The following is a 144,179-nucleotide window of genomic DNA, read 5'->3' as shown; positions in this document are numbered from 1 at the left end:
AAAAAAAAAAAAGCAGAGGAAGTATTGGCTGTATTTTGTCAAAGGCAAGCCTGGTAGTGTATATTTCATCCATAACACTGAGTGGCATCTCAAAGTTCAGGCAAAAATGTTCCATTCTTTATGCACTGGCTTGCTCTGGTGATAGGAATCAACTTTGTATCAGAATGAAGGAAATACTTGAAGATGGAGTTAACCGCACTGATCTCTATCCATCCCATGGGATGGTAACATCCCACATCCACAGGCTCACAGCATTTTGTAAGGCAAAAAATAAATAAAAAAGCTACATCTCCATTGTTCCTAGAAGCCTTGGGCCATCCTCTGGTCTGTGCTGCAGGTGTTCCTGGAACCTGCCTCACAGCCTGCCCAAGAATTGAGGAATAATTTACATTTGAGCAGTTTGATAGGCAGAGTTCTGTCACACATACCTCTGACTGCACTGGAGCAAAGCCTAATTCAGTAAACCATCCTCCAGATTTCATTCCAGGTCTGGCATAAATCAAAAGGCTCCCAAAAATCAAGGTTTGAAGAGCATGATATTCATGCTTTTTATTCTTAATCATACTAAAACAATTCACTTTTTTTTACTAAGTACATAATTAGCATAATTAACAATTCCCCTCCCTCTCCTTTGCTCTTACACACAACAGTAGAATTAAAATTTGACTGCCTGGAAGAAAAGGTGAGGGAAAGGGAAGAAGAAATAGGCAATGTCCTTTGGATTTATCAGCCCCTAAATTTCAGAGGGGGAGGCCTCTGACTCTTTTTCTCCACCCTTCTTTTTAGCATGTTTAATAACAGCAAAAATCAACAGTAGCTTACAAAGCTGTTTGCTGACTGCAAGTGTTCAATGTCCCAAAGACACACACAGAGGAACACAGCAGCATTTCCAGCCACCACTTCAGAGAAGAGACATGTCACTGGACAAGCACAGTCCTTCACCAGCTGGACTCTGTATGAGGCTGATTTACAAGTATTCCCCGCAGACTTGCTTCCAGCAGTACATCGCATTCCATCCTTATCCTAAATGCTGATTCTTCACATGGATTTCAGAAAATAGTGCTGTATGTACCAGCTCGGATCCTGCATCATGGTAGTGTCAAACTCTGGCTATGAAGTCTCCCAGGTGCCTTTGGAGAAACGTGTATCACAATGGAGAGCCAGCAACCACTCCCCACGTAGGACCAGAGGCTTCTTTCTACCAAAGCACAGCTCTAACACATGCTCATAAAGGAAGTGGTTACAGAAATTGTGGGAAGATGTCACACAACTCACACACATAACGCAAGGGCAGATCCACAAAAGGGACTGGTAGGGATCACTGCAACAAAAAATGTGTAGATCCCAAGTTTTGGGAACAAAGCTCCCCTGAATATGTCCAATACAATAGCACCTTTAAGGTGAGCAAGCAGGAACCCAGCAATGGCCAATGCCAGCACAGAGGGAGGGAAACCAAACCAAGCAGGACAGGCTGGAGAGATCAGATGGAAGAACTTCACCCCTCCTTGCAGACCTTACAACCCACTCATGTCACCCACCAAGGCACAGTGCTTTACAACCCACCCACACTTAAAAATTACAACCATCACGCAAACCATGGCCCGTGATCAAAAGGAACAGCACTATCACTTCACTTTCACATAAGAAGCTGCTGTTTAGTGCTCTTGTGCATGAACTGGGCTCAGTCACACACAACTAGACACTGAGGCTGGTGTGGGAGTGGAGTAAAAGGGACAGACTGCAATTTGAGCTAAATTAGGGCTCTCAGCATGTGTGAGACATTGCTCACACCTCTGAGCACACCACAGCACAGGGTCCCTCAGGGCACTGAAGCACAAAGGCACCCTGTTTGCAAGGAGTACCATGCCAGGGGCATGCAGCATATGGCTAAAGTCTCAGGACAATAACACAAAACACAGAGACCAGTAAAACTATAACATTATGGATTTTATTACGGAAATAGAGGAGGGAACAAAGTCAGAAATAAGGGTTACAGACACCCACCAATCCCCTGAGAATGAAGCTGCAGCACTGAACAAGCGTGAGGAGGTGGTGTTTGATCGCTCATGTACCCAGGGACAGGCAGATCTCTGTACCTCCGTGATGTGAGCCTTGTCTGTGATCTGCTGCTGCTCATCTGTTGCTGTGTCCAAGCCCATTTCTCCTGCACTAACACTCTCTTGGTCCACAGTCCATCTTCCAGACATCCTGGACATGGTGGAATGAGCCCCTGTTGAGGTGTGCCTCTCCATCCTTGAATCCTCCATCATCCCAGCAACAGCTGTCGTGACAGCAGCATCAGCAGTGAAGGAGGCCATAAGGAGCACCCCCCGCTTCAGAGCCAAACTGCAAGATGTCATCCCACATGTGATGCCACAGCACCCCTGGGCTGTACTCCTTTTGGCTCCCTGGACCTGCTCCATTCTCCTGTGGTGATGCCAGGATGCAGCTTGCCTACATACTTTGCTGACCTGGTCTTTGTGCTGTTTGCTGGGTTGGGCTGTGCAGACTGCACAGCGTCAGACGCAGCTGAAGCATCCTGATAGCAGGGGTTGCAGCACCAAGATGGTATGTCCTGTCTTGGCTAGGGAAGTTGCACTTTCTGCCTCTGGAGCTATGGTTAGTCAAGGATCTGAGGAGAAAGGGTTTGGAGTCCATTTGTGTTAGAAGGAAATCGGCACAGATCTAAGGGCTTTTGGAGATCAAATTCAGCATCTTCCAGCTGTGGGGAGGGGAGGCCTTTGAAGAAACAAACAGCAATGGGAGTTGTCTGGAAAACTGTTTTGTCTTCTGAGAAATGGAATCCAGAAATAACCACTGCTTGGAACTTTCCTAGGCAGATCTGATGGCAAATGTTGGATGATAGATGCCCACTTGAGTCCAGGTATAAATGGTCCACAGTCCACAGCCTAGAGCATTCCTCTTGGTCTGCTGATGTTAGTTGTGATTCAGTACCATATAGCCATTAAAGAAATTATATTCCAGCTGACCCACACCCATGAGGTGGTCTTGGTGTTGGGACGCAGTGAGTTCTGGGATGCTTCCTTTTCCTTAGGTGGTAACCTGCAAAGGTAGAGACAATAGTTTTGGGATCTCGGTAAGGCTACTGCCTTGGGTCCTCTGGAGTAGCCTCCATGGGACATTTTTGCATGCTCCTAAAATACAGGGTTCCCCCCAGCCCATCTGTTCCTTGTACCAATGTCAATGTCAGAAGGAGATACTCACCACTTCACTTGTGGAGAAGTTCTGCTGAACTCCTAGCACTGCTGAGCTGTGCTTCTTCCCATCAGCTGTCAGATGACAAAGCAACCAACCAGCATTGGCTGACCAAACATCTCCTTAGTTTCCACCTATAACTGGCCAGTCCTTGTCATTTCTGCTCCGTGAAACTACTGCTTCCCAGGCCTTGTATTACACTGGAGTTAGAGGAACAAAAGAAAGGCTGCATGTGCAGGATCCTTTTGCAAAACAAACTGCAATGCTGTAAAGGCCAGAAGGAGAGAGAAGGTAGTTCTGTGGAAACACAAGTGGACTGGAGTAGGCACAGTGTAATCTGTACACCATGGGAGGACACACCCAGATGAAAGCCCAGCTATCCAAAATGTGGCCCAACAGGCATTGTGGAGAAATGAGCACATGGCACGATGAAATTGAATCACTCCTGAAAGGCAACCAGACAATTTGGGGAGATAACTGAGCTGATTTAGGAGACAGGAATCCTGCAGTTTAGGTGTCTATGCAACTTGGTAAGACTTCTGTGAATTGAGAGACTTTAGTCTGTCCCGATTCTTCAAATCTGGCTCTCGTATCCTAAAAAACATTCCAAGTTCTTGCCCTCTTTCTCTGAAGAATACCAACAAGAGAGCCAAAACAAACAAACAAACAAAGATCAATAAAACTATGAAACTAGATTCAAAATTTCATTTAACATTCATATGGCATTTCAAATGCAATTAAGAATCTAACTTTGAATCTATTCACACTGCTTAGACTTTATTCACCTGAATAAGCAGCATTCAAGTAACCTTGATCTGAGAAAGGTTCCTGAAGCCAAGCAACTTAAGACAAAAAATGTACTAGTTGTTTTAGTTAAGGGGGAAATTCTATTTTTGCCAAAATTGGTCCAGTTCTAAAAGTCTTATTTTGAACATGAAAACCTCAATAATTACTAAGACACAGATTTATAATAGGATTGTTAGAAGTTAGTAACTCCTGCAGCTATGTCTAAATGGGTGCATTTACCCAACCTGCTGGGAGAAATGCATAGGAAATAGGGGAGTGGGAATGGTACCACCACCAAGAAGCAGTTTGCAATGCTGCTGGTGCCAGAAGGAGGATGGACAGGGATTGAGCCCACCTGACAAAGTCATGGCTTGGAGTTTCCACCTAGGCAATTTAGAAAATAAGAAAAGCAGCAGCTGAAAGTTGCTGGGAACCACATCACCTCCCACGCTCCAGAGTCCGTGCTCAGATGGTAAAGGCAGTAAAGGGCTGCCAGCAGCCACAACTTCCCCTGGCTCCAATTTGCTGTGTTGTTTAATCACTGCTTCCTCACTGTGGCTCCAGGATGCAGAATAAAAGAAGAAATAATCATCTGAAGAGCTTTACACAACAGCCCAAGGAGGTGTCCTAGCAAGAAACACCACAGGACTCAAATTTACACGGTGAGTGATTAAAACAGAGCATTTCAGTGTCTCTCCCCAGCTCCCTGGGTGAGACAGGTACACACACCTTCTCCACTGCAAAGACTGGCCCCAGTACTGTGCTAAAATCATAACATGTTCTGTATTTCCTCATAAATGCCCTGACTTCAGAAATATAGAATCAATTTTCAGAAATTTCATTGGATCAGCCCTTCAAAGTCTGTGGCTTTTTTACTTTTTTTTTTTATTTATTTTTAAATAATGCTAACCTTCTGGCTCCAAACTCTATGAACTCTACATATATATGTCTGAATAAGCATAGGCAGCTTTTAAAAGTCTGGAGTATCTCACAGCTCATATTGACTTCACTTGACCACTTTTCCAAGGAAGTGCTTTAGTAGAATCCAGTGGATAATAACATGTTTCAATGTCTATTATCAAAGTCACAATAAAACTATAGGCTAAAACTATTTCTTCCTTTTTTTTTTTTTTTTTTAAAGCCTTGGGCAAAGGCTTTTTGACAGCAAAAGCCTCAGCATATTTTCCCTGCTGGAATAAACATATTATGAAAGTTTACATATTTCCATTAGTCTGACTGTTTCCAGATTTTTGGCACGCCTTGGGACAACTCTATTTTTAAACCCTTAACTGTGTACAGAGCACTTGATAAAGAGGTTTAAAATTTGACCAGGCAGTATTACTACCAAAATGTTTTTTCAAACACATGAACATTTCAAGGATACAAATGATTTTGCAGGTCTCAGCCAGAGGACTTATTCAAATGTCAAAAGTTTAAGCTACTGGTAGAAAATAACATACAGTGTAGACTGCCACAAAAAAACCAATTTTTACTTTCAAATATCTAAAGTTAATTGTGCACACCAAATCTTAGGGTGCAAGAACTTCAGGGAATAAAAACTTTGGAAGACTTATAATCTTCTTTAAAATTGCCTAAATTTTGACTTTGTTTTGCAGAACCAAACTGAGATTAAATAGCAAAGAATACTAAAAGCTTCCCAAACAGTTAGTCCCATAAACCTTGGGAAAACACTTGGATCACAGCAGCGTTTCAAGTTGCAAACCCTTAAAACCTAGAGCACAGGACACCCATATCTACAGATTTGGAAGACCTGAAGAATCTTTTTCTGCCTACTAATTCTCCAACATCTCTTCATTAAATCTTCTGCCCTCCCTGTCAGTAGCACATCTGCTGATGCTGCGTCTCCTCCTCTCTTCCACTGCCTTGGCAGCCACCACCATCCTCTCCGAGCAGAGCAGCAGAAACCCAGCATGTGAAAGGGAGGGCTCAGCCAGTTCAGGGAGAACTATATACGGCATTAGCCACAGGTCCAAGACAACCACAGCCTCCTCCAAAGCAAAAGAAAGGGAAGAACAGAGATGGCATTAACACAGCATCATTTCTGATTGTGACCGCAGCGGGGTTTGAGCTGTTCCTCCCACAGAGTGCCTCACAGGGAAGTGAAAGGCACAGTCCCTCAGGCCTTGAGAGACCTCATCACCTGAGCAAGTCCCAGTTCACACGCAAAGAGAACCAGCATTTCCATGCAGCATTGTTAGTAAACACCATCTCTTGATGTAGGATGATTACAAATGCTGTTCTAACCCACAAGCAATTTAGTTCATATATAGGCTCAGGATAATATTCCCTTTCATTTGCTCCTTCCCCCCTTTTTTCCATCAGTCTTAAATATCAAATTGTAAAAAAATAAAATAAAGTCATAGTTACCTAAACAACAGGTAAGATTAGCCATAACTTAAAATTAGTTAAAAATGAGGGGGAAATCCTTGGTAATTTTTTTGCCTTTAGTCTTTTTTTTTTAAATACTTTTGAATGTTAACTCTCACCTGCACATGCATCTAGCTGTCAGAATCTGAGAGTTAATATGTCAGGTTATTGCTAGCACACCTGAAACCAAGACTTAAGAAGATGAAATCTTTTCTTGACATTTTAAAGAGGTAGTTAGGATAATACAAGACTAGGACAATCCATTTGTTAGTAACACACACCCCCTTTTTAAAAGTACAGATTATACAGATATTTTAGGCAAAATGCTTTAACAGGTACCCTTGTCTTAGACAAATTCCCAAAGCCCAAAGTACATATAATGCATATTCAAGCAAAGGATCAAATGTCTTCACTCTACAGAACTTGAAGGAGGATATCGTATTCCTCAAGAATTTTTATGCCTTTAGAAAAGTACTATGCCTTTAAAAAAGTACTGGTAACATGATTGAAAACTGGAATTTTAAAACCAAGTATTAAAACCAAGGATTTATACTTTTCTTCTCCAAAAAGTCAAATTTTTCTGGTAAATTAACTACTTCCATGTGTGCAACCATAAACATAGCTGGTTTTATTGCTGCAAGTTTTCAGTGAGGTACCACTACCAGAAAGAAATGGGAATAAAGTGGGGGGCATTTTTCATCAGTGCAGCTATTACCATGAATGTACAATCTCAATGCACAAACTGATGAAAGAGGCACTAGATATCAGCCTTTGCAAAAACACAGTCACCTCCCTATGGGAAATTTGACCACAGAACCTTCTAGTTATGCATCATACTTACCATTTCTTAAATGATGCTGGAAAGCCAAGACCCAGCAGTGATGATACTACCTTTTCTATTAACTGTGTGATATCAGGTGGATGAATCATTTTACCAAAAGACTTTTTCTTCCCATCCCACCCACTGCCCAGCTGGTATACAGGAAGAACAAACCCTTCCCTCTGTCTTACTGCAGATTTGATGTTTACTCAGAATGAGATCCACTTCCATGATGCTGCTCACTTAAAATGACTGACAATAATACATCTGCCCCCATGAAATAAATTAGGAAAATATCCTTTAAAAAAAATAAGGCTATATTCTCTTTTTCCTAAAAGATTACTCCAGCTTCTACCAATAGCAGTGCACAGGTAAAAAACCAAAACAGGTAGCTAATGGGGGTGCACAAGCACAAAAACAGTGAAGACACACACCCAATCCCATAACTTTATAGTGCAAATTATTTACTTGAATTTTTATCTGGAAGCCTGTCAATCTTCCACACCACAGCCCTGTAGGCACTCTCGTACTTTGCTGTTCCAACTGAGACTTGTATTACAGGATCAGATTCAACCTCATGTAAAGCGCCAAGGCACGCTCTCCTATTCATTTTTGCTTTTAGGGACTTCTGCTTTTGGAGGTTCATGGTCCAAAGTGCTTTGATCCACTGTGTGGGAACAGGAAAGCGTATCATAACGTTTTCACAGTATTTCACAGAGGATAAACACGTCGGGATCGGTGCAGTTGAAGACATGTTTATAAAAGCCTGAAGTTCAATGTATGCCCCCTGAACCACTACCACAGCCTTCACGGAAAAGGGAAGGTCTTGCCCATTATACCGTGTCCTGAAACGCATCAGTTCCAACCTACAGGCATCGGGGGGTGTAAACTTAATAATCCGCGACTGCTCGAATTCCTGCGCTTTGACACAGTTATGGAAATGGTAATCGAGAATATCGATCCACTTCTTCTTCTCCTCCTCCTTGTCGAAGTAACGCTCATCCCTCTTTTGGAGCTCCAGGTCATTCAGGGTTAGAAAACAATCAGCACCTCCATTCACAAAAGAGAGGCAGTAAATGTGCGTGATGATGGCACTTTCTACAAGTTTTCCTTCTGCCTTAGTGACTTTCCCCCAAAAGTTATCCACTATTTCCAGAGTCATTTCTTGCTCTTCATAATTCCTCTTTTGTCTAGAAACAGTAGGAAGTTTCATAAGCTCTTCCTCGACTGTTACGAGGAAATCGGTGAAGTCATTATAATCTGTGGTGCCCAGTTTTAACATCTGCTCAACCTCTGGCTCATGGATCACTTCTACTTTGGGATGATACCTCCTTTTCTCTGTGTATGACACACACTCGATCTTCACGGTATGGATTTTTCCCGAGACATTGTAGCTCTCTAGTTTGGGTTCAGATAGTTTACACTGTGGCTGCAGCTGGAATTCCTTGAAAGGTTTCTCCAGGCCCTTTTCATAATACATCTGCAATACACCTCCGGGTAGGACGCTCAGGTAAATAGGGCCCCATTGCCGAGACGACATCATGTTCTTCTTTTCAGGAATCCTCAGCATGAATGGCCACCCATCTGCTTTCCGGCTCCTGAAGAGGCTGCGTGGGATAGTGGGGGAGAGCTTGTGCCACGCGTGAGTGCTGGAGATGGGTGGGTTTTCCACGGTGTCACAGCTATCAGCTTGCAGGTGTTCAAGCCTCTCACAGATGTAACTGAAGGAGCCCTGGTTAAGGCTTTTCTGATCATGACAAGTTTCTTTGTCTTTAGGATGACAGATGCTCCTGTCGAGCACTCTGTCCTTCCTGTGCATGCCAACATTACCTGGTGACACACTGAGCGAGCACCCTTCCTTCCAAAAAGGACTGGAAAAAGCACAGTCACTCTGGATGTATGGGAAGCGCCCCAGAGCTAACTCCTCACAGCTTCCTGGTGAGTTAGGGCTTTCTTTTCTGCTGATTTGGAGACTGAATTCTTAACTGGATGGTCATTAGGTGAGGTGTTCAAAGGAAGGCTGCTCGGTTTCTGCGAGGCTAGGGATGAGCAAATCCCTGGTGATGGAAGAAGGTTAACGTTTGAAGGCCATTCAGGGATGGGATAAAGCATGTGAATTCCAGACTTTGGGATACATGGGTTTCCTGGGTAGTCTCTGGTAGGTGTAGTAAGTGGAGAGTTGCTGGGAGGTCCAGGACTTAGGTAGAAATCAACTACAGGAGATGAGAGTGGAGTGCTGCCTGTAGAAGGTGACCTACTTGAAGACTCATGCACACTAGACAGATTGAGTTTAAGGCCATTTGCTTTACAACTACTCTGATTATCAACTGATTTCTGAGGTGACTGAAAGAGCGGCTCATCATCGAAGGTGACCCAATTTGCTGGATTTGTGGAACACATCTTGCAGGAGAAACTTGAGGCACTTGCACACACATCACCCGCAAACCATCTATGAAGAAACAACAAACATGAGCAGAGATAAATTCTCTTGAAAGACAAAACAAACCTAGCCCTTATAAAATTCAAATCACACCAAGCTCAAATTTGCAAGCAGTTCACAAATCCAGCGTACTTTGTGTTTTACACGTATAATCTGGCATAGCTGTGTTAGAAACAGATAAGCTGCCCAGGAATCCCCACTGCTCTCCCACATTGGGGATCAAAGGGAGTTCAAAGCTCTGTGAGCTGTTCAGAGCATCTGATGTACGTAGCCTTTCAGTCAGAGAGCAGAAAGCCCCACAATGGTATAGGACTGCTTGCATAATACTTTCAGCTTAATACTATACAGCATAATGCTATACAGCTTACATGTAATTTGCAATATGGAGAGAGATTTTCCATACTAGGCATCTGCTCCAGGTGAGGCTTCCCCTCCTTCCCCTCATCAAACAAAACAGCACTTTACTAAGAATGGAGCAACTGTTTCCAAAAGGAAAATCAGGAAGGTAAGAGGGGATTTTTTTTTTCTTTTATGAAAAGCTGTAGCAACTCAGTGCTGATGGCAAGGGTACACATAGTATTGCTATCAAGGGCAACCAGCCCACCAAGACAATACATGCACTGAGCAATCAAGGCAGGTGTTCTCCTTCTGTGATGGACATGGGCAAACAGAGCAGTTCCATGAGCATCCACAGGTGGGAGGCAGCCGGAGCATGCTGTGGCCACCAGAACAGACCTGGGACTCATCACCCACTCCGTGCTGACACCTGAGGTGCCTCCTGTCAGGAACAGCATGGGTAGACTGGTCCCATATGACTTCCAGACCTGGGCAGGCTTCTCTTTACATCAGTTCCTTCAACCCTGACTTATGTTCTCAAAGACTGGACATGTTAGAAAGAAGGGTGGAAAGGCATTAAATTTATAAACAAGAAATTAGCCCTAAGAATGAGGGATACTTTCCCGTTAAAGGGCAGACTACAAGCGCCCATTGCAGATAAAATACTGGTGAAACAAAAGTCAAGGCCAAGTAACAACATACATATCTGCTAAGCACTGAATTGGCTGGTGGCCTGGAAAAAGGACAGGTCTTTAAACCAATTAATAAACTACACTTCATCAAACAAAGTGTCTTTGGTAAAGGGCTCAGCTGGATGTCCTCAGTGCAGGACTATAACCAGTAAATAATTAATCTTGCCTTTGTGGTTTTAAATTGCGCTGAAATTTAAATGTGTTCACTGCATCCTTATGCAGAATATGTTGTCCCCAAAGTTTTTCCTCCCCACTGCTCCTGACTGATGAGGGAGTGAGCAATAAATTGCTAATGCCTGAGGAGGAATTGAGTACAATGAAGCACCACGGGGCACATATAAACGTCGCTCATTTGATAAAAAGTTATTCTTGTTATGTCAGAACACATTCACATTTGCCTGAAAGCACAAAGAAGGCAAAGTTCATATAGACAAAAACCACCTGCACATACATTACTCCGTTAATTAAGGTCAGCTAACGATGACTTAAAGCTATTCCCCTTCATGCACAGACAGCCACAGTTAGGCCACTTATTAATTGCACAGCGCTACAGCACACAATCACATAACCATAAAAGCCATTCTTTATCTGTAACATTTAGAGAACAGTTCATTTCCAGACATGCCACAGTTCAGCCAAGTGAAATCTTACACTACGAGTCATTATTTTCACCGTTTCTCCATTATTTCTTGGTCAGTTTATGGCCGTTAAGAAAGTACCATAAACCATGGCACAGCCCATTCACTCTGCATCTGAGCAGCTGAGGGCTTGCAATGGAGGAGGACTCTGGTCCTTCATTAGTTTTTGAACTCTTGACCTTTTTGTTCAGAAAAATATTTGCACTATGCTAGTTATTTTATAAGCACTCTCCTCTCCACTTAGAGAGAGAAAAGGAACAAACAAGTTACAAATTACTATCATAGCTCAGACACACACAAGTACCAGTGTATCACTCACCCACACAATCACTTCATCAAAATAAAGTGTAGCAATGGAAAGAAAAATTATAGCTATTTGTTCTTGGACTTGGTCATCATTTTTGTCTCCCACACCCTTCTCCTCCTCTCCCTCTGGTTGCCACCATGGCTCCTTCAGTAGTATATATTGATTATTTCTAGATTGGGAAATTTCAAAGTTTTCAGCCCTTGTTTCATCTTAACAAGTCTCATTTGTTAACAGCAGCTTATGTAATGCTGTCTCAGGTAGTGGGTTTTTTTGTAACAGCCAGGACCGTGGGGCAGCCTGGTAGACAGAAAGAATAAGGAAACAGCCTCAAAGGCTTCCATTAAAAACTGCTCTGGAATTTACAAGAGATAAGTGACTGCCAGCAAGAGAAAAAAACACGATGTGGATGGTAGAGGGAGCCTTTCCCTCCAGAGGGGCTCCAGGGACGATCCTGGGGTACCGTGAGAAGCTCAGTGGAAATGAGGGTGAGCTCAGCAGCCTGACGAGGCACAACCCTTTGGTGTGACCACAGCCACACTTAGGGGGCAAATCACACAACACTGAGATGCACCAGTAAAAGAGAAATCATAAAATGGGAATGTAAGGAAGCAGGCATGTGGTTTACAATAAAGAACAAATTTTGCAGCCTGTTTCTCTTTCTTGTTAGAAATGAAGCTTTTCAGTGTCTTTTATTATTTCCAGATGTTTGGGATTTTTTTCCGTAATGTTACTATTCACTTTTTAAAATGTGATGTTACAGATTGTTTGGTGGGTTTTTTTCTGTTACAAAACAAAAAGATGTTTGAAATCCACCTGCCAAATATTTAACTTCAGTCAATAAGTGTCAATGAAAGCTCCACTTTCACAGATGGAGCTCTCCTCTGCAGTCAGAATACTCTTAAGTGTACCTGTCTGAGGCTGAAGCTTTGACCTTTTGTTGCTGTTCCAGACACCTGTGAGTTTTTTTAAAAGGAAAAGGTACTGATGATAGCAAAATCACAGAGGCAAGAAGTAAGTGTTGCAACTGATAGAAGTTCCCCTATTGTTGCCCTACTGATCCCTCAAAACTGACAACTAGGAATGGAGGAAAAAAATCCAAATGGATTCGTACAAGCTGTTTGTATAGTGTCATGCTAATAAAAGGAAATGCACCCTTCATCTAGTATTTAAAAAAAATATAAAATCAGTCTTATGCTACATCACTTGTTCTCTGGTGCTTTTACATCAGCACAACACAATAAGGGAATGCTATTTTGTCCTAAACGGTGCTCCAAATTCCTCCTTTAGAATTGGGATGTTCTTCCTTGAAATTGCAGTACATTTGGGCTTCAGGATGGATGTGTTTTGCCTCCAAATAGCAAAGGTCTCCCATGGGACCCACATAAATGTAACCCAAATGCTTTGGGTAAGAGGAAAATGATACAAGATGCCATTAATGTCCATTACCATATAAGTTATGTGGCCCATAACATTTAAATTACAAGCACGTGTCGTATCTCCTTCAGATATGTGACAGGAAATACCATTTTTATAATATTGAAACTGCCAGTAAAAAAAGCCGGCTGAAATAAAGAGTTGCTCCTAAGTGCATTAATGCCAGTGAACCCAAAAGTTATGACTCATCTCAATTCGTCCTCTTCTGCTGAAAATGATATTCCCATTTATCAGATTAATGCAGTCCCTCAGCATTTAATGAAAAGTAGTTGTAGCTTAATTTCTTCATTTTAATACCTCAAGGATGGAAGGAAAAGAAATTCTACCCTATTATTGAAAGATTTCATAGGCTGTAGTTATTACTGGGTCTTTTGTTGCTTCAGAAATCCCAGATCAAATCTGCAGCAAAAATACTCAACTTTTGTGCCCTTCTGGGGAATACTGTTACCTCTCCCTACACTGAAATCTAATAATAACTTCCTACTCACTCCACAATGCAATTCGAGGTATTGACTTTGCTGCTTTTAATCCAGATACACCTCAGTCCTCAGCAAGCCGAGGATGCTCAGTTGTCATCAGCAATGTCCCCACTGCCCTGATGGTGCAGCCTTGCATCACCTCCTTCACAGCAGGGAAGGAGCAGCACCTGAACCAGCATAGTGTATGACTGAACCCCCTGTGCACCTCACTCCCTGGATCCTCCCTAAAATTTGGCAGCAGTTAAAACCCTCAAGCATGTCCCTTCTGATTTAAACACAAAGATCCTCTTTAAAAATATTGGAGGAGCATGGGGGAACAGCAGGGAAACACTTCCCTTCTGCAAAGCATAAAGTTGAGTAAACGCAATGTTTAATAGACAGTACTCACATTCCCAAGCACACAGGAAAGCATAATTTTGTGCATACTTTCCTTCTTGCCTCTCCAGCTCCAGAGGCCATCAAAACTGTTAAGCCATACATCCTCTAAACAAACTCTCTTTATAACACCTGAGCACATATCTTATGAGTGCCACTTGCACAGTGAAGGTTTTTTGGGCAAATGTCAGCCTAATTAATTGCTTCAAGCTCAAAAAACCCCCCAGATTTACCTACACTCAGTGTGACAAAACAATTACATAAACCCTTTAAAACAAGCTGAGCTCTTCTCATGAGCTATTCTGTGGACAACGCCTGGACATTTTGTTTCCACCCTTCCAGAAAAACTATGGTCCCCATACACTACTACATGTCAATTATATTGCCAGGAACAAGGTCACCTGTTGCATACAGGCTGTATAGAAATCTAATGCAAAACTCTGCATACTGTGCAGGCTATGCTGAAGCTTTCCCATAACGGTACCATATGAGTTGTTACTGTTTCTTGAACAGACACGTAGACAATTCTTCACGCATTTTGCCATAAAGTGTAGTAGTCTTGCAGGGAAGTACAAATTCTCTGCGGTTTAAGCAATAAAGCACATATGGTATATAAAATACCCTAAACGTTTCTAAGCTCTTGTGATATCCAAGGATAATATGGCAGATTTATCTCTGTATTTTACAGCCATATTCTTTGGATCACCATTTCGGTTATTACTTAACTCTGAAAAAAAAAAAACTTGAAGCACACCTTCTACATAAAATACTGCTTGATTTATGATTATTTGCCTCAAATTTTATTTTGATACTACACACGGCTGCACTTTCATTTAACTCTGCTCTGCCTCTCCTAGACACACTCAAAAAAATTTCTCCAACATATAACTCTGAAATAAACATAAGCAAAAGGCACAACTGACAGGAAACAGGAATTTCTTGGCTCTCACTGGTATTTGGAATATATACATGGATTAAGCCTCCCACTGCATTACTCATTTTAGAAAAAGGAACTGGTGTAACAGTCAAAAATATACACCAACTTCAAAGTGCAGTGTGACCTTATATTTACATTTCTTGCTCTCTGGGGCATAGGCACAGCTGGGAGAATTCTGGAGCTCAGAGCTAATCTGTTTAATTTGGAATTCCTTACTCTTGGCCCTGAGAGTGGGAGGAATTAAAGCTTTCAGCTTTTGACAGCACGCACGTCCCCAGAGCAAAGGCAGGCATAGCTCTTGCAAACACCTCTCGCTGTTACTTGTTCCTGCCCTGAGTCAAAGGGGAGGTTACAAACAAGGTGTTTGGCAGATGCGCATGCAGGCTTCAGAAAACTGACAAATATCACAGTATGTTCACAAGTGGAGACAACTTCCCTTGATAGGAAGAGGGTACGGCAGAGACTGAAACAGTCTCTAGTCAGGATGATGGCACAGTTTGGGATGTGGGGGACTCCCCACCACAAGGAGAAGTACTGACAGCTACAGCACTGACAGTCTCTGCACGCCAGGACAGCATCCGGCATCCAGCTCAGTAGGGATGCTACACACAGGCACTGGACAAGGGAGGCCTGAGGAACTGCCAAATCCTCTGCCTCAGAGTCACATCCCATGCTTTAAAGGTTGTAGGCAGGTATGAGATTCACATGGGAGGGAAAACCTATGGAAAGCTCTCAAAAGAAAAATGAAAGAAAAGCAGCAGATTCACATCTCTGCTCACTATCCAAGCCTGCTCAGCTGCAGCTGAAGTGAGTCTTCCCCAAAGAAGTAGCTCTTCTTGCTTGCAGCAGGAGGAGGTTAGATGGTGAGGACCTTCCAGTTTATATGAAAATTTAGCATTACTATTCAGAACAGTTCTCATCTTTGCCATGAATAATCACTCAAACCTCGGCTGCTATGCACTGTAAATAAACTCCTTTTCACATCCAGATCCATTCTAGGAGACCTACCTTAACACTCAGATGTGAAGTCATTCCAAAGCTGCCTCAAAAAGACAACAAAACATCATGCATGACTGATCTTGTGTGTAACAACATCGGCTTCAACCAATCTTCCCATTCAGAGTAAGCTCCAATTCCCACACCCTCCCTCACCCCACTCCAGCAGCCACAGCACCACGGGTGAGTCAGATCGGCTTTGTCCTTCAGTATTTTCTTAGTGAAGAATAAAAATCAAGGCAGCAAAGCATAGAGGCAGCATTTTACTGGAAGTTTCCATATGATTTTATGGAGACAAACCAAAGGTATTTTCTACAGGAGCTGAGAAATTTTTTAAAACCATGGCAACACAGTCACCTGGGATCTGCACTGCCATTCCTCTCAAGGATTTTTGTACAGCTTGTTAGTGGGAACATAACTTTGAGAATGGGATGAGATAAACTAAATAGAATAAACTAAAAATAAATAAATAAAAAACCATAAATGAAACAAACTAAAATAGAAGTCTAATTTATTTGTCATTGGGAAAGATCCCAGAATGGAGACCTGAAACCACTCTTGGAAGTCGCTCAAGAACTTCTCCATCAGTGTACACAGCTAAGCACTGAGCTGCAAAAAACAATAGCAGTTCTCTTACCCTACAGGCCACCTTTCTCTCCTGAGGGGAACTATAAGGTTATTTGCAGCAGTTCCTATACTGCTTGCTGTGACTTAGCCCATAAGCAAACACATTACAAAACACGAGTCAGTGAATGTGACAGCACGGAGGTGTCAATTAAAAGCCAATCTCCAGCTACAAAACATTCAAAGATCCCAGGCTTGCAACAAGCACTTTCTACCATAAAAGAAAAAAAGTTTTCCCTATCCACAGCTACATGTAACTGTTTTGTTCCAGGAAGATGCAACCACATCTTACATCACAGCACCAACTTCAGATAATTCTGGCACATAAGAAAGAGCCGTATACAGGTACACTTATAACCTGTTTTGGTTTATTTTCCATGCAATCAAAGTGACAAAACCCACACATCCCTGGCATATCATCATGTCTTACTGCAAACACCATTACTAGACACAAGTCTAAGCATCTTTCTTGGGTACCTCGGTTCTAATTTCTCAGTCAGTTCCTCCAGATGACACTCAAGAGTTCCATCTCGGATGTCCAGCATTTTCCTGTTTACAGGGCAGATTTCCTATCTCAGAAGGTGACAGACTGTTCCAGTTCCAAGTAACACATGTCTACTAGCATGTGGTTCTGTGCATCTTTGGACTCCAGGCTGGTAACAGAGAAGGCAAGACAGGGTGTACCCATGTTTGCTGGCAAACGGGATGGTCAGAGAAACCCTCAAGAGGACACAGTCTGCTATCAAAGACAGGAGGAACATTTTTACTAGCTTGAATGAGAACATGATTAAATCCAAAAAACACAAAAGGGTTCTCTGTGTTTTAGTGAATACCTTTAACAGAAGAAAACTCACTTTTCCAAGAAGAAATAACAAAAGGCTAATCAAATCAATATTAACTACTCAATGTTTTTAGTCTCTTCCTTTCTGGATATCTAAGACACATCATTTGTGTGAAGATGTGATTGCAAGGTATTACACAAGATGCAATCGCATCTTCTGAAAACAAAGTAGTTACATGCAACTGTGTATTGGCAAAACTTTTTCTTTTTTTTCTTTGAGTTATAAAGTGCCATTGCAAGACTGTGATCCTTAAATGATTTTTAGCTGGAAATTGGCTTTTGATTGACTACTCTGTGCTGCTGCACTTAATTTCTCCCTATAATCGAGTTAGACAAGATATTTTAAAAATTCATAGTGTGTGTGTGTTTCTCTCTTTTACACAACACAGCCCTCCATGGGGCCTTTCTTCTTTCTGCAAGTAAACCCCCGTTAGAAGATGGATGGGGAGAAGGCAGAGGTTGCTGGTCAAACTCTGGGGAGCAGCGCAGGCTCACCCCTGAAAGGTGCTTCTGTTCCCACTCCCATTCAGTTTCCTGGGCCAGTCCTGCTTTATCCTCTCTGAATCGCACTCCTCTTCAGCATCACCATAGTGACTGCATAACTTACACTCTGTAGGCAGATTTCAGAGAGCCGAGGGACAATTGCAGTAGAGTCTCATGTAAACTGTTTATTGACATTAGCTGACATTTTACTGTAGGGAAGGTCTGTTGGGTTGTTATAATTAAAAAAAAAATAGCCAACAAACCTTCAACACAGTGCTCTGGCCTGGAAGAGACAGGAAAATAAGACTATTTTTATTTACAGCACTTCTGCAGGTCACTAAGTTAATGGAATGTTACTGCATCTACTGAAGCAATTTTTAACTGTGTTTAGGAAACATGTTATTATTAGGGACACACGCACATCCCACAAAAGTGCTCTGGTCATGGCAGCTCTGCAGAGGGCTCTGGCAAGTAGTTAAACAGCCCAAACCTCTCCCTCCCCTTCCCCCCCCGAGCAGAACCAGAGATTTATAATGGGCTAACAAACAGCAGAAATGCAGTTGTGAGTGGCTGTCCCACTTCTGTAATATCAACAGCCTTTTTTTTTTTTTTTTCAGGATTAAGCAGGCCTCTGGATTTAGGAAAAAAAAAAAAAAGCCTGAGTGCTTTGGCACACAGATCACATATCAAAATACTAAGCTGTCTGTAGTTAGAAACAAATTTAAACCTGGTCCTCTACTAGTGTTTGCAGTGTCCAAGGAAAGGGATGGATGAAATGCCACGAAGAATACATGACGTAGAAGCACACTTGAAAATCTTTGCCACTAATCTCAGAGTGAATATTAAAAGGTAAGGAAGCTAACTGAAATACTATATCTAGCATATTCACTGAACAATATAATAGTCTTCTTTTTTAAATTTTAATTTTTTATTCAGAGTCAATTTTTATATCTGCATTTAAAACTACCTCATGCTTTAGTACCCAGCACAGAAGTGTTAACACCTTCCTGGAGATGTCCTAAGATTTGCAGAAGTCTCTAAACATGAAAAGCACTGCCAGACAGCTAATAGTAACATTTTCTGACAGATCAATTCTCTCCTCAGTTGTGGGATACTCCTCTTCTCTCTGCCTTAAAGTGTTATAGGAATACTAACACTAACAAGAAGGAGCATCCCAGCTGAATTCTTGTTTATTTGGATAGAGGTATTTTTTAATAGCAACTGATGACAGTCATGTCAGAAAGTATAATTCATAATGCAGACACCAAAAAAAGCTCCTCTTTTGAGTTCCTCCCCAAAAGCCTTTTAATACAGACATGTGGGTAGCCTGGTTTCCTGAAGCAAAAGACGTCAACTTATATTTATAACAATCAAAAACATAAGAAAAGGAGTGGTGGACTAGAGGGATCTTGTTTACCAAAACACAAAGTAAAACCCTGTCCATAAGAGTGCATCTCTATTTGTGTAGGTGGGTGCATTCTGTGCTGGAATTAATGTTCACACATGGACTAACTTAGAAGCTTACATTAATTTGCTATTCAGAGGCCCACAGGCTGGGCCATTAAGCTTATGAATCCCAATAATTTTTAAAGTGATAGAAAATAACATTTATTATATATTCATTAGGAAGAAGGAAATAAATCACACCATGAAGCAAGCACCTCATACCTGCCTGTGGGCATGTTTTCCCAAAGGTGTGATTTACAACTCCAACATCAGTTAAGAATAATCTCTGGTCACGCTTCCTGTTGTACAAACTACCTCTATGCTTGACCACAACTAGTTACAGAGTGCAGTGTTAAGTTCTCCTCGACTCATACATATAGTCAAGAAAGCAGTTAATCTTCCCTCACAGCATTTTCTCCCTGGAGGTGCTTCCACTGCATGAGACCAGGCAACAAGTGTTGTCTTCAGCTACTGCTTTTCCCTCTTCTACAGATAGAGAAGTCTCAGTCCCCAGACAGGTAAAAGTGAGTTAACAGCAAAACGAACAGTTCATATTTAAGAGCCTCAGGCTCCAAAACTTTTGTCCTCTCCTCCCCAGACCGTCATTACCACTCTCCCAAAAACAACTAAGCCCTGTTTGCAGAGAAATCTGTCAGGGTTTCTATTCCACTCCACCTCACAGAAAAAACACTGGGGGAGCACAGAACTGTGTAACTCAGCTTTCGCTTGCTCCCTAAAATACCTTACTCAGCAGTTTTCTCAGCACACTTATTTGCCACAAGTGTCAGGACATCCACATCTTAAAAAAAAAACACTGCAAAGCCTCTCTTCAGTGAGTACTTACCTAAAGCCAGAAAGAGAACACTTTCTATATTTTTTCCCATCTACAGTACATTTGAAACAGCATCTCTGGGATTTGCGCTAGGGGTATATATGGTAAGCACAGTTTAATCATTTTAGCCCCGTGTTGCACATCATTCTGCATCCGCTCGGGTTGTTTTCCCAAAGCCCTCTGCCCCGGCTGGATTTACGGGAGAGATTTCTGCAGCAATGTTTTCAAACACCATGAGCCTACGTGCATAGTTTAACATCATCAGCTGAACCACTAGGAAATATGAGAAAGGCTCCAGGAATTCACTTAACTTCGAGTATTAAATAAAAAACACTCCTCATTTGCCCCAGACTCCTCCCTAACAAGGCAAAAGTCATGGGAATGTGATCCAGCAGGATGCCCGGCACCCAAACTCTACCGATTTCCGCTGCGATTCAAAGCTCCGGGCAAAGCCATCCCCCTTTCACCACTTCTACTTTAGAAAGAAAAGGAAAAGGAGAGGACGAAAAAATGAAAGGGGAAAGGGGAAAACGGAGAGGAAAAAGGAGGAAGGGGAAAGGGGAGAGGGAAAAAAGGAGAAGGGAAAGGGGGAAAGGAGGAGAAAAGGGAAAGGGGGAAAGAGAAGAAGAAAGAAGAAAAAAGAAGAGAAGAGGAGAAAAGAGAAAAAAGGAAAAAAGAAAGGAAAAGAAAAAAGAAGAAAAGGAGGGAAGAAAAGAAAAGAAAAGAAAGAAAAAAAAAGAAAAGAAAAGAAAAGAAAAGAAAAGAAAAGAAAAGAAAAGAAAAGAAAAGAAAAGAAAAGAAAAGAAAAGAAAAGAAAAGAAAAGAAAAGAAAAGAAAAGAAAAGAAAGAAAAGAGGAAAAGGAACCAAACATTTTTCTATATGTATCATGTTCTTTAACCAAAACAAAGCAGCCCCATCCACCGTCCCGTTTCAAGCCAGAACTTCAGTGCTGCGCCGCAACTACCGGGAAAATTCCCCCTCGGACGGAGCCCCCCCGGACGCGGCTCCCCCGCCCTGCTCCCCGGGAGCGGCGGCCCCCGAGGCGGAGCCGCCCCGGCCCGTTCTGTGCGCGCTCCTTGCGCGTTCCGTACCCGCTCCTTACCCTCTCCCTGCCCGTCCCGCTCCCGGTCCCGATCCCGGCCCCGGCCGCGGCTCCGCCAGGGCCCGCCCGCCGCCAGCAGAGGCAGCAGCGGCAGAAGCGGCCCCGGGCTGGGGGCGGTGGCAGGACAAGCCCCGCCCGGCCCCATCCCCGGGGAGCATCCCCCGGCAAGGAGCAGGAGCTGCTGAAAGACAGGAGCACCCGAGGTGGACCAGCACCGTCAAAAAAGTTCCCCCGGGGACAGGAGTTCCTCCAGAGACATACAGCGCAGGGCTTGGAAAATGTCTTGATAAGCAACAGAATAATATAGTTGTGTTATCTTAAGTAACGGAAAGTCCTTCTTAGATGGTGCCCTGTGCATCTCTAGAGTGCACCTCCCAGAGGCGACAAGGTACCACGCAGAGAGACTGCTATTGAAAGGAAAGAACACAGAGGAAGAACAGAACGGGTAGGATGAAGAGGGGGGAAACACCTAAAAAACCCTCTAGAGTGTTCCAAGGGACATGGAGCAGAGTTGCCAGGGACAGCAGACACCCAAATAGCCCATATGACAAGCTACCAGTAGCACTGATGGCTCACTTACAGCAGTGAGCTCATTTCTTGTGTAATTCATCCAAAATTGTTTGCAAAGTGTCATCCATCCATTTTAGCTCCACTGCTTTTTAGTGTTGTTGAAATTTCCCTTCTATTTTAATAAGGAGGGGTGTCCTTCTGTAAATTGTTTTCTTTCATCCTATTTATCTTCTCTAAAGAGTTTTCTTATGTCTTCTCTGAAAATTAAGCAATACTACTACTTTGCTCAATGCATGGGAAACATGAATAGTATTTTCCTATTCAGACTCTGTCCATCTCCATTTGCAATAGAAGTGTTCAGTATGGTTTTCCCCACAAATAACTTTTTCTATAAGCTTAATGCCATTATAAAAATTGCACTAGGATAAATATTGCCCACCTGTGGTTTAAAAAAAATCTGGTTTTATTATCTTAATTTTAAAAAATTCAATGCCAAATATAGTTAGACAGTTTATGAGTATTTATAATGTCAAACCAAGAAAGATACTGGTTGTTCAAATTATGCTCCAAATGAATTTTACTTTAGTAATAGAGAATTTCACCTGGGGGCTTTCTACCTACCTCTTTGTGGTAGAATTATGCTGTTGTTCATATTTCCATCTCAATATTGTGTAAGGGAAAGGGCTTAAGGATTTTCTACACAGAATTTCTTAGAATCCTGGTTTGGGTTGGAAGTGACCTTAAAGATCAGCCAGTTCCAACCCTGGGCAGGGACACTTTCCTCTTGACCAGGTTGCTCAAAGCCCGGACCCGATACCCTGGAATTTTTTGACCATAATGTAACCTGTAACTTGCAAGTCAAGTGAATTGTAACATTTATATTTTTCTCTCCCTAAAGGTCTTTCTTGACTATTGCCAACCTGAGGCCTCCAGGCCAGACTGCAGTGCTGCAGCCCTGGTTAGCAAGGGTTAGGCAGCTCCACCTGCCATCCTTCATCCCAGCATACAGCCCTGGGAGTGTCAGAACCTGATCCCAACATCTTTCCTCTGGGGAATTCCATCCTGCTGAAGTCCTCTGCCTTGGAAATTCAGGCCTGATGTCAAAAGTGTATTTATGGTCTCCTACAAACAACAGTCTTCTGCCTCCCCTCAGGACACATCCAACCTCTTAGCAGAGGGACCAGAGGATCAATACCTCCTGTTTTTCAAAAAAAAAAAAATGCCAGGAAATTATAAATACTTTCCAATTTCTATATTTTCTACATACTCCCAAATGAGTCCTTTGGACTCTCACGTACTTCTGCACAACACTCAATAAAAGCTTTTCCCTGTGTAGCTTCCACATTAGCCCTTTCTAATGGTTTTCAAGTGGGAAGTGTATTCATTTCTCATATCTCCTTATCAAAGTCAGCATGTCTAAAAAGAGATCAGATTTTTTCTTTGTTGAGACAAGTGTATACACTTTCAAGACAACACTGTTCTTCTCCAGAAAATTCTATCACTTTCTCTTCCTCCAAAATAATTCCATGCAATAGAACTCAAGCTTCAGTGAAAGAAACACTGAAACTGAAATTTAAAAGTCCTTAATATAATTTGACTTTAAAGAATAGCATATACATAATGGATTAGAACAATTAAAATTATTTGTACTGTAAATACAATTTGAAGAGCACTTCACATACAGTATTATATATTGCTACAGGCAGTTATTAAACTCATTCAACATTTTACAATGCTAACAAATTCAGTTTACATTGCTGACTATATTTAAGTTGATCTTAACATGATTTGCAATATATTACCCTTTGTATAAAATGTTTACTGTCTATGACTATTTTGTCAAAACTGAAACCTGTCAGTTCATGCCTGGCTAAAACCAAATATAACTGGAGACAGAAGAATACTTGTTTCTAGACTTACATTAGCTCTTTGTTCTATTAGTTTGCCTTTTATTTTAGCAAGAACTTTCTGCAGAAGTTCATCTTAACTGAGAATTACTTTTGTGTTTTGGTTTGAAAAAGCAAATTCCTTTCCTCCTCGTATTTAATAAATTAATTTTTCACTTAGCTCAACTGCTATTTAGAATTTACAAGCTTTGTATATTCAGTATTTAAATAATGTATATTTACTACATATAAATCGGTTATAGAAATTTACCATACTAATGTCCTTTTTGTGAGAAATTGAATGCTTGTTGGATTCAGGTGCTCTTGATCTCCTGGGCTAAATTGATAATCCAGGAGAAACTTTTCCTGCCTACTTCTTTGGACTAAAAATAAACCAGACTTTCCAGACTTCAAAAGAAACCTTTAATTTGCCCCTCCCAGGGTGTATATTTTCTGTGCAGACGAGCTTATGCTATATTCAATTTGAAAGTTGCTAAATAGAAGTACATTATAGGTGTTCCTTATGCCAAAGGCTGCAGTTAATGAAACTGCACTGAAGTTCTCAGTTCAGATTGAAGAAATCTCATAACTTCATTAAAATAATCTCTCTTGGATAAAATGTTCTGCATTTACAATTTCGGCACAAACTGAAGTCTTTTAAGTTGGAGAAAAAAGAAACTTGAAGTTTTAGTGGGAGGGCAGACAAGGATGAAGACTCTCTTTGTAGTAGAAAGGGGAGCGTGTGGAGATTTGAGGTGTTCTCATATTCATTTAAGAAGCAAAGAACGTTATACAGAGAAAGTCTGCAAGAAGCTACATTCCACCACAGATTGGGTTCCAAGTCAATTCATCAAAGAATCCATAGTGCTTAAAATAACTGGAAATTACCTAGACTCTTAAATTTTGTGGGTTTAACTTTTCTCAGGACCAAGCTGTGTTGCTTATGGGAGACCACAAAGACAATTTTGACAGCAGGCCTGGATTTCAAAGGTTTCTTCATTAGTTAAGACCTCATCAGCTTATAAAGCTTCAAGCTCCCAGGGTGAAATAGACTTAAACCCAGTACAGATAAATCATGATCTTTCCTGTACCTTTGCTGTTTCACATATAAGAAGTTTTTAACTGGAATTCTTTTAGGGCTCTTAGCGTGCAAATTAGGCCCAACGAGAATCACATTTCTCCTGTAGCAGCTCAGCTGTGTAACCTCAGCATTGCAGCAATACAAGTGTTTGCTTCTGTAAGAAGCTGAGTGAATTAGCATTGACATGTCTAAAGCTGCCTACACACAGAGCAGAGGCAGATAATGAAAACTGCCCCGGGCAAGTTTCCATGTGGTTTAGTACACAGTCCCAGTCAACCAGTAAACCTGGTTTACAAAGGTCCCCAAAAGCTCTTCTCTGTCCCCCTCTGTAACCAAGCCAGCAGTTCTGCACACACAATTACAGCTGAAGCAAGTTTCTGACTCTCTGATTAAAAGAAATACTCAGGAATTCAGGCAAACATGGCCCCTTCTAAACAAACATGGTTTTAATTCACAGCTGAGCAATTCTGCAAGTAGTAACAGAGGCAGAAAATGCAGAATAAGACAGAACAAGCATTCTTAATCGAGCGGCATCCAGCCTTTGTGGGAGGAAATAATCAGACCTCTGGCAACAATTACCATTTTTTACTGCACTAAGCTTTATTTTTATTATGACCCTGCTGTTGCTACGACAGTGCTCTCAAATTACTTTACATACAGACTGTATTAAATAACAGGTTTGCCCAGGTTACCGGGCCAGATGGTTTTCCAAAGTTTAATATATCAGTGGATTTATATTACTACAAAACCCTACAGCCTTCACATTGCTCACCCAAACCAGTAAATAACTTCTCCAGTCTAGGCAATATGTGGAAACAAAATTTATTTCCTTTCCTGTTTGCAACTGATGCTTTGTGTGTCCAAGCAAATCTGTTCTTTGGAGTCCTAGTGAACACTGTTAAACAGTGTGATCACTGTGTCCAAAGTCAGCATCCAGGAAACACACTGGGCCAAAGACCTTCACACCGAAACTTCAACTCATCTGTCAGTGAGGGAAGGCAGAGTATGTGGAGCAGCATCATCACAAGTACAAGAAATGGAGCTGGCTTGGGAAAAAGAGAAAATAATCCATATAAACAGACAAAGTATTTCAATAAAGATGGGAAAACCAAATGCTTCAGTCTCAATACTGATGCTGCTTGGAGTGCTGCTAGATCAAACCCATCGTGAAGATCCTGCCTCCACTATTACTGAAATGCTGAGCTGTTTCAGAACGAATCTGAAGGAAGTAACAAAAGACATGACAAACACCAACCATTTTTAAACCCACACTTTAGATGATTGCTGTTCAAATCACAGATGAATAACTATGTAACAAAACAAGCACATGATTGTTCAAATGGCAATGAGATGAGACCCTTACACAGCTTACAATGTCAGACTAAGACTCCAGTTTTAGAATTTAATCTTTCAGGCAGGGAAACCTCTGACCTGTAAGAGCTTAAGGTCTTTAAAAATAGCCAATGTATTTGGTGCTTCTTGGGTATTTTCATGACTCACGAAGCAGAAGCTCTTAAAAGGGCAATTCTGAAGTTGAACTCATTCGTGATTATAGCAAATATTTACTTTGAGCACACAGAATAGTTACTGGGGATGTGTTTTCAGACATCTAGGATAGCTGAACATGTTAAAATCTTTAAATATGTTAGTATAGCTTCAAAAACAAAGTTCAGAGAGAACTTCTGAAAATCCAGTTATTAAAACCATTAAAGTGATGACGTTTTCTGAATTATTCACTTACGCATGAGTGTGAGAGATTACTCATGAGGTGCCCAACATTATGCAGACATTAATTAAACACTCTAAAAATGCTTTAAAAACTTGTGTATTACAGTGAACTGTCCATTAAAAAAGTTAAATGCCATTAGGGTTTTTCTTTAACCTTGGCTTTACACTGTAATGTTCTAAATTTTTTTCCAGTTTGCAACATTTTGTCATTAATTTCCCAGTTAATCAATTAGTAAGACAAGCATTCACACTGTACACTTTTGAGGATTAATTTCAGTATTAATAATATTTCTTTGCCCAAATTTTGTACACTCCACAATAATCTGAACATGCTATTTCATATACACAAAGTAGTTCAAATTCCTATTTCTGGACAACTTTGCCTCAAAGATGAATTCTTCACTGCCATATTGAGTCAGACTTCAGTTGCATAGCCTTGTGCAGTAGCAATTTAAACACTTAACAGCATTTGAGCTATTTAGAAACAGATTCAGAATCACCTGGTTAGCAGATAATAAGCACAAGCTAGTTGGGCATTTCCACCTCATTCAGTTTCTAAGGCCACTGAGTTAAATGTAATGTACTATGCCCCTTTACAACATTACTTTAGCAGTATCCAAAATAGTTTTTAATTTTTTTTCCAGATTCTGAGTATTGGTAGTTTACAGTTGTCTAGAGCTTAACTCTAAACATTTTCTTGAAAAACTGAAAGGAGCTTGAGTGATCAAAATTGTCTCTCCCTAAGCATGTTTATTGCTGTTTGGTGAATGGGACACGCAAATACATTCCCAAATAATATTGCAAAGAAAAAATGCTGATAAAACTAATGAGCATTTGAATTGTACCTTAATGCCTATATATTCTGTATGAATTCCAGTTTGGATATTGAGATATACTCCGTTGTAAAACCAGTTTGATGTAACATTTTATGCAAACTCTAAACACACTATCTTCAAAGCATTTGTTTTAATTAGACATGCCAAAAATGCCTGAGCAAAACCTTTTTCTCAATGCAGCCACATATGAAAAAGTAGCATCAGTAACACATCCAGTAATTTGATTCAGAGAATTAAAATAACTGAATTAGCACCTTCACTGCAAAAGTCCTCAGACAAGGCAGCTTCAAAAGAATTGGAAGGAAGCACCTTCCAACTCTAAATGAAACAGGAGAAGCTGTATCTGCTTCCATAAAATTGTTTGAGAGAAAGCAAACACTTCCCAACCCTCGTTAGCACCAGTATGGAGTTTTAAATTCAACACTGAGCTCACAATAAACCCTGCAGGCTCTCCTCATCTCCTCTCCCTTTTCCTAACCACATCTATTTTTCATTTCTAAAAGGAAAAAACAACAGAACAGTTCCACAGTGGTGATCAGGCAGACCAGGTGAGTTGTACTCTCTACAGCTACCCGAGAGGAGGTTGTAGCCAGGTGGGGGTCGGACTCTTCTCCCAGGCAATCAGCAGTAGGACAAGGGGGCATGGCCTTAAGCTGTGCCAGGGGAGGTTTAGTTTGGATATTAGAAAGAAGTTCTTTACAGAGAGAGTGATCAGGCATTGGAATGGCCTGCCCAGAGAGGTGGTGGATTCACCATCCCTGGAGGTTTTTAAGATGAGGCTGGATGTGGCACTGAGTGCCATGATCTAGTAATCACAGTGGGGTTGGATCAAGGGTTGGACTTGATGATTTCAGAGGTCTCTTCCAACCCAGTTGATTCTATGATTCTATTATTCTATGATATGCTAATGTGGGCTCGATGTACTCTGCGCACACAGCAGCATTAGGTACAGAAATGCAGCCTGGCCTAAAGAGAAGCACTATTAAGAGTAGCTGGACTGATGTAATTACCTCAGCTCACCTCACCAGCAATGGCTGTTTATACCCCACCTCAATACCACACCGTGCAACCTGGGCACAGCCAGAGTTAAGAAAAAAGTCAGGTTGGTTTCATGTAGTTGATTTTATTAATACATACTGATAATACATATCAACACTTTTGATATCAGAGTAAACCCTTAGGGGAAAATAAGTGTCAAATGCAAATTACGGAATACCAGATCAGTGTAAAGTGTGGAGCAGCACAGCATCTGATTTCAAAAAAACAAAACAGAAAACCCCAACCAACAAACCAATGCTGTGAAAACTTGTGGTATTAAACTTCACTTAAAAAAAAAAAAGTCCTAGGAGAGGCCTAAAGTTCACAAACTTCTGAGAACACAGGAAAAACCATGTGCATCCCCTCAGTGAATCCATCAGGACTTAATCCCATGAAGACCTTTTGCAAATTCAGTGTTTAAATCTTTTACATATTTTGTATTCTTCTTTACTGTAAGAGAGTACAGTGAGCTGATCTATTCTACACACACTGTTTCACTCTTTTGGGGTAAATGGCAATCACAGTTTCCTCTAGCTTTAAACAGCTGTTTCAACCAATATATATATACATATATGTGTAAACAAAATCTTATTGTAAGGGCTTAAAGCAGTTTCATAGAAGTATCCCAATTCAGCTGTTTGTGCTCTTTACTTCAATATCCAAAGTGCCAAATGCAAGCAGAAAAAGTTTCCACTGTTGCAGTCTAAAATAATGATCCCATTTACTTGTGTGAATTCATAAAAATCCTTTCAAGTCACAATTCCAATTAATTCAAAAGGGGTGAGAATAGGAATAATACACTTACTGTAACTGCACAGCTTGTATGGCCAAAAAAACTCATTTTTAAACTGTTATTAACAAGTCATGGAATGTACACATGTTGACAATGAAATGTATAACTCAAAAATAGACAACTACTGCACGGATCCAAATTTGTTAATACATACACATATTTGAAAATATACAAAATCTGAAGTTATTACATGAAATCAAAACCTGGTTTTAAAAAGTGCACAGTAAAAACTGAAGGTAATTACTATATAAATTATCCACAGAGTGTGTATTTCCTGGTTTAGAGCCAGCATTAAGTTCTGGTTTATCTGTTACAAGTTCTAAATATTTTAAAGCCATTTACAGCACCAATTCAGTTTTTACTAGACCCAATACCACCCTCTGCTTCCTGGAACAAACAGGAACTGGATAATGAATGGTCACTATCTGCATCCTGTGCAGCAGCAGCTTCCAAAGACTCAGCCGTAAACTATCGACTTTTGTTCTTTTTAGAATTTCCCTGCAACAAGAAACAAGTGAACAGAACATGTAACTCAGATAAGAAAATTCAGACAGGTAACATACAAAACCTGATGTCTGATAATTTGTGCCTACAGCAAACAAAGTACAGTCAAACTGAAAACAGACTACAGACTTTTAATATTGGCAGCTCGTAGCCACTTGCTCCGAAAATCCCACTATTTCTATAAGCATAACAGAGGCAAATACCAGATATTTCAAATGAAGTAAGGTACTTCAACTGAAACCTGTGAAAGACACACTTGAGGTACGTCCCAAGACACTCAACTGTATTAACACCAATATTGTAAGGGCAGTGAAGGCAATTCAAATCACAATTCACCTTTAAGTGTTACTTCAAATATATCCTATAAGGATAATTGCCTCAAATGGAAAAATCAATCCCCCATCCTATAATTTTTCTCCATAACAAATGTTATTTTAATTTGGTCTGTGCAAATTATTCCTGATTTAAAAAAGAAATTGTTCCACAGCTAAACAACTCACATTTGACTTGCAATAATTCCTCAAAGGAAACATGTAGCTTAAAATAAAACTTTACTGCAATAGTTACTTGCTGGCAATTCTCCGCCTTCCTATTTCCTTAAGATAACATTTGTTTTTAATCTCACCAACAACTCTCTCCCAAGTGATAAAGGTTTTAACTGCATCATTTTGATTTCAACTGAATCGCCTTCTATGTTGGGTAACATTTCAAAACCCGTGTGGCTCCTGTTGTGAGATTCTGAGGTACTTCCTTACAGACAGAGTACCACTTCAAGTCCTAGAAGTATGGCAAGTGAAAAATTCCAGAAAACGTTTTACAAAAACATGAAGTGCTGTGGCCAGTATGCAGCCAAGAGCCTCCTTCCAAAAACACAAGAGCTTATTACACCAAGAAGTAATTTTAAAGAATACAATGCCAAGTTAAAACGCTTAGATATCTGAAGAAAAACATTTCTATAAAAGGGGAAGGAAGAGCTTACTCTAAAAAAAACCAAAAATCGCCATCATGGGATCTTCAACCAAAATATGGATTTTTTTATTTATTTTTTTGACCCTTCAGTAAAACCTCCTTCCGTGTATTCCATGATTAAGGAGAATGATGCTAATTTATTCATTTCACAGCCAGGCAAGTGAAGAGCAAAGGCCTTCACAACATCTGTTCACCCCTAGAAGCATCAGAGTAAGATATACCATGGTTTAATCACTGACTGCTCAGAACGGCAGACTTCTGTATTTTTCAGAAATTTATTTCTGATAAGTGGGTAGACTCCTTGCTTGGAAAAGGATTTAAGTGTGCACTTCAAGCTCACAGAAGAATGTAAGTAGTAACTTTCTCATTCCTCCATGAGAGACAGACAGGCTGGAATATGGAAATAAAACAGAGAAAGAGACTAGCAGCCAAAAACAGTGTGCTGTGACCAACAGGAGTGCAGAAGGGACACTCCTACCCAGAAGTTAATCATAACCACCTGGCATCACCAGCTGGATTTACAAATAGTTCTATTTTCACCACATTTAAACAAAAAAAAGTGCTGATCTGCCATCAGAGGGTACACTTTGCAAGCCTAATGTGAAGCAGTGACATGAAGGGTTTGTTCTTTCCCACTTGTATGTTTTGCAAGAATTTTTTCTTCACTGCAAAGTGCAGGGGCAGGTTTGAAGTTTCCTTTCCACTTGGCTGAGAGTAAGAACTACACCTTGGGAACTGGATGGTTAAAGGGCAGCACTGCAGGAACACCAAATGCAACCAGTGCTTAAGGCCAGCACCATCCAACTTACCTTACTAGCCATCTTTAGAGTATCAATTTCTTCCCTTTGTTTAGTTAAGGTTTCATTCATGCTGCAGAGATGGTCACTCATCATACTTAACTGATCCTCGTAACTTCTCTTTGTTGTCATCAATTCATCCTAAGAGAAAAAACAACCAGAAGCCTTTGCTCAATATTAGTGACAACTGGCAAAGCAGCCAACTTCTACTTCCACTTGTGATGCTGAATGTGTGCAATTTAACTACAAAAAAAAAAAATTGCTTTATGAAAGAAAGTCAATAGCTATTTTTCTTTTACCTGAAGTCTCATGCATGGTTTGTTCCCCTTATTGCTGTTTCTGTTAGATTTTTTTTCCCCCTCTTTTTATGGCTTACATAAAAGAGTAACAGCCAAGTTTTCCAACACTGCCTCCAGCCAGGAAACAAGTAACACTTATAGGGTTAAAGCATGGCCTGTACATGAACACAAATGGCAAACAAAGCTGAAGGAATCCACATGCAGTTACAGAGCTATGGCCTCCCTTGGATTAGAGATATGGGGGATAGTGTGCATGACTAGAACACAGCAATGATGGGGTACACACACTTTAGGGAAGACAGGATATAGAAGGGAAGAAATCATGCTTTATGTGAAGGAGTCTCTTGAAGACAATTCAGATCTCATAAGTAGGGATTACAGGAGAACAACAGGGTGATGTGGCAGGCATCTGCTACAAGCAGATAAAACCCTCTCATCCACAGACCCTGATCCTCATTAGGGATTTTAACTACTCTGACATCTCCTGGAAGGGCAGCAAGGTGGAACACAAGCAACTCAGGAGTTGTCTTGAGTGTGGCAAAGAACTTCTTGATACCAGTGATCAATAGGACTAAGAGATGCTCTCTGCTGGACCTGTTACTCACAAATAAGGAAAAGCTGGTCAGGGATGTGAAAGCCAGTGGTGGCCTTGGCTGCAGCAACCATGAGTTAGTGGAATTTAAGATCCTGAGGGAAGCAAGCAAGATGAATAGTAGAATTACAGCAACCCTAGATTTAAGAAGAGTAGATTTTGGTTTTTTTCAATGTCTGCTTGGTAAGCTCCCAGGTAAAACTGCCCTGGAAATTACAGGGCCCAGGAAAGCTGAATGATCAAGGGACAAAGAAAGCAACAGTCCAATGTTTAAGAAGTGGCACAAGGAAAGCATGGTTGCACTGGAAATATCCCATTCAACAGGTTTAACCTGAACTCTCTGCTCTGACCAAAGGAGGGGACCAAGTGACCTTCAGAGGACCCTTCCAACCTAAACAGGTCTGTGATTCAATATTAAGCAGACTAGTAAACATACAAACACTGTGACTGCTATCTTTTCTTAGGAAGTTTAATATGTACTTGGAGATTGACATCTCATGCCAAGTTGGATTTGGATTGGGGAATTTCGTAGAGGAACAGATCATGAGAGTGTTTGAAAGAACTGCTCATGGATACAACTGTTCAAAGTTTATAACATTATGCTCACTGCCTGTAAGGAGCAATTTCAGTATTCATCATCACAGACAGATGAGCAATAAAGTTATGAACTAAATGTAAAGAAAACATGAGGGAATTTAGGAACTGAGTATTTATAGATATACTTTATTTAATATTGGCTCCTTTCTCAGCTGTGTGGAAGGGAAGGACAAAGGGACAGGACACCCACAAGATCTGGCATAAAAGTTGACTATTGTTAACAATAGCTTCTTAAAAATTAGCCCAAAGTTGTCACTGCTTAAGGTATCTATCTCAAAAAAAAAAAAAAAAAAAAAAAATCAACCTGGTATCTTTTAAAACTTTTAAGCCCAGCGACAAGAAAGGATTAAGAATTCCTCATATAATCTGAAAGCAGTCACACAACCACACCTTTTGACATTAAAACTCCCTCATTTTCATGAAAATCCTTGACATGGAATGTGCTAAAACACAGGTTTGGCTACTATAGCCTTTTCCCTGCAAGAATGTTCCACTTCAACTTTTTACCTGGGATTTAAAATGTATCATTTAAGGCTCTTCTCTATATGCCATCAGGGATTTTACATCCCATAACTAAGGACCTAGTAATGGCATGGCCATGCTAGATGGCTGTAATTTTTCTCCTCCAGCTTCACCTCACATGTCATTACAAAAAGCATCTATTACATTCTTTACATTATATAACAATTTACTTGCCTGTAATCTGCTGATGTTTTGACTGGCTACCTTCAGCTCTTCCGTGAGCGATTCCTTGGATTTCTCAGCTAAGGACAATCTTTTGGCAAGTGCTCGACACTGTCAAGAGGAACAGGATAGAGAGGGTAGAGGAGAGGAAACTGAGTTCCAGAGTATTGCCTTGTTGGCATCTTTAGGTGACTACTTTGACTTTTCCATCTTTCTGTAACATTTAGATTTCAAGAAACTTAGACCACATGCACATTTTTAAACGCAAAGGCAGTGTAAACAGTTAAGATGAAATGTTTCACTTTACAGAATTACCATATTGCCAATCCTCTATATATCATATTTTTCTCACAATTGCTGGGAAATTTTTGTAAGTAAAAAGTAACACAAACAACTCACTTCATACATTGCTCAAACATCACAGGAAAGATGTTTCCTCCATACCATGTGATCTACCATTAAAAAATATTTAAGGTGATTCGCTCTGTTAACCTGGAGTTTTGTTATATTCCACATCAGTTAATTACACAAATCACAACAGCCACTGCTTTCAAGAAAAGTTACCTCAAAACTCAAAGTGAGAACAGGAAACTATGGATACAATGAATAACTTTGTTAATTCTTGAAGTATAACTTATGCCTAAGAATCAACTTTCTCTGAAGAGAGTTGTTTTTATCATTTCATGATACACTCATATAGTTTTGAATGACATCAGCATCACTTTAGAATTAAGTCCAAACTATTTAGGTAAATAAAGCCAGCTACTTCAGCTTACATGAACAAACCTATACATTATACTACTTAATATACCCAAAACAAGGTTACCAAAGAATTTATTTTAAACAAGTCCCTCTACAGTATCCATTTTTATGCATACTATACCACAGTCATAAAATAAAATACTCCAGGAACAGATTTTTAAAAACACTATGCTCCATATATTTAAACTTACTATCATAGCACTTGCCTGGGGAAAGCTGAAAAAGAGAGTTACTGTTTTCAGCAGAGCCACTGCCTGCATGCTCACCTCAGCATGGAAGTGCACTGATTTGCTGTCAGCAAGCTGCAGATGAGAGGTAAGTTCTGCTATCCTTGCCATATAGTGGGTTTTTATCAGATCTTCACGAGACTCAACATCTGGAGCCTGGCAAAGCAAAAATTTAAGCAGACAGTATTTAAGTTTAGTAGACTGAACACTTGCATCACAACATTGCTTCTTACAGACTTCTCCCCTCCTGAGGCCTGGCTGCTCTACCCAAAAGTATTAAATTGCCCAAACACAAGAGACACATAACAGCAGGTCACACTGCAACTTGCCACTCTGATGGTGACTCTTAACATCAGACTTCCTTGAAGGACAAAGAGCTGACTGGAGAGGTAAGAATTTAGCTTGATTTAACATATCAAGTGTCTGATGAAGACGAAAATCCACTGCAGAAGTGGACTGCTTTCACCTACATAAAAACGTACTATCTTTTCCCAACAAGGAAAAATTCCTTGACATAACTAAATTTCAGAAGATCACAAAAGTCAAAACTATTTCTAACGCTGCATGTTCCAGAAGTTTCTTTAGACATTTGAATTTAAAAAGGAAAATAAAAAATAAAGAAGCCAAACAACTTGCTAGTTAACTGTGAGTTGCCCACTGGAGGCAGCTTTCACACGATCTGTCATTATCTTCAAGTCCAGCACTATGCTGAAGCTTTTAAGAGCTTGTATGAGTTATTCCCTGCTCCCCTAACCCCTTTTAATCACAACAGAAGAAAAGGAAGTGTAAACTGAAACACACATCACTTCCTTCACATTCAGAAAAGGGAAAGCACTGAATCTTACTCTGCCAAGTTCCTGTTGGGGCAAGGGTTACATTATAGCAGTGCTAAATAAAGTGACAGCAGGTTCCCAGTTTCTCTCAGTATGACCTCTGGTTTGGGATAGGCTGTACACCAAGCACTGCAGTCAGGGACTCGTTAGCAGCTTGAGCCCTTCCTCAAGAGTTAAGAATTGAGGCTTGGAATGCAGTGTGGGCTACTGAAGCACAAACAGACCAATGCTTTCCTTGAATTACAGAGAACAGACCTGGATCACAGCTCGCACTGCTCCAAAATGCTTAAACGGGTCAAATAACAGTTCACTTACAGAAGAAGAAAATTAAGAAATACGTGGATTTCAGAAATTTGATCATATAGTATACAGAGACTACATGGGTGACTCGTGCCATTCTATGACACTATTCTTGGTAATTAGACCTCTGGAGTAGGTTTAGCAGCATCAGAATTGAAGTATTTAGCAGACGTACTTTGATAATGCTCAAAACAGATTACCTTTTCATTATCAGCAGTTATTGTCAACATTCCAATCTAGAACAAGGAAGAAAATACACTTAATGAGAACTGCAAAAATAGATACCATAACTGCAAGTCATTATGGTTTCAGTCAAAGAAGAACTTTAAATTTAAAAAATCTTACAGCAGTTCAAACTGAAACCAAATTTAAGTATTTCCACCTGTAACATAAACAAGAGTGATTATACGGATGCCTTGAACAGAATTAAAGCTGACACCAGCTCTCCAGATATATCCCCTGCCTTACTATGCACAGAGGAAAAGGCAATAAAAGCACCAAGATGCAGCTGGGCTTGTATGATTATGCAACTGCTTGATCATATGAAACTAATTCAGAGGCACGTTAGTGAATTGAAACGTTACATGTCTTGTTTAAGAGCAAGGAAAGCCAACTTGGATTTATTGAGTACCTGCTGAATTCCTTCCTTTCCACTTAAGACAAAACTCTACAGGAGGGTGTATGCCAATAACTAGTTTCATGGAAGAATAGCTTCACAGAGAATCAAAGGGGTTTTTTTCCCTCCATCTCAACAGAACTAGAGATTCAGGTTTATGGGACATATTTATACAATATGTTGACCCATAATTTACATTAAGCATTGTGCCTGGAAAAATTCTCCTCAAACTCCTAACAACTCAAATAGAGAAAAACTTAAGGTGCCAGTTTACTTCCAAACTGAGGACTTTGAAACAATCCACTGGTTATTTTTATCCTGGAGTGGGACAGTGGGAGGGAAAAAAAAAAATGCCATTGAATGCTGAGCTGAGTAGATTGATTATTTCTTACAGATGACATTCCTGCTAATACCACTTCAGAAGTCATAATTCAGGGGAACAGCCAACCCATTTTAAATACTTGTAGTAAACAGGAAAAAGCCATTTCCCAACACAAAAGAGCAAGGACCGAATCCACGCTATATCCAAAAGCAATTGCTGAACCCCACCCAATGTGCAGTAAATCTTATAACCCATTTACAAACACTAGTTACCTACTTCCATTTGCTTTAACATACCTAGAGATGAATAAAAGTATTGGAAACTCAGAGCCAAGCTGAGATATGCACCAATTGCAAGGCTTCCCAACTACTGAGTCGGAAAAATCTAGAGGTTAAGCACCTAATATTTCCCCCTCAGTCACACAAGTACAGAACTACAAAAATATCTCCATGATAGTTACAACAGGGAACAAAGTCTCAAAATGCAAGAAGTTCCAAACTCTGCAGAAAGTATTCACTGGCAGCTTTGCAAATACGAAGGACCCCAAGCGTGAAAGCTCTTCAGCACAGTCAAAAGGCTTTCATTATTAGTGTTCCACTGATCAAACAGCACTACTCCTAAAGAAAATGCATTTTTCTCTATTGAACTAAAAAGGTCACTTACCAGACTAGTACTCTTAATAGGTTCCTTCTTTTCTGTGGTTTCCTTCTTTTGTTCTGTTACATTTGGCAAAATGGAATGGTCCTGTATAGTTTCAGTTAAGTGTCCACTAAGAGAGTTCTTCAGTTTTTGGTTTTCTTTCTCTAGCTTTATTTTAGCTAGCTGGGCCTCCAACATCCAGTGCTCTTTTTCTTGTTCAAGTTTTGCAATTTTCTCCAAACTCTGCTGAACCTTTAGGAGGGAAAGTTTACAGTCCAGGTTATTGAACCCAAGAGGAAAAAAGCTACACACAGGAAATGTTTGAGGACAGTATTATTTTAAACCGTTACATAAGTGAGCTAACAAAGAGCAGGTAAACAACTACTGTCTCGAGCTGTACGAGTAACTGCAGTCCGCTGTCAAAAATGACCATGTTTTTTAATTAGTTTGAAACTTGGATCACAAAGTTATAGCTCATAAAACTGGCAGCACTGTATGAGGTGAAAAATCAAAGCAGGGAAGAATTTTATAAAAACCTGAAAGATGTGTACCTGGCACCAGCATTATAGTTTTCTATGCTACAAAGACAAACTCTCCCCTTCAGCTGCAACACCTCACCCAGACAGAACCACCTACTTTGTCTAGTTAAGAAAAAAACTATGAAACTGAACACATCCAATCACTCCATACATTTGTGCTGAAATTCATTTCATCCCTACTAACACAATTTGAATACTACGACTACAAAAACAAACCCACAAAAAAACCCACACCAAACCAACAAACAAACAAAAACGGCCCCAACAAAACATAGGAAAGAAAAACCAAAACAACAAAAAAACCCACACACAAAGTATTTTTTTTTAAGTTTAATGACAATGAGTCAAGCACAGTCTGAGCATTCAAGCTAATAAAGAAGTTTCAGTATTAATCACTCAGTCTCATTCATACGAGGAGATGTGCAAACTATGTAGGCCTTTTAAATACCATGTAACCTCCCCCTGCTTCAGCTTCCAGGAAAAAAAGAAAAAAAATATATATATGCACAGTGGAAGACAGAAACTGGATTCTATTTCTCTAACTGAATAGAAAAATCATGTTCTTAACCACTGTTAATAAATCCTTCATAGCCCAAAAAAATGGACTCAGAAATTAATCCTTCAGTACGCCTTATTTTTTGTCTTTATTTTGCATTTATTTGAATAATTAAAAATTGCTTGACTTCTTGTACTTACAAATAAAGATATCAATGGCATAATCCTGTCTCTTATAACTGCATGTACATACTGCAGGTACAGGAGATAATCCAGCCTGACAAGGATAAGCTTTACTTTCAAAACTCTACAATACATCTACAGGCTAATTTTAAGGTCCAATACATGCATATATACCTACAAATGACTACAGACATAAAATATGTGGAGACTGTTTGATATTACTTTACTCCTACAAAATACACTATGATACGTTAGTAAAATTTATACCAGAATACCTGTTGTGCAAGGCCTTCTCTACTTTCTGTAGAACTCAGGAGAACCCTGCGATTGGCTAAAGCCTCTTCATAAGGCACTGAATCTGCACAAGGCTGCAGAAGAATAAAAGAAACCTCAAAACACGTTACACAGTAGATCTGAATATGTATTCCACATTTATTTTCTTATTGTCCTCCTTACTTCATAGTAAAGGGAAGAAAAATCATGTTCCAAGTGCTTACCAGAGAGTAGGAAAAAATGGTTTGAGCTCACAAGAAATACTGCCCCAAAAGGTGCAGTTGTTTAAAGTGCTCAGAAAACTCCAAATGTTAATTAATCATCAAATACATCTTTATAGACATTGCAGTACAGTGATTTAGTAACAACTGTTAATCACACCATCACTTAATTGTTAATTTTAATGGAGACAACAGAGAGATCTGGCAGCATTCAATCCTTTGGTTCAGTACATTTTTTCCAGTGCTTCTCCTTTTCAGCTGCCCTTTTTTTCCCCATTGCTCTCCACTGTGTTCCAGTGAATGGAAGTGTAAGAATATGATATCATTTGCTCCATATTCCTGGTGAATACGGGAGGAAAATTAAATAAGCAGCTACCCTCTTCTCCTTGGAGTCCTGGCACAGAAATAATTAGTGGAAATGGGTAATGGCAGAATTGGCACATACCCTGTGTTGTGAGGACAACTATGCTCTCTAGTTTTCAATAGCATTAGTGCTCTAAGGGTTCCATTTCCTCAGCCAAAAATTCTCATTCAGAGAATCTAATCCATTCCAAATACTGAAAACCCCTAGTTTGTATTCTCTTTGGCATAACCTACTATCAACAGAACTGCCCTTTCTCTGTGCAAGCACAGTAGCTGAACAAACCTTCTTCAAAGACTTCATGTAAGCAGCTGCCTTTTTCTTGTACTGCAGCATACACTCAGCTGAGAGAGGGCTGATGAACTCTGTTCCTCCTTTAGGGCCATAGCTCAGTGAAGCAGTGAAGTGATCCAAGTTGTTGCTGAAGAACGAGGCAATCTACACACATCGAGAGAAGTCACTTTTTGAATTAAGTTGACCAGAAAGATTCATCAGAGCAATTACTCTTTCAAAAGACAAGTATTCAGTGAAACTGGATTTCGCAACAAGAATTTGAAACAAGCTACAGGCTCTTCCACATAACCTAGACCTTACTAACACAAAACATCCTCTTCACAGTATCTACTTTTAACACTCATTTATTAGGGTTTTTTTAACTCGCGGCCTGAAAATAACTTAAGAACAAACCTGATACTATAGATTATTAATATCAGAGGCACACACAGATTTTCCAAATCATTCAACTAAATATTTCTTTTATTTCTTGAAAACCTGCACAAGTTAGGGCATTACAGTGAAATCAAAATATCCAGTACCTTGCCTGCTCCATTTGTTAAAGCCGCAACAGAGGATAAAATACAGTCATTTGTAGTTATGAGTTTCTGTGTGGCAGTTGGAACATCTTGTTCTAAAGTAGCTTTCTGACTGTAGTGTTTGGAAATATCTGGAAAAGGAAAAAAAAAACCACATTTATGTCAAATTATGATTCTGGTTTATTTCAGCAACCATTTCCAAATTCAGCTTTTGACCTCAGGCTTCAAACGCTTCTCCCCTCTCTAAGTTGTATAAAAGTTTAGTCTGGTTGCTCTTAGTTCTTCAGTATGGTGCCTTAGACAACTGTCTGTGATCATAAGGAACAGGCATTATTGCTATTACACAAGGCAGAATAAAGGTGTATATTTAAGTGTACTCTGTGTGCCAAAACTCAGAGCTATATAGGGGATCCAAGCTCACACTGACCTAGTGTTTCATCTCACAAATACACTTTTCACTTCCACGTGTTTACATCAGGACACTCAAAAATAGAATTTTTTGTTTAAGCTCACATGACTTCTAAAGGAAGAGTATTTTAGTTCTGTCAGAGCAAATCTAAAAGACTACCAGAAGTTTAGACTGTTACTTTCTAACATTCATTCAGCCAGGTGGGGGAGCACAGGGAGGAACACACAGAACTTTTAGGAAGTCATTCACAATAACATCTTAACCTAGATATATTGATTGATTTCAACAGCACCAAAATTTAAAAAGAATCAAGTCTATATGATGCAAAAGCAAACATTCTCAGCTTGGCCTAATTAAAAAAAAAAAAAAAAAAAGTAACTGTTTGATAGGCGAACGTTTTGCAGTTATTTTACAATAAAGTACTATTGATACAGAATGAAGAAGTCCCAGCTCATCAAAACCCCAAGTTATAATCTTAGGCAAGCTTAAGCAGTTTGAAATTAGTTTGGATCAAAAAAGAAGAGAGAAGTGACAAATCAAGCATTCTGGAGTATGGGAGTGTGAAATGTTAAGCACAACATTTCTGTGGACAGCTAATGAATTCTGCTGACAGTTCTCTTCAGTACTTCCATTTTCCTTATTTCTTTTAAAATGTAAGTTGGGTTGATTTTACATTGCAGTAAACATATTAAGAAGTAGAGAGTATTTATCAATAAACTTATCTATTCTCTAAAACTCCAGGTTTAAGTTCTCATTTTGTTTGAGGTACAATCTTAAATATAATTTTTTTTTAAACAAGGACTCTGCAGAATGGGGTCATGATATTGTTGTTATTAAAAAAAAAATTGCTTAAAATTATAAAAGCTTAATGTTTAAAGAGTTGACTAGCACTAAAACAACTCGTCTGTATGGATTATTTTCTCCCTGGGAACAGTTTCATGGTAAAGAAATTCTAGGACATACAGAAACATCAGTTTTTTAAAACTCTTGATTTTTAACTAAACATCACTTCACTGAAAACATAACATATCTATGTTCTTCTGATAAAAGGAAGGCAAGCTATTTTCCAGGAGGAAATTAAGTTTCAAAAAGAACCCAGACTTCTTTGTAAGCTTTGGTAATGTTAAAAATAGTAACCAACCTAAAAATAGTAAGGAAAAATTCCACTTTGAAGACAGGTACTAGGTCAACGGTATGTATGCAGGGGAAAATAGGTATATTTAACAGCCTTTCAGTGTGTGCTAGTTTCAATAGAGCAGTGAAGTTCAGAAAGTAAAGTGATACTGCTCAGAAAGATGTGGTGAGCCACAATTAAATAATCCAGCAACTTCAACTAACAAAGCCAACAGAAAGGAGGAATGAAAACCACGTGTGAATGTTTGAAACAAATGCTTAGTAGGTTTAGTTTCTCATCTTCACTTTTAAAGGCAAAACAAAACACATTCACCACATATTATATATTCAACATTGTTACAGAGAGAGTACCCGTGTGCTACGTTAAACAGAAAGAAGCAGACTTGAAACATAACGACATTCCTGTACTCTCACCTTTTAAAACATCATGAAATCCATGAAGAGTTGCAGCAATGTTTGTAAACACAAAGTTGTAATTTGTCCTAAGTAGTCCTTCTGGTTTTGTACCTAAGAATACCACATAAAAGGGAAGAGAAAACCACAAGACCAAGATTTGACCATGAATGAAAAAATCCATCTTTGAAAATAATTCCATTTCCACCTACTAGAACCATAACAGATTCATTTACTTAAATTTCCCCTTCAATATCAAGTGTATATAAATATATATATATTTCAAATTTTGCAAGAGTAGACAGGTAAAAGACTTTCCAGTTCCCTAAAGTTTAATTATTTTTTACAAGTAACAATTATTTTGTTCTCAAAAACCACTTACACATGCGTAAATACTTATATGTTCACTGCTGTAGGAAGGAGCATCTGGGCTCTTCTAAAGAGTGAAAACTGAAACAACCTGAAGCTATACCATAATCATTTCCTCTTGTTACTTACGGGTGCATTTGGAGACAGTTTCCCCATACATATAAAAGTTTTATCTGATTTTATTTAGTCATTACCATGACAGTTGTAATAATCTTATGAACAGGAGGGCTTGGAAGTGATGATTAGTAATAAAATGTAGTTTATCAACAATTTCCTAATTAAAGGATGACAAAAGACATACTTGTCAATCACACTATAAAAACCCTCAGTCATTTCTTCTCCTCTACAGCTAACTGTGACTATCTAAAATCTGGTACACATGACTGTTTGGTAATTTCCAGGCCTGCAACCATGTCCATGTCTGTCCAGGAGGAGGAGTGTGGAGCAATAAACACTCTACAGCACACTCAGTTTCCCAGCCTGGATAAAAGAGGATCATGACAGAGCACACTGCAGAACTCCTTCACCCAGAGTTCAGACTGCACCAAAGAAGCAGTGTTCATCTTGTTTTCTTCTATCATAGAACTGGCATTTGGAGTGTATGTGTTCAGCTTAAAAAACCCCAAACCAAATAAAAACAAACACAAACAAACAAAAAAACAAACAATCAAAAAACAAACACCCAACCACCCAACACTGATCCAAAAGTAAAACCAGTACCTTCCAGTCACAGTGTAACCAACCAAGCCAAAACTGACACTTACTCGGTAAGGCCAGAAGACTGACATACGTATGTAGCTTCTCAAAGACTGCAGTCAACCTTTTCATGTCTCTGTGTAGCTCCATATTTCTAGCTCTTAAAGCAGCTGTGCAAAGAGAAGACTCACACTCTTCTTCCAAACTAGGAATATATGAATTATTTTTTTTTAAAAATGAGCAGTTATCTTACAAAACAAGTTCACGAGTTTTGGAATAGATAAGTGTTCTCTACATCCCCAGTCTAAAAGAACAAGAGACTAGGAATTTACTTTAGAATGGTTAACATAGCAGAGTGACTTAGCAATACATGAAAATTACTGTGTGCACCCCCACTCTTATGCATTTTAGTCACAAGTCAGGAATGGTTTACGCTCACGGCAAGGAATTAATTGCATCCGTTTAAAGACTTTTTCCTCCACTACATAAATTATTTTATCTTGCTTCCTAAGAAGCATGAGAACAGGTGTAAAGAAGACATAAATAAAGCTTTTTCTTCTTCCTTAGTCCAAACCCACTTTTTAAGCAGTTCTTTACATCTATAATTCACCTCCCTTTGACCAACTCAGGAACAAAGATTTTCAAAGCAGAAGGGATGTGCATCTGGCCAAGTTCTACTACATGTACTGAAAGATAAATTATTCTCAGACAAGCTCAAGGCATTAATAATTTCAGTGTACCATACCTGAATAATATCAATGCTACTGAATAACATTAAGAAATACTACTGAAAGCTGCACAGATTTTTTAAACTCTCATCTGTAAGGGGGGAAAAAGAGCTTTAAAATACATGGATTTAGCTCTAGTGCTTTAAAAGAAACATGCCTAACTCAAGGCTCAGAAACCAGCATTTAGGAAAAAAAAAAGTTCTGCCTTTTAAGCCAGACTGTGTTTTAAGGGTTGATTTAATATTTAAGTTGTAGGTGTTGACAATGCTGCATACCTGACACTTACTGCACCTTTAAATGGGATCTATCAAATCAAAAGTACCTTTTTAACTGATAAGGAAGAATCTTTCTTAAAAAGCCTAAGTAGGAAGCTAAATGTTCTGAGAAGGCCTTCAATTTCACTGTTGTTTCCTGAAAGGAAAAACAACATATAAGTGGTTTTGCTCTGTAAAAATGTTTTTCGATTCTAAAAGTAAGAAGTCTTACCAGGACTGTCACAGTATCCTCTGTGATGCTCTCAAACAAGTGCAGCATTCCTTCCTCCAGAGGGCGAACGTATGAAGCGTTTTCATGGAGATATTGTGAGAACTGAGAATAGAGAGATTTGAAAGTGGTGCTTGTTGAAGGCTCTTGTAAGATCTTTTAAGTTAACAACTGAACAGTCAATTTTAGCAAAGCACCTGTCATCTTAAACGATGCCCAAGATGTCATTAATAAGATACAACAATCGTGATGTACAGCAACCACTTATACAAGACACACAAACACACCTTGAGTTAAAGTGAGAAGTAGTGGAAATCCAGGCAAAACCACATCCAGGGTTTTGCCACTGCACCCTATCCCATTTTAATTGCCATGCACAGCACACCAAGCCCTTACTTTTAAGTTTAAACATTCTTGCATTCCTTTCTCAACTCCACCAAATTAAGGCTAGATCCATGCACCATTAAGCCACCAGAATAAAGTATCCCACCTTCCTCCCAGCTGTTGTTTGCCTCTCCTCCCTGTGCAAAGTACTGAAGAACTGAGTTAAAACTGAGAGCAAGAGATGTGGTTTTATCTTTATTTGTGTCCAGTCCAGTTTTCAAAATGACTCGAAGCATGCTTATGCCAAAGCTAAGGATGGAGCAATAACTAATCAAAGGAGAATTCTCGCTTCCAAAAACTACAACAGGCCTGAGTAACAACAAAACTTCAACCTCATGGAACTACCTGACTTCGCTGAAAATTGCTTAAGTAAATTCTTTGGCTAATTTTGCCCTTAAAAAAGCATACCTGAGAATGAAGGTGTGTACAGTTACACACAACCAAAACATACCAACACCATCAGCTTTCCGTGTTGATACCTCAGTATCATAAAAACCTTCTTTCAGAGATTGATATAGGTAGTGAAAAGCAATCTTGGTTTTTATTTTGACCCACAGAAAGACACCTTCACCTTTGATTATCTGAAGCACAATGGCAGCTAAAGATCCCACGCAAATAGAGTACAAGAGATTTTAATTATTTCTTGTATTATTATAGTGCAGTAACACAGTGTTAACAAGAGTGAGATGCCAAGCCCTCATTCATGCATGCACAAATCTGGACAGAATTAGGGAAAATTCCTAAATATAAGGAGGAAGAAATAACACATGCAGAATGCTCCTGGCTTGTGCTGCAAGAGAGAGGACTTGAGTTATCTGGCATGACGCTGAAGACCCAGCAGAACCCAGCAATTCAATACTTAAAGACAAAAGGAATACTTGAACCTGGAAGGGAATTGTCGACATCTATTTTGAGTGTTTGGTGGGGAAAATAGCTCGAAAGCACCAGACAAGACCTGGAGTTGGGGAAAAATACATCAGTGCAAATCTGCTAAGCCACTACCTGACACTTGTCTCATTTTCTGTACCATATTAAAGGGGAGGTTTTGACTCATTCAGTGGAGTAGCTAAAAATCACACTGAGAACACTTGCCAAGCAAACAGGTAAATTAATCAAAAATATAGGAGCATCTACAGCTTCAGTCAGTTATAAAAGACCGCTGGACAGTCACAGCAAAAGACCTGAGAAGTAGCATGCACTGAGGGAATTAGGTCATGAATACACAATGGGGCAGACTAAAAGAGACATAATTATGAAAACAAAGCCCGAACTGTTGAATCAGAGTCAATTATCAGAAAAGAAGAATCAAATTACAGTTCTGAATAAGTTGCATATTTCAGCCGTGCTGAAAAGCAACAAGGAAATGTTAACAAAGGATGTTAGGGGAGAAAAAAAAATAATCAGTGAGAAGTGATGTCTAAGCAACTCAACTTTATTCCCTTGGTGTAAACTGCAGTAGCGTCTATAGAATCCAGTCACCACACTGGGCCATAGAAACAGAGACACAGTTCCTGGCCCAAAACATCTGGAAGATGACAAAGCCACATAGTTCTCCCAGGAAGGAGACGCTATTTTGAGTGCATTTGGTGGCAGAAGCAAGAAAATGTTCTCAAGCTCATATCTATGCTGAATCTCTGTAAAAGTGTATTCCTGACTGACTGAGAAGCAAATAGAATGAGGCTTCTCTAGTGGATAAACACCTTCACAAGCATATTTGTTACCTGCAAAGAAATAAAAAGGAGGTTTTACCACGAGCAAGAAAGTTTTGTGATAGTTAATGTTGACACTACATGCATTGCAGCCATTTGGTCAATGCAAACCACATCCACCTCAGTAGTTTAAGTCTGAGCCCTACCAACTACTAAATTGAAATTAAAGTCTGAATCACAAAATACTGTCACCAACAACTTAAATCCACATAGGTCCACTTACACTATGAAGTCAACTCTGATGTTAATGCAATTTTATTCAAAAGCATACATATATGCATCTCCACACAAATCCTTGTGCACAAAGTTCTTTTCCATGCCTCATGGCATAAAAAGTCAAAATATGCAGCTGAACAGCTCTGAATGACTCTCAGAAAGCCTTCCCATGGAGCTGAGCCAAAAGAGATGGGTCAGATTTCTCATATTGATTTCAACATGCTTTACAGACTTGCAGCTTCAGCATACTTATAGGAAAGATCTTTTTGCAACTAGCCCAAAATCAGATTAAAAAGTTGGTGTTTTGATAAGGGAACAGAGTCCAGGTCTTCTCCTTCAGAAGTCTACCTTCCATCCAGTTTATTTAATGTTACAGTTAAACACTTTATATAGAAAACCAGATTCTGTCTCAACATCTCCCATGCCTCAGTGCATTGGCTAAAACAAGCTCCATTTAGCAGTGCAGTATTTGAGTATTATTACTTTAAAACAAGTCAGCTGAACTTTTAACAACTGCACTTCAATTTAGCATTTAAAAAGTAAAGCTTTGATTTGATTATCATATTGTTCTTGTAGCAGAGGCACAGGGGAAAAAGATTCTCTGCAGCTACACCTTTGCCCACATTCACAGAATTCACCCAACAGAAAAGACTTCTCATGCAGGAGGGGCTGGCTCTCAGGAACACACTCACAGCATTCCAGTAAAGTGGTAGAAGTTTGCATGACTAAGATTATTCACTCATGAAAGTCTGCACAATTGAACATACTTGTAGCTGAAATTTGTAAGCTTTACCTTCTGATTTAGCGGTGATATAGTGTCTGTTGCAGAATCAATGGGAAAGATCTGTACCTTCTGCTCAGTGTATGTGTGGAAGTTCAGGAGAGCTGTTACAAGTTCTTGAACAAAAGCCAGTGCCTTGCCAGCAAGATCTCGCAACTTCAGCTGCAAAGACAGTTAAAAAGTTATCTTATTTGATGTGTATCTATTTAAATATTAAAAAAATATATATACATTTTGATACAAAAAATTATCAGTGATTCCGTTCTTGTTACTATTCCATCTTAAAACCAGCAGAAATTATTTTAACTTAATTTTCAAAATTTATTCATAAACTACAATGCCACACAGAGGAGCACACTGTATGTCTGAATTTCACGCAACTAGTGATGCTTTGCCTCTACCTCATTTTTCCAAATACAGGCCACAAGAACATTCAGAGGTCAATATAGTTACAGAAATCATCTCTGAAATTTCCAAAGACCAACAGACTAATTGCTGACAACAGCAACCTAGTCACAAGGAAACCTAAATTTACTTAGTAAAAACCAATGAGGTTTTCTCCCATAATTAAAGGTGACTGCTTTCTAACCAGTAACACTCAATTCTTATTCTCCCACTCTGGACATAACTGAGCTGTTGCTCATGAATAAGGCTGTTCTGTGGCTTTAGTACAGTAGGAAGGCATCCCAGAAATTAATCCAAAATGGAACATAGTCAAGAGAGAAAAAAACACAGTCTGTCGTGACTTATGAAGGAGATAATAAGGTTAGAATGACATTTCAGCCAAGAATGACTTATCCTTCAGAGGCATTCCTAATGCTTCAATGAACTATTAAATCAAGTCAATCTTGATTATGGATCTGGGATGGTGGTGAGTAATTAATGTATTCATTAAACTCAGTTTCAGTATGTTAATTAGCTATGTAAAGAAGGAAAACAGATGCTATTACTGTTTTGCTGTCCTTTACACTGCATTCTGTGCTAATATACCAGCATTTTGCCTTCACTGGCAAAGCCAGTCATCAAAATCTGTCCTGGAATTTTCAAGACTGCAGATCTTAAAGTATGAGACTGATATAGTTCTAGCAGAAAACAGTAAAGGGAGAAACTCTCCATGTAGTTATTCAGATTTTTCTTGGAACTCAGCAGCAGCAACCTGAAATTTAGGGCTACTTTCATCACAAAATTGAACAGCAGGACACCTGTTCTCACAGCAGATGTATTAGGAACAAGGTCTCTTTATAGGCACTTCTGAAGAATGGAGAAAGCAACATTTGAAATCTTTCTGCAGTGGCATCTGAATGCATTCATTAGAGTGACTTCAAGACATCTCATACAAGCAAAGAGAAAAACCACATTGCTGTGGAGACCATCCTCAGTGGAAGCAACACAGGAAAATTTTGACTGCATCCAGGTATCTGATTTGCTACTGTAAAAACCCTTAATATATTTAGCTATTCACAGAAAATTAATGCTCATTTTTGAATATTGACCAAAAAAGTTCAGTTTAAGGGAAAAGGAATTTAGAATACCAAACTTACCTTTTTTTTTTTTCACCTCAACAAAAGGTCTCTAAACTAACACAGTTTTAACCAACTTCAAAAATTAAATGTTCAAGTTCTAGCTTACTGCAGGTTGACTGTTGGTAGTACAGGTTGGCAGTGATGAGAATGATAAAAGAGGTACCAGGGCAATTAAAAAGGACTTAAAGGTTTCAGGTCCACTAGCTGATAGGACAGGAGCACAGGTGGTGTTCGCCTCAATTCCTGCAGCAGCAAGGACAAATGAGAAGCAGGAAAATCCATCTTATGAATAGGTGGCTAAAAGATTAGTGCCACCAACAGAATTTTGGGTTTTTTAATCATTGGGCAATTTTTATGGTACCAAGCCTGCTAGAGTCAGATGGGCTTCACCTATCTCGCAAGAGCAAAAGAACCCTAGCATATAAGTCGTCAGGGCTGATCAGGAGGGCTTTAAACTAGGTTTGAAAGTGGAAGGGATTGAAACCAGGCTCTCCAGAGAAGAGCCTAAGGGTGGAAAGCCTGAGTTAGGAGTGAAATCAGCAGCCCAGCTGAAGTGCATGTACACCAATGCATGCAGTATGGGTGACAAACAGGAGGAGCTGGAAGCCATCGTGCAGCAGGAAAGCTGTGATGTAGTCGCCATCACAGAAACGTGGTGGGATGAGTGGCATGACTGGAGTGCTGTCAGGGATGGCTGCAAGCTCTTCAGGAGGGACAGGCAAGGTGGGAGAGGTGGAGGGGTGGCTCTGTATGTTAGAGAGTCTCTTGACTCTGTAGAACTTGAAGTCAGTAACAATAAGGTTGAGTGCCTGTGGATCAGAATCAAGGGGAAGGCCAACAAGGCTGACATCCTGGTGGGAGTCTGTTACAGACCACCCAGTCAGGATGAAGAGGGTGATGAATTATTCTACAAGCAAGTGGTGGAGGTTTCAAGATCACCAGCCCTTGTTCTTGTGGACGAATTTAACCTGCTGGATGTCTGCTGGGAACTCCACACAGTGGAGAAGAGGTAGTCTAGGAGATTCCTAGAGTGTATAGAGGATAATTTCCTGTTGCAACTGATAAATGAACCTACCAGGCCTGGGGCCCCATTAGACCTGCTGTTTATAAGCAGAGAAGTACTGGTGGGTGGTGGCTGGAGGCCACCTGAGGCACAGTTACCACAAAATGATAGAGTTTTCAATACTTGGTGAAGTAAGGAAGGGCGTCAACAAAACCTCTGCCCTTGACTTCTGGAGGGCAGACTTTGGTGGAGGCTGGTTTGGAGAGTACCTTGGGAAACAGTCCTTGAAAACAAAGGGGTTCAGGAAGGACGGACATACTTCAAGAAAGAAATCTTGAAAGCACAGGAGCAGGTTGTTCCTATGTACCAAAAGGCAAGCCAGTGGGGAAGACAACCAGCCTGGCTGAACAGGGAGATTTTACAGGAAACTAGGGAGAAAGGGCAGGCAACCCATGAAGTGTTTAGGAATGTAGTTAGGTCATGTCGAAAGAAAATTAGAGACACAAAAGCACAATTTGAACTTAATCTGGTCACTTCTGTTAAGGACAACAAGAAGTGTTTTTATAAACACATCAATAGCAAAAGGAGGGGCAAGGAAAACCTCCATTTTTTGTTGGACATGGAGAGGAACATAGTTACCAAAGATGAGGATAAGGCTGAGGTACTTAAGACCTTCTTTCCCTCAGTTTTCAAAAAGAAGACAGGTTGCCCTCAGGACAACTGGTTTCTGGAACTGGTAGACAGAGACTGGGAGCTGAATAGACTCCATTATCCAGGAGGAAGAAGTTAGCGACCTGCTAGACTGGGATCCTCACAAGTCTATGGGACCAGATAGGATGAGGGAGGGTGATGAGGGAGCTGTCAGAAGAGCTTGCCAAGCTGCTCTCCATCATTTACCAACAGTCCTGGCTCACTGGGGAGGTCCCAGATTACTGAAAGTTGGAGAATGTTACCCATGATCCACAAAAAGGCCCAGAAGGAAACCTGGGAAACTCCAGGCCTGTCAGCCTGACCTCAGTGCCTGGCAAAGTTATGGAGCAGATCATCCTGAGTGCAATCACACAGCACCTACAGGATGGACAAGGGATCAAAGCCAGCCAGCGTGAATTTAGGAAGGGCAGGTCCTGTCTGACCAACCTGATCTCCTTTTATGACCAGGTGACCCGCCTGGTGGATGAGGGAAAGGCTGTGGATGTGTCTATCTGAATTTCAGCAAAGCCTTTGACACCATCTCCCATAATGTACTCCTGGAAAAGCTGGCAGCCCAGGGCTTGGACAGGGACACTGTGCTGGGTCAGGAACTGGTTGGAGTGCCGGGCCCAGAGAGTGCTGGTGAACGGGGCTGCATCCAGCTGGCGGCCGGTCACCAGTGGTGTCCCCCAGGGATCAGTGCTGGGCCCAGTCCTGTTTAATGATGATCTGGATGAGGGGACTGAGTGTATCATTAGTAAATTTGCAGATGACACCAAGCTGGGGGGAAGTGTCAATCTGCTAGAGGGTAGGAGGGCTCTGCAGAGGGACCTGGACAGGCTGGATAAATGGGCTGAATCCAACAGTATGATATTTAACAAGGCCAAGTGCCAGGTCCTGCACTTTGGCCACAACAACCCCCTGCAGCGCTACAGGCTGGGCACAGAGTGGCTGGAGAGCAGCCACGCAGAAAGGGACCTGGGAGTTTGGATCGACAGGAAGCTGAACATGAGCCAGCAGTTTGCCCAGGTGGCCAAGAAGGCCAATGGCATCCTGGCCTATATCAGGAACAATGTGGCCAGCAGGACCAAGGCAGTGATTCTGCCCTGTACTTGCACTAGTTAGGCAACACCTTGAGTATTGTGTCCAGTTCTGGGCCCCTCAGTTCAGGAAGGACATTGAGGTGCTGGAGAGTGTCCAAAGAAGGGCAACAAGGCTGAAGGGACTGGAGCACAGGTTCCATGAGGAGCAGCTGAGGAAGCTGGGGGTGTTTAGCCTGGAGAAGAGGAGGCTCAGGGGTAACCTCATCACTCTCCAACTACCTGAAAGGTCGGTCTCTTCTCCCGGGTGACCAGCAGTAGGACAAGATGGCACGGTCTTAAGCTGTGCCAGGGGAGGTTTAGGTTAGACATTAGAGAGAAATTCTTTGCAGAGAGAGTGATCAGACCTTGGAATGGGCTGCCCAGGGAGGTGGTGGAATCACCGTCCCTGGAGGTGTTCAAAAAAGACTGGATGTGGCACTTAGTGCCATGGTCTAGTTGACAGAGTGGTGTTGGGTCATAGTTTGGACTCCATGATCTCCGAGGTCTTTTCCAACCTGGTTGACTCTGTGATTCTGTTGACACAGTAAGAGATATTTCATATAACTTTAGTAAGACATAGGTATTAAACCTTTTTGCCATTCTTTCTTTAGAAAGGGGTATCTGAGTTAATACCTACAGTGATCATGAGCCAGAAGTCAATGGATCAGCTCTAGTGAGGTAAGCAGACAACCTGGCTCCTTGACATAAGAACAATATACACTATCTTTGGAAAAGTGCAGAGGCTCTGTGGACAGAAATGCCCTTAGAATATCGTTATAGCAGTAAGGTAGACTATCTTCTTCTGTTTCAGTCACTGACATGACTGGTTTTATTTCAGTATCTGTGTAGAAAGTTGAATACGAAACCACAAAAAGCACTTACCTGATATCTTCTATTGTGTAATGGTACATTCAGAGCATTGTATCGATTAGATCCTACAGGACAAAAATTGAGTTTGCACTTATTAAATTGTGGGGGGTTTTAAGAGACTTATTGGTTTACAGTGATTAAAAAAAAAAAAAAATTTCATTGCAGTAATCTTACAGTTCACGTAAGCAATATTAACTAAAGAGATATAAACAATTGACTTCAATAAGGTAAGCCTAAATATTCCCACTTAACATTGTTAAGTCAAATTTAATCATCTGAATGTCCTGAATTCGATAGCTACGAGCAGAATCCCCATGCCCAAACAACAGTAGTCATGACAAACAAGAGTGAAAAAAATCTTTTAAAAGAAATTACACTTAAAGAATTCAAGATTATCTTCACATTTAAATTACATTACAGGTAGTGCAAAGTAAGACTAATCTATTGTTTAATAGTTTGCACATTTTTTTAAAAAGCTCCTGTATATTCTTGATGTGTTAATAATTTAGACTAAGATGTACCCTCCATGTATTTCAGCATTCTGCTCCAGTCATGAAGTAACCAGACTGATTATTCAACTACAAGCAGGCACAATTTTTAGAAAGACAGAGGCATATTTGTACCTACAGAAAAGCTTACAGTCTTACAGATTTAAAAGGAATCACATCCATCCTCAATTGAAATTGAACAACTACTTCAGTTTAAAATTTGCACTCAAAGGAAACTTACAGTTTTTTATTCCTTTTCTGTCATTCACATTTGGTTATTAACACATGGGAAGAGGTAGTTGTATTCAGAGGGCAAAAAACTCTGTCTGAAATTACCAAACCCTTCTACTCTGGAAATCATGCGTAGCAGTTGAGAAGTCATTTAATTGTTACTGAAACTAGTCAGCTGGTAGTTACACTTAAAGCCAACTACAGAGCCTATAAGAAGACAGCTGGAATCCACAACAAACAAACATCTCCCGACTTCCTCTCATTCTCTTATCACTAAAGCTATTTGCAGTGTTTTCCACACAAGCAAAAACATGCTACAGCAGCTCAGTGACCAGATAAATTATGTGCATCAAAGTTATTATTTGCTACAATGATAACCACCTATTTAAAAAAATGGAGCTAAAGAAGCCAGAGAAATAGAAACAGGCAGTAGATGCTGGGCAAGGTGACCTTTGTGAGAGGAAAGAAGTGAAAAGGATATCAATTCAAGGCACCAACACCTCAGCATGATGTGCTCTATGGGAGTCAACACTTCCTAAAGAGATGATCCGGTGTTCCTAAGCCAAGACTTACTGGATTGCCAAACCACTGGAGAACTTGGAAGGCTCACCCCTGCAGCACCTGCCAGATCAGCTTTTAGAGAACCCAAGACTACTTAAAACATCATCAAGTTTTATACTCAAAGAAAAATGCAAAAGCTACCAGTAAAATACACAGGAAACTCAAAGGCCTGTTTTCACTTCTCTGCTCCTTCTTCACTACTTTCAGCTTTTTCACTATTCCAGGTCCTCCTGGTGTCTCTGTCAGAAGAGTGCAAGCAGTGCCTGCCCAACCTTGCATTCAGCTATTTAGAAAGCACACAGTGCACAGCACTGATCTGGCACATAGTAACCCATCCTTGCACCACAGCAATGCAAAGGCTGAGCATTCCTAAATTCACGGTATCCTCTGCACTTCAGTTTTTCTAGCAGCAGTTGGAAAGGAACACTGCTTCAGCTAAAAATCCCCATATTCAAAGGGCTTTTTTTACTTGAAAAGACAAACAAGTCTGAAACAAACTACAGACAAGAACTAGTCTGGGTGTTCCCTGATCAGAACTGAGACACACTGACAAACTTCCCACTAAGTGCAGATCACTGTTGATCCAATGCCTCTAAGTCAACATCTCTGCAGCCACCAGTTTATCCCCACCTTACTCCAACTTGAAAATATACCCTGCCAAAAAATACTCTTTGATATGAGTAACTATTTTTTACAGAGAAACCATTAAATTGAGAGTGTTCCTTCATCTTTTATAATATTCTGTCAATAATAAGCAAGACAAGTGGTAAATTACTCAAAGACTTCAAAAGTTTTAATTTCCATTATATAAATATAAAAGCTTAATATTTTCAGATTAGTAAGCAAGACGATGACAAGTATTGTGAATACTTACTACAGTTACCTCCAAGGGTCTGTTCAGATGTCCAACATTTCTTACAGCTAATACATTTTAATTCATAAGGTGTACTTCCTCCAGATGGATACCCAAAAATCAAACAAGAAACCCAGACCAAGGCAATACGTACTTGTGTCATTAAAAGGTACTTTTTCATTAATTATGCATAGTGATTCTTCCAGTCTACTGCCCAAAGCTGCTTGAAGATTCTTTAGCTGTTGCTGGCTAAATAACAAAGAGACAAACGAAAAACCACACACACACACACACGGTAAACCTTTAAAATTTCATCTGTTCACCAACACCATATCTCACCATAAGCATCCCTTGAGTGTATCTGTCTCCTTCTAGCCATTACTCAGAAATAATACAGTAGGAATTATTTGTCCTCCTTTCTGTCATATTTAATAAATGACATTGTATTCTAATCCCTAACAAATGCAGTGAAAAATGCAATAAACTTGTAAATCAGAAGTTCCATTCTTGAGAAGCTCAACTTACTTCAGAGTTAAAATTCACCTTGTTTTCCTGTTCTGCAAATATTATATAAACTATAGGAAAGCATTCTTTTCTATTAGAATTTGAGGGGGAATGTAAAAGGGCCTTCAAATTAAGTTACTATATATCACACATGGTATTCTGATATGCAGGTAATGAGTTGTCAATAATTCAGTTAACTATGTCACATCACTATTTGAAATACATAACAAGCTCTTTAAAATCCCGTATTTAAACATTGCTATGATACAGCCTCTTCTGACAAGACTTGGCAATTATGCTTCTGATGCATTCTAAAGTGATTTTTCTCTAGATCTGCTTCACTTGCATTTGACTGTGTATGTAGATGTGAATCTAAGTAATTACGACTACTAAGATAATTAGATTCCTGAGATGAAGAGTAACATATCCCAGCATTATACACATATTTCAACAAAGATCACTGCATATTGATTCAGACCAAATTCCACACCTTACCCAACTTAGGTCCCCAAACTCTTCACTGTTTTGCTTCCCATTTGACATCTAGAACTCCTGCACATATAGTGGAGGGTGGAGGGGGAAGGTGTCAAAGTGACAGTTTTTTTCCTTTTCTACAACATTTGATACACAGAAATTTATCAGGACTAACAAGGAAAAATAATCCAAAATAGACAAGCAAGATAGGAAGAAACTAGCCAATAAGTAGCTCATGGACATTAACAAACATTTTTCTTGGAAAGCAGCTCCAAAATTGCATAGAAACGGTACAGCAGGTACTGCAGTAGCGTTGGGTATGATAGAAAATAAAGACAAACTGCAAATGTACAGATGTTTCCTTTTTGTACTATAAAGGAATGATAAACAAGTAGTTTGATATGTTTTGTTTTACATTCTGCCCTTAAATCTTCAAGGTATGCAGGTTGTCAAGTCTCATATGCCCTGGCTTTTCTGAAGAAATAGGGGGTGTCAGAGGCAAATGGATCTCTTCCTCTGAAAGAGTGGGGAAAACAGAAGAGCAGTATTCTCAGAGACATACTCTGTCATGTGCTCAATAGATACTGATTTCAGTATTTAAAATTAAGAAGTGTCAGGTTTTATTATTTTTAAAAGCTTCTCTTCTTAAATAGTAGGACAATTTCTTACAATGACATTAATTACCCAGTCATCATAGAATGTGATAGACAAGGTCTGAGCTGAATAGTTGCAGATTAAGACTACAGTTTTTCAAACACCACAAAAAAAGCAAACAGTAGCAAAACACAGCTTTCATCCTCTTTCACAAGTGATTTTTAGTGAAACCCTGACCTGTATTACAGGAGAGTTATTGAATTCAAGTATATTCGGATTTATCAAAATAATTAAAATATATACTTCAAGGTTACCAGGTGGAAGAAGGAACTCTGCATCTGAAAATTCACTATGCATCTTACTCATTAAAGAACTATACTGCACATATAAAATGCACCTTAAACATGAACTTCAGAGAAATGCACCCTAATTTGATTTGGTCCACAGTCCTCAACTTCCCATTTTCTACAACTTGTGTTCAATACAATGAAAGTATTCCAAAACTAACAATACCATTCTTCAAAAAAACCTTTCTAATATTCTAGCTGAGAATGTTATGCCCAAAACAGAAGCAATTCTTCAAAAAGCTTTTGCATTGGAGGGGGATTTTTTAAATCTTTTCAGTCAGTTATATCAGTGTACCTTAATCAAGCTTTGTTTTTAGGAGCAGTTTTTACAAACTCACAGATCTGTGTTTCATTCAAGTTCTTTACTTTCTATAGCTTTCCAATACAAATAAATTTGTCAAGCTTTCATCAACATCCCTGCTACTTAAAGCAGCACAGAGACAAAACTGGTACTACTGAAAGTAAAATTTGTAGAATGGTCTCGTTCCATACACAGATAAAGAAAAAGGGGTTTGACCTGCACAGGTCAGGCTTGTCTTCATACTATCATTTGAGTTTTATCAAAGTATTTTTTTCTTCCCCTTTCTTTAAAGGTATTATTAAAATGATTAAAAATAATTACTACTAATAATAACCTAGTTAATGTTTTACAGCAAGTATTTTTTTCAATCAAATTTTCATATTAAATAAAAACACTTACCATTCTTCAGTTCGAAGCCTACAGTCCTTAGCTTCTCTTTCTAGTGTCTGAGACTTGATCTTTATGCAAGAAGATAATCTCACAATGTAAGTACTGACATAGCAAGACATTGCATTTCAAAACTTTTCAAACTTGCAAGTAAGAGGAAAAGCTCCTTACTTCTAATTTGGCTTTATCATTCTGCAGCTTTTCTATGGCATCTGTGTATTTCTTTGTTAAACTGTCCACCACAGCTTGGTGCTGGGCAGCATCAGTTTCCAAAACCTCAAGTCTACTTCTCAGCTCCGCTTCTAAACGTTTGTGCTGCTCATCCGCTTCAAAGAACTAAAGGAAGAAAAGGAAAGCTCTTAAGAAATCTTCATGTTATTATTGAATCCTGTGAGTTACACCAACCTCATTAGCCAGTTCAGGTTAACAATTGCTAGTTCTCAGACAAACAGAAATTTTAGTTTATTTACTTAGAAAAGATTCAGGAACAAAGTACTTTATTAAAAACAAGTTTTGTAGTACTACCAAGGACTCCTTAAATATATTGCTGACTAATAGCAGACACCTGAAAAATTGAACTTGAGCCACAAGGTTTTTTTCAAGTTTTCTAAACTGAAATGCATTCCATTTTGGTAAAGTAATTTCTGACTTAATTACAGCAACATGCAGAAAACATCTTCAACTTTAAAGCAATTCTGAAACAGTTAGTGAATTAATAATGAATTTCCACCCAGTACCAGCCTATTTTCAGTACAGTAGCTGTGACCAAAAAGTTAAAAATCTAAGTGAGAAAATACGTATTATGTGAATGACTCCACATACTGTCTTAAGAATATGTAGTCAAAATACTTTTTTATTTGCCCAGTGAACACCTTTATAAAAAAGTTATCTGATCTAATCTACTGTTTTGCATACAACTAAGCCTCTAAACACACTAGTTTTCAGACAGCATTTTACTTTCCCTGTCTTTGTGTCACCAGTTTTCTGATCGAAAAAAGAAGGCTAAAAAAAGTTTCGCTCACCAGTATATGTAGTCGTTCATTCTCTTCTATTTTCTTCTGAAGATCTTCATTGAAGACACTTTTCTGTTCTTGACTCAACTGAGATGAGGATTCTACACTTTTCTAGAAGAAAGAAAATACCCTCATTGTCTCTGGGGACATCCCAAAGCCCATCCCCAGGTACGTGAGAACATTCCCACCGCTAATTCCCAAAAGAGGCACATGAGCACATATCCTGCCTCCATTGACTACTATACCAAAAGGTAGGCATGTTGGCCACAGCACAAGCCTGAAAGCAGCACTCTTCCTTCACACTGTTGTTACTGTACAGTGGTACAACACTGACCTGTGACAGCCCCTACTCAGATGTCACATTCACACAACGAAACCAGTCCTACAGGCAGCTGCTCACCTGAATTCACTGGAATCCTGCACAGTTCCATGCAGCCAGTAACACAAAACCCTATGCACAGAGGCTCATTTGGTTGGGCAGCTGTGGGTAAGGCACATCTGCCCCCAGCCAGCCAGGCTGGTCTCAGCAGGCTACAGCAGAAGGTGGCACTGGAAAGCACAGGGTCTTCCCAGCCCACCAACTACCCTGAGAATACAGACATCTCTCTGACAACTGTCTCCTCATTTTTCACCCATTTAATCCAAAAGACTCAGAGACCACCAGTGAATCCCATGTTTACCACACTGATGAAGGACGGTAGCATCATCACCAAAAAAAGAAAGACTCTTCACATTTAAACTTAACATCAAACTTCAAGTGCTCAGGACAGACAGGTCAGCTAAGCCACATCTGCATTTGATGCCAGCCTGTGAACTACACCTGAGATATGGGCACATGTTCTCCTCCTTCTACCAGCAGAGCACTTTGACACAGATATATCTATCTGAATCTTAATCTAATTAATTTTAGATGCAATTTACATGGTCTCCTGATGACAAGTCACCAAAGTAAGGGTGATATGGAGTTTAGTATGTAAGTACGTGGTGGGACCCTGTAGGTAAAACTAAAGGGAACATATTTAAAAGATAGTACACTTCTTTTTAAATAAATAAATAAATAAATAAATGAAGCTGTGCATTCTGACAGTTGAAAGAAACTCAGTGGCAAAGGTTTGTAAAGCTACTCAAGACAGGGTGACGTTCTTCAACATTTGGAAACACATCTAGTGAAACAATGATTTACATAATATGAAACAAAAGAACTGAAGGGTCAAACTACATTTAGAAGAATGACCTATTATGGTGCATGAATAATGCAGTCAGAAGTACACTGTGCCTGTCAAGGAATTGGAGAGCAGAAAAATGGACAAGAGTTTAGGGAAAAAGTAAGGAAGTTATAATATATTACTAATAAGCTGAAAGATTTCTTTAATGTCAGGTTTGATAGCTTCAGCATATTGAGAGCTAACCAAAAAGAAAAGATGACAGTAATTAAGAGGGGTTTCCTCATAAGGAAGGTAGCAAGAGGTGCTTGACAACTACTTAAGTCCAAGCACACCACCCCTGGAATTGTGCTGTTACCTACAGAAGGCACAGCTGATCTTAGAATATGGTATTACCAGGTTTAATCAGCAAGCACTTTGGCAGAGAAAGATCACAGTACTGAAATTTTTCTGTTATTCTGAAATACATAAGGAACACTAGCTAAAAATTGAGATTTCAGAGCACCTGACAAGATTCACAAGCTACAACCACAGACTGAAGAGTTAATCATCAACATCAAAATTACAAAGCAAGGAGGTGGGTATATGAAATGAGGAGTGGTCAGCTTTCTTCATAGCAGTTGACTGATCACAGAGCTCCAATATATTTCCCAGCTGTTTGAACACTTAATAAATATCCAAAAAGGGATATAGTAATTCGGTATCAGATGACAGACTAGAAGAACAGAGAACTACTTAGCACATACTATATGCATTAATGCCTGGTTTATAGGTATTTTAACTAAAGGATAAGGCATTGACAGGTGAGGAACAAACACCTGCTAAGCAAGTTTTTTTGCCTTTAGCACATACCTTGCTCTTTTTGCCCCTGGCTTCACTTAATGCAAGTTCATCCTGAAGTAACTCCACCCGTTTGGCAAGCTGCTGATTTCTAAAGGTCAAGCTGTCCATTTCTTGTTGCAGCTTTCTCAGTGATTGATCCTTCATCTTCAGTTGCTCCTGAACGAACAAGAAATTTAATTTTAAAACTTCCACACTCACTTTTAATAAGTAGCATCACATTAAAAAAGAGAACAAATTATAAAAAGAGGCAAAAAAGTATAATTTTTAAACTGAAAAACAGATTTCACTTCCCTGAGCTGCCCACAGATCACATTCAAGTAGGTACTTCATTCTATAGGCTAATCATCAAGAAGCAACCTTCCAGTTTTACAAAGTCAGCACTTACAGAGAACTATGAAGACTAGCTGCTAAACAGAAATTCTTCTACTAAATCAAGGTCCTTCTTTATTCTCTTAATTACAGTAATTTTGAGTAAAAAGTACTCCTGTTTACCTATTTTGTCACAGCCTCATACATCTGACATGAGCAGGTTTTAGAGATTACCTTCAGTGAAGCCGAGTTTGCTTGCTCATCTACAACTCCTTTTTTCAGTACTTGGTTCTGAGCTCGAAGCTGAAAAATAAGAGATGCCAGTAACTATGCAAGACAATGGAATAAATAAGAGCACCGTGTTCTCCCAGAAGACCACCAGATATGAATGCTTTTTCAAGTATTCTTTTCAGGTAGATAGCAGTGGTACCAGGTTGGAAAAAAACTATCCAATTCATATCCTTAATTGCTGAGAAACAGGAAGTTACTTTACCACTTGAATATTTTGGTCAAATAGACCATAATTCTTATTTAATAAATACCTTTGAAGACTAGTAACTTAAATATAGTGAAAACTTGAAGAACAGTGAATAAATATGAAAACGTTGCAACGTCTTCCCTGACTACTCAAGTTCTTGGTAACATTCAGCGCTATTCCTGTCTCTCCCCTCCCAAAACTGTTCATAACCAGTTCTGGAACATAAGCAGGGCTCAGAAAGTCAATGTCTGTATCAATTCAAGAGGAGCTTCACAATTCACAATACTCTAACGCAAAAATACTTACTACCTTTGGCAGCAGATCATCCAGAGATGATCTGCCCGACAGATGATGAGCCTGACATGAAAATGCATAAAAAGCATAGAAAGAAAAGCCCTCTAAGACTTATTTATATATTCCACAAATCTGAGCTAAAATCACTACAGTGAAAAGTGATACTCGAGAAATCTATTTCCCAGTCACTTCACAGAGTACCTCTACCCTGCAGCAATGAGGATACCCACAGTTCCATCTTCCCATTCCTTGATAATTGCTTGATTCTTGGTATCTTCAATGGCAGTTTGTATTCATTTGACATGTCTGAGTCCAGCTGTTGCAGATATAAATTAAAAGCGTTTGTATAGTGTTTGGGAATATCCCTGTCAGATGCATAACAGGCAAGAGTCAATGCAAAACAGCAATGGCTGATGGTTTCAGTCTGATGACTGAGTGTATTTGAAAGGTCAGAGCTCAGCTGGCACTGCCAGGCACAGGCCTTTCCCCTGTACTATTCCCACTGTGCTGCTCAGGCATCACAAAGGCAAGAGAAGAAACTGCCAAGAGCACCACAGAAAGAATTCCAAGCACAGGGTTTCCCCTAGCAAGAAAAAGCAGTGCAGTAGTTTTCCACACCCGTTTTTCTGCCACAGCTACTAACATAGGACCACGTCAGGTGCAGTGGATGAATCCTTCACAGATATCCCAGCTGAAGGGTGACCCCCCACAGGCTGCCACAAACTGAAAGAGCCTTTTCACTGCTCCTTCATGAGAACTGCAGGAGAGAGCCTGGAGCTCCAACTTGTGTGTTTTCAGAGTCTCTTCTTCACCTCATCCTTCTCCTGGACTGCTCTGTGAACTGGGAGGGAAAGCAATCCAGTGGCAGGTACTTTCCTTGGCACTCCTTGAATCTGTCAAGCTCCTTCCAACTTTACAAGGCAAACAGCTTCCCAAGGCTACTCTCAGTTTCCACCTGCACACAACAAGCAGCCAACTGAACAACTGACCGTGTACACACAGAGAAGAGGTGTCTGCAGAGGGGACTCCCACGACGACCCGCATTGCACAAGAAGTGGGATGAGATGGAAAAAGTAGTTTGCGCAAAGAACCAGCAAAACATCCCAGGCTGAGAAGAGCATGATGAAGGTCAAAAAGTTTTTTGGATGTGCCATGATACTAAAAGAAAGAGGATCCAGCAGCTGGAACATTTATATAGTCAGAAGTCCACATTTTGAAGTTTCATTCAGGAATCAAGCAGCAAAATCCCTCAATTACCTTATCCTCAGCCACCTTTAATTTCCAAGGCATAGCAGACCCCACTGTATAAAGCAACGAGAAATAGGAACTCTGGGACCAACAAAGGCCCACAGTGAATTCAGTTTTCTTAAAATGATTTTGTGGAAACATTAGGAAAAAAGGTATCTGTGAGCAATTTAGACTGGATACAGGGGGTTTTAACAGCATTTTCAAGAAGAATAGTATTTAAAGACACACGGTTCTGTGGCATATATAGCCAAGCGCCTTGTGCCAATCCCTCTGATGCTGGACTACACAATGATGCTTTCCTCCCCGAGGCTGTTGAAGGACCGTGCCATTCAAAACCATCTCCTCTTCCTTTTAGTGAATGAAGAGCTCCACTATTTTAAAAAGTATCTCAGGCACCTTGGAAAGGAAAGGCATTCTCCACCACGGGCTGCAAGTCTGTGCAAACACTGTGCTAAGCGGCACCAGAAAGAGTCACCTGGGGCAGAGGAACAGGTACAGGTGTGGAATCCGGTACCCTCACTTCCAAGACACTGCAAACACCACCGACACCGCCGAACTCCCATCACAGCCAACTCGCACGGGTGAGATACAAGACCAAGACCGAACCTGGCACCCGACTGGGAAGTGCAGAGCAAGGGAAAACACGGCCAGTTTCGCTTCCCTAGCATAGCCGAGCCCGCTCTTTGTATTCCAGGACGTCCTGCAGACGAGGCCGCTCCGCTCCTCGCCGCGTTCCCCGGGCACCGGCAAACCCAAACCCTGCCCCATGCGGGTCCGCCCCCGCCTCACCCCCGGGAGGCGCCTCTGGGCCCCAAACCCCCCGCGCTGCCACGGGAACCAGCGCCGAGGGCTCCGGGCCCTCGGGCAGGGCGGCACCACCGGGGCAGCCCCGTGGCGGGCTCCGCTGCCTCGTACCTTGGAGTACTCCTGGGCCAGCTTCTGGTACTTGCCCTGCAGCTCCGCCGCGCCTGCCGCCATCCCCGCCGCCGTGGGTCCGCTGGGCTGGGCTCGGCCCGGCTCGGTTCAGAAAGGCCGGGCTGGGCTGGGCCGGGTTTGGTTGGGCCGGGCTGGGCTGGGCTGGGCCGGTCTCGGCTCGGCTGGGCCGGCCCCGCCGCACGCCCGCCAATGGGCAGACGCACTTCCGGGTTCAGGCGGTGAGAGAGCGCGATGACGTCATCACGCCGAGAGAGAGGGGGCGGAGCTTTTCACCCCACCGGCGCCGCCGCCATCTTGACGCAACTTCCAAGAGATGGCGGCGCGGAGGGAGGCGGGGCCGCGCGCGGCCGGGTCACGTGACGCCGCGAGGCGCCCCCCGTTGCCATGGCAACGAACCTCCCCGCCCGAAACGCTCGGCCCTGGGGCGGGAGTGGGGGTTTATGTCGCGACTGTCGCGACGCGGGGAACGGCGGGCAGCGCTCCGGTGCTGCCCCGCCGTCCCTGCACGAGCGCCGTGCCGGGGCTGGTCTCGCGGGTCCCCGGCCTGGGTAGCGCTGTCGCCAGGGGGAGCCCCGGGCTGAGCACCGCGGGCTCGAAGCACAGACACCCGCGGGCACGGGAAACGCACGGGGAGGCCACACCTTGAATATTGTGTTCAGTTCTGGGCCCCTCAGTTCAGGAGAGACACTGAGGTGCTGGAACAGGTCCAGAGAAGAGTAACCAGGCTGGTGAAGGGACTTGAGAACAAGTCCTGTGAGGAGAGGCTGAGGGAGCTGGGGTTGTTCAGTCTGTAGAAGAGGAGGCTCAGGGGTGACCTCATCACTCTCTACAACTACCTGAGAGGAGGTTGTAGCCAGGTGCGGGTTGGTCTCTTCTCCCAGGCAATCAGCAGTAGGACAAGAGGGCACGGGCTTAAGCTCTGCCAGGGGAGGTTTAGTTTGGATATTAGAAAGAAGTTCTTTACAGAGAGCGTGATCAGGCATTGGAATGGCCTGCCCAGAGAGGTGGTGGATTCTCCGTCCCTGGAGGTTTTTAAGATGAGGCTGGATGTGGCACTGAGTGCCATGATCCAGTAATCACAGTGGGGTTGGATCAAGGGTTGGACTTGATGATCTTGAAGGTCTCTTCCAACCCAGTTAATTCTATGATTCTGTGAAATGAGACAAAAGGCAGTCGAGGCACCGCTCGTGGCTCGCAGTACATGTCGGTCCAGAGCTTTGCTCTTCCTACACCGTTCAGCCCTCACATCCTTGTTGGAGGAGATACTGCATATATGCATTTTGTCCCAGTGAAGGGAACTCGGGCAGTCCTGTGTCACTGCAGTGCCCTTGGTTTGCTCCCGAGGTGCAGGGGCTCAATTCCACAGTCTCAGGGATCGCTGAGAGTGGATCTGTCAACACATTTAAATTCCTCAAAGGCGGCTGTTAAGAGGACGGTGCCAGACTTTTTTTTGGTGGTCCCCAGTGAGGGGTGGAGGAGCAATGGCCATAGACTAAAACACAAGGAGTTCCACCTCAGCACGAGGAAGAACTTTTTCAGTTGAGGGTGGCAGAGCACTGGGACAGGCTACCCAGGGAGGTCACGGATCTCCCTCTCTAGAGACATTCAGAACCCACCTGGATGCATCTCCGTGTCACCTTCTCCAGGTGACCCTGCCTTGGCAGGTGTTGGACTGGATGATCTCCAGAGGCACCTTCCAACCCTAAAGATTCCGTGATTTGGAGCACCCTGTGTTTTATGGGGAGGGGGTGTCCTTCTCTGATGCCTCCACATGCAGGACTTTCAGAGCCACCTTTGATGGCTCCAGCATTCAGCCATCCTCCTTCAGAGACTGCTGAGGCTCTGTTAATTATCTTCTCTTTGCTTCTTCTTTATCCTCAGATTTGCCAAACATTTAAATGTGCATATGCCGTCAGCACTCCTCGAGCAGAAACTGAAAATATCATAACAGGTGTATTTGGTCCTTCCAGATACTCAGCCAATGCAGGATTTTGTTTCTGAAAATGACTGGAAACAGATGTGTAAGGAAAATAATAAGGCAAAAATGTGATGAGATTTCACCAGCTGAGCATCTGGTGATTTGCAGGTTAAGGGCTTCCTGGTCTAGGATAGAGATGTAACAGCAAATTATTATTTTTGTTCAGTTTCCATGGTATCATTTTTTCCACTTGATTTCAGCACAGCGTCTTCACAGCCCTTCCTCAGTAGTGGGTAGTGCTAGAGGCGCCTAAATCATCATTTTCTTACCTCCTTTTGTCTTTCTTCCCCTTTAAGTAGGAGTAGATAGTAGGTGCCTGTAATGGAAGCTAATCTTTTTCCTTAGGCTTGAGGCTTTGATGGTGTGTGTGCTATTCTTCTGCTTATCGCAGTAGTGGAGTTGGCAAGCCCTAAATATGATATGGTGACCAGATTAGTAAATATGTTTGTATCTCCACGGGAAGTCTTACTGTTGGAGGACATGTTGCTGATCCATATTGCCAACAACAGCACTGCGCATTTTTAGGAAGTCTGAAAGGGGAAATAAGCAAAACAAATATTGTCATTACTCATCTACTTGACCAGAAGAGCTTAAATAGCAATACTGGAATAAGAAATCAGAAAGCTCTAGTTTTTAACAATTACAGCCACAATATACTACTTCTTCCACTCCATTTTGCATTCCCTACAGAAGTTCTTAGCAAAGTAAATGGAGTTTGGAATTGTTGTTCATTACATCGGGATTAACAGCAGCATGCCTTCCATGGTATGTCCTTACATGTAGTAAATTACATGCAGTAAATTTTATACTGGACAATTATTAAAAGCCTTTACAATTGATTCCAACCTGTATTTTTAGGTTTGCATTTTCTAGGGTGTGTCTTTCATGGAATGTTACGTTGAAATACTTGGAACATACTTTGCAAGACACCATACTCCTGTTTGTGCTGCATTCAAAGATGCTTCTGTGATACAATTTTATCCTTCTGTGTGGTGCAGTGGATGCTGGCAGAGAGGTTTCACAGCTGAAAGCTGGGAGAGAGAGAGCTCAGAGAATTACAGCGCCTAGTTGTAGCAGAATGAATTGCTTTCCCACTGACAACAACAGTGTTTCTGACTGGGCAGCGAGCATTCAGAGTGGAGGAGCACAGAATTTACTTGCCTGCATCCCTCCAGAGTGGCAAGATCTAAGTGTACATTATATACAGCGTTTATCATAGGAGGTAGTGCCAGTTTCTTAAAACACAAGTGAATGGAGTGAATCAAAAACTGTGTGCTTTTATTGCTTTAGGGCTGAGAGCTGACTGTGGGATTTTTAGGCTTATCAGAACAGCTCTACCTCAGTGCATTTAAGCATCAGGCCAGCCTCTGGTATTTTAAAGTGGTACTGCCTCTTGCCCAGTTTCTCATGGATCCTGGAGTCCCTATAATGCTAGGAACATGCAGTGTTGTAATTTATCACTGCTCTATGGTGCTACTTGGTGAACAGCTTCAGACAAAGCTCCCCAAACATACAGGTGACAGAAGTTATGTGGCTTGTTTGCTGCTGGGGTTTTTTTAACTTTATCACAGGAAATTCTCAGATTCGTCCTTTTGATTTGCCGTTGCAGCTGCAGTGGTACTTCCCCAAACTTCAGCTGTGAAAAAATGTCTTTCTTTTTCTGTTTCCTCGCAAGCACGTTCTTAATTCTCCTCTCTCCCTGGAGGTCAAGGTTATCCAGGCTCTGGCTCTCAGAACCACAAGGCACATGTGGCAGCTGCCGGTGTCATAGGGAATGACTCACTGATTGCAAAGGACTGACCCTGGTGGCAAAAGTTCGGAGAGAGAGAGGTCATGGGAGTGGAATGCCAGGCAGTGTCGGGTGTTTGCCACAGGACCCCCAAAGCACCACCTTCTGCAAACCCACCCACGTGAATATAAGCACAGGTGATGGCAGCAGAACTTAATGCAAGCTGAAACATGATGTGTCAAGCAAAGAAATCCCTTTCACAAGGGTCATGGCAGTTTTGTTTGTCCTGTTGGTTTTCATGAGGGAGAACGGAGAGCAAAGGGTAGGCAGTGTAACAGAGGCTGTGCTTTCCTTCTGTATGTGCTCAGCAGCTACTATAATGGGTGTTGAATTTTAGATGATGTTTCAAGACAGCTAATTTATTTAAGAATTACAGTGCTTGTTTCAAAATGCCCTATTTTCAAGCTCGTTTATCCTCTCTTCCCTGCTCAAACAGTGCCTCCCCCTCTGTCCGATTAGTCAGAACTTGTGTCACAGACACTGTGAATAGGTGCAGGTAAAGAAATAAACAAAGAATAATATTTCAAATTATCCAGAATGTTTCCTATGTTTCCTATGCTTTGCAAAAATAAACTCCATTGTCATCACTTACATGCTTACAAGTATTCACAACAAAAGGGTTTCTAAGAGACAAAAATTCAAAAATGATTGGAAGGGAGCCATCTTCAGTCATCAGACTATCACAGGCAGCACATAAACCACATCCTCGGAAGCTGCAAACACCCTAAACTGGTGTTTTGTTTCTGTTATCGTAGCAACGGCAAGTACGAACAGCAGGATATGTGCTCACAATACAGGCTCGTTATTTCTCATGGTGACTCTGTAACAAACTGCTTGTTATATATAACCTTTCACCTCTTCAAAGTCTGATTGTGCTGATAAAATAAAAAAAAAAAAAGCCAAGTACTAAAAAAAAAAAAATTATATGCATGTAGAGATATGCACTTCACAGAAGAGTTTATTTTAATAATTATTATGGTCATTGTCATAATTTCAGTATTTCCACAGCAGTTAAAAATAGAAATGAGAACAAGTCTTTCTCACGTCCCTTCCCAGCCCATAGGATAAATAGCTTGAGTCATCTATAGGGTGTGTGCAAGGCCGAGGGAGCGGTGCCTTTGTACAGTAAGAAATTGCTGAGAACGAGAAGATGGAAAAACTGAGCTGGCAGCTGCCTGTGATAAGTCAGAGCTGAATTTTGCAGCTCACGTTCCACTTGGGCACAACCCGTACCAGCCCTGCGTGCAACAGCGTCTGTACCTGCACAGCAAATCCTCACTGATACTCACTCCATAAAACAGCAGAACAGCTAAACAGCTAAAGTAACAGCTAAAAAGGTTTGATTCCTACTTTTGTTTCTGAATGCAGAATTGCCCCTCTTCCGGGGAAATTAAACATCTTCCCCAGCTCTGCCATCTTTTGTTGAAGGTCTACACATCATCTACAGCCTCATTCCTTGATTTTCTTCACACTTGCAGGAGCCATGGCTGAGAAACCTTGGCCCAGCTCAAACTGCCTGCACTCAGATTCCACGGTCTTGCACGTTTGCTGGAGAAAGAAAAATAAAAGCCATATACATTAAATTCTGAGAGACAAATTGCCTGATTTCATAGAGAAAGACAGAAGACTGAATTGAGGAGCATTGTGAAGATTGTACAGTGAGAAGTGGATGCTCTTTCACATACACCAGTTGTGGACACAGACCTGTAAGCCTTGGAAAGAAGTCCCAAGTCACCCATGCAAGTAACATCCACAAAAAACAGGGGCTGTTACCTGAAGCAAAGGTGACGTGGTTTTGTCTTGATTTTCTCATCTCCAGAGACAGGCACATGAGCAGAGAAAGGAGAGAGATCTGAAAGATTTGCCAGTAGTTTAGGAAACATTTTTACCTATTACCATTCATGATTTTTTTTTTTTTTAATTTTTAAAAATATCGTGGAGCCTCTGGAAATAATTTGGGCTAAAGGCAGGTCTTTGATGTGTAAAGACTGTCATGGAAAAAGAAGAGGGATGGAGGAGATGTGGGCAGGGTTCCTCACTGACAGAGCACAGGGAGAAGCCACACCACCACAAAGGAGACAGTGATAAATAGTTATTTGTACAGCACCAGCCCGGTGGGAAAGGGAACGGGAAGCAGTGGACGGGAAATGCTTGAGGAGGATTGAAAGGCAGAAGGGGAGTATTCCAATCAAATGGACTACTGGAAAAAGTGCCTTGTTGGGGACAGGTTTGTCTTAGTGGATTAGTATGAACCGGGAAGGAGAAACAGCATGAGGAGCAACACAGTGTTCATTTTGAATCCTAACAATGGGAGGAGGAAGAATCTTAGGGGGTATTATGAGGCTGAAATAAACTATATTAATTTTTTTAAGACTATGAATACTCTAATTTATTTTTTTTTATTATGCTGCATTTTGGGGTAAGGGGAATTGTGCAGTTCTCAGTGTTTTGTTTGGGGTTTTGTTTTGTTTTGTGTTTTTTTGTGGTTATGATACTGACCAGTACAAGCAGAGTTATTTCAGCTGAGTGAGATATCACATACCTTTAAGAAGGTAGCATTGAATGCACTTACAGGGATGTGTGTAGTAATTAATCACGGAGTGACACAGTTGGTCAGAAGTATTTTCTATTTTTTTGGTAAAATATGTGAATAGGCTTCCGGGTCTCTACATTTTAGAAAGAAATGAAATGTAGATAACTATAAAAAACCTGACAACAACAAACAAAACAACAAAAAACAAACAATAAACCAAATAACAAACAAGCCCCCCCCCCAAAAAAAACAAACCTGTGAACAAAAATCCTCTTTCTAGGACTTCATAATTATCTGTAAATATTCTATTTAATAATTTAAGAGTTAGAGTTTTGTGGTATTAAAAATCCCTTAAATTTCCAAATTACATCCATTTTTGTTGAATGGCCATAAACAATATGGCAAGCTTCTTGACCTAGATGAAATTCAGCAAGAAACAAGAGGATACATAATATTACTAAAAATTGAAGCTTAATTGTTACTGCCAGCTTCCCATCCACTAGCATTCATTCACTTGAAATCCAGCATTCCTTAGAAGGAAAGCAGGGATGAGCCACTTGCACAAAGCCAACAAAGAAAGGAAGATTCACAGAACAGTGAACAATTTTCACCTCTAGTTGCATCCCATATTTCTGTGTATGGGTCAGTGCTAAAAGGAAATTTGGTACTCAGCTCTACCTGGGGCATTTGGGCTTCCCCTCTTTTTATGAGACATTATGTATAATAAACAAAACAGCAGCACTGCGAGGATCAGGGTATCTGTGAAGTTGGACACCACCACCAAGTAGGGATTAACAACCACATCGGAAATAATGAACCTTGACAGATCTAGGGTTAAATACTTTAAAATTAGATCCTGCTGAAAGCCGAATCTTGTTGCTTAGCAACGGCTGCATGGGATGCTGCTGTCACTCAGCGGATGCTTCTCTGGGGAGTTAACATCATGCTCACAGAAACTGGGTTATGATTGGGTCAAGGTGACATCATGCAGCACGACAGCATCATTTTTTAAGGTAGCATCCACCACAATCACACCCAGAATTGTGCAGCCACTCAAGAGATTTAAGGAAACGTCTTTTGTTTTGTAAGGGCTCCGCCTCTGCCTATACCTTACCTGGCCCACGAAAGGGCTTGCAGAGTCTGTGTGAAAGGGCAGGTCTGTGTCAGCCAGCACAACACAGCCAAACTCAACAGGTGGATTTGTCATCTTTTCAAATTCCTCAGCACCAAAAGCAAAGCAAAATGCAGGCTGCTATTTGGGGAGCTCTGACTGTATTCAGAGCATGGAAACCTCCACCAGCAGTTCAGAAAATACGTACAAAGCTTATGATAGAGAATAAAATGTACCCTTACTGAAAATAACTGGAAATTTAGTTTGCTGAGCTAATTTTAGCGTTTAAAACAACTGGGAACCTACTGGATCTTAGTAAGAAACCAAGATACCAAGTTAATGAAATTTAAAAAAAAGCCTTTGAGGCAAAAAATCTTTTTTTCGAAGTGATGCTGTGTTAAACGTCCATACAGGCATCTACAGAATTTTTCTGAGTGCCTGCCTGCCAACTTCAGAGCACATAAGTGTGAGCGCTTCTGGTCTGATAGGGACCAACCTGCATTTCTAGGCATGAAAATATTCAAATGCTTCACTGCTACCAGTGTCTTTGGATAAAGAAACTGGGTCTTCAGTCCAAGCTAGTATGCTGACCATTAAGGCTTGGAAAGTCAAGATACCATGGAAATGGAGATTATAGCAACCAGCATAAAAGCAGCACTAGGTAGACATACCTAGTTTTAAGATACAGAATGTCCTTCTCTGATCATTGAAGGAGCACAGACCTTCTTCCTTTTTTGGGACAGGCTGCATCAAAAAGGAGCCCCTGGTGAGCAGGAAGGTTACCAGGAGGGATCACAGAGAGTCAGGATCATGACAGATCTCATTAAATCAACTTCCAGGTCATGAACTAAGAACTTTTTCTGCTGACTGGGGCCTCACCAGTTGGCAGTGATGGAGCAGAACAAAGATAAGGACATATTAGTTGATAACAGGATTAGTCAACTGCATGTGACAGGGTAAAGGCCATGCCAAGCCTAGGACATACAGCCAAGAGTGCTGCAAAGGCAGGGAATTATTAAAGCCAGATTTCAAAGAAAAGCACTCAAGAAGAGTGGTTTTCACTCTTCTCGTGCACATGCTGGTAGGCTGAATTAACTGGAATCGATGTACAGAAAAGTGGTTTAGAGGAATGAAGATCATCTCTTCCAAAAGGAAAACAAATAGTCTTGGTTTGTTTAATAAGTCAAGAGTCTAAGGAGGGAAATGATTGCTTTTGTACTGATGCAATAGGAAAACAAACGCACTGGTGTTTAACAAAGACCTCTTTAAACTAACACTGGCGGACAGCAGTTAATAATTTCACATTAGCTCTAAGTAGTTTATAATGGTAAGAGCAGGCAGCTTTCAGGAGAGCCTTCTGGAAGAAAAGAGAGAAGAAGAAATCCAACTGACCCGAAGACTGAAAATTCAAGCAGAGGTGATATTGCTTTGCCATCTCAGAGGCAAGAATAAACCTCAAGGGTAAAAACTGGGAAGAGTTTTTATGTCTAAATATGCTGGGAAAGTTCACAGTAACATTGTTGGACTGCGATGTTATTGCCTCTAAGCACACCAGATGTTCACAAGTACATGTATTTACTCAGACTGCTCAAACTAAGAACACTTACAGGTACCTGTAAGCTCAAAATCTGTGAAAGAGTAACCATATTCTGTGTCAAATTTAGACAGCCATTTTTTCAAAATAAATCTAATCTAAGAAGTATGTCCTCAACAACTGTCCTTAAAATACAGATGGTGGAAGTGCATAATTGCTTCAGTTAATGCTTTATTTTGAGAGTTGTGGCTTCATACAGAGGGTAATTTCCAGCAAAGCCATAACAGAGGAAAACTCTTGGGAAATTTAACAATGAGCTCAAGGTTCTCAGCATAATACAGAGAATAACAATTAGAAAGATATCATTAACATATGATACATAGGTGTGATTTTGTCCAAACTAATTAGAGCAGTTGTTCTCTTATCAGTATATTAGCACTAAATAAAAAATATTAATAGCACATATGTATTCTGTAATGTGTGACTGAAATTCTATTTGATATGGCAATGAAAGCAAGTGTTTGTTAATATCTACTCTATCACTTCAACTACTGAGAAAGTTGTACTGTCATCAGATCCTACAGAGCAAGCTTAACTCAGTGATACTAGCAGGTTAAACAAACAAAAATAGAGAAGGTGGACCAATGTCTGCTTTTAACAGATAAGCATCATGTCACATCTTGTTTCCCCTCTCTGGTCTTTCTGCCTCTCAAGCATGGAAGGGCACACGTGTGTGCATTGCAGGGGAAAGCTGGCCCAGGAGCAGTAAGCTGAGGCATGAATAAAGTGGGATGTGCAATGTTTTACCCCTGCTAGTGAAGAGGGGGTGTTACCACCTGTGTGCTGTGCTTTCCATAAGGCCTTCTGGATAAACACCTGACAGACATCAAAAATCGTATCTAGGGAAAGTAAACACTGAAAAAACCCCAAACAAGACGTATGAAGCTTTATCCAGGGACACATTTTTTTAAATTACCTGTCCTGTATTAGGTTGTTGATCTTTTGCATATCATCCAAGCAACTTGGCTGTAGCAATATGGACACAAAACAGTAAATAATCACAGTTTCATCAGCAAAAGATTCAAGTTATTTCTATTTAAATGAATGCTTTGCACAGGAGGGCAAAATATCACGCAGTAGTGTTTCAGCAATTTCCAAGATGTCAAAACATTCTTTAAGTTCCAGGCTAAAGGGTAAAATCCTGGCCTTAAAAATATGTTCTTCAAATATTATGGGCCAGCTATGGATGAATCTGACTGTAAGCAAATCCTGCTACGGACTGGTAGGTATTTTACAGATGCCTTCCACATGAATGCAACAGTCTTAACTAACCTACAGTGAAACACACATTTGGCTTTTTACACTGGTCCAGTCTCATAGAAGAAGTCTAAATGGGAAGGTGGAATGCTCAGCACCGTCTGAGATCAGAACCAGGGTCTGGAGATAAAGAGAGAACACAGCGCTTTATGTTTGCAATGCTGTTTATTTTAGAAAAGCCCCTTTGATCATCTGAATGAAAAATGTGGGCAGAAAAGTCACAAATGTTATAAAACAAAGTTTATTCTGCAATATTTTGTCATAATGAATTGCATCTCTTTGGTAAAAATAAAATTTATAAACATTTTAATTAACAGAGATTAGCATACAAAAAACTAAACTTCTGTAAATCGTCTTTAAAACGGGTAAAGGACTAAACCGGAGGAAAAACGGTTAGAATTGGTCACCTACTGGCAAAATTATTCTAAACAAACCCAAGGACATTGTTTATGCTACATTAGAAACAAGCTAACAGGAATGGTTTAAAAACAACTCTGGTTCATTTGATCAGAAAGCATTCTTACAATTCACTTTTAAATAAATAATAGTTACAATGAATTGGCAATTATAAAACGTTTTATATCACTATATGGCAGTAACATAATACTTTTAATTATGCACTTTTTAATTTGAAGAAATGTACACTTATAAAACAGACTTGATAATGGCACTGGCAGTTAGGTGTGAAGAATGTGCTTTAAGATAAAATAGCAGGTGCAACATTTAAAATATCTACCTTTTCTTTTCAATAAATATTCTGACCACACCATTATTACCATGTAGGAGTGTACTTTGCTTTAATTAAAGCTTGTACTTTTCACGCTGATGAAAAGTTGCGAACCACACAACTTCCATTTTACAGTTGGATTTTAAAACATTTGATGTGACATTTGATGGAAATTTAAGACTGGAATCTGGAAGGCCAATATAAGTTTGTACAGTATTCACATCAGATTTACCCTGAACAGAGCAACTTCCCAGGTACAAAAGCCTCATACACTTCTTCACTGCATTTAAAGAATTGAATGTGGTTCATTAATACTTTACTTGCCAAAATGTATCCAAGTCAACCATTGGCATCAACATTTTACATATGTCACTAAAAAAACCCAAAGCCCAACAATCAAAATAACTTTTAATTAATACTCCATTTATACTATATACACCAGGGTCTCTAGCTGAGGTGGCAAACAAACCCAAATCCAATAGATATGTAAGAGAAAGGAAGGGCAGCTCTTCTCCCACTCCCAAGAGGGGTGCTCTGTATCTAAGCTTTCAGCCTTTCCCTCCCAAATGTACAGGCAGAGGTGTGGGACAACACAGTGGAACAGGTCAGGGGCACAGACTGTCTGCCTTCTCCTTTGGAAGGAGAGAGGGAAAACAGCAAAGCATGAAGAGCTTTGCTCTGTGTCCCAGGGAAAGGCTACAATTGCTTCCCCACTGCCAGAACTCCAGTTCTCCCAGGCTGAAAGCTGTAAGGATGGATGCAGCTTTCACTGCTGACTTTGATTAGTAATTGGTTTTTACTGGTCATTGTTAGCATCCCAGCTCCATCCCCTCAGATATGCTGAAGTCATTATCACCAGCTTCAGGGTTAACAGCAGCACCGCCACACTCTGAGTATTAACCTTCTCCAATTTTATCTGAGGTATAAAATAAATGCAGAACCAAATCAAAACACAGATCCAACTACGGCCGCAGAATTTCCACAATACTTGGACTTTGATCCAGCTTTCACTGGAGGCTACAGAAAAGCTGCAACCACCTTCAGCAGGAGCCAGGCTGCACCCCTTTCCAACAGCGTGAAACTGAAATCATGGCACTGAGCAAAATCCCAGGCTGCTACACAGTATTTATGTGCATCTGAATCCTGGTTTTCACACTGACACAAACTCTGCTCTTTGCAGTTCTCCATCAAAGTTCAAAAGCAACCCATGAGCAAAAAGCGGTTCCACCAAGCATTCACATCTTCACATCCTGAAATCCAAAGAACCACTGTGTTGGTAATTCACTTTCCTTTAAGTGGCGAGTTTTACCCCTACTACCCATCACTAACACATCCAAAAATCAGATCTAATTGGCTAATGCAGCACTTGTGATAGCCAGAAGACATACACATCTGCACACGTTGCTCTGTTACAGGCATAGCCTAACAGGTGTTCACACAAAGCAGCAATGAAGCAGAGTATTTTCCTTCCCTTTCCAGAAATAAACCAAATAATTCTTAAAACTGAAGTAATTGGAAAAAGAAAAAAAAAAGGACACATTTTTTTTCTCCTAGTGTTTGTGCTTTAAATTCCAAAACACAAAGAACCTCAAATATTTCAGGCTTGACCCTACAGCCATTGAGTCAGCAGGAGCACCACCGTTGTCTTCAAGAGGCACTGGAATGGGCCCTCAGAGCAACAGACCTTCAGCAGCATGGCTGTGTTTGCATTTAAAATAGTTTATGACAGTATTCATGAAGAGACTGACAAATATAAAGAAAAAGGGGAAAACCCCTCCCCACTAGTCTAAGAAAGGCATCCAAATAGCCAGGAAAATACCCCCTCAGGGAAAGGTTAACTTTTGGCTGAATCCAGCACTGTTCTCCACAGTGGACATTGGCTTCCTAGGTGGCTCTGCTCCTAATTTTCAACCAGCTTGCCCAACACCTGCTGGAAGCAACAGCTTCACCTTGGTGAGAACGTTTATGGCACATCATGCTACCTTTTAGCAACAGGAAAGATGACGTTGGATAGCTGTATACAATTCTGCAACATACTTAAGGCATCTTTGTATGTACAGTAATGTTAAAAGCCACTCCAACTGAACTGCTTACCCATTTTTTAACAGAAAATTAAAAGAAAAAAAAAGGCCATTATCTAAAGGAAGATGTAAGCAATCACCACTGATTTCAAAAGGAAAAAAAAAACAAGGATAAAGTTCAACATACCACAAAACATTTTTGGCTGAAGGACATCTAGGAACTATAAAGAGATTTTCTTATTGCAAAATGAATTGTGAAGGAATTTCTTCCCAAAACAGAGGTCCTCCTGAGCCTCAATGCACATCCAAAGGCAAAAGCCTTGCCCATTGGATGCCCCATATGTGGCAGGAAGCTGATGGGGTTCACACAGCACAAGGCACAGTGATCTCGGAAACAAAAGGTATGGATGGACATGTGACAAAACCAGCAAACACTGGGTGAAGAGGCAAAAACCCCCAACAACACTAAATTGGGATGAGCTGTCGCCTCCCTTGAGGGCAGGGGGGCCCTGAAGAGAGACCTCAGCAAATCAGAGATAGGCAAGCACCAACTGCATGAAGTTTAAAAGGGCAAGTGCTGGATTCTGCACCTGGGATAGGCATCCTTGGGTGTGTGTATGGACTGGGGAATGAGAGGCTGGAGAGCAGTGCTGTGGAAAGGGCCCTAGGGGTCCTGTGCAGGGCCAGGAGTCGGACTCGGCGATCCTGATGCATCCCTTCTAACCTAGCACAACCTATGATTCGGGGTTCAGAGATCCAAAAGGAAGTGATTCCATTGTGTCTCAGATTAGGCAGCAACATTCCCTCTTCAGCAGCTGTTTGCCAGCTAAAGCCTCTACCTCATCTGCACTGTCACCACCAACAACTGCTGGGCTCTTTTTTCCCTCCCAAACCGGTACAGGGGAGCAGAAGGGTAGACATAGCAGGACTGTGTAGGTACTACATATTCAATAGTGGTGGTAACACAAAGACAACATCTGACTTGGAAGGCAGCAGCTGTCACTGTTGGCCACATCCAAGGCATGTGTAGGCATGCACGTATCCGCATGAAAAGGACAACCCCCTGTCCTAAAAAACCCCACAACGTGTCTTAAGATAAAACAACAAACCATGTTCCTTCAGGAATCTGAGCTGCACACAGCACATTTGGGGGAAGGAGGGAAAAAAAGAAACTGTGGGTGGTACCCACCTCAGCTACCCCTTATCCCACTCCTCCAGGGGGTGTTTAGTTTCTTGCTGAAAGTAACTCCTGAGGGTTTTCAGCCACTGTGTCAGATAGGCCAAAAAATGCAGCAACTCAAGAGTTGCTTCACCAGTGTTTTCACTAGGACCTGTCTAAAAAGCAAAGAGAGGACAGGTGGGAGGAGTCAACCAAGGCCAGGACCTTTTCTTTCCCTCTTTTTCTTTTTTCTCCTCCTTTTTAATCCTTTACATGGAAGTCAGAGCCCTTAGAACAAAATTCACCTCTGCAGATGGGGCCAGCAGAGATGTAAATATGATCCACAGTGTGCATCTGAACAAACATATCTCTAAAATAAAAATAAAGTCAACTATTAAAAAGAAAAAAAATAAACAGTGATCACTAAGAAGTATGCTTTCAGGTTTTCACAAGTCATGCATCTCTAATTTGACAAGATCAAATACTCTATTTTTCTTTTTAGGTGGTGATTTAAAAATAAATGGCTAAATTATAGTTTGCGCCAAAAATAAAAAAAGCAGTGAGTCCTCTTATGGCTTTGATCTCCCTTGTGAAGGGTAAAAGTAGAAGAGTATTGCCACAATTAAAAAAAATATATGTATATATTCAACACTGACAAACATATTATTTTTTCCTTTGCTTGTGACAGTGGGTCTTTGCAGTACTTATTAAGGAACTCAAGCACGTCTGGATGCCAGCAAGGTGGAGCAGAGACCCCGCGGCTTCTTTCAACTCCTCATCGATTTCTTGACATAATTCCTCGAATGCTTTCTTACTAGACTGACTTTCCTTAGAGGTATCTACACAAGGTTGTGATGCATAGCCACTGTCTCCAAGAGGATCATCTTCATAGTCAACGTCTGTATCCACTTCACTGTGAAATCCTTCACTGCCATCGCTCCCGTCATGGCTGGTCTTGGAAATAAATTCATACACCTCGTCAAGGGAGGACAAGGAAGACACGCTGGACCTGGATGCACAGCGCTGGGAACCCATGCTGCTGGCACTGTAGTTGTGATCCTCGTTCGGATCAATATTGGTGGCCGCGGAATCGTTTTCCTGCAAATTTATGGAACTCGGAGGATTGAATGCACTGCCATAGCTCCTCTTCTTGGGTGTCTTCAGAGGCTGAGGTTTCTCACCTATTAAAAACAAGATGAGTCAGTAAGCAAACACTACTCCAATTATATCACGTGCACAAGGGGCTGGCTGACTGCAAGGTGAGCTGAACGTCGGCAGTTATGAGTCGTGGTCTCTTATGCACATTTGCTGTCATCCACAGAGGACAACAGTCCTCAGCTAATTGCAACTAAGAGCTACAGAGAAGTAGCCAAGAAGCTCTTCTTACCATTTAACACAGAGAGGGCAGGGGACAAAACTTTGCAGAGAAACCCCAGAATTAACTGGGAAAAGAAAATGGAGGTGGTTCTAATAAAACCCTTGCAATGCTAGCTGAAAGAACAATCAAACCAGAATTACTTCTTGACTGCTCTTATTATTTGGAAACTAGACCATGCTTGTTTCCTGAAATTTTATAGAGAAAGCCTTTAGCTACTGAGTAGAGAAGAAAAACAGAGTAAAATGGTTTATGCTTACAGTCCAACATCCCTTGCTGAATGGAAGTATTTAACAGCATCATTGCAGTAGCAGCATCAATATCAGATTCTGTGAAGCAGAAGCAGCAAAATGTTAGATCTCAGGTAAGCCTGACAAGATGAGGTCCCTAAAACATACAAAGAACATATATATATCTGCCTCTACTGGCCTACAATAAAAAGTGGAGGCAGTGGGAATGTACAAACTCAGACCAAGCATGATTTGAACATCACAACACTGTTACAGATCAGTCTCATACCTTAACTAGGCTATTCAAAAGCTGAATTCTCACCCTGCACTTACCGAAGCCAAGAATCAGTGACATAATTAGACATTCATGTGACAATACTGTTGCTATACTTAACAAGTGCCTTTTGTTTGTACCGGTTGAGAGAGAAAGATTAGACACATGGCACAGCAAAGCATCTCAGCAGCTTCATACCCTGGCTATGTGAATGTGCAAGGCTGAGAACAACCGTGCCTGTTGACACAGAACTAATTCAGGACACCTCCCTCCCCCAGCAGTATTTTTCACACTAATAAGTCAAACGGAAGAAATTGAGAATATGAGGGGGGAAAAGGGCACTGAACTGCTTGATCTAGAAAGCATGGGGATCTAAATAATAAATAGGCACGTAAAAAGGCTTAGGTGAACCGCAGCACTGTCAGCTGGGGTGACAAGGACTGCTGTAAAATGCCGTCCTTTGCTGCCCAGAGTGGATTGCTTACATCTCTGAAAGGCACCTTGAGGATATTAGGGCAAAGAGTCACACTTCTAACCAGAATCAGGTGAAAAGGAAAAGAAACAAGCATGCCTTTCCCACTCATTTCAGGATATGCTCATGTACTTTAAAGAAGAGGAAATCCAAGGTCTTCCTTGGCTCACTTCAGCAACAGATGACTGCTCCTTATACAGGACAGAAATCTACATGGTGGACTAACCAGGCAAAAGAAGAGCAAAGAGACAGTGAGCTCTCACAAGAGCCTTGGTGTCTGAGAACGAAAGATCACATCTGAGGTGTATGTAGCTATGAACACATGTATAAGCAGTGAGTGGAAAAGAAAGGCTGGAAGACAACATGATGGAAGGGACCAGCAGCAAGCAGAAGAGACTCTCAGTTCTGCTGAACTGGAATTGGGGTGGGAACTGTTAAAGTGAAACATCAGCAATGTCATTTCTGATGGCATTTGTTTTCCCCCCTATGTTACAGGCATTAACTACATTACTGAATTTGAGGGGAGGGTTAGTATTGGGAAGGGGACTGCAGAGTTATCAGTGTGGCTTCCTCATCCTGACAACTATCCCTACCTTCATCCTTGGTCAGGGAGAAATCTGAAGAACATGACACCATGGGACATATTGCATCAACACAGGAAGGGGACTGGCCTGCTGTTTCCAGCACAGGTTATAAAACATACACATTCCCCTGTTGTTTTCAATGCCTTTCATTTTAAACCCACCATACTTTAAGGTATTGTACTCATGAGATTATTTTTGTTATTGTTTTGTCTTTCTTTGGCAGAAATAGAGCCCCTGAATTTATAGGTCACATGTATCCAACTGAAGAAAAGAAGTGAAAAAAACCCATGAAGAGTTACTTTGCTCCACTAGTGTAACCAGAAAGTGAAATATTTCCATTCTTTACTTGCTATCACAGACATTTTACTTTATCATCTGACGTTGGTACATAAGCACCATTTGTTAAGATGGCAAGTAATTGGAGGCATTAATGCAACACGGGATTACTACCTGCAAGGAGTATTCTGCACCTTAATACTCCCAAAGAAAGAGGAGAGACACTTCTGCAGTGACTTCTTAGCAGTACTCTGTGTCACTGTTAAGGTGCTTTGGCTTCAGTTGTGATTGCTCTCCTCAACAGAGCAGTATTTCCCAAATTTATGCTTCCCCAGCAGAACAGCTAAGGAAGCACATTATTACAAGGAATTCTTTCATCTGCATAGAGTTGACCTATGTGACCCCAGGAACATTAATGGCTTCCCTCTAATGCTAGAGAAATGCTGAGCAGGTTCCCTGAGACACAGAAATTAAATGATAACAGACACAAATCATTATTTCGGCACCTCCAGTGTAGCTAATTGGAACAGTTAGCATCAGGCTGGCAATCTCCATACCTGTCACAGGACACACCAGCAAAATCATTAGGAGGAGGGGGATTTCTTGTATTCTCTAACGATCCCCGAGAATCCCAGATCTTGCAGCCTTGCAGCAGCCAGCCAGCCAAGGAAGCTTCCTTGCCACTCACGTACAACCATAAAGCCTCCTTCTGGATGCACAGTGATTATCATCTGTGGGCCAGGCACCTGCCTGTTCTCTAAAAAGCCTTGGCTTTGCTGCCTAACCAAAGCTGCTGGCTTGTGTCCAAAACTAAAAGCAACTTTCCCCCTCTAAGCCCACCATGCTATCAAAACCAGGGAGCTGGGTGTCTGCTGTACTGCTCAGGACCCACTCTGTCAGTGGCCTTTCACTGTCCTTTTGAAAGAGCTTTAACAACACTCCTGTACAACACACGCTCACTTTCTGTTAGATTCAACTTTTGTGGCCACATCCCACAAGTTTTATACATTAAAATTTGCTGCCTTTGGTTCTCAGTCCTTGGTCTTCAATAAAACTAGTACAGAGATGTGTAGCTTTTCAGATTTGTTTTCTACTGAACTATTCATTCTTTAAGTAGGTCATATTTGGGAGTGATGCGTGTGCTGAATACTTTGCTGTCAGAACAAGAACAATTACACCTTGAAATTCACCTTATGGATTTAAAATTAATGCACCAGTGGCTGATATAATACGCATACATTGTAATTACATCTGTTTTTTCTGTCATCTAGGAGACCCTTCAGAGCAGGTCCATAGACAACATCAGCTGGGCTGCAGTACATGCCTGTGACTAAAACCAGGGGAGTAGAGTGAAGGAAAATGAAATGTTTACCTTTAAGAGATCGGCCATGATTCTGCTGAAGGACTGAAGTCAGGTAGTGAGGGGACGACGACCTACTGAAAAGAAATTCAACAACTCAAAGCCAAGCCCTAATTTAGGCAAATGATTTGTACAAAGTGAAGTAGACACCATATTATGATCACAGAAGGGTAAAAACAAAGCCAACCCTATTGCCAGAGGTGGGCAATTAATTCCTGCTGCCCTGAGTATATGGCTTGACACTTTGGTTGACAGTTCGTGTAGCACTATTTAAGCCATCATCAGCATTTGGAAAACACCTCCAACCACACACAACACTAAGCAAAAATCTTGTTGGCAAGAGATACTGACTTCTACAGATTTTATGTAGTTGCCTAAAGGCTGGATTTTAAACAAAACCATGTATTTTTTAGTATGTAAAACCTATGTGTGAACTTACGATGCTTAGAGCCCAGGAGCAACACAACAGGTAAGGAGGAGTTGTGTCTGCCTGCTCTTCCAAACGGCAGTAGGCAACTAACAAAAATGAAAGGTAATGTGCAAAAAGCTGGGGAAGAACAAAAAAAAAACCCAACCAAGATACCTGATGATTTTAAATTTATCTGAAGCTCGGCTGTTTTGGTGATGCTATCCAGGGTTTTTTCATAATCAGACCAGCTTTGCACCTGGCAAAGCACCACTAAATCCCTTACAGAATAAAAGGCAAGTGAAAGCTGTTGCATGTGTTGGTGTTTTTTTAATACACACCCAGTCCTAATTATTCAGCTCATTATAAACATACTAGCAAGCAGTTAGAAAAAAATGCACATTGCTATGTTTCATGCAATTTTAACATGAGCAGAGTTATCAAGCCCAACCTGTAACAGAAACCTCACAGGATTAATGGGGTGATTTTCATCCTTAAGGTGTGTTTACCTTTTATATTTATCATATTTAGGCAGCTCTGTTTTCCAAAATAAAGCACAGCCACAACGCCCCCCAAAATCACAAAGCTGCTAAATGTTTAACATTGTAATCATTTGTCTAGATCATTCATTAAAACTCAAATAATTACTTCAGTTTTAAAAATAACTTTTTTAAACTAAAATCCTCAGTCCTTAAATTGAAGTTTGAAGAAAATACTTTTCACTGGTGACTGGCTGGTGCTGAGGCTGTACACATCTCAGCCACCCTGAGATGAGCTGCCTTGCACAGATGTTAACAAATGTGCCCATTTAATACCCTCACTGTTCCAACATGCCACCATATTATCCAAACTCAGCTGGCCATTGGTAACAGCTCCAAAGGCTGCTACAGTGTAGGAGGAAAAAAAAAAATCAGAGCAAGGTGGCTTGAAATGCATCACCTGAGCTACACAAGGAGCTCTCGCTGCACCACAGCCTGCCTGGCACTGGTAACCAAAGCTACTAAAAAGGAGAGTAATATTTGAGCACCTCCCAGTGTTGTAACCAAAGGGAAAAAGTTCCAGCTCAGCTGAATGGGAACAAGTGGAAAGCTAGAGTTCACTGTCTGGTATGTTTTCTTGTAGCAGCAATGGAGCAGAAAGGGGACTCCAAAAATGGGATGAAAACAAGAAAAAAAAATTAAAAATAATAAAAACAGCAATGGTCCAACCCCAACAGGCTGGCTCTGCAGATCCACTGTACAAAGAAATGCTAAACATCTTCATCCTTTTGTTCTAAGCTCAGATCCTTCAAAAATCACATCCACATAGAGCTTCCCCAGAGAAAATTAATGCCCAGCATTGATTTAGACAAGCTATGCACAAGGTATCTGCAAGATGAGGACTGTGGCCATCCCCAGAGCCCAGGGCTGTAATACATGTAGTACTAGAAACAGAATGCAGCCAGGGGCTTTGCACCAACTTGTTGAACAAGCTGTGCAGAAATAAAATGCATCAGGGATGCCAATCATCTATGATAATACAAATTTCAGTGTCACTAGACACAGATTACAGTTTTGGAAAGCTTCTGCTCAAAGTAACAGCTTAAATTTTATTTTAAAATCCTACTGAATGATAGGCATACTCCCCACAAACACACTGTGAAATAATTATGAACACTAGCCTTCCCACAGAAAAATTCAGAGACTCTCACAGTCAAATTTTAGGATCACCCTGTAGATAAATTTGGACAGTACTTCCAGACTCTCTCCAGCTGTACCTCTGGGCTTTCTCTCTCTCTTCAACAAGGCAGACCCTTGGGGGCCCTTCCCCAAAATCAGGCCAGAATTTAAATCAAATCCAAGAATCTTTAAACATGGAAGGGGAAAAAAAAAATCTGGTTTTCTGTGTGTGATGGAAAGTCATATATATGGGTCTTTTTACTATTAAAGGAAAATAAACCAGCTTTCATTAGGAAGAAGTCTGGTGTCTTACAATTTCTTTTTTTTCTTATTTTCTTGTACTCATAAATAAAAGCACAGCAAAACCCTTCCCATATTGAAGACAGTGGGAATTCTGCCATGTGGCTTCATTGGAACCAGGATTTCCTTGTAATCATGATTGTTGGCAAGCATGACCAGTCCTTCAGTGACAGGGAAAAAAAAGTTACCAAAAACAACAGCTTCAAATTGAAGTCATGATCTTCTAAGTACTTTAGCATTCAGATAAAATCTTTCCTTCCCTACACTTGTATGTTGCATTTAGACAAGCTAAGTAAACCACACTTCAGCATAACTTCAGCTGGACTAATCTTGAAGACCTTGGAGATACTAAAAGTTTTACTGAACTCCCTGCCCTAGGCTGAGCCTGTCTGGATCCTCTGTGCCTCTGGCTGGACAGACAGCATCCAGAGGTCCCTCTCCATCTCCATTATTCTCTACGTTTTAATGTCTGACTGTGTTTACACAGACACGGTATTAAAGCTTTCAAGGACTAAACCTTCACTTGAGTTGTACCAAAAAACAGAAGTCTCTGCCCTTACATAGAAACATTAAAGCCTGTAAAAGCATTATCCTCTAGAGCCCGATTACAGCCATTTCAATAATCTTTATTCCCATAAAACCAAGCAATACCACCAGTCATCCTATACTTTCCAAGATGACTATTTCTTAATACTTAAATGCTATGGGATTATTTTAGTATTTCTCCCATTCCAGCAGAAAGCTGGAAAACAGGATACTTCTGCTTGGCTTGTTCCAACCCAAGATGGCCCTGGCATGGAGAGAGACCAGAGATCACTGGTTATATATATCAGTGATATAGGTTACAAGCCCAACTGAAAAAGCTGCTGCCACACAAAAATCTTCATCCAGACAGCTAAGGCTTGCAGGGGACTGCCAGCTCCCAGAGTCGGTGTCCTGTTGGACCCTGTGAAACGCCTGCTCAATGTTACCAGTCCAGTAATCCCAGTTCCTCCTGTTTGTTAAGGAAGCTCCTTGCAGTAAGGTTAAGGCATAGGTCAATGTACAGAGATCTTAATTATCTCTTATCTCACCCAAATTCTTTGCTGAACTAGACAAACCGGCCACATGCCTACCTAAGAACTGAGTTTACTCAATGCTTTGTTCCTCTGCTTTGTGCTCCTCCTCTCCGTCCCACCTCTATAGGCTGACCCAGCCCCTCTTCCTCTACTGAGGATGCATGAGATTGACTTCAAATTCCCCCAAATCTAGTGCCTGATCTTAAAAGGAAACCCTGGTTTCAGAAGTCTTGCACGCTCCACCTCAGAGTATATTTATGGCAAAGACTATTTTTTCCATCCCTGCTGCAAAATCCTTTTAACAGCCTTGGAGAAAAACAGCCCTTGCAGACCAGCCTCTCTAAGCACTTCAGACTGTAGAAAAGTTGATTGTTTTTGACAACAGCATGGAGTATATACATTTTATAACCGGACAAGTGACTTATAGTAGAAGACACCCACCTCCTCCAAAGCCAACAGCACCAGGCACACTTGATTCAGTCCTGGTGAAATGTGCTTGAAGGAGGATTTTGCTTCACTTCCCAGGACTGCTTGCCCCGTGAAGAAACTGGGATAACCCATAAGCACCCAGCACACCCCTGACCTTCTTCTTTAAAACCCTCCCACAGTTAAGGAGACAACTTGGACACACACCTCAGATGTGCTATCTGGAAGCCCAAGCTCATTAAATCTCCCCACCCCATCCAGCTGCTCTCACCTAAGCCCCACTCAAGTTCTTCTCTCGGGTGGCAAATGGTAACAACAGATCAACATCCATGTGGGCATTTCCTCTGCCAGGTGGAGAAACGTGACCGTGCGCCCTTCTCGGATGAGAGGATTCACCTACCTTGGTGGTGACGCCGGCGGAGTATAAAATGCAAGTGCTGAGGAAAAAGGCTGTTTTTTCAGTGCTTGGACAAGATTAGGTTTATATTTGGGGTCAACGCACCACAACGACCCTTTTCCATTCACCTGCAAGAAAGAAGCATGGCAAATCAGAAAACCTGGGGCCAGACTGTTGCAGTCCTTTCTAATTTAATACTCCCAAATTGCAGCACAGTGCCATGACTGTACATAGGCATTCACCCCAGTACAGCCAATGTACAACATCCACACGCAGCTCCATCACCTGCATGGAAAGTGCATGCTCCTAAATTAAGAAAGTGGTTATTACGCACTGTGGAAGCGCCCATCTTGCAGCTTGGGATAGCACCTCCAAAGCCCCTTCTCCAAAGCCCCATTTTCATTCACATTTGTCCCCCAAAAGCTGTAAACCTTATTTTAACACTTGGTAAACACAGCTGCGAGTTTAAAGATCTGTCCAAGCACTGGCAAACTAATCAGCAGTCTTTTCATTAATAGGTTTCTAAGTAAAAAACCTAAGCACCCTTCCTTTTGCTTAAACATGGCCACATACTCATTCAACTTTACATCTTGCTGGATGCTCAGCATTTTCCCACATTTTCAAAACCTGAAAACGTATTTTTGATGCACCTAACAACGTAAGCACCACTGTGCTAGTCATTCTTCATATTAAATTTGGTACGTTGAAACTTAAGCAAAATTAAGCACCTCTTTCCCCTCTCAAAGCTTTCCTCAAAAATCTACTAAATAAAGAAAAAAACCTGTTTTTTTGAGCCTGCTAGTTCTTGCAACATGAAGAAAATGAAATAGGAAAGTTAAAACCTGATAGATCAGCTAAAAACTCTGCAGGTAGCAGCACCGGATTTTTTTGGAAAACAGGTATTACAGAAATGGTCATGTACCTGGCTGGAAGGGTGGGGCAGCTCTACACCTGAACAGGAAGAAATTTTTAGAGGATTTAAGGGGGCTGATTCTCAGAGCAGAAACCCAAGCTTCATAGAGCACCTCCTGTGAGCCCACAGAGGACAGCTGGCCTCCTCCTGCCAGTACCACAGGGGGCAATAATACCCTTTTATGGTCAGATGCTCCATAACTTACTCAAGACTGGAAAGCATGTAAGTCTGTAGTTCTATTTAAGTAATGCTGGTGGGTTTTTTTCTGGAGAACAGGAAATACCTTGCTATCAACAGAGAAGAGAGCCCCAGCTGAGAAATAGATGCAGCTCCACAATTTTAGCTGAAGTCACGGCCTTTCACAAAGATCTCTGAGCTGCCACATCTCTCCAAGTTATTTTTTTAACCTGAATCTTTCTTACACTTATCTTTTCATACTAAAACTGACCACAGCCTGTAAGATACTTATCAAGAAGTTAACCTTTAATTATTAAACATCCATGGTGGCTGGGAGGATGATGTAGCCACCCTAAGTACTAACAGGGGATATCCTCCGAACTGGCTCAATCCATCATCTCGATGACATTTGAACTCCGATCCTTTTCCTGCACCTTTACCAGACCCCCTTCCCCACCATCCCAACCCTACCCAATTGATTTTTTTGGTTTTTCCCTCCCTTTGGTAGCTTTGAGGCTGTTGCCCTCAGGGAACAGCAAGAACTCCCCTGACCGGCAAACCACTGCTCTGCAGGGTTTTATCTGCTACTTTAGGTGAGCACTTTCTCTTCATGTCTAATTCAGTTCAGCTGCTGGGGATTAGCTTCCCTCTTTCATCTTCACAGCCAGGTATTCCTGCCAGCTTGCTGCTATGACAACTTAAAACAAGGATTTTGGGTGGGTACTGTAAGCTGAACCAGGCACACCCTGAAGCCATGCAGATACTGACAGACGCAATGCAAGAGGCAGTAAAACAGGGTGACTTCTTCTGTGGGATATGTGTAATGTGAAACCACACTTCCACCCACCATTACAGATACTAAAAGCAGACACTGAGCAAAAGAGGTGAAGCCCATGGAGCTGCTACTGTGCACTGCTTTGCTTGGACCCTCTGCCCAGCAAAGGCATGGTAGAAGTCCAGCCCTGGTCTGAAATTAAGTGGGATTAATTTCATGTCTGAAATTAGGCCAGTCACAACTGGATCTGGAAATTCCAGAGAACCAATACATCCAGCTTTAAAACAAGACTAAACAGACTGTGCCATTTCTCCCAGCAAAGACTAATCCTAGGATGCTCTAAAATGCCAAACTGCCTTTGGAGGTTGCTATTTCACATCAACAGTGAGGCAAGTGTTGATGTGCTAGCTGAAATGTAGGTGTAACTTTCATTTAAGATCTAGAGAAACACCCCTCCAGAGCCAGTGCAGAGAGGTCCCCAGGCTCTTCTTACTCTGCATCTCAGAACATGTGGAGCAGTCATAGTTCTGAGATTATTTTTTGGCCTGTCATCTTTTTTGCATCTTTCTAATGTTTCTAATTTGACTTGCAGGACTTCATCTAGGTAAAAACAAGGGAAGGAAAGTAATCCCTATGTTTTGAAGCACTGGAGCTATTTTGTAAAGACAGTAAGCTGCCAGCCCTCAGCACATTGGGACTGGATTAAAGAAACTTTAAAGAAACAAGATGCCTCCAATGATCCAACGTCATCCTTTACCACCACCCCACCACCAGGCCAGTGAGTAAAGCCCAAGGAACAACCAAAGCAGAGCAACCCTGATGGTGCTGGTGGCTCAGGCTCCAGCAGAGGCAGACACATGTCCTCTGTCCTCCAAAGAGCCCTCCACAAGCTTCAGCCATGGGCAGCATCCCCAGCTCCACTGGGTATGGACAGTGCTCACCGGCTGCTTCCACTTGGGCAAGGTGAACCACTGGAAAATACTGTCTGTGTGCACAGGGGTGTATCATATATTCACCAAGAGTTTTATCAGGTAATATACAACTCTATCCTGTCTCTACAGCCTTATGGATGGGACCTGCCCTGCTCCTTGCCCAAATATTTGAAGAGCTACACAGACTGCATACCACCGTTACTTGTCAAAGAAGAAAAAAAAAAAAAGACAAACCCTAAAAGAAAAAAACCCTAAACCACATATTTACCTAGAAAACAGAGATTTGTTGAAGATATTTAAGCCCTGCACCCTGTCCTGCAGAGGAGCCAGTGGCAGGGCCACCCACATCCATGCAAACAGTGGCCTGCCAAATTGATGCGAATGCCACTCCTGCCTCCTCACACCTTTTCAGCCCAGTGGTACTGATTAATGAATAATCCCCAATGCCACAGCTGTAAAACCAAGTCTAGAAAAGAGCAGGGAGGCACTTCAGGACTTCCAGCTCTAAAATGCCTTTCATTTCAGTTTCTCCTGTGCTGTATAGCAAACGCTGCTCCCTCAAAAAAAGCAATTTCACACTGTAGGCACCTCTCCTCCCAACCCCAGGGCAGCACAACAATGCTTAAGATGCAAAGAGCATTAGCTGTATCTTCTGAAGATCACTAGCCCACAGTTGCACCTCCACATCTTCAGGGACACCAGGGCCACAGCAAGTACATTGGAAGGCAAGCAGGAGTCCCTAAGACTGGCTCCAGCATTACCCCTTGCTATTCATCAGCCCCACCTCCCAACCACCATTACCAGAGACAGAAATCTCATGTGCCTGGATGACTGCAGACATGTGCTCAACCACAGCTCTAACACAACAGGGCATTTCAGCTTGTAGGTCTGTTACCTGGGGTAAATCCTGACAAACCCCTCAGATACAGCAGCGTCGTGCAATGTGCGCTCAGAACAGGTAATGTGTGTTTGAGCAGAGATGTGACATACGTACAACCCTGCTTCCATGGCATGGGAAGTTCCTCCTCTTGTCTGCAGTGCTGGCTCATAGGGCATCTCAAGCCAGTTAATTCCCCTTCAGCACCCTTCAAATCATCAAAAGAAAACCGTAACATACAAATTTTTCCAGCGGTCCAAGCAACAAGAGCCTTCACAGCAGGGAAGCTCCAGCAGGGTCTTGTGGACAACGTCCAGAGCCATCAGGGCACAGTAAGTATGCTACTGCAGCAACTCTTCCTGGTCACAGCACAAATGAATCCAGTTTAAGTGTCCTGAAACTGCCCTTCAGTGCCAGCTCAGTGAGTTAAGTGGGGAAAAATCAGCAGATTCATTTCAATGTGCACTCCCAATCCAAACCAAAATATCAGCACTATGGCAAAGATCAGGACAGGCTCTTCCTACTTTTGCTGCCAGACCTCCAAGACATGATTTCATAGCTGACAGACAGCAGCAACAGCCAGGTAGGTATCAGACAGCAGCTTGCCCAGGGATGTGGGATCACAGACCGTCCCCTCCTGTCAGACATTTACACTCTTCCAACACAAGAGCCCAGAGTCATTTGAAAGGCTTTAAAACCCTTCTTACCCTGACATCACAAAAAACCCCATGCTGCTCCAATACAACATGCCATGGATTTCTCTGTTTCCACAGGCACTGGGGATAGAAGAAAGCTGATTGTGTTCTCCCTTTGAGATACAGAATGCCATTAACAAAGGAACAAAGTGGGGAAAAATACAAAATTATCTTTCCCTCTCAGGGAAGCACCCAGAAGCATGGCTAGCACAAGGCTACCAACAACCAGTAAAATAAGCTTGTAAGCCACTGCTGCTTGCTCCAAGAAGTGACACCAGAGGAGCTCATACAAAGGGGTCTGCAGCATTTCCATCACCTATCAGATCAACTCCCATGTATTCTGTGCATGATGCTATGTGCCACAGACTTATTTTGCAGGAAGAATTTGGAGCAGTACCCTCATCCGGTCCTTTTCTAAGCAGGGCAGAGGGTTAAGATTTAACTGCTGTTTGCTGGAAATGGGGAAGCTTCAGCAAAGTTTCAGAAGGGGCTTTTTCGGGGTTTTTTTGTAAATGCAGTTTCTGTTCTTTAGAATTAGAGAGCTGTGCGGTCTCTGGAGCCCTGGGAGAACAGTGACAGAGCACATCAGCATCACCTTGCTGGTAGCAGTGGTAGCTGTTCTGCATTTTGCTCTTCCTACTAGAGATGCCACATTGAGCAGCAAGCCATCCTCTGAGCCCAGCAATACCAGTGAAGACGCCAGGGCAAGCAGGGGACCATGCCAGTCTCAAGCTCCTGCTACCCAAATGCCAAGACAAGAGGTTTGACTGGTAACTCCTAACCCATGGGGGTTTCCAGTCTAGAAACAGCTGAGCATTAAAGGGCAGATCCACAGACAGCAGGAACTCATATATCAATTTAGATTTCCCTTTCCTGCCCTCATTTTTCTGAAACTCATGTCACCATTCCTGGACAGAGTCCACACAGTCCTTTAAGGGCACCTCTGTCACCTGTAGCAGCATGTAGTTCCTGCTCAGATCCAGTCCTCCTCACAGGCACACCTGGAGTCACATTAAGAGCCCATCCTAACTCTCAGCAGGACTTGATAATGGGGGAGTTACTGGACTCGTCACATTGCAATAAAAAGTCACTTTTTCAGGGCAAAGCTGTTGCTCAGGCAAACAATAGCTATCAATTAAATGTAAATGCAGGAATATCGAGAAGCAGTGGTGTTCAGTCCTATCAGTACAAGGTAGTCCTTCCTGATGCCCACTCAGCTCCAGGACCACTATTTACAGCAAGAGGTCGTCAAGCACGCCAGGCATCAGACATTTCTTGGTAACAAGACTGTAACCATTGAGGCTGACCTCCAAACACAGGGCTCCAGGATTTGTTTGCTGACTTCCAGTATGTGGTTTGTTAGTTTATTTAAAGTCAGAGTCAGCTCTTTGAGGAACAGGATGAGAAATGAGAGAGGGAGGAAGAAAGTCACTAGTAAAACCACAGAAGTCAAAAGAAAGAACTTGTACAGGAAAGAGTATCCTTGACTTCAAGACCTGTGTCTGCATAATGCAGAAACACACACTGTTATGCTATGACAGAGGTTAAAGCATTGCAGTACATTAAATGCAGGAATTAAGGTGGTTGTTGGAAAGCTAGAGCTGTGCTAAGTGTAACAGGAGATCACAAGTGAAGGAGTCAGTTTAATACTCAAGAAAGCTGTTTGGACTGGGAAACACTCAGCCACATACAGTGTACATACAGTGTGCCCCCAAGCAAGAGGACCTTGCAGAGGAGCACATCTGCACCCAGAGGGGCAACACCCGTTCTAGCTAAGCGGGGAAGCTGGTTGGCATCCCACAATCTCTTCTGCTTGCCAGTGCAGTCATAGTCATGGCTGTGGTGGAAAAGAGGGGAAGGAGGAACATACCCCAAAGTTTCAGCACTGGAGAATAGAGAGAGCACTTGTTCAAGAAGCTTCATCAGGAAGACAGCCTAAGAGAGACATCTAAAATTTCAGTCTGGCTATTGCAGGCTAACAAAATTGTATATGGAAACAAAGTCCTTTACAATTGTGTGCTTGACAGATTTAAAAATGATGCATGACAGCAAGACCTACCCAGGTCAGCAATAAATAACAAAACCAAGTGACTTTTGTCATCCTGTGATGTGTCAGAAGCAGCATTTCCAAACCATCTCCAGCTGCAAATAAAGTGTTAGAGGACATGGAGGGGGAAAAAACCCCAAACAAAACATCCTTGAGAAAAACAGAATCTTCTCCATTTCCCCCTGTATTTCAAACTTGCTCCACCTCCCTCCTGCCACATCTCACCTTGCCATGGCTTTTCTCCACCTTTCGGAAACACTTGTTCAAGGAGAGGTTGTGTCGGACCGAATTCTTCCAGCCGGTGGGGGCCGTGGCAAAGTAGGGGAAGCGGTCCAGGATCCAGCTGTAGATTTCTTTGACTGGCAGGCTCTTGTTGGGGGACTGCTCGATTGCCATGTAAATGAGAAGGCTGAAAGAGTAAGGGGGTTTGGAAGTGGAGGATTTTTTTTCAGGGTTCTGGTAACAGGACGGTGAGAAGGATGGCATGCTGTCCCCCTCGATGTCATACAAGGGGCTAACGATCGGAAGGCCCTCACTTCCGAGGCTGAAGTTTGTTAGAAGGTTTGTACTTTCGTGCAGCCAGTTCAAATTTGTGAGCTCATCGTCTGCTGCGTCTCTGTCCACCACGGTGGCCTTTGGCTTGCCGGCATCGCCTGCGTCAGGCAAGCTGCCCATCCCATGACACTGCCGTAGTCCTGCAGCTTTTTCTGCTCCTGGCGTTTCAGCTTTCTTATCCGGAGTCATTCCAGTCACTGGACCCATTTAGCTTTATTGGTCTGCAACAAAGAAGATGGTCAGAAACCATTCCAAACCGCCAAAATCAAGTTCAGCCCACCAAATCCAAATACAGGGCTGCACCATCCCTATGCTGTGCAGGAACGCCGTAGTCACTGATGAGAGCCAGGATCCAGCAGGAGCCTCCCAGTAATCTCATGAGCTAACTCCCCTCAGTTTGTAATCAGAGCATATGGTAAGCACTTGGAAACTGCTGTATCTATCTAGAAACACCAATTAAGACACAAAAATAATAGCTATTTTTATGTCAACATCTGAATCTGGAAAAGACCTTAACAGGTAGGATCTAATCCATTCAGGTCTCACATTAAGTCTTCAGTTATTATATTGTGAATTGACCCTGCTTAGAAGTGTTTGCCTTTGGTGCAATGCCCAAAGAGCGAAAAAAATTTGCAAAACTTACATCAGCATAAAGTGCATTTGTGATTTCAGTGCAAATGAAGTCTTTACAGCTTCCTACGAGTCACAGTCATTCCCAACTGCTGTCACACCTTTCTACCAGGGAAAGATCTGGCCAGCCTATCAGTTCATCAGCTGGGTCCCACAGAGCTGCCTGAGTCCAAAAGGTCTTTTTCCCCTCCTCCAAGAGCTTACTGCCCTAACCTGAGCTCTCCTGCAGAGCAGAGGGTGGTGGGACCAGCTCTTAATAGGAAGGGATCATCTGCTGGGGTGGCAGCTCAGACCTGAGCTGGAACAATGGTGCAGGAACAATGGCTGACCACTTTGATTAAAGAAAAACAAAACAAAACACTAAAAACCTAATCATAAAATTATTATCAATAAAAAAGTGCCACCCAGAAAGCATGGGCTTTAGAGGCATTACACTAACAAAAACCACCTTGCTTGTAGGATTTTAAGTGGGATCCTCTAGCAAACTATGTTAGGGAAGAGCTGCTTTTTCCCTGCAGATGTGACCATGTTAGAGCTTCACTGCACCCACAGCTTTGGCCAACACAGCTACACCAGAAGCACAGACCAACAAAACCACTCTACAGATGTGGGCTGTGTACACGTACACACACACACTACAGACATAAGACATGCCATCTATGGATGCTGTTCACCAGCAAATCTGAGGTTCACATTAACTGTAAAAAAACCACCAAAAATCAAACACACAAAAAACCCAAACCCCAACCCAGTTCCTTGTCCCAGTACATGCTATCATTCTGGTCTCACGCTCCAGCCCCCACTGCAAGAGCTCCATTGCAAGACAAGGAGTTTCCATATCACGCCTCACCAGACAGCTCTGTGCAGTTACTGGACGCTTTCTTACAACAGTTTTCAGTAAACATGTGGCTCCAAGCACTTGCATCTTCTCCTACAAAGCAGAGGCAAGGAGCTGTCCAGAACTGTGTACAGCTCTTGGCTGTCCCTCCTACAAAACCAGAGCCAACCAGTTCCAACCTGACAGCCTCTGCATGGGAGTACCCTGTCCGGCCTGCCTGCAGAAGTATTTGTCCAGCCTCCTGACTCTGGAGAAGGGGAGTGACATACGTGATGGAGGAGTGACATGGTGACCTAGAAAGGCAAGAGGATACATCCATTTTATGGTCCCCAACAGAGGCCAGAGTCCTGCCAGCCCCTTCCTGGTGCCAGGCAGTCCTGGGGTGCAGAATTTGGGCCTCTCCCAGAGAACACACCGGGTTTCCCACCAGCAGTTTTTGCTCCTCTCTTCATCTGTTCACATGCTCTTGCACCAGCAATTGCAATGCTGTTTTGACAGTAGCAGCTACACCTATGCTTACAAACCATCCCCAAGTTTTCTATTTCTTATTTCTATTAAATGCAGAAATGGACATTACTACCACTCAGTCATAATAAATAAATAAATAAATAAATAAATAAAGCTAAGTGAGCTGCTCAAATAGCTGGTCAAAAATAGCTTTGCTCTCCCTACAATTTACTTCTCCCCCAAGCCATCAGAGCAGATTTATATTGGCAGCCAGCGATGGCTGGCTTTTAACACAGCCATATATACGTACGCTTATGTCACTTCTTCAATCCTTTCTTAAATTAAAAAAACCAAAACAAACAAAGAGCTAGTGAAAAAATTCATACAGTGAAACAAACCCCAACTCTGCTGCAACCTGAGTTGCACCACTCTCCTTATGAAGATTAACTTTACCTCCTTGTTCAGCACCTCTTTAGCCAGCTACATACTAAGCTTACACCTCGCAGCCGTGTGTTGGTAATTTTAGCTCTCGGTTCACGTTACATGAAATATCCCTTTGCAAATCTTCCGTCAGCACAGTAGATCAAGCACACACCCCCATGCAAGTCTGAGGTCACTGTATTTATTTCTTAGGTGAAAGGGTCAATAAAGTCTGTTGTCAGCACAAATAAGGCCTGGGCACACTCAAAATTATAGAGAGAAAAATATTAACTTATCAAATTGGCATAGCATATCAGGTAGGCTTTGTGGTAGCATGCAAACCAATAGTGCATTGACATTTTCTTTTAGCAGAGAATCATCAGAACAATTAACACCCTACTTTTAAAAAATATTATTTGCAGGTAATATACTTACACTAACTAAATTAGATTAGTGCCACGTTTCTCTTAGTAAATGTGTTACAAAAATCCACATCTCGTTATCTTCTCAGTGCCTAGTTCACCCCCTTGCACACCTTCTACTTGAACGCATCAAAAGTCAAAATATTTTTCCTAGAAAGGTATGAAGGCCATTATTAGATTATCATCATCTAATAAATAAGACAAAAATAACATTAGTTCCATAACTGCTGCAGTTTTAAAAGGGTGTTCTCCAGTGGTCTGCTTCAAGGATAATTGAAATATAGATAGCAGAGTATGCAACAGGAAGCTATTTTAATGAAGAATTTAACTGTATTGTGATGGCAGTAATAAGAATGGTGACATTGAGGATCATTTTGACACTGCTTTTCTGGAGACATCACCTCAGCCTCAGAATATAGAACGCAGCCTCAGAACCTCTAATTTTGTCTTGTTTACTCTGGCCTGCTGCTGCATCAGACTGAAGAAGAAACCAACACTGGCAGCCTTCCGACTGCAAAGGACTGCAAGGTCATCAAAAGCTGGCTCTTTCCCCAGACAAACATCAACAACCACAATTCCAAGGGGTGCCCCACAGATGGGGTCATTAGCAGACACGGTCATGTCTGTCTCATCTCTCAAGCACCCAAGGACCATGCGGACCACAGGACCTTCTCCCTTCTCAAGTACCAAGGGCCACAGGACCACCTGAGACAGCACCGCTTTCTGCCTGCAGCAGCCTGGTGGGGAGAGACACATCTGAAGGCCCAGAAGTGATCAGCTTGTGTGCTCTCCAGAGCCCCTCTTCATTCACAGAGACCTTTAATGATATGGATATTCACAATTTTTTTCTCCATGTGTGCTCTGCCTGGCCATAAAAAACAGATGGGATTGTGAGCACAGAGCTTCTAAGCTATCATTTTCAAAATTACCACTTCCAATATTCAGGGTTTAATATTTTACATAAGGATCATGGGATTCACCAAAGCCATCTTTGCTGTAAGCTGGCAAGGTTTTGTGGACAAGCATGACCCAGCGGGAAAACCACAGTAAGAGTGAGTAAGGAGAGTAGACTGTGAGAAGAGCATGGAAGAAGCTCTCCAGTGCAGATGTTTTGATAAAATTGTACATGCTTGGACCATCAGGTTGTTTTCCTAATGTTTCTCACTGTTAACCAGCTCAAAGAGTCGAACAGAACAAGGTTGGAGGTGGCCACTGGGACTTGCTCCCCACAGTGCTCATGGACAAGCTGAATTAGCAGCACCAACACAAAAACAGGGAGGTTAAGACTGTGCATGTGCGTTGCCAGGCCACTCAGTGAAATTCATCTTTCACTCCTTTATTCCCTTACTGCCACCTTCCCTGCCTCTTCAGCTAGTCCAGGAACAGCAAGAAAACCATCTCCACATGACAGGCAACTGCTCAGCTGCTGAGACATGCTCCCCATCCCTCTACTAGGCCTCTCCCCAAGCCACTTCTTACTGAAGGGGGATGGCAGATGGCAACTATCTACCCAACTTCTCTGTCTGCTGCGTTGAATGGCCAGAGACTTGCTGCAATTCCCACAGGGATAGCCACAGAAGAGCCAGAAAGCATCCTTTGGCCACGCAAATGCAATAAAAGTGCTTTAAGCACACCTATGAAAAAATATGGAAGAGTTTGTGCTCTGACTCGTATGCTTTACCCCATCAATAAGTACAAAGTGACACAGCATGCTGCTGTTCATTGGTATTAACACTTGCAACTAAAGGCAGATCACCGCAGATCCAAACTGTACGGAAATCAAGCATCTACCTCCTGTAAGAAAAGAAACACCAACCAAAACATCTACTCCGAGTATCTCAGTGGAGGTGCCCAATATTTTGCACGGCAATTCTAGACAGAGGTAAGACATGATTCAGGGGTAAGAAGATTAAAAGGCTGCCAAGTCAACTGAGGTTGCTCAAATAAAAGTTAGGATGCATAAGAAAAGAGGTGAGAGAGACAACCTTCTTTCCTGCAGTCTTTGTGATTTTTGGCATCACTCAAGAGAATAGAGAAAAGCCAGGAGCAGAATTCCCTGCTAATATGTGCCAGTCCAGCACCCAAAGCCCAATGAAGACCTGCTCTTCCAGGCCACTCACAACCTGAACAGCAAAGCCCAAGTCCAAAGGGGCTGATTAAGCCTGCAGATGTATTCAGTCAGCAGTCTGGTTCAGAGAAGCAGGAACAGATTGGACACGACTCAGTGTTGCAAGACAAGATAATATTTTTTGCAGTCTTCTCTCAAACTCACTGAAGAGCTAACTTTGGGAAAGGTTATGGGGACTGCAAGGTCCTCAGCCTAGCAGAGCACATCTGGAGTTAAACCAGGTTTGTGTGCCCCCACATACACCTCCAGCTACAACTCCATTCTGAAAGAAGACCTTGAGCACTGATACATTTCCATACAGGAGAGAATACTTTGTGAGAGCATTTTATGATGAAAAAGCTGCTTTAATGAGGGCCAACTGTTAAACAAAACTGAAAGTTCACTTGGGCATATCTTCAGGCAAGCAGGGAAGCACGTTTGTTTTGCAGCAGCCCCTCTCAAAGAAGCCTTCACTCCTGCTGAGTCCAGGGGACAAAGCTGCAGCAGACACCACCATGAACAAAGGTGACCTTCTCCAAATCCAGCAGCACTGCAGGTGTAAGTGCACAGATGTCATTTCAGTACTGCAGCCACCATGCCTGGACTCACTGACCTGGCAAGGAAGAAGTCAGCCTTTCTGTTAAAAGATGCCACAGCCTTTTCCGTGCCAAGTTAGCGTGAGAACAGACCTGATACTGCTGCTTGATCCTTCTTTACTCTACAATGGCATCAGATGAAAGGTGCCATTTGGCACTTGCACAGCATCAGTGTTCCAGGTTAGGGCAACCTTCTCCACAACTAAATGCACCTATTTATTTCTGTATGACCAGTTGAGCAACTAGATCACCTCAGCTAATAGTGGGAAGATCTGGAACCTGCCAACAGTGCAGTGATTTCCCTCCAGGTTTCAAAAAATGCAAAAATAAATCTCACTGTGCATTGTCCAAGTCTGAGGAGTAGAATATAATTTTAATCCAGGAAGAAAGATTTTTAACCATATCAGACTTCAATTAATAACAGCAGCTGTGCACCCACCCTCTCTCCAACAAGCTCAGGGAGCACAGCCTTAGTTACAGAGCCAGGCATTTGTGTGCTTTATACAACTTCTGTACTAACAAAAACAGGCTCTGTGAGAGTATTTAAAACAATCAATAGGTGCTTTTGCATGCAAGCAACTATACCAACAGCAAACTCTTCTCCTGATTTTCAATTCCCTTGCATTTATGAAAAGGTATTTATACCAGGGCTTGTCCTGACTTAAATGCATCAATGTATATACCGTGTTATTGAAACAGCCCAAGAATGACCAAAAAAAATGACTGTCATTGCTCACCTACACAAGTTGGAGATAAACTTCCAAGCCAGCATGCACACAGCACAGGACTAGTTACAAGTCTTTGCATGTCAGAGGGAAGAGCAACCAAATAAAAGATCCTTGCACAACTTATGAAAACCCATCACTAAAAAGCACCACATCTGTTTGACCGTGAACATTAAAAGCAGGACACCAGACCACTTCCTTCCATTTTCCTCCCTTATTAATTCAACCTTTACCCCCCCCAATCATCTCTTTGTCTCAGGCTGCCCTGCTCCATACCCTGCACACCTCACACCCGTGCTCGGCAGGCTGGAGGTCAGCTGAAATCCTCCCCCCCAGCCCTGAGAAAGGCCTATATTTGATTACACCACTATATGATGTCACGTATCCAAGACAACTAAAGGCATTACAGTCTCCTGAGGACAAAACCACTTCTCAGCCATAGATTTCAGCAAGCTGGGATCCACTGCCTGCAGAGGAGATGAGCAGGCAGCTGCACCCCTGGGTGACAGAGGGCACTCAGAGATGCTCCTTGGGGTAGCACCTGTAACAGGCAGGGCCCTTCCTGCTCCTCCTGGCTTGCAAAGTGGGGGAAAATTAAAAATAATTGTTTAAAAAAGCATTAAAAAGGCAGTTACTGGCTTCTCAAAACCAATCTGAAAATAAAACCAACCAACTGAAGGACCACACAAGCTCAGGGGTTTCCTTTTAACCCTGGCATTTTTAGGCTCAAAGGGGAAGAGAGGTTTTCCAGGGATTTGCTGTAATACTTCAAGCCTCTCTCATTTTAATGCTCTTTTAAATGGCAATGTTCTCCCGCACCCTGTGATATAGTTAAGGGGAGAGGGGTGGTAGAAGGTAACTAAAACCAATTAAAAGGTCCAGTATTAGGAAAAGTTAAGAAATGCTGCAAAACTTAAAAAGGGGAGGGATTAAAACCTTATCATAGCCCAGGGAAAGGCAGGGAGCAAGAGGAAGATTTCATCTCATCTAACTTATATGAAATAAAATTCTATTTTTTTATTAAGTACACATACACACACACACAAGTGGGTTTGTGTTTGAAACAAATATCTGAAAGGAAAATGATAACATGAACTCTGACATGCCCAGACCCTGTGCACAGCCCAGAGCCTCTGGGACATTTATTCCAGCACTGCCTTCAGAGACTTTGCAATCGTGAACCCTTTCCAAAGGCTGCAGTCACTGCTGGACCTAGTTCCATGTGCCTCAGATTTAAAACATGCACATGAAAGTAGTCTAACAGAGGAACTGGGAAATGAAAAAAATAAAAACCAAACCAGCAGCAAAATCTAAACTATTAAGAAAAACCCCTGGTGTCAGATAAAGGAGGGTGGGAGTGGAATAAGTGCTTTAAGAAAAATGCTTCACTGACAATAGTAGCTCTTCAGAAGATGCCTACGGGTCATGTTCCTTAAATTCAGCACTATGCTTGCTAAATGGACTAACATGCAAACAAATGTAAGCCATTGATACCTTCACAAGTGAGCCGTTGGAGCAAATGCCTTGCAAAAGAATTCTGATGCTAATTCCCTTTCCAGGGTAACCCTTCCACATGTTTCTCTACCATCCCCTTGAAACAGAAGTGAACATAGCTACATTTCAGCTGGTGTCAGTGCCAATCTACCAATGCTAGAAAACAAACTGTCTTCTACATGCAGCTTTTTCTGCCTTCTTCAGCTTTAAAGTACCAAAACTCCTGACTTTCAGCTGAAAACAATTTGAAGCTTCGCCCCAAGTGCCTCTTCTGCAAGATTTAATTTGGGAGCAACATCAGAGCTGTATCACAAGGCCACTGCCACACTGCCAGTACAACTCTGTGATTGTGAAGCTGTCCCCCACTTGCTGCTTCCCAGCTCCTGCTCTCAAAGCACAAGTTTTCCTCCAGAGCTCCAGGGAAGGCAAAGCGATGCTCTTCGCCCTGCTGACCCCCCTGGCCAGCTTGCTTTTACTTTTATTCCACAAGCGTCAAACTTGGCTGTTTAAAAAAAAAAAAAAAAAAAAAAGTCCTACTTTTGACTGCTCAACATCCCTAAAGTAAAATTAAACTGGCTGATAAGCGGTCTGGTGATGGTCCTCACAAAGCAGATGAGAGACTGCTGCTTGGCAGCAAGCTTCCCAACTCCCACTCGCTCAGCTCTACTTTGTGCAACTTCTCCAGGCACTGAGCTCTCTCCATATACAGTAATTAACTTTTAGGCAACCACGTACTTGCCCCAAGCCTTAGCACAATGGAATCCAGTGAGAGTGTTAAAAAAGAAAGCAAACAGGGGACCACACTAGAACTGGGAAACCAGAAGTAGCTACAAACTGCAAGATAGGAATGCACTAAAAACAACCTGAGAGAAGAAACGAGGCCTGAGCCTGGAGTGGAGATGCACTGCTCCAGGAGATGGGCTTTGGCAACACATCCTGTCACACATCAGGAAGCCCACAATAAAAACATGATGGTAGTTGGTACAACACGCACTGGTGAGACACTCGGATGCATAAGCAAAGTACCACAAGGATGGAGCAGCACCCCCCACACACCACCCTTCCAGCACTCAGCAGATGGAAAACGTGGTCACACCGATAAAGTCAGAGGTACCCAACCATGCTGTTCAAAGGCACACTGAGGAGTGGGGGTCTGTGACTGCAGTGCAGAGAGCAGGTCTGTTGCTGGTCGGAGGGGAAGGCCAGCAGACAGCCAAAAGCACCGCAGCTGGAGGCTGCAGACCTGATCCCAGCTCACTGCTGCACTTCAAACCAATACCATTAGCAAGTTCAGTGGAGCAGTGACAGCCACCTCAGACCACAACTACCATCCTGCCAGGCACTCAACATACACCAGTGACCCGAGTAAATCGTGTTAGGATGTTCTGCCAGCAGGAACTGGGTAAAAACATTTCCAAATTATAATCTAATCCTTACAGAGTGTGCAGAAGAGCAACGCTGGAGGGTGATTCCTGTGGCAGCAGTAGTCAATTTAGTGGAGTCCCTAACGTTCCCTAACTTTTGAGGAAAAAGTAGGGAGCTGTAAGTCTAGTCTGAACATAATGCAAAAAAACTTGAATGCACTAGGAAAAACAAAAAAAGTCAAAATCCACACTGTTGACTTTTAGTATAAATATTCCTATCTGCGCAAATTCCAGGCTACTCTTAAAATGGTCCTGGTACCCCTGAGCAATCATTTGTTAACATGGGTGTTCCTGCCCCAGACACAACATCCGGGTTTCCCGGTTGCAGCCCTGCAGGCACTCGGCCTGAGCACTCAGCAGTGCTCTCCAGACGGGAGAGTGACCCAACCCTCACACTTCCACAGCCATAATGTTTTATAGGGAGGAGGCAGAGCACCCAGGGGTCATAAAGACTCTGGCTGACATCAGGCAGCATTTCTTCCCTTCCATGTAATTTACTACCAAAGCACAGGTGAACTGCCTCCCACTTGCTGACTGAAATTGTACTTTGGGAGTACCCCTGACCATCACTGCATGCTTTTACCCGTCCTGGCGTGGATGGGACTGAGAGCTCATCATCATACAGCACACACTAAGTCAGAAGATGTGTAATGTGACAGGGAACAAATAAACATGTATCACACATAAAGGTCCAGCCAGATAAAAAGTGAAGAAGCATCTCAGGGTTTTCTTGTTTTACTTGTGGGTGTCTAATCCGGGAGCCAAAGGCAGCCTCTGGATCTGGGAAAAGACACCCCACATGCACCCACCCTGAGCCTCTCAGTGCTGCAGCAGGACATGGACAGGGTTTGCAGCCTGCAAGTGTGCACTTGTCGAGGCACGGCCGCATGCTGACGTGAGTCACCAGTGCCGCTGACAGCGGCGCCTCAGCGCAGGAAGTTGCCCAACACTGTTTCGGTTGTCGGGTGGCAACACACACAATGGGATGAGGCACTCGCTGCCTTCATCTACTTCCCTCAGAAAAAGTTATTATCAGTGCAGTGACATCCTATAGACACAAGCTTATACACAATACATTCATTTACCAGGAGGGGAGGAACAGCAACTGCCATGGCAAGAAAACTCAAGGAGCCGAAAGGAATAAGCCAAAGTTAAACCTGTGCTAAGAGGTAGTGAGCATGCATCCAAACTGCTGACAGACTTTACTTACAGGGACTAAAGGCTGCTTTTCACTGATCTGCAGAGAGGAAAGGAAAGTTGTGCTTCACACAGCTTGTTTTGCACCACAGTAGTGCAGTTAAAGTACCCCATTGCAGGGAACAGTGTTAAGGGATGCACGGCAGCGATGGCTGTGGGCACGCAGTCACTCCTCCCAACACCCATGCTTCCTGCCACCTCCCTGGCTCTAATCCCACTGTGCAGCTCCCCCTGATAAGGTATCACGAACCTGCACATGGGAAAAGTCTTCTGAGAGCTTGGGGTATTTCCTCTCAAATACCAGCTCCTTTTAACCCCAACAGTGAGAAGTCAAGGAGTAACAGCAGGAGAAGAAGGTGGAATTACAACCTCAGCGAAACCAACATAAAACCTTCTGCTGCTCTTATGGGAACTAACATTTCTGCACAAGAACTGCATGGCTTTTTACCAGTTTAAACTATATCCATATATAGCATCTTCAGATGCCAAACCATCTCATTCACCAAAAGAGTTTCCTTTTGCTCAACATGTCAGGTTTTCAAGTCTATTGCACTGAGTGGACAGAGTCTGTGGTTAATAAAGATAGTAAAAATCAGCCTGACGTGTCCCAAAGCCTCTGTCTTCTTTCTTAAGCACTACGCTCCTTTGCCAGGCAGCACTTCTCATTCAAGGGGACCATTACACAACCCTGTACCTGCCCCATTACTTACTGGACTGGCATGTCCTGACACTCAGATAGTTGCTGTCAAGGCTGGTGCCTTCAATCCCAAGCTCCTCAGAGGACATGGGAAGGCTTCTCAAGCAAGAAAATCTGTGGTTGTTGCAGCTGTTGAAGCAGCACACTCCTTGGTTAGTGTCCCTTTTAGACAAAAAATATCTTACTTTTGGGCTGAAAAATCCCTGCGGAGCTCCTTCAGCACAGCCTCAGTGGCAGTACCCAAAGCAGGTCACAACTTCATCCTCTGGTCTAGATGCTGCCAACAAAGACATTAACCAAGTTTTATTCCAGCAAGGTCCCTGAGAGTGCTCAGGGCCACATGCCTGGATTGATACGGGGTCAGTGCCTCCAGCTTTCCTCAGGACCCAAAGGGCAGGCAATGCAGCATCTCCACCACAGTCTGCAGGTGTAAACACTGTACAGCAGCACCACTCACTGTAGGGGAGCATTTGATAATAATAAAAAAAAACCAAAAACAAACCTAAAAGCACAGAACTTTTCAGGCAACTCAAACATACAAAGTGGGAATTACCATGCCCTCTCTATTTCTACAAAAGTCAAGTCACACAGCTGGACACAAGTGAGCCCCCAGCAGAAGGTGAAGTGCAGTGGCAGCACACAGCTGAGCTCAAAGATAACATATCCTGGCACTCAGCTAAGTTCATCAAGCTGTGTGCTGCATTATTTGCTACTACAGAGCTTTCAGTTCACAGTTGTGTCCAACTACCTTCTGCAGAGCTTGGGAAACATGAGTTGGCACCTGCCAAGAAAAAAACAACAAACAACAACCTGCTAACTAGTTTAAGTTTTCTGACATAATATAATGTCAGCTTAATTTTTCTTGCATAGATGTAGCATAACACCACACTTCTACAAGGGAAAAAAAACACCCAATCATTACTAAATCCGTCTAAATGCAAGTTCACCAATAATGAGATTTGGGCAGTATATATGCATATATATGGTATATTACACATAAAGTTAGCTTGATTTCATACGTTAACCACAGAGCAAGTTACCTTCTCAGCAATAAAGTCCACCATAATTCAGCATTTTTAACTTCACATTTTTGCATACAGCATCCATCCCTAGGCAAGCACCACGGCGGGAACATGAGTTATTGGGCCCTCCTCAAGGTTACCCCTTTTTTCTGGTTTTACTCTTTGTTTGGGCCTTGTCAGAATCCAAACCTTTACCAACAAAAGCCAGTTTCCGCTCCCATAGAATCTGGGCAACCAAGCACGTTGGTGCGTCCAAGCCGGACTAAGGCGGGAGAGCAGTGGGATGCTGCTCCTCTCTGCTGCCACCAACTCGTTGCCCAACTTCACCAAAAGAAAAACACAAAAGAGATGGAAAACTCCTAAGGGCCACGTGCAGATAGATCCCAGCCTCACCTCGAGCACCTTATCAGGCGTTTCCCGGATTTCAACCCAAAAAGCGGGAACCCCGGAACGCCTCCCCTACTCCCCCCTCACCTCTGCAAACCACAGACTTTCTGCACATCCATGGGGGCTTCCCGCCGCTCCGGGGACGGCGGGGCGCAGCGGAACAACGCCAAAAGCGTCCCTATTTAGTTAAATGAAGCGCCCGAGGGTTTTCATGGGGGCGACCCGGAGGAGAGGGGCACGTCGGGGCCGCGCTCCCGGGTCCCGGCGCCGGGCTGGCCCCGCTCTCCATCCCCGCCGCTGGAAGCGCGCACGGAGCGCGGGACTGCCCTGCCGGGGGAGCGGGGAGGAAGGGAAATGGGGTGGGGGGTCACCCGCGTAAATCCCGCGCGCGGAAGCTCGGCGGAGCCGCGACGGGAGGAGCAGCAGCGGAGCGGGGTGTGGGGAGCGGGTCCGCGGCCGCCGTGGGGAGAGGGGGTGTCCCCACGCACCCCGCGCATCGCCATCGGAGGGAGCACCGCCCCCGCGCGCTGTCCCCACGCGGGGCACTGGGGGACACCAGTCCCTCCCCACGCCATCCCCACCCCCGCCCCGAGCCAGCGAGACCCGCCGCCCCGCTCCCCGCGCTTCTCCCTTTCCCCCCCCGCGGAACCCTCCCGGAGCGTCGGAAAAAAAAAAACCACCAAAAAAAACCCCATCCCCCAAACCCACGGAAAGCCCGAAAACTAAACCCCAAAACAAGCGGGGGGGGTGGGGGGTGAGCGACAAAAGGCGGGCGTGAGGACGCGGGGAGCGGGGGGGCAGCGCGGGCGGCACTCACCGCGGTCATGGAGCCGCGCGGCCGGCGGCGGACACAATATGGCAGCGGGGGGATGTGTCAGGGAGCAGCTGCTCCCTGCGCAGCGGCGGCGGCGCCGCCCTCCCCGCCGCGCTCCCCATGGCAACCGGGAACAAGCACGGCCCCCCCCGCTCTCTCAGCGCCGGGGCCGCCTCTGGCACCGCCGCCGCCGCCCTCCCCGCGCCCGCCGGGGCGGTGCGGGCTGCGAGCGGCTTCCAGGCTCCGCATCCCGCCCGCCACGAGCATCCTCCTCGCCGGGTCGTAAAAGTTCCCCTTCCTCCCCTTTCTCTCCTCCCCCCCAGAAAAAAAAAAATACAAAATTTCAAACATAAACCCTCTTTCTAGTTTCTCTTCGCTCTCCTCACCTTCTTTATAGTTATTCTTTCTGTCCTCTGAACAAAAATGAAGCCGGCCGCCGTGTTTGCTCTGCGTTGTAGCACATTGTTCCTCTGCTCGTGCCTTCGGCTTTAAGCTTTCCAGGGCAAGAACTCGGCTGTTTGCTCGGCGGGGCTGAGCAATCCTGCGTGTACACTTGCAGTTTTACAACATCGTAAAGAGGACCTCGGGAAGTCGCTCATAGGGAGGAACTTTGGTTTGGACCTGTTCTTCCACTACAAAAAAAGTTTATTCACTTTTCCCGGGTTTCCTCACCTTCTGAAGGACACAGCTTATGCCTGCTTCATGATGACTTGTGGTAATTTTATTTATAAGGAACGATGGCAATGTGTTTCAAGGAAATTCCCCCACTCCTCCTTAGGAGGAACCAGTTGTTGGTTGGTTTTTTTTTTATAATTTGAAACAATTTCAGAGAACAACCTTTTGGGGTTTTTAAGTGTGAGGATGTATCAGGCTCAGGGTTATAGCAGGCAGAATATTCTCCCAAGGGCAGAGGATTGAATCCAGTGGCTGCACCATGAAGCATAACCAGCTTCAGAAACAGAACCCAACCACACAGTTTTGACCAGAATAAATTATTCTCAGCAACTTTCATTTAGCTCCTACCTAATTTCCACTGATTGATGCATTATGATTCATTCAACCTCTTCTTTTTCCTTTTACAGCCTCAGAAGTTAGCCAGGGCCTTCCTACCATCTCTGCAGACAACAGAAATGCACTCGTATTAATTATGTATTACTAAAGCCATCTAATGCTGAAAGCACCCTCCATTCCTAAATCATTAAAAATAGAACTAGCACTGCTGGTACCAGCAATGCTTTGCCTGTAAGAGACTCTTTTGCCTAAATTCCTATCCCACAGAAAGTGCACATCGGCGTACCTTGTCTACCTTTCACACCTCAGCTGCTTTGGCATAGGGAGGAGCAGGGCTGAGCAGAGTGTTGTTTGCCTGTTGGGATCAGGGTGTGTTGCTTTGACTTTTGACCAGCTGGGCGGCAACCTCAAGGAGAGACATTTGAATCCAGGATCCCTTCGGCTTCAGTTTCTTATGTGAAAGGTTCAACGTGGGCTACCGAAGGTGGTATCTATTCTCAGCCTTTGACTGCATTTACACCCTGGCCTTTAGAGTGGGTCTGCTCACAGGTTTTTTCCATTTACCCCTTAAAAATGCAATCTGGGTTCTGTAAGAACACACGTTTTCTCACCCTTTATAATTTAGTGGTACAAAAAAACCCACCATAAAACCAAACAAGAATTAAAAAGATAAAAGCTGTACGTGCCCTGAAGTCGCCACCCCCTCACAGACTTGGTCTTTGGACGGGCATTTTATTTAAACAAAATTGTAGCAGAGCACTTCAAATAAAATAAAATGTTTCCACATCTCCCAGAAAACATTGCCACCTTTATCTTTCTCAGCCCTCCCTACTCTCAACATACCGGCATAAGGTCCTTGTGCCTTTAAGCTGTACTTCCTTGTTCAAATTCCAGCAATTTTGCATCAATAAAGACAGTGAGGTTTCTTGGAACACCTTCTGAATCTCCCCCTTACCTCTGAGTCTAACCACAGTCACCTTCACTCAGCCTGTGAAGTCACCAGTGGCTGCAGCAGTGCATCTGGGGACAGGGAACAGAAGAAAGTCCAGCACAATCCCTAGAGAGGCTTAAACTTTTTGCCTTATGTCGTACTCATCTCCATAACATGCAGTAGTCAGAGTTACTCTTTCAGCAGTGCATAGACAGTTGCAGTCCTGCAATCCTGCTTGTCCGTGCAGTTCTAGAGGACCTGTAGCCACCCTGGCCCGGTTTGGGTGCAGAGCATTTTGTGTGGCCATTGCCAGGTCGGGTACTGGGTACAGGACAGGTACATGCCATAGATACAGGATTCAAAACCCCTAGCGTGGCAAGATGGGAATCACTCCTCAAGAGTTTTCGCTTTCCCACCAACCACAGCCTCCAGGAGTAGTAGCCCAGCACATTCCTGCTCAAAGACCATTTGCAACCCAGGGCGATGCTTCATTTCCACCCTGTTTCGAGCAGCAGCCCAGATCCATCCCTGCAGCTCACACAGGAGCCAGGACACAGCAGGGCTCCAGGCTCTCCTGGCCCCCAACCAAAGACACAGCCAGAGAGAAAGGTACGCATCCCTCATGAACAGAGACAGTTTTCTGCCACAGGCCCTTTGGGTCATAGGGGTACACACTCACACCTCTCCTGATGTTTGCCTGCTCTACCTGTCTCTGCCTGTACCAACTCCTGACTACCAACCTCCATCAGCATTGGGATGCTTCTCTTAGTCCCAGGCAGCTGCCAGATAATTGAGGGAACTGTGTTTGTCTCTGTTCAGTGTCCACACCAAGTCTGACCCCTGCTTCCTAACTGTGATCCAGTTTGCTTGCTAAATCTTGCATGTGATTTGTGAGGGCAAGAGGGACCAGCTGGTGGAGGACTTGGAAGCAATGGCATCAGACAGAGCCAAGGCCACTGGTGTCATCCTGCTGTGCGTTTGTTCACCCCCAAGGAGCTGGAGAGCCATGGCATGGAGGATGCCCTGCCAAGCTGTTTTGTGCAGAATCCCTGAAAGCTGCTTGCTCCCAAATTTCAGACCGAAGGCATTAAACAATTTTTTCCCAACGTACCCTATCCCACCATGGAGGCTTGTGGGTGCCCAGCAGTCCGAGCCCACACACCGCCTTGGTCTCCCTCTTGCTCCGTCTCAGTTTTCTGCTGCAGATAGCACAAACTCCAGAGATGAGGGAAATCTACAGCAAAACAGCAACCAAGCAAAGCAGAACTCATCCAATAAATACAACAAGGACATTGTGCATTTTTCTAACACAGACCTTTAAAAGAGGTGGGACAGACATTAGTCATAGTACTCCCTACTCCGCACAGAACACCAGGATGTCCATGCAGCATCTCCTGCAGGCCCCCACGGGCAGAAGATGTGGGGAAAATGGGCTGCAGAGGTGAAGGCAGGTGCTGAGGAGGTGGCAGGAGGCGCCTTTCACCCTACCTTTGTCAACTCCTGCTTTGAGCCAAGATAGACTTAGCAGAGGCTGCTGGTGCCTCCTGGCCTGGCTCCAGGCTGTCCTTGAATGTACTGCCCACTGAAGGACATGCTGTGCCGGCTTTGCCAAGGTGGCTGTACATCACTGCAGCTCTCCTTCCCAGCTCCTTGTGTGGTATCTGCCAGAGCCTGGCTGTCCTCTCCCCTTCAGAGCATAGTCATGAGTCTGGGTGACTTGCTATCACCACAGGTGATGAAATGCAAGAAAACAAAGAGAAAAACAAGAGGTGATTTTGTTGCTTTTTTTTCTTCTTCTTCTCTGCAGAAAATAGGCCCATCCAGCCCTCCCATGTCAGGGTGAATATCCTCAGACCTTCTCTCTTGTTTCAGTCCAAGGTGTTGACAGTAAATTGCATTTGTATGAGCATTCTGGGAGAAGACTTTCCCTGGGCACAGAGGACGGTCACCCAAACCTGTTACGTGCAGGACAAGCCCATTGATGAGCCAAACCTGTTATGTGAATGACAAGCCCACTGGGAAGATGCAATCTGCCTCCTGGCAGTCGGAATTCACCTCTTCTGAGAGGAGTGGGCACAGTGGGGACCCTGTGAGGGCTGCATCAGCCAGACATGACCCATGCCACCCAGCACCATGAAAGCACCTCCTCACCCAACCTGTCATCTAAAGTTGGATGAGCATGGAGAGCAGGGAGCAGCAAGAAGAGAACTGCTGAAAAGCAGAGGGGTGAGTGCAGGAGGTTCAGTGATATGGATGTGTGATATAAAAGCCAGTGAGCCCCAGCTGCTCTGCTGGGATTGTTGCCACAGGTGTGAACAGTCAACCAGGCTTCATAGTGTCTCAGTACTTCCCATCATGAAGCCACAGGTCCTTTGATCCTGGTGAACTACAACTGGTGTATCACCCTGTGGAAAGCTGGCAGAAGGAAAGTTTGTCAGGTTAATCCATCCAGGAATAGCATTGTCTCCTCCACAGAAGCAAATCAGGCTGCTGTTCGTGGCTCAGGGTAACCTTTGTTTCCGCCCAGGGATGCTGCGGCAGAAATGCTGGCCCAGCACTGGTTGGACAACTGCTTCTTCTAGGTCTTTTTGTTGCAAGCAGCATCTCCAATTTGCATCGACAGCCTGTTTGAAGTAATAACTTCAAAGGGACTTCCTATTTCTGCAGGTTGGTGTGTCTGCCTACTCAGCTCTCACACTGTAACTTTCTGCTTGCGGTTTCTGCCTGGGAATGTCTCCTGCTTTGCTGTCTCCTACCACCAGTCTAGTCTAGCATTTGATCTCTTCCCTCACCCCAGGCAAAGCCATGATGGACACTGTGCATGCATGGTTCGCAGCATTTCTTCTCCTGCCATCCTGCTGCCTGACACATTTACGCTCTCTCAGCTCTTGTACATCCTGAATGGAAGTCGGTGCTGAAGTTCTTGTTCTTGTTGTTGTACCTATACAGACAGGTCCAAAGTCCCTCATTTTAGGGGCAGAAGTGCTCTCTGCTTTTTTCTTTTCCCCTTAACAGCTCCTCCTACAATTGCGGGTCTGTTAACATCTCCTGAAACCCACTCTTCTATGGATATCTCTGCAGTATAGATCCAGATTCCAGACAAGCAGGTAACTATAAAGGAAGTCATAGGAGTAATGTTACCTGACAAAATTAATAATTAGATTATTTCTCAACCCTTCAACCACTGATTGGAAAAATGTTCAATGCTGGTTGCAGTATTCCTCCTACACCACATGCTGCATGTCCAAGAACTGAATTAATTGTATTGAAATAAAACCTTAGGACTTTTCAATATTGTCTATCAAAAAATGTTTGCAAAGCTAAGAAGTTATCTTTATTAGAAAGAGTTTGAGAATACTGCTATTCTGGGAAACACTTTGTGTGGGAATATCAATCCTAATTGCACCTGGTTGTGTGGTATCGCTAATGCTATCTCACTAAATGAGGTAAGCCCAAACCTGTGCGAGATGGTTCTGCCAAAACTGAATAGTGAACATTTTGCCAGTTTAGCTGTGTCACTTGAAGGTGAGGGTTTGGGTTCTTTTCAGACTTCTAAATGATACAGCTGAAAAATACTCACAAGGAGAGCAGACTGATGCAGCCTGGTTTGAAACTTGTGCAGAAGAACTTCCTCAAGAATGGACAAATCAACCAAAGCAAATGTGGTCTACCTTAGCAACATATTATATATTTACTTTTATATATATATTATATATATGTTATAATATACTTTTATGTTATATATTTAGCACTGTCTTCTGTTTACTCTTAAGCAGAAGGAAGTTTATCTGTAGACTTGCTATGCTCAACAATATACGAGGAATAAAATCTGCATCTTTACTACCGGAAAGAATCTTGCACTGTTAAGAGGTAACTTACCTACCTCTCTTTATGAGTAATACAAATACCTTACAGAAAATAGTAGCAATTTCCTAAATAAGCCCAAGTCAATTGTTTTTGTTGTGCACAAACAAAAAGATTCATGCCTTTTAGTATCTAGCCCACTATGTAATGTGCCAGGCTGAATTACCCAGAGATACTTTGTTTTGAAAGGAGTACAGAAATCCTGCAGGTTTAATTGCCAATAAATCAGCATGACCTCCACTCCCTGACACTTTTTTTTCACAATGATCTTTTCAAGCAGAAAATGAAGAGACTGATTTTTACAGTGTGTGCCTACTGCCTTTGGAGAGATAACAGCAATGACACACAGGCAGGTTCCTCCATTAAAAGCTATCCTAGATAATGAAGGACTCAATCAGTGGTGTGTTCTGTTTGCTTTCTGCTTATTTTCACCTTGTGTTATGGCACTCTCTTTTTGTTGTGATTAGGAGAGTACTTGCTTGTTTAACAATTGGCTTTTAACTTTTATTCAGCAGTACTTGAGATGAATTTACTTGTGGTTCGTTTTTATCCTGGTGCTTAAAATTTTAAGGCAAATGGCAATAGTTCAAGTTCTGATCTGAGGTTAAATATCTGAGTAAGGGCTTGGCAGTCTGAAGAGAGCTTGAGTACTTTTAAAAGAAATTGTTTTGATTTCAGTGCAAAATACTCATTAAGGTGCCTCTCAGTAACAAAGTTTTATGGGTTTACATTATTATTCAAGAGAAAAGGTATGATTTAAAGCCCAATGAAAAACCTGAAAGCTAGCCCAAATCTTCCTTCATGTTATAAGCTTTATTTCTCATATCAGCTTTTGCTTAGCCTATCTTTAATACAAATATCTTCAAGCATTTACAAGAGCTTAGCTTCAAAACACCAACTGAGGCAGCTGGTTATTATAATCTCCTCTAACAGATAGATGGGTTAGTATGGGGAGTGACTGAGAGGGGAACAGCATCTCATCATTGTACAGTGGTAGGCTGGGGTTCAGCAGCTCTTAACTAATCCCCAAAGAGATTTTCTTTCATCCTGCCATCAAGTGTTTTGGCTGAGTTAGGAACAGCATAGAAGAGCTGTGGCTCTGCTGTCGGATATTTTTGGACTCATGTTACAGGTGATGCCATCCTCACCTTCAGACCAATAGCAGGAGGAATGCACAAGCTTTCCAAGGATGTTGATGGGAGGACAGCCTTAGGAGATGCTCTCTGAATGTCCCCTTCTGCACAAGACACTTACAAACCAAGGAGTGCCTAGTACAAGACAAAGGACAACGATCCACCCAACAACTCTTTCAGTCTTCCTGGGTACTGCAAAGGCAAGGAAATAGACACTGCCTAGGCCTGAGGGAAGGAAGGACCACCAGTCTCCATTTTCAGCTGCTGGTGTTGGATGACTTGATCTTCAGAAAAGAGACAGAGGCAATAGGAATGGCAGTAATGGGGGCTCTGATGACAGGAAGGATACAGCTCTGACATGCATGAATAGCTCCTTGGCTCTCCTAACTCTCCTTCTCTGTTGCCCATAGCCTGTAATTTAAGGGATTCCAGGCAGGGTAGAAAGATTGTACATGAAACTGTCATGTTATTTTTATGAAGTTCAAAGTGTTTGCAAAAATATATAAAGGGTGAAGAAAAGAAATCAAGACAAGAAGTGGGATTATGGATGGAGCAAGCAGGAGGGTATATTCCTTATAGATATTTCTTGTGTATATATGTTAGATATGAGGAGCTTTGTGCAATGCTTTTATGTCAAGAGATTGCTACAGAGTTATGCCATCATTGGTACTGAAGCACTGACCCAGGCAGTACAAGTTATCAGCTCCAGTGACCTCATGATGTGATAAGAGTTCATAAGGAGAATAATGTGGAGTTCTGATTCTCGCTGTCTAGGGTGCACATGGTTTGAGACTCCAGGTGCATCAATAATTGTGTGTTTGCAGCTTGGTTCTGCAGGGAATTTACTCTTTGTCTGAACCTCCCTCCATTCCTGCAGTTGCTTGATAACCTTTCCACACAAGAGAAACTCAAGATGTGGTGCTTGTATGAGGCAAATAGCAATGGCTGGTTTGGTACCTGCAAACCAATTCTCAATTAATTTTTCAAGCAAGCTAAGAAAGGTCACTCTTGCGTGGATGATATTCCATCATCAAACCTGAAAAGTCGCAGCCTCTTCCAGTCAAGGATCTCAGACAGGCTCTCTGGCTGGAAATATTAGAAAGTTCACAGAATCACAGAATATGCTAAGTCGGAAGGGACCCAAAGGATCATCAAATCCAACTCCTGGCTCTGCAAAGGACCATCCCCAAGAGTCATATCCTGTGCCTTAGAGTATCATCCACATGCTTCTTGAACTCCAACGGGCTTGGTGCTGTGATCACTTCCCTGGGGAGCCTGTTTCAGTGCCCAACCACCCTCTGGGGGAAGAACCTTTTTCTAATATCCAACCTAAAACTCCCCTGATACAACTTCAGGCCATTCCCTCCAGCCCTGTCACTGGTCACCACAGAGAAGAGATCAGTACCTGTCCCTCCTATTCCCCTCATGAGGAAGTTGTAGATTGTGATGATGTCTCCCCTCAGTCTACTCTTCTCCATGCTGAACAGGTAGTAGTCCACTGAAATCCTAATCACCATGTGGTGCGGGCTGGCACTGCTCCTATGAGCTATTTCTGAGGGGCTGATGTGGAGTAATGAAATGAAGGCATACCAAGTAGATAAAGATATCAACCTGCCATGTTACCATCACTCAGAGTATAAAATGCATGGGAGGGGAGGGCTATTGAAATAGCTTCTTTATTCTGTTGACAAAAAATACTATTTCATTCTTTCATTGCCTGGGCAAGATGTGCTTGAAACTCCTGGCTATGGAATAAAATTTGTTCTCTTCAGTGCACTAATGCTGCCTATAATCTCATGAGTCAGAGCAGGAGATGGATGAGGTCTTGGAAAATAATCTGGACTCAGATGTCCTGTTGATTATGGACTTATTTGGAGAGAAGAAAGCCTATTCAACACCAGCTGGTGCATTTCTCTGTGGCACTCAGGAAGGTGCCTTCCAGTTGATTAAGGACAGCATAATGATCACACAGTATTTTGTTCGGTTGATATATTCATGTACTCGTTGTGGCCAGCAAACTGTATGCCACTAATGGTCCTGGTAGAGTATAGGAAGCCTTTTCTCTGGAAGCCAGTCCTTTTAGGCACACTCTCAATACTCATCAATCATGGATTATGAGGGTTTTAATCCACTTCACTATCAAAGCACCAACAGCTGGCTTGCCAGCATTAAGACTGTGGATCATGGATCTGCTGGATACCTGAGGTATTCGTGCTAATAATGATGTCCTTTAGGACTGGTGGTGTAGACTCTACACAGGCCAATACATCCTGCTGGGGAATGGCCCTTGAGATGTCGAGTGGCATCTCCAGCTCTTCAGCTGAGTAGTATTGCACCTGTGGCAGCTCGAGCAGTGCTGGTAGGTCCCTGTGCAGCACAGAACCTCTCAGACACACATCACCATGGCATCCAACTGCAGGTGGCAGATGGGAGCTCCTGAGGGATGTTTCCAGATGTGAATGGGAATTTACAAACTGCTAAAAAGCAAATAAAATAAAGGATGGGCTGAATGCTGGAAGGATCTGTTTATGGATCTGTGGTGGTAAAAACAAACAACCAAAAAAAAAAAAAGATTGAATTAGAGGTCAAATGCAAATAAAAAAATAGAGATCACATGCAAATGCATCTGATAACTGGGATTTGCCTGGTAGAGATCAGACGCAAATGTATCTGAGAACTGGGATTCGCCTGGCAAGAGGCCCCCAAGCCCAAATCAATAGGCTGGTTTGCACAGAGTTGGTGCCAAGGAGGAAGACCCAACACTGTGCCCTGGTAAACTTGGCCCATGAGCTATGGAGCCTCTCATCAGAAGTACTTTCTTCACATCTTATCTCTAATGTCTTCAGAAAAAATAGTTTTGCGACAAATGTTGCATCTACATGCTTGGGAAAAAGTTGACATTTTATGACCAGAGTTTCTGTTTCTTTTTCTAGTGCAAGGTTAGATTTCAGACAGTGAAGCTGAGTTTTGGAAAGCTGGTGGTGTGTCCTCCATGCCTGCAGCTGCCACTGGGGTGGCTCTGCACTGTGACTTGATGTTCTGATCTTTCACCTGTAATAACCAAAATAATTCAAAATTGACTAAAGCTTAAAGCTGTCCAGAAGAAAAAAGGTTTTCTCTATCTTCCACCATACCCAAGGCTTGAGATGATCCAAGGTGGAATTAGTATTCCCTCAATCTCCTTGCTGCCATATATCAGACTTCCCTAAAATGACTGTAATCAAAACACTTATCACCGAACATTACACTTAACAAGCAATTTCCACATTTGCATGTAGCATTGGTTACTGCTCAGCAGCAGTTTACAGCTCTTTAATCATTGCAAGAAATTTTCTCCATATGCCACTGAAAACATCAAAGCTGATGTTCCTGAGCTGTTCTGTCTAACATATTCAGGATTATCCTTATATAAGACTTTCAGAAACACTATGAGTTACTGATTGTATTCCACCTCTAAATTTTTTGTGTCTTTTGAAGATTATTGTATATATGTGTGTACATATATATTTATATACAATGTGTACACAGATATATTTTATACATGAATATATGTATATTTTGTGTATATATAATTTAACTGCAAAATCACACTAAATATTCAGTATCTGTTATAGATATACATGGAGTTCAGCAAAAGAATGGGCTATGTTCAGGTTTAGGGTATCTGGGCATACAACAAGTTGAAGAAGAGTAGTGAGAAGTGGCTGGGCTCAAGCACAGTAATCCTCACTTGAGTAAATTTTCCAGATTTTTTTCTGGACGTCTTGCTTGGTTTAGAATGACAGAATCTGCCTCAGATCAATTTATTTCCTTTCTGGACTCAGTGAGAACGTCTCCAGTTGGATGCACAAAGTCAAAAGCACCTTCTGCACACCTATTTCTTGTGTGTGATGGGGACTGCCTCTGCCAGCATAATATCAGGGGCTTTCTCTGCCCATTCCAAGGAGGAAGAAGGGACCAGAGTTCAGGCTCCAGAACGTTTTCTCCCAGTCAGTCTAAGCCTGGGGTCCCAGGATGGTTACTGGAGAACCTTTTAAAGGTCTTCCTCCCCTGGGACAGGCTCTGTAGCTGTAAAACCATCGTAACTCATCTACAGAGAAGTGACCACCACTGTGACCCCACTCTGCAGAGCACCTGCACTTCCCCAGCAATCCTGCTGGCAAACATGCAAGCTCTGCCTGTTCAGTGGGTCATATCCTTTCTCTGCCAGATCTCTCTTAGGCTTCTGAGAGTCACTCCAGATTTACAGCAGTGTAGCTCAGACAGCATAACTTGGATCAAAATCAGACTCTGAGGTGTGAACCAGCTATTCACTTCACTAGACCATTACACTTTATCACCAGAAATCTTTTAGATTAATATGATTCGGAGAGTTATTTTTGATACTACAGCCCACTGGAGGGGCTGTGCCCTGGATAAAGAGAAGAGGATTTTCTCAGATGATGCTTGTTGAGTTTCCCAAATTATAAATGCTTCCAACAGGCACATCTGTGCAACAGCTGGCAGGGATTATTGCCTGTACCCGATTACAGCCATCCAGAGGACTCATATTTTCTGGCATCCGCATGGGGATAGCCTCTTCCATAGATGAGGATCCATCTATTTCTGTTTAATACACACATAAAGGATGTTGCATTGATAAAATTGCATTGTTTGCCTTCCTCCAGAGAGCCCAAGGCCTCCAAACACTGCAGGTGCCTTGGCTGAAACCTGGGGGTGGAGGAAAACGTCCAACCCACGCGGAGAGCACACACTCATCCTGAGAGAGTCAGTTAGGGAGATGGGAACTTGAGGAGAAATCGTGAAAAACAAAATAAAACGCAAAACTGTTAACATTTCATGTCACATTGTTATAGTTTGACTTCAGTTCTGGATCTGACCTCTTTACTGGAGAGAAAAACTTCAAACAAACTCAGGTGACTGAGAGAAAAACAACCTTTAAATAATTATCACAGTGAAAAAACCTGCATTTAATTCTCTCTGAATTGGTATCCTGCTCAAATCAGTTTTGACATGGAAACAGGGAAAAGGATCATCAAGAGGACCAAAATAAGGTTATTCCACTGGCATCTCTGTTGTTGCTTTTCCTCTTTACTGCAACTCCTATTTTGGAGCTTCAGTGGATCAGTATGAAGCACAGAAACTGGCACTCCTTTCTTAAGGGTTCATTTGATTATTCTAGGAACTTATGAAAGATAAGGTAGAAAAAACAAGTTTTATTTTGTATAACTTCTAACCTAAAGAAACACTGCACATGAGTACAATTATAATGAAAGTAGTTCTAGGCTTTTGCCTAGAACTTTATTCATAGATCTTTAAGTACACCCACCACCAACAAGCACTTCTGCTCTATTAACTTTGAAAGATCACTTCTAATTAATTAAGATAATTAATTTACTTAATGTTTAAGCAAAAGATCAGTCAAATAAAGTTAAAACTTGCTCTTGCTATTACTCACTGTTCCTATACCCAAAGGTTTGTACCACCAGTAAGGCAATCCATCCAAATCAATTACCAACTTCATGAGAAGGCAGCGGTGTCGCCCCAAACCCTACTATTCTGAAGACTAAATCATTAAGTATGGAAATGCAGTAGGTTGCCCCTTGCAGAGGCAGGCTTTCAGCATGGGGTAACTTCTGCCTGTGAGCCACCATTCAGAGGCTACATTTTGTTCCCAAAGCTACTGATGAGGTGACAAGGGGGCACAGTCACTCCACCCAAGGACCCCTCTGGCCAGTCATTCTGTACCCTGCTGTGACCATAGGTGGACAGCGAGGGGAGGGCAGGAGCAGCGTAAGTGTGTGTGATCCTTCTGCCCCCAATATTCTCCTAACCTCCGCCTTCCAGAGCCTGGTGCACTTTGTCTTTCGGTTATCAAAAGGTCTCTCCTCCAAGCACTTTGCTGTCTTCCCTCTGAACACATAAAACACCATCCAAAGACCACCTTTTGGCAAAGACTTAATAAGGTCCTAAAGTCCATCACTTGTTTCATGGAGCACCACCTCCTTTTGTCCTGAACCTGGTTTACTTGTTTACCTACATATAGTTGAGTAGGGGTCACCCTGTTCACTCTACAAAATTCCAACATCTTTCTTTGTAAAGACCACATCTATAGGACAAAGGCTACCCAGTTCCCCAGTTATACTGACAATAAAGTATCTGAATGATCCAAAACAAACCTTTTCTTTTTAACAAAGAGAAGTTAGGATGGGTTTCCCAAGAGATGAGAGCAGGTGGCCATGCCAGGAAGCAGCTTGGTGATGGGTGAGATGATCCTGTATTGTGGGTCGGTGATCAGATGGGGACATCCAGCCAGCACATGAGGAGCAGCCAGGGATGAGAATGGGGTGCACAGGGATCCCAGGAGCATGGCAACGGGTGCACTCAGAGCCCTGGCAGCCAACAGCAAAGGCCAGACACACTGCTTAGGGGTTTTTGGCTCATTTTCCAGCTCCAAGAGGAAGGAGGCTGGGACAGGAAAGTAGGAATTAATCTTCTGGCTCAATCTCAAAGTCCAGTCTGTTCAGCAATTCTGATGCAGACTAGTATTGGATGCTTCCCAGGGTGTAGAAAAACCTGTATTTCTCATCCCAACAACAGGAGTTAAACAGTGGCTTCCAGGAGGCCATTCAAGAGCTTTTTCAACTTTATTCTCATTCGGTTTAGCAATAACAATAGTAACACTGGATACTCTTGATCACACCCGCTCCCTTTTGAAAATTGGTGGCAATCGGAAAGCGGAACTGGAAATGATTCATGTGGCTGAAATCTGCAGAACAGAGGTGAACTGTTGGCTGAGCCAACATGGGTTTGCACAGATAACTTGGAGTTTTCTGGGCAGGAAAGCTCTTCGTCTGAGAAACAGGAAGACCCCCCAAAAGGCATTAGCAAACCTTTTTTAACTTCCTGATCACATAGCTGTGTTTACACCACCCGCGTTATTTACTGGCCTTGTGCTTGACAGGCACTTACCGGGAGGAATACTAATTCAAGGTGGCAGTAAATTTCAGGAAGCATGCATTTTTCAATTAATATAGGTTTCAGCCTTACCTAGACTAGGGGACCTGCTTGTATGGAGATTTGTATAGTAAATAATTTACTTTGTCTGTACATTTGTTTGTTTCAAGTACATAGAAGAAATACTTTGTTTAACTTTCTACTAAATCGAAATGATATTTTCATAAGCTAATCCATAGCATCCCACCTTTACATACTTGCTTGTTTTCTGATTTCTGTACCAGAATTTCCTTATATGAGGCCTGACGGGAATAATATCACTTGCTTCGACTCTGCAGCCAGTTACCAAAGAAATACATAGAAACCACTCAGTGAGAATAAAGCCAATTAGCTCTTAAGATAGACTCTACTGTTCTGTCAGGAATACTTTTACTAACATACCAAATGTTTCTGATTCTCAAGTCAGTTGTAGCTTTATTCATTGTTTTTCACAGCTTCCCAAAAGTGACCGACACAGCAGCTGGGGCTGGCAGCTGCTGGGAGCCAGGGACTGCTTAAAGGTGGCTCCAGTCTGGGGGGGAGCAGGAGATAAATTTGCAAGTCATTTGGTCAGAGTTATAGAGATTTTGGAAGCATGGATCAAAGCCCTGTCCACATCCCTGCATCACCACCTCGAATTGAGATCATCATGGAATAGATTGATAAGGGCACAGAAGAATCAATCCACTGTATGCCATAAAAACCTATGGCATGTGCACGGACACGTGTGATGTGGTATTTCACAAAATTGCGGTTACACATGATAGTAGATTCCTCTGCTTATGTAACCATTGTATTGGCATTTGCTGCAACCTACTTGCAGGAGCGTATTTTGAATTTTGAAAGCGTGGCTAAGCTAGTAGGTGCTGTATGAGTCAATATTGAACTGCGAAATTGCACGTGAGTGACGTTCTATCACACACGAATATCAGTGCTATGCAAGGACATAAGAAAAACAACTTTACAAGGTTTAAATTAAATATACCTTAATTAAAATTCATTATGGCAATGATCTCAAACCGGATGCAATCACAGCTGATTACTTTGTTTCCAAAATGTGGCAAAAGTTCAAAGAACAGCCCTGAGTTTTAACCCCCAGAGATGTCCTTTTACTTGTTTTTGCAATCAGGTTTTCAGATTCTCAGGAAGTCCCTAAAGCTTTGTTATATATAAATATAAATTTATTTATTACGCCCTATAATAAAAAAGCAAAGTATCTGCTAAGAAGAGGGTGCATGAGCCAGAAAAGATTATCCAGGCTTTTGCAGGCTGACAACATGAATTCTTGCCATACAGGAGACCAAGTCAGTGCCTCACACTCTGCCACGTTGAGCCACCCAGGAAGAAAGCCAGCAGCCCCCAGGGTGGCTAACCAACAACATTCCTCTCTTTGGTGCTCTATCCCCTGGGCAGCCATGCCCAGCTCTTCCCTTGGGCCAAGCACCTTCATCATCCCTTTCTGAAGATACAGAAAACATGTTGCTGGGAGCAAATGATAACACTCAGGCCGGGTACAGGTGAGCCAGGCTGCCAGTTACCACTTCTGACATGGGAAGAAAGGGAAATTTTCTCTGCTGCTGTAACTAGTTCAGCTCCACTGAGCTCATTAGAAGGATTTGTGTTTGTATCAGCTGCACATCTGTCTCCCAGCTTCCTTTGCTTACTTCTTCCACGGATGAGGGAGTCTGAAAAAGGGAGTCCAGAAGTGTCAGTCTGGGAGACTGTTTTGATGCAAGGGCGAGCAGGGCAGAGTTACTTACATGTGACAAGTCAGGCATAATGTCAACACTATCGACGTGCATCGGGCCTGCTTTCCGCCACCAGCACAGCGGAGGATGACACCACCACAGTGCCACCACAGCCACACTGGGACCAGCACCACTCTAAGTGCCACTGTGAAACGACAGGCTGGCTCACAAATCAAAGTAAGGCTGACCTTGCTGTGAGTTATCTGAGTCTCCTGTCTTCAGGGGATATCAGATGTACAGATCCAAGATGCTGAATTTGATGGCAAATGGAAACTTTGCAGTTGGACTCAGCAGAAATGCAATTTAGTCAATGGTGTAAATTCGCTTAATTTTATTTATCCGGGAAACATCAGGCTGATGCAAGTCCCATGATTTTGCCACTTAAAGCTGCTTTCTAATTACCATGGTGGGTACATCCTCCATCATGTTTCTTCTGAATTTTCCTGTTCTCTTTTCCCGTGTCTTGTACGATGTTGTGGCAGCTGTCAGCATTTAATGAGTTACACGAAACTGAAAGGGTCAGCTTTTCCCATGAGAGTTGAACCAAAGCACAGGATCATTTAGGAACTTTATGAAGAACAAGGGAAGCCAGCAGGACTCCTAAAACACCTCTGTAGCAGTGTTTCATTAAGTTTTATAACTAAAACAAAGCTTAATGCTTTATTGCACCTTAAGAAATGTTGCAGACTTAGGGCAGCTAAATTTTCCTCCTAGTTGTGACCACATATCAGCTCCACCCAGCCACCTCCAGGCTGCTCAGGTGAAGACTTCCACCCATGGTCAAAGCTATACTTTTAAACCAGTCCGTGGTAGAGCATGTGCTCTGGACATCAGGACTCAGTGGAAGCCTGCTTGGTGGGGCTTCCCCTTGTTTTGAGCTTTCTTAGGATTAATCCAACACAAGAAAGAGCTTGATGGGAAACTCAGCCTAACTAAAGGCTGACAGCAAATCATCCTCTTTGGTGTAGATGGGGTCCTATGTAGACTCAAACACACATCTGCTGTGAAAACACAGAGACTAGAAGAGCACAGAGGTGGGAGGGCAGTGGGACTGCCTTTCTTGGTGGCAGACAATGCCATATTAAAGTATTGTGGAAACTGCAGACTGAGGGCTTCTGTTTCTCATTAGTAGGCAGAACTTCTGGCCAAAAGGCTAAAACTTGCCCCAGGGATCATACTAAAGGCAAACAGATACCCCACAGTGTAACGTGCGACTCTAACTCTGTGTCTCTTGCTGCTCTTGTCACCAGCACTTCACTGTTTGCTTCTGCCCCACTGCTCCTGCCCACTCACATCCACCCTGGTCTCAGGGTGACTGAGCAAATTTAATGCCAGGCTCCTGCAATGAGCCACAAGGACAAAAAAGTACTCTCCCACTGGTGAAACAACACTGACAAAATAGCCCCCAATGCATGCAGAACAGACAGCAGCAGTAGAAGTTTTTATTGTATTAATTACCATAATTGGGGGATTTTTAGCTTTCTAGCAAGATTAATTTTATCATTATAGGTATTCTCTCTACTGCAATCATTGCTGACAAAATCCAACTAACAAAAATGTTTGTACAGTAGCCTTTAGTTACTCCTGGGTCCCTGTCTTAAGATGTGGATGTAAATGTACTGTTTGTATTAACTGAAGAAACCTGATCTTTCTGCTCCCAGTAGTATCAAACACATCCTCTTATTCATATTAATTTATTCCCAGCTTTAAATGTGTTTTCCCAGCAGCTAAGCCAAACCTTACTCACATTTATGACAATACAGATTTAAAATCTGTATCAGTCCGATGATATTCAGATATTCATGTTGAAAGCACAATTTAAGCCATGACCACAGAAGCAAGTGCCCTTGCTTATCACCACTGTGGTTATTTGTAACACTGTGGTTGCTTGAAAAATACAAGATCCTTTTAAGTACATGCTTTTGGCATTCTCTATGTTAATGTAGATAGCACATTTTCAACAACTACAACCATGTATTCTCGATAATGACTGTAACAGTGAAACTGTTTTTCATGTTTTTACTGATGTGATATTTGGTTAGTGCAAGTATGGGACATGAGAAAGAGTAGTTGTTAGATTCTAAAATAGCTCTTCACTCCGTTTTCATAACTCAAGGGAAAGTAATAATTAATGTAATTTTTAAAGATGGCCTTACATTAGTTGTTTCACACAAACGAAACAAGGCAAACAGCAACTGAAAGTGTTCTCGATATTCATGACACATTTTGTGCAATCAGAGTGATAATTCTGTAGCTGCCAGTTAAAAAAAAACCTTAACTACCTCCTGAAGTGGTGCTCAGTAATATAATCCGAGGAAAGCGCTGGATTTGATTCCATGTGAGAAAGGTGAGTAAGGAGAATTACAATAAAATTGACTTTTTTAAATAAACAGCCACTCAGAGGAGACAGAATCAGAATAAGAGTATCACAACACTTAATTGACACTGGGATTTATAACAGTCTTAATGGTAAGGTGGAGATTTTAAAAGAAGAGGTCAACTTCACCCATGCTGTTCCTCTGGAGGTGCAAGGAAGACACCAAGCTACTTCATGGAAGGAAACAAGCCTGCTGCCTTTATTTTACAAGAGTCACATCTTTCAGACTTTGAGCTAGAGGGAACTGTACTTGCATTTTCAGGAGATAAGGCAAGACCTTCAGCTGGCACAAATAAGGCAGCGCTGCAACTTGAATCAGCTTGGATGTCTGGTGCCCAGCCCACTCAGGCTCAGCATGTGCTTCCAGGTGACACCCTCCTTCCTGATTTGCTTTTGAGGTTGCTTCGATACAGGAATTTTCCTTCCAGTAGTAATTTGCTCCCCGTAACACTGAAGCTGGAGCTCACAAGTTTCGCCAGCAGACGGTGGCTGCAGACTGCAGTGCAGATCCCAGCTAGTGAGGGGCAGCAAGCCTTGAGCATAGATGGCACTGACAGGCTGGATTGCTGCTGTTTTCTTCTTTTTTATCCCCAAAACCCTCAAATGACCAGGTGGGGACTAACCAAAACCCACATCATTTGTAGTGGTGGGATGGAAGAGTGAGCCACTTTAACTTGATGGCATTGGGGAGGAAGGCTGGTGCACAAACTGATCCTCATCCTGCATCCAGATGAGTCTTTGGAGCATTTTCCCAGGCCATGTGCAAACAGCGTCCTCATAAGGGGAAATGGAAGGGCAAACACTCATCTCCCTAGTGCCCAGTGACAGGATCCAAGGGAATGGCATGAAGCTGTGCCAGGGAAGGGTTAGGTTAGATATTAGTCATGGAATCATTAAGGATGAAAAAGACTTCCAAGATCATTGTGTCCAACCTTTGACCATAGACCCCTGTGCCAACTAAACCATAGCACTAATTACCTTGTCCACTCATTCCTTGAACACTACTACCAGGGAGCATGATTCCACCACGTTTCTGGGCAGCTCATTCCAATGCTTGACACCCTCTCAGTTTAAGAAATTCTTCCTCGTGTCCAACCTGAACCTCCTCTGGCACAGCCTGAGACCATTTCCTCTCATCCTGTCCGAAACCCCACCTGGCTACAACCTCCTTTTAGGTAGTTGTAGAGAGCAATAAAGTCTCCCCTGAGCCTCCTTTTCTCCAGGCTAGGAAAACATTCTTCACACAGAGGGTGAAGGGCACTGGAACAGGCTCCTCGGGGAAGGGGTCACAGCACCAAGCCTGACGGAGTTCAAGAAGCGTATGGACAACTGTCTCAGGCACACGGTGTGATTTTGGGGCTGTCCTGAAACAGGGCAAGGAGCTGGACTTGATGATCCTTGTGGGTCCTTTCTACTCAGGATATTCTATGATTCTGTGATGACACTGTGCCCACAACCTGCACTTCCAATGGCTGCAGGGATAGAGCTGACATGGGAACTCCACCTCTCCACCAGCTCTTTACTGCTACCAGCACAGGTGAAACACATACTAGCCAAGAGGTGGAAAGCAATTTAAGGTTTAGTGATCAGTGAGGCACCAAAAGCACCAGGAAGAGAGAAAGAGAATGTCTTAATTGTTGAAAAAAGTGGTGGTAGAGGAGATTGCCTCTGGAGTCTTTTTTTCACCACCTGTTTCCTAGAGAGGTAAGGCACAGACACGAGACTGGGATGCAGACGGACAATTCCTGCACTCTACTACCCAGACAGTAAAATTAGTGTTGTATTTTCTCCTCTAAATGAGATAAAGCTTGTAAGAAGAGATTACATCTTTTATTAAAGCAACTGCCCACACAGGAAGAAAATTATCCATCACTTTGGGTGCACAAGTCCCTTTCCTAGTCATGAAGAGAACTTCAGAATAAGAAGCACATCTGTGAGTACCAAACAACTGCATTTGGCAACAGGTCATGCCCAGTCCAAGGTTTTTGCTCAAGGGGCTTGCCTGTCTGCCCTTTGCCATCACTGGAGCTCACGAAACCAGTCCTCAAGTGCCTACTTTTTAATAACTCACTGCTCTCAGAGGTAATCTTACTACGTGTTCTCAATTACTGCTGCAAAGGAAAAGGGACCTTCATGGTTTTAGGGATTCAAGAAAAGACAGCTTTGCTGCAGCTTCTCAATTAGCTGCCCTAAAATAAGAAACAAGATGTGCTAATGATATAACCAAACTTGAGTACCAGACCTGGGAATTTGCTGTGCAGATAGCCTGGTTTGATCCTCAGGAGATAGCCACTGGCCCACTTTATGAGTGCAGGCAGCACGTGTTGGGAAAGGACATCAGAGGCATCATCAGTGCTCTGTGTTTTACTCACACAAAGAAATATTATTATTGATAGTCTCTAAAATGTCTAAAAAGGCACCATGCCTCATTACTGAGACACTAAACCCAAACTTTAAACGGTTCTGATACTCTGCTTGTACAAATATTTCAGAAACTGAGCACCTCATCCTCTTGATACTGTGCATAAACTATTCACAGCCATCTGACTAAAACCACATTGCTGATAGAAACTCTTTATCCATTTCTTTGAACGTGTAAAGCTGCAGGAATGTTTTATCAGTGCAGGAGGAGCCTGGCTGGACAGGCAGAGGATGTAGCCTCTGTGGTCTTTGCTTGGTCCCTGTTTATCTGTGTGATGGTGGATGTTGACATACTGGTCAAAGATAACCTCAGCTGAGTGATTTTCACAGAAAATATTTGAACGTCGAATATTTTACCTGCCTCTGTGGCATCTGCACTGAATGGGGTAATCTGTGCACTGAGGCAAGCCTATACTTTTAGCCAAGTACCCAGAACTGACAGGGTTTCATAGCTGAGGTTTAAGGGCCACATACTCAAAAGCCTGAAAATGGGCAAGGAGTGAATGTCCAGTCTGAAAGAAGCTTTCTTCTAAACCCTGACTAATGGCAGTTGCCTCACATCTAGTTTGCAGCTCATCTGATGTAACTGGGATTATTCTCATTGTTCCCATAAGCAATCTAACATCTGCTCAGCTCCTGTGTGTTTCAAGTCTTACCACAGCAGGTGCTGCAGCCCTGCAGAAGTCCCTCCTTCACTGCCTTACATCTGCAGCCTCCAGTGCTTCATGGGATAATGGAGACAGAGAGTGCTTTTGGTCCAGGTATTGTTCTGGACAATGCATGCATGTGGACACACAGGTATTCAGTGCTGCAGTCCCTGTGGCTCTCAGCACCTCCCACCAGCACAGGGCCATGGCAGGACCAGACACCTCGGGGCCACTCTGAGGGACATGAAGGAGGAAAGGAACTTGACCTGCCTCTTATATCTGCAATGCAAATGCTCTTTGTTTGACACATAGTGAAAAGTGGAGCCTGTTTCTCTTGCTGTTGCTGTGACTGGCATGAGCAAACACCACTAGAGTACAGAGCAAAATACTGGGAAGGTGGTAGGGGATACAGATAATCACCCCTTGCATGTGATGGAAGCAAACTGTGCCAGTCCACACTGCCCACAAGGACAGGGTTGCCGAGACATCTAGGAAAACATTATCCACTCCATAACAATAAACAGCATTTTGTTTCACTTTATTTTTAGCTTGGTTCCTCCTCTTCCTCTCCACATATGAGCCCTTCAGCTCAAGGCAAATGTCCAAGAACAATAGGATTTCAAGCCAAGGACTAACCTCACAATCAGAAAGCCAGAGCCTAAATATGACAGGCTGCTCTATTTACTAACACAGAGTACACAAAACCAAACTAAACCAAATCAAAATAACTACTTCAATATTTTTGCTTCATAGAGCAAAGAAAGCAATTCTCCCTTGCACTCAGCTCTGATATGCTGCCATCAGGAATACTCTGAGAAGTCAGATGAAATTTATTTAGAACACTGAAATCCTTGTGTGTATGTTCTTGCTATAAATTTGAACCTCAAATGGGAATGTGATTTGAATTTAAACACTTAAAGCTGTGGCCTTAACAGTAGGCACTTTTGTATATTCATGTTCCTGCCACTGTCCTCAGTCTCCTGTGGTCTTGAATGACGTGTTGTTTTTAGACAATTAGCTTCTTGTCCACAGAAGAGCAGTTTGGCCCTATCTCTTCCATTGTCTTTTATGTCCAGCAAGGAAAAGGGGGGAGGAGAGAAAAAGAGAGAGACAGATTTCAATCAAAAGCACTACCCTGATAAGGGATTAATAACAGCCTGCCTTGTGATCAGATGAAACCTGACAATCAGCCTGAATGCCTTATATTTGACCTGCAAAAACAATTGCTTCCACGTGTTCCGTGGTAGAGTTGACTGCCTGCATCTCTTCAAGCAGCATCCGCTCCCAGCAGGGCCTGTTGCTGGTGGGCAAGACCCCTCCAGCAGACCCTGCGATGGACAACTCATTTTAAGGACAAGAATTGAGTAACATGAGGATATTACTGAGTAACACAAGGATGGTGTTTTTAACAGCCACAATTAATGCTGAAGACACAAACAGATCTTTCCTGAAGGTACACGACAGAACTGGTGATGAAGAATGAAATAGGCAAGAGCAGGTAGTCTGGTGAGCACGGTGTTCTAGTGCTGTATTGTAACTATTACAGCAGGTTATTAACTCTCAGAGTTTTAAGGGTCAGACATCCCGTGACTGTGGAGGAGCCAAGTAGCACAGACAAAGCAGAGAACAGCAAATATGGGGCAGAGGGGCACTGCAGAGGGAACACAGCAGTTTGGGTGCAGGCTTGGGGATGTGCAAAGTAGGGAGGAGGTAAAGTCTCTGGTACAGCTTGCTGTTTCTTGGGGTACTTGAACTGTCCCCCACTGAAGAAGCCAGCATCTGAAGAAGCACTGCCAATGTGTGAGGAAAGTGCTTTTACTATGAGAGCGATGGCCAGAGACTCTGAAGAGAATAAATTGTCATGGATGCTCATGCCATCCATCAGGGTGGATCCACCTCTGTCTCTGGAGATGTGTGATTCACTTGGTGAATTCACCTCATAGCAATCCCATTCCCACTGCTGCAGATGACCAGTACTGTACCCAAAACAGTCAGTCATTCTTTATCATACTCTTCACAGAAATAATTCAGCCTTTGAGTTAGCTACAATCACCGTGTGCTGTTATGTTTCTTTTCATTCATATTTTTACAGCCATGTGTATATTTGGTCTGGGCCAGCGCCAGGGAGCTGCTGAAGGGGAGGAACACCTCTTGGGCAACTGGGACCCCTTTGCCAAATTTGATGTCCCTTTATGGCCAGGGGAAGGGAGAAAGGGGCACATCCCTACGTCACTTTAGGTTGCCACAATGAAACGCACAGAGATGGTGTAGATATCACAGATAAATATGGGCTTGTTACATTGAGAAATGAAATGACCAGCTAACAACTAGAGGTGACAACAGCTACCTCGTGCTTTTTGCTGGCTCCTCCTCAGCCTCTCACATGGCTTGCTGGGAGGAGTAACTGCTCTTGCCAACACTGTCCCCGTCAGGACACTTGTTGGTGACAAGCCTGTCTGTCATCACTTTCCTCAACTAGAGAGAGTTCAGTTCCAAAGTACTCTCTGAAGCTGAAATGAGGTCTTTTCCAGAGAGAGGCCATCCATGGCCCCTCTGTTGAAATCTGCACACAGAAAAGCAGCACGCACTGTATACACACAGAAAGCCTTGTTCATCTATAAGGTATTGCCTATCTCGTGTGTACCCCAGGCATGCCAGGCTCACCACACACAAAATAAAGAGGTACTCTTGTTTTAGGGGTCAAGATTTCTAGGAATCTGTCAGATTACCAGGAAAAAATGGACGATATAGGATTATTGGTAGAAGTGATAGTTCAAAGGATCTGAGCTGGTTGAAAGAGGCTTGACAGATTAGGAGCTGTATGTCAGGTGCAAATGAACACACAAACCATACCACACAACTTGAAAATCAGTGCAAGCTGAGAGAGCTCTAACAGAGGCACGAACATCCTAAATGTAAGGCCATGCTGTCCCAGGGTCTAGGAATGTTGAGCAGGGTAGCCATCAGCACACAGTTTGTTTTGTCTCACCTGCCTTAGTCCCTCCAGCAACATGAGACACTGATGAAAAATTCCCATTGGTTTCAGCCTTCCCCCATAACCCATCTAAACACTCCTCTTGGTCACTCCTTTTGCTCTAAGTTTCATAGAATCGTATAATCATAGAATGGTTTGGGTTGAAAGGAACCTTAGAGATCATTTCATTTCAACCCCCCCTACCTTGGACATGTTTCACTAGACCAGGTTGCTCAAAGCCCCATCCAACCTAGCCTTGAACACTTCCAGGTATGAGGCATCCACAACTTCTTGAGCAACATGTTTTCATTGTCTCTCCCAGCCCCTTATCTTCAGAGCAGAGAAAGTCCCATCCTCTGCCACCATTTATTCTTGTGAGCCATGATGCAGCCAGGACTCCACCTCAGCTGTGCACAGAAATGCCCATGGATAGGTATGGGTGACACAGTGATTGACACAGCAACTTCCACAGCAATGAATGGTTCATACCCTGGCAGGAGTCATATAGCCAGATTCCCCAGCTCATCCTAGAGTGACACCTATTTCCTGGTTAAACATCTTCATCTCCTACCTCTGTGAAATTAAGTAGAAGAACGAACATATTTAATTTTTCAATCAGATTGAAATTGTCAAATACTGAGTCAAATGCAATTGCTTTGGATTTTAAAGGCTCATGGCAATGCCTGAACTGCTGACATGTTTAATTTTTTCAGACTCTCATTTGCAGTTGTCCCATAGTCAACGAGTAATCCACCTATGCAGCACCTTGCCTGAGTGTCCAGCGGACCCCCCTGACCACTGTGCTTTGAACATTTCATTTTTTGCTGGATGATTTGGCCACATCCAATATCCAAGTGCACACTGTGTTATGGAAGATGATAGTCTATATTTCCTCTAGCTCAGGACATCACGAGTGAATGCTGGCAGTTTCTTAAGTGGAAGCATGGCCACATTTTCCATCCCATATTAGATGTACACTGCCCTTAGTGGCAGCTCACTGTTGGAACAAGGAAAAATGGTGAGATCCTGGTACCAGAGCTCCAATCCTTGGACAGACAGATGTGACTTTTTAAAAATGACATCACAGATGTTTTACCAAGCTCCTGTTCCCCATCTGCTCCGAGTGACACCACCAGTTTTCCTTATGAAAGGTCAAACTCGGCATCAGTAGGACGACGAATGCCGCTTTCACGTGCTTAGCTACAGCTGTGCTGTGCTTGGTTACGCCAGGATATGCACACAGTGGCCACAACAGGCTGGCTCCTCTTTATGGTAATCAGCCATCTGCCAGAAGGCAGCCCGGCAGAGCTGGCAGTGAGGCAAGCAGAGCAGAGCCAAGGCAGCCTTGTCAAACAGTGGGAAACAAAGGCACGAGCCCTTGTCTGGCAGGAGGGGGCACAGCTTCATGCCACGTTCTCCACGTTAGCCTTGTCTCTTTGAAGGTATGTCATCTGCTGGGCTGGTACAGACAGATCAGTCATGGTGGTCTTTTCTTATGGGAAGGAGAGATGCAGGTTTCCAAGTATGCATTAACCACAGTCTACATTATGGGAGACAGTAAACACCTTGGGTGGTACAGAATCTGTCTATCTATCTATCTATCTATACATATATACTCATTTTATAGTGCGATAGAGTACACTGGCAGCATGTCCCATTATTAAGGCTACATTCCAACCTCATCTTTAACCATTCATTTCTTCCTAAGCATTGACCAAACAGTTCCAGTCAGAACAGAAATTTTTTATATTTAGCTTCTTTATAGAAGCATAAGTGGGTTTTCAAAGTTTGCAGCAGAAGTTTTAAAACTTGAAAAAGGCTGAAGAAACATTGCTACATATAGGTATATATGTGTGTGTGGAATAACTGTGCTCTAAGCAACAGGTTCTACTCACTGCAGGATATGCAGTATGGTTAAGTCATGAAATCACAATACTTTTATACAGTTCATACATTTCAAACAAAAGGATCAGAAATATAAAAGCAGCCTGGAGTTACTATTTAGGCATGAACTCCGTAAGACTTAGTACAAGGGAATTTTGACTAACAGAGATCCAAGGGATGAGGCATGGAAGGAGTATCACACAAGAAGTCCCCAGGAGAACAGTCACTGGATGCTTCTGCAAGAGGCACCATCATCCAGCCCTTGCTGTCCTACTAGCTACAAAGAGCTCAACAGCTTTCACATTGCCTCTCTCTTATAACTTCTGTGAAAATTTTCAGGAGTCCTTGCAGTTCAGCTGAGAAGTGAACAGGGAATGTTGTAGAGGAAGCTCAGGCATCTCGGCACATTTATTAATCTGTCACTGTGAACACACCTCATTTAGAGCTCCTTTCCAAACCCAGCCAGCCAGCAACTCCTAGCACTACACATTTTCTCTTGCTCTTCAAAAGCACTTTTCTTGATAATAAATTCCCAAATAATTTGTATCTTAAAGAAGACAAACAAGTGTGCTTCAGGAGAAATGACACTGGGGGTGACTGGAAGAAGCCTAAGGAATCTCTAAAGACACCAGTGTGAGGATCCTCACTTACTTCAAAAAGAAGAAAATTAAAGCCCTACAAACTTAGGAAGAAAAGACACTTCATACATACCTTTGTCTTCAGTGGAGACCTCAGGAGGAAGACAGCATAGAATTACACCTGTTATTCTCATTTACTTAGAAATATTTTATTTATTAATCTAATTTATTTAGAAATACACCTGTTATTCTCATTTACTGTTGCACAGTGCCCAGGTTATTTCTCATGAACTGAGGCTGTTTTCATGCAAAGAGAAGACTGCAAGATCTCAAGCCCAAGGATTCCTACACAGATATTTCAAGACATTCTCGACATCTTGAACACAAGTCCTCTAAGTCCTATGAGGAGAGGCTGAGGGAGCTGGGGTTATTTAGCCTGGAGAAGAGGAGGCTCAGGGGAGATCTCATCACTCTCTACAACTCCCTGAAAGGAGGTTGTAGCCAGGTGGGGGTCGGTCTCTTCTCCCAGACAACTATCAGTAAGACCAGAGAGCATGGTCTCAAGTTGTGCCAGGGGAGGTTTAGGTCGGATATTAGGAAGAAATTCTTTACAGAGGGTAATCAGGCATTGGAATGGGCTGCCCAGGGAAGTGGTGAATTCTCTGTCCCTGGAGGTTTTTAAGATGAGGCTGGATGTGGCACTGAGTGCCATGGTCTAGTAACTGTGGTGGTGTTGGATCAAGGGTTGGACTTGATGATCTCAGAGGTCCTTGCCAACCTGGCTGATTCTATGATTCTATGATTCTATGATTCCTCTACTTCTGTGTTTGAGGGTGTTGCTATCGCCTACCACTTCATGTTTTCTGACTCTGATAATATTTCAGGTATTGCTTTATTTTCTCATTTCATATTTCAGTTTCTGAGGAGCAGAGAGATCAGATCCATGTCCACAGGGCATTTTTTGGCACCTAACTCCCTTCAAAGTAGAGGGGAAGATTAAGGCTGCTGTAAGCTGAGAGTTACCAAGGAAGATCTGTCTAAATAAACTTCAAGAAACAAAACAAGCCCAGCAGAAAACAACGCTCACTAATGTAGTCAATAATGTTTTAGTCTGTACATTTTCCCAGCTCTGGAACTGGTTGGGGATTTACTATCTCACTTTGGGAGATGGACTATAGAGCTCAAATGAGACAGTAATGGAGCATTAACAGAATTAGTGCACTGAAAGTGCTTTGTAGACTGGAGTTAGACATTTTCATCCCGGATGATGGGATCACTTTCCTACAGTAATTAGTGGAGCAGCTGACATTAACTCCGTAAGTGACCTGTTTGTTGCCACCACTGTGAATCAAAATTAGATTAGCAGCCCTCCTACAGGTGTGGCATGCAGTATGGAGGTTAAAAGCACACAGAATGCTTTGCTGATTCAAAGTGAACCGACCTGCATCAAAAGGATTACACGGTGTTTGGATCGGCTACATGCAGTGAGGATTTGGGAGAGATCGTAGAGCCCCAGGGAAGGGAGGTGAAGTGTCAATACAACAAACAGTTCTTGCTAAGTATGGGAATATTTATTCCCAATTCATCATGAAATTTACAGTCCTCCCAGGTTGCCCATGTGTTGTGTTCAAAAGTGACAGATGAAAACAAATAAAAAAAAGATCAGCTTGAACAAACAAAACCCCAGAAACCTTCAGTGCAGTAAGAAGAACACTGTAAAAATGCTTTTGGGAGAACACTGGAAGAACTGACATCTCTCACAATTACATTATATGTCTTGCAGTATTTGGTCAGTTGAAATGATGAGCCCAAATTTCCAATTCTATTACAAAATACAAGGTTTTAGCCTTTGTGGTTGCAGAACAAAGCTTGAAAATGTGACCCAAATATAGCCAAAGGACTCCTTAAGAACCCAGACAAAATAACAAGAGCTCTAATCTCTTAGAAACAGTCTCATGATTCCTGAACTACTCTCAAAATGCTGTGGGGGCTTAGCAAAATTTATAACCCTTCACTTTTTTCCGTTCTGTTGTCCAGCACAAGACCCAAAGCAGAGGGAAAAAAATCATAAAACCCATAAAAATTAAGAAGTCAACTAATATCTTCTGGAGCTGCATCCTTTTACTTTGTTCATGACTTCATCACAACTGAGTCAATTAAAACAAAAAAAACAATATACAATTTTTAAGGCAGATCAGTGCTCCAGGCCACCTGAGGGCATGAGCACGAGAACAGCTCAGGAGAGGAAAACCTCCCAAAGCAAGGACATTGGCGAGGGCTGAGCACATGGCAGAACTGAAGCACAGCCTCAGCACAAGGCTTGCAGGACAAAGCCTCTTGTAGCTGGGAAGGAATAAGAGGTGGCTCTACTGGGAAGCAAGTCGACATGAAAAGAAAAAACAGAGGGAAACAGTAGTCTAGTTGAGAGAAAATAAACAGAAAATTGAATAGCAGCAAGGTGGAGAAAAAAAAATAGAAAAAGCATCTCTGACTGAACCAGACAGGGAACTTTTATACAGCACAGGCTCCTGATTGTATAATTAGAAGAATATGTATTGACCATAATAGTTCTTGTAAATGCTGAGTCTCTGCAGAAGTATATAGATATCAAAATGTGTTTCTCTGAATTTGAGTATCTCAGATGATTTTTGGATAATTTAGGACATGTAAAAGATGCATTGTCATAGAGAGGAAAAGAATTTCTTGGATTGTCTAGTATCAGGAAAAACTGAACAACAGGCCAGTTATAGACTGACTGAAGCCATGTTAAACTGTGCCCAGCATACCAAGCTGTTCAAAATGCACATATAAACTAGTGCAATTATTAGAAATAATGCTCTTCCACACACACACACCTTGTACCACAGGATGTAGCAAATAAAAATTTTGAAATATTTCTGTGACCCCATCCCACCTTACAAAATCAGGTTGCTGTCAAAAGACAGACTGTGAGCAAAGCTATCCCTCCTTCCCTAGACCTGACTTATAAATGTCTAAATCAACCACAAGCACTACTGTTACCAGTCTACCTTTATGGTGAAAGAAATGCATCAAACACCTTAGGTCTGAAAGAAAACATCCTAGTAAGGTTTTGCTGTTGACCTGCAGCCAGTGCAGCCTTTTAATTACTCAGAATTCTATTTAAGCTTCATGCTCAGTGCAAAGCAAGCAGGCAACTGTTAGTCAAACCTGCCTGCCAGACAACAGATAATATCCCAACTTTCTTAGTGGAAACAGCTGAAGCACAGCCAGGATGGCTCATAGCAATAGGTACCATATATGGGGACACTGTCTCACTCCACAGCAGTAAGACACAGGTATGTGTGCACTGAAAGAGTACTGAATGAGCTGCTTTGTGCTCATTAAGAGTTAACACTGCTGACAACAACAAAAAGGCAAATAGCATTTGGTTTCGTGGCTGTTGGCCACTGTGCAGATTTTGTCACAGGAGCAGTACTCTGCCACTGATTCAGATCAGGGAAGGAGACCTTAGGGTCTCACATTTCAGTAGGTGTTTTATTGGAAGAGAGGGCAAGCAGGACACACTAGGGAGTGCTGACTTCAAAAATACTAGCTATCAATATCTTGCAGTGCCCACATTTGCTTGAGTGGAGATTTTGGGGCCCCTTGGAGCTTGCAGTCAGTTGACAGCACTATCAGTGGTCTGGAAATGCTAACCAAGCTGGATCCCTTCCAGTTCTCTCTCTCTCTCTTTTTTTTTTTTTTGGTAACACATGCAAAACTTTCACCCTTGAGCCTTTAGTCAGTGAGAAGTGGAAGGAAGAGACTGCCGACTCAGTTTCTAGGTAACAGTGCTATTGAAAGCAACCCCAGCACTGGGGTTGACCCATTTGGGAACTCTGTTGAGACAAGCAGAAATGAGCAGAGATGAGAAGCTGCTGGTACTCTGTGCTGTTACCCACTGTACTGCTCATCCTCACAGCCCCCCTTTTGGGCCCAAGTCCTGCTGCTGGTTCTCCAGCAGGCAGGGTCTGGCTTAGGAGGCTCGAGGAATGGGGTTATTCAGCAGAGGCCAAATGCTAGGCTTGATATTAGTTACAGTTATTCTAGCTATGCCTTTCTCCCTGGGCTCTGCCTCGTGTAAAGTTTCCCCTGCTCTGCAGGGTGAAAGGCACCACCACCCCACAAAAAAAGGAAGAGAAAAAGTGAAGCCATAGTTGACTCTGCAGAGCTTTTGACATTTGCTATCTTAATGCAACTAACTTTAGCATAAAAATCTTTAAAGATGAGAAAAGACTTTCATACAGTCCCCAGGCAAAAGAATTGTAGAGTACCATGGCTCTGAAATTGTTAAACTCTGTGGCGGCTGCTAATCCTCAAGGAGCTGATCATCATCTGGTAATGGTTCTCCCTGTATTTACAGTGTCAGAAATTACACACTTCCCTAGCATACTTTCTGCAAAATGAGTCATGGCTGTAACTGGCACATATACAAGATGTGACTGTAAATAAAGAAAACCGAAAGCTTAGAGATTCTAACGAGACCATGAGTCCTACTGGTAAGAGGTTCTCCCCTACACATAAAGAACAAGACATGGAAGTGTGGGAAAGCAGATTTGGGGTTACTTCCAACCACTGAAGAAAAGATGTCCGCTTATTTTTTAGGGAAGAAAGATCGGACACTTGTTGATGTGGTGGCTGCGTTATCAGTCGCTCATCAGCATCATCTTCCTCTAACACAAGATGCCCACAAAATTAGGTCAATGTTAAGACCATTTGTTGTCATCAACTTCCACCAGACTGCTAATGTCTGAAAAATAGCTACTGAACCCCCTCAGTACTGTATCTCAGGAAACAAAAAGTCCTCAGGAGCATTAATACTTTTAAAATTAGCAAGTATGATTATCATTTATATCCTGACATTAAGGTGTAATATTGGCATTTTCAGATAAAATTATCAGTATTTATATTTATAAAATCACTCTGTTTGATAATTTTAGCTCAGTTCTTTCTGCATATGAAAACTTGGCTGGAAACTGGTTTTCCTTCTGCATTTTACTGACACCTATTCAGATGTAATTTTAAGTTGTATTAATAGCATAGGTTGTTGAAGGCTACCTGCCTACAAAGCCCTTAATGAACAATTTGCTGCTGTGTTTAGACTTACAGTTTTTTAGATTTTTTAATAAAAGATCCTTTAATAAAACTACACAAGAAGTCAGACCCTAAGCTGACATCACTGTACACAGCTGTATACGAGGAAATGAGGAAAAGGCAAAATACAGCAGCTGTTAATCTTATCCTGCGATCTTAGAGTACCACATTGTTTCATTTTAATTTAAAATAACAATACACAAAATCATAGAATATTCTGAGGTAGAAGGCACCCACAAGGATCATTGAAGACCAATTCCTGGCCCTGCAAAAGGCAGCCTCAAAGAGGCACATCGTGTGCCACACAGTGGAAACTGAAGGAGAAAATCATTATGAGGAAGATGAACTAGAGTAACTCAGGGGGAAGGAAAAAACCAAGCCTTCATCTATAACATGGAGTTTAGAGTGAGGCTCTATGATAAGTCAGAAATCCTTCTGTTAAGTGTCATCCAGCTGAATGCATTGATTTTTTGCTTTGCCTTTCATGATTTCTATCTACTGTTTACTGAAACAGATGAAGAAGATTGCAAGCTGATCTATAAAAACTCTCCACCCCTTGCCTCTCTCTTTCAGAGATACATGCAGACAAGAGCTTGCAGGAGAATTGGAAAAACTTCCCAGACATCCAAGGTGCATTATGTAGGACATATCATAGTTCAAACCAACAACATTCTTGGTGAGGGCAGGAAGGTAATGGCAGATTTTGAGAGGCTCTGATCCTCTGCACACAGGGATTGATTTGAGTTTTTGTTATTTTCAGTACATGCAGAAGGAAATACCTGCTCTGAAACAAAACTGTTCCCATTACAAAGCCCTCTCTGCTACTGCCTTTTCCACCCCACCATAAGAAGGCTCCAGCAGAAGCTGTGTGGACTTTTGCTAAGCACATTCTCTTTCTCAGTAGCTGCTTTGCCAGTAACTAAATCTCTTCTTAGATTTTTGAGTGGGGAAAAGAGGCAAAAGGAGATATGGAAATGGCTTGCCATACTTCTTCAGCTCCAGCCCCTGAAATTCACAAACCAAGTTACAAAGGAGGGTAAGTCAGCTGATATAAATCTGCTCAGCTGCATTAAAGGGAAGAGATTTTAAGCCAAAGTGCAGCAGCTGATGCTCTGGCAGGACAGGGTGGATGATGGCATTAGGGGAGAGGAGGTGGCATTGATTTGTTTACTGTGAGAATCGGGGTTTGGTTTCATGTGTGATGCCACTTTGGATCATTAATACTTGTGTCATAAGGCAAAAAAGGAGAGAGAAGCGTAAAAGTAGGGCACAGGTTAACCATAGTTTCCCAAAAGCCCACTGTTTGAGAGCTGGAAATCAGCTTCACATCAGTTCTTGTAATTTTCAGAAAGTCTTAAGCATATGCTGTACTCCTGCAGCACCCACATGTGCTAATTTTTCCATTCAGAGTAAGGAAGCAAATTAATTGGTAATAAATTTACCTTAGGTAAAATAAAATTTTATGTTGTGTCTTGAAATTACAAGAAGTCTAAGAATTTAACTTCGTGGACTTAAAGCTGCTGATAATTCTGGGTCCATTAGCCAAAATCTCTCAGCTGTCCCCAGATCTTGTCGTACAAAGAAAAAAAAAGAAAAAAAAAAAAAAAGGCATTTTAGAACAGTCCATCTTCACCAGGATCCAAATCTGCTTGTGTGGAACAAAAAGAAAGAAACCTTAATATTGCTATGGAGCTGATGGGCACAGGGGCATTACGGAATTGGAAGAAGATAGAGTTTAGGATTGCATGCAGAATAAAACAGGATTTCCCAACGTGTGCACGCGTCTTCCTCACAGCTCAAAAGCCTTTTGGGTGAGGTGCACAGACATGCTTTTGAATTGCTAAATCCATACAGTCATTTAGGCCATTTTCCTGCTGTGAAAGGATGGGTAGGAGTGTCTAGACACTCGGAGGCCAGGCCTGTTGATGCCGGCGGGATCTATTCCCATGGAGCCATCGGCTCTATAGAGAGTGCTGCAGCTGCATGCTCCGGCTCTCCAGCTGTGCAGCAGCACACTGACAGTGCTCTTACCCAAAACAAAGCAGTTTTATATGATGAGGAAAACTAAACTTCAGAGGGGAATCACCTCCCCAGCATAATGCAAGGGATCTTCTGCAAAAAGCTTCTTGGAGAGGATAATTCAGAAATGCATGGATGGAAAAAAAAAAAAAAAAAAGGTAATGATTAATTGCGTCCCAGTTTGCAGCTGTAGGTACAGACAAGGCAGGGGAGATTCTGCTTCTGAGCTTTGGGGAGGAAAGAAACATCATGGACCCTAAGCATAATTTCACTGAGAAGATTAGGGCTGGGGAACTTCTCTTTCCTGTCTCCTAATCCAAATTAATGTAGTGGGGGAGGCACAGCAGTAGGTGTGTTTGGCATCCTCTTGGCTGAGCCCTGCTAAAGAAGACTACAGAACCAAAAGTGACTGGCAAGGAGCAGAAAAAGTGGAATACACAGTAGTGGCTTCCTCACATGGACACTGGATATGGAGGATGAGGGATTCCAGACCAGAGCTCCAGCAAGGCAAATTCCTCCTCCCTCTGTGTGCCCTCACCTTCCTCTGCAGAAGAGAAATGGTCAGCAATAAAAGAACCAAATCTGACACCTCAACTGAGGACAAAGGGCATCATTGCAAGTTATTCTCTTGTGGAAGAGTAAAACAGGGTCACTTGGAGAAGAGTCTACATTTGCAGGACCATCAAAAGGCAAACACTGAGGCAACTCCATGATAACCCTGGAGATTCCTGTCAGAGAAAGCCATTTAAGGAGTTAAATACAGTTGCAAGTTGAAGATCACAAACCTTTTAGATACAGCAAGAACGTTCCCCAAAGTAATATTTACAATATTTTTATGAAGTTTTGATAAAAACAACATGCAGCTGTAACTTCTAGACTGTTTATAGGCAGTATACCTTCTATAATGAGAAGACAAATGGGTGCTGCAGTGCTCATAACCAAGGGAAACAATGGACCTGTTGAGTTGCTGTTAAGTCTGGATGTGCTGACCTTGCTCCTTATCATCACATTATTCATCTGTTACTGAAGACATTTCCAAAGCAATGAGAATTGTTGGAAAGTCTGCAAATATCCTTAAATTCAGAACAATAAGCCATTGCCCGTTGGAAACTTTTTTTTTTTTACAAAATGAAAGTATATTTCAACAGCACTTTTGATAACTGAGCAGGTGCCAGTCTTCAGTGATTTTTCATGTCATTGAAAGAAGAGGATGAAACTAGGACTCGAAGAGGGCTTAGTTCAGCCAAGCTAACTACAGAGCAACTGTTTAATTTGGCTTCCTCAGGTGATTCTGATCAGGTAAAGTTTCTTTAGTTAACTCAAACTGAAGCACAATGCCAAAGAAAATTTGCATTTGATTTATAGCTGAAGGGAAAAGTGAAACCATTCAAGAAGAAAGTCAGGGAAGAAAAAAATATAGGGAAAGTAATCAAGTGCCTGCGCTTCAGCAAATACTTGAAGATCACAGAAGACTGTAAGTAGAATTCAGTTAGTGTTTCACAGATTTCAGGTCTCATTTTCTGTTTTTCAAGGGGTTTATACTTGTGACTTGGAAAGTCCTCCAGTACAGATCTCCAGCTCCAGCTGTTAGAGTTTATTACTTCAAGTGAGCACAAAGACAAAGATTTGAATGAAGCCTGGCTGGTTTCTGTTAAGGGCTGCTATTATGAGCTATACAGTGTTTATTCAGTTCTACCATTACCATTGTTGAATCTCTCCCTACAGAAAAAGGAGAGAATCTTTTCCACCTTGAATATATGTTAATCAAGAAGCCTAAATTCTGCTTATCGTTGAAGAATGCTTGCTCTCAGCTGAATTCTTGCACTGTAACCTGCACAAACCCTACTGGCACATCAGCTGAGCAATGACGGTCCCTACTGTAACCCTGCGTGTGTAGGCATGAGCTTCACTTTAACCTAAAGGTGCTGGCTGGCAGGTGACAAGCTTCAGCAGCTGCTGGCTGAATGTCTTACAATTCCAGTGACAAAACACGACCCAAATTTGAGGAATCGGTGTTTTAAAGATTTATTCCTGTAATGGAGTGGAGGAGCCTCTGCAACACTTGTCTGTCACCAACCAAATTTGGTGCTGCTGCCTACAGCAGGAGTAGGGCTGTGCCAGCTCTTGCTGCTACAGCAATAAGCTGTGATACATCAGTATTACAAAGAAAACAAAGATTGGCTATTTCAACCCATTCCTACAATTTTACATATACAGTAAGATATTATTTGCTGTGTAGAGGGTAATTCCCCTAAAGGACACCACTTTTAAGTGGCAAATTAATTCACTAGCTCTTCCAGCTGGCTTAATTCTCATCAGCCACCATAATTTATTAACAGTGAGGTGAGAAAAGACATGAATCAGCTTAATGTGCTATAAGTAGGGCATTGTCATGGCAACAAGATGCGGACTGTTTTCTACTATTTATGTATGGTTTGTTTTGTACTCAGCCTTGAGATACCTCTTGGAACTACTAGAATTAGAAACATCTTTTTTTCCAACTTTTTTTCTCCTCAGTGTATTTTTAATAAATGATTAAAATAAGCATGTGAAAGGCTCTGAAGCATCTCTCCAGGAAAATAGCTATAGGCTCTTCAATGAGTCTTCCTAGAAACAGAAGCCTTAAGTCTGATCTCCCAACCATTTTCTCACATTGTCACACAACCAAGTCCATGGATTAACTCCCAGTTTATACCAGTGTGAGATCAAACCCAGACCTTTCTTGTTCCATACTTTACATATAATTATTACCTGGGGGGAGAGGGAGAATTAAACAGTATTATTGAAAAAAGAGAAAGCTTTTTGATTCACTTAAATGCAATACTTTGCACTTAACAAAGGATATGAAAAAAATTAAGGATGTTGTATTTTTACAGACTCATGATGAGGAAATATAAAGTTAAAAATTAAAAATTAATAGTAAAGGATTTTTATTGCCTTCCCAGCTAAGCCTAAATCCGATGCACATTTTGCATCAGCAATTAATGGTTTTCATAAGGCCAGTTCTTCATTCACTCATTTTATTTACTACCCTGCTGCATAAATTGAACAGTTGGGGTGCTAACACAGCCCTTTGAAAAACAATTACCCATATTACTCCTTTGTTTTCTTTTTTTCCCCCGCCACCTCAGGTATCTGATATCAAATAGTTTATGAAAATCGAAACATCTCTAAGATGTGTCAGGAAAAACACACGGAAAAATTAAATCTCTTTCATGAAAAATTTTGCAGGCTTAAAACCTTGCTTTGTTCTGAGTAAGGACAACAAAATTTTGAAAAATTCGAAGAATTATTCCCCTTTTCTCCATCCAGTACTCATTAATATTTTTTAATAAGTCTGAGTTTATATTACCCTAGGTATTTGTTTGCATAATATGTAGGGCAACAGGCAACCAGGCTGTACCATAATATGAAAGAAAATAGTTCTTGCTTAGCAACTTGAGAAAAAATAATAACTACAATATTGAACTCAAAAATTCTGTCAAGTTACAAATGCTCAAATGAGCACTACTGAACGATACCTACCAAGGTCAAACATAGAAGTTAATTAAGAAAATAAAAATCTGGACAGCTTTACCTAAAGGTTCAATGGAGTCGGTCAGTCAGTGCTGCTAATGGCCCCAAATACACAAGAGTTGATAGCTGTTAATTAAAAATGCTTACGGAGGCCAAGTCAGGGGAGTGCCAGTCTTGTTTCCTACAGTTCTTTACCCCATGTCAAATTCAGTGAGAGTGGGGTCT

At 42.3% G+C, this 144,179-nt stretch overlaps 3 protein-coding genes across 7 annotated transcripts in view; all 3 read right to left on the bottom strand.

Moving 5' to 3' along the window:
* The window catches only part of STON1 (stonin 1), a 22,905-nt gene extending 5,873 nt beyond the window's left edge, over positions 1-17,032 (bottom strand). The window contains 3 exon segments of the mRNA XM_050316695.1: positions 7,679-9,137; positions 9,140-9,659; positions 16,946-17,032. Coding sequence (XP_050172652.1) covers positions 7,679-9,137; positions 9,140-9,659; positions 16,946-17,013 — 2,047 coding nt within the window. The 5' untranslated portion in view covers positions 17,014-17,032.
* An 11,285-nt stretch (positions 17,033-28,317) lies between these two features.
* On the bottom strand, positions 28,318-63,711 carry PPP1R21 (protein phosphatase 1 regulatory subunit 21). 2 transcript variants are annotated; one of them, XM_050316693.1, is made up of 22 exons: positions 63,544-63,711; positions 60,843-60,911; positions 60,309-60,455; positions 58,303-58,404; positions 57,452-57,616; positions 57,293-57,351; positions 54,828-54,922; positions 52,553-52,605; positions 47,385-47,534; positions 44,286-44,387; positions 44,122-44,210; positions 43,140-43,276; positions 42,028-42,120; positions 40,074-40,201; positions 39,544-39,696; positions 38,679-38,771; positions 37,211-37,438; positions 35,810-35,845; positions 34,516-34,632; positions 33,500-33,598; positions 31,328-31,456; positions 28,318-29,543 (listed from the first exon to the last, which is right to left on the bottom strand). In XM_050316693.1, the coding sequence occupies exons 1-22, from the start codon at positions 63,604-63,606 to the stop codon at positions 29,514-29,516; spliced, it is 2,337 nt and encodes a 778-aa protein (XP_050172650.1). In that variant the 5' UTR covers positions 63,607-63,711; the 3' UTR covers positions 28,318-29,513. The 2 variants fall into 2 exon arrangements, with proteins under 2 accessions (XP_050172650.1, XP_050172651.1); XM_050316694.1 differs by lacking the exon at positions 63,544-63,711 and adding an exon at positions 61,611-61,839.
* A 10,341-nt stretch (positions 63,712-74,052) lies between these two features.
* Positions 74,053-107,169, bottom strand: FOXN2 (forkhead box N2). Of its 4 annotated transcripts, none has more exons than XM_050316703.1 (6): positions 107,127-107,169; positions 93,191-93,741; positions 86,553-86,677; positions 82,317-82,381; positions 79,369-79,437; positions 74,053-78,914 (listed from the first exon to the last, which is right to left on the bottom strand). In XM_050316703.1, exons 2-6 carry the CDS (start codon positions 93,725-93,727, stop codon positions 78,397-78,399), a joined length of 1,314 nt encoding a protein of 437 aa, XP_050172660.1. In that variant the 5' UTR covers positions 93,728-93,741; positions 107,127-107,169; the 3' UTR covers positions 74,053-78,396. The 4 variants fall into 4 exon arrangements, with proteins under 4 accessions (XP_050172660.1, XP_050172659.1, XP_050172662.1 ...); XM_050316702.1 differs by lacking the exon at positions 107,127-107,169 and adding an exon at positions 106,744-106,859; XM_050316705.1 differs by lacking the exon at positions 107,127-107,169 and adding an exon at positions 106,744-106,859 and having other exon boundaries at positions 82,317-82,378.
* Between the last annotated feature and the right edge of the window lie 37,010 nt (positions 107,170-144,179).

The sequence above is a fragment of the Myiozetetes cayanensis genome, unplaced genomic scaffold (genome assembly GCF_022539395.1).
Source record: "Myiozetetes cayanensis isolate MyiCay16 unplaced genomic scaffold, myiCay2020 scf2-11, whole genome shotgun sequence".
Taxonomy (NCBI): domain Eukaryota; kingdom Metazoa; phylum Chordata; class Aves; order Passeriformes; family Tyrannidae; genus Myiozetetes; species Myiozetetes cayanensis.
This window is presented reverse-complemented; position numbering and strand designations above follow the sequence as displayed.

What these genes read in the sequence shown, in the direction of transcription:
- PPP1R21 (XM_050316693.1), bottom strand. Translation starts at nt 63,606, where the DNA reads ATGGCGGCAGGCGCGGCGGAGCTGCAGGGCAAGTACCAGAAGCTGGCC. An exon ending in TAACAAATGGAGCAGGCAAG is followed by an intron (nt 39,697 to 40,073) that starts GTACTGGATATT and finishes CGATGTGTGTAG; the next exon opens with ATTGCCTCGTTCTTCAGCAA. An exon ending in CTATTAAGAGTACTAGTCTG is followed by an intron (nt 35,846 to 37,210) that starts GTAAGTGACCTT and finishes TCCTTGTTCTAG; the next exon opens with ATTGGAATGTTGACAATAAC.
- FOXN2 (XM_050316703.1), bottom strand. Translation starts at nt 93,727, where the DNA reads ATGGGTCCAGTGACTGGAATGACTCCGGATAAGAAAGCTGAAACGCCA. An exon ending in TGGAGAAAAGCCATGGCAAG is followed by an intron (nt 86,678 to 93,190) that starts GTGAGATGTGGC and finishes TCTTTCTTGCAG; the next exon opens with GTGAATGGAAAAGGGTCGTT. An exon ending in TCAGCAAGGGATGTTGGACT is followed by an intron (nt 78,915 to 79,368) that starts GTAAGCATAAAC and finishes TGTTTTTAATAG; the next exon opens with GTGAGAAACCTCAGCCTCTG.